The 144,179-nt window shown below is 37.4% G+C and overlaps 2 protein-coding genes and 1 pseudogene across 5 annotated transcripts; 2 read left to right on the top strand and 1 right to left on the bottom strand.

Moving 5' to 3' along the window:
- Positions 1-34,555: 34,555 nt before the first annotated feature.
- Positions 34,556-83,082, bottom strand: MOSPD2 (motile sperm domain containing 2). Of its 2 annotated transcripts, none has more exons than XM_003805704.6 (15): positions 82,694-83,082; positions 82,473-82,542; positions 63,391-63,546; positions 60,881-60,967; positions 59,042-59,196; positions 55,659-55,719; positions 53,292-53,330; positions 47,306-47,430; positions 44,894-45,070; positions 43,944-44,056; positions 41,712-41,808; positions 40,556-40,652; positions 39,994-40,123; positions 37,530-37,632; positions 34,556-36,640 (listed from the first exon to the last, which is right to left on the bottom strand). In XM_003805704.6, the coding sequence occupies exons 1-15, from the start codon at positions 82,700-82,702 to the stop codon at positions 36,503-36,505; spliced, it is 1,557 nt and encodes a 518-aa protein (XP_003805752.1). In that variant the 5' UTR covers positions 82,703-83,082; the 3' UTR covers positions 34,556-36,502. The 2 variants fall into 2 exon arrangements, with proteins under 2 accessions (XP_003805752.1, XP_063457714.1); XM_063601644.1 differs by having other exon boundaries at positions 34,556-34,932; positions 82,694-83,066.
- Positions 83,004-117,785, top strand: FANCB (FA complementation group B). Of its 3 annotated transcripts, none has more exons than XM_008974095.4 (9): positions 83,004-83,224; positions 90,655-91,675; positions 96,903-97,055; positions 98,282-98,374; positions 103,060-103,188; positions 105,564-105,730; positions 110,985-111,415; positions 111,531-111,768; positions 112,290-117,785. In XM_008974095.4, exons 2-9 carry the CDS (start codon positions 90,725-90,727, stop codon positions 112,702-112,704), a joined length of 2,577 nt encoding a protein of 858 aa, XP_008972343.1. In that variant the 5' UTR covers positions 83,004-83,224; positions 90,655-90,724; the 3' UTR covers positions 112,705-117,785. The 3 variants fall into 3 exon arrangements, with proteins under 3 accessions (XP_008972343.1, XP_008972329.1, XP_008972334.1); XM_008974081.5 differs by having other exon boundaries at positions 83,139-83,245; XM_008974086.6 differs by lacking the exon at positions 83,004-83,224 and adding an exon at positions 86,491-87,314.
- Positions 117,786-120,703: 2,918 nt separating this feature from the next.
- LOC100993966 (nucleophosmin-like) lies at positions 120,704-123,048 on the top strand (annotated as a pseudogene).
- Positions 123,049-144,179: the final 21,131 nt, after the last annotated feature.

The following is a 144,179-nucleotide window of genomic DNA, read 5'->3' as shown; positions in this document are numbered from 1 at the left end:
GATGAGGTCACTTGGGCAATGTGTGAACCTGTCTTTTCATCCTTTTTGTTCTTAAAACAAAGACAGGAAGCATACCCCAGCAACCAGCAACTCTTTGCTCCTTAATTAGCTCCCACTATCTATTCTGTTAGTAGAGAAACTTTCCCAAGCCTCATGGCAACAGTCTAGCAGCATAGAGCCACGGAAAGAGAGAGATTCATTAGGAAGAGAATATTTTAATCTCCTTCAACAAACTCCTTGCTTTCCAGGATGAGATGCTGGCACAGTGTGTCCTTAATGACTCGTGGTTCTCTTCACCTACCCCAACATTCTGCTTCTCCATGGTGGGTGGAGTTGTGATAATTGGGAGACATCTTTGTTAAAATATTGATAGCTGCTGTAACAAACAACAAAAAGAAACACAGTGGCTTAGACACAAAAGAAGTATATTTCTGCATCAAGTAAAGTCAAAGTGGGGTACTCCCAATTGGCAGGAAGCTCCCTTATATGGTTTGGCTCTGTGTCCCCACCCATCTCATCTTGTAGCTCCCATAATTCCCACCTGTTGTGGGAGGACCTGGTGGGAGATACTTGAATCATGGGGGCGGGTCTTTCCTGTGCTGTTCTCGTGATAGTGAATAAGTCTCATGAGATCTGATGGTTTAAAAAATGGGAGTTTCCCTGCACAAGCTCTCTTGTCTTGTCTGCTGCCATGTGAGATGTACCTTTCACCTTCTGCCATGATTATGAGGCCTCCCCAGCCACGTGGAACTGTAAGTCTATTAAACCTCTCTTTTTTTGTAAATTGCCCAGTCTCGTGTATGTCTTTATCAGCAGCATGAAAACAGACTAATACAGTAAATTGGTACTGGTAGAGTGGGGCACTGCTGAAGAGATACCTGAAAATATGGAAGCAACTTTGGAACTGAGTAACAGGCAGAGGTTGGAACAGTGTGGAGGCCTCAGAAGAAGACAGGAAAATGTGGGAAAATTTGGAACTTCCTAGAGACTTGTTGAATGACTTGACCAAAAGGCTGATGATAATATGGACAATTAAATCCAGGCTGAGGTGGTCTCAGATGGAGATGAGAAACTCGTTGGGAAGTAGAGCAAAGGTGACTCTTGTTATGTTTTAGCAAAGAGACTGGTGGCATTTTGCACCTGCCCTAGAGATTTGTGGAACTTTGAACTTGAGAGAGATGATTTAGGGTATCTGGTGGAAGAAATTTCTAAGCAGCAAAGCATTCAAGAGGTAACTTTGGTGCTGTTAAAGGCATTCAGTTTTATAAGGGAAGCAGAGCATAAAAGTTTGGAAAATTTGCAGCTGGACAATGCAATAGAAAAGAAAATCCCATTTTCTGAGGAGAAATCCAAGCCAGCTGCAGAAATTTGCATAAGTAACAAGCAGCTGAATGTTAATCTCCAAGACAATGGGGAAAATGTCTCCACAGCATGTCAGAGGTTTTCATGGCAGCCCCTCCTGTTACAGGCCCAGAGGCCTAGGAGGAAAAAGTGGTTCCGTGGTCTGGGCCCTGTGTCCTTCTGCTGTGTGTAGCCTAAGGACTTGTCCTGCATCCCAGCTGCTCCAGCCACGGCTGAAAGGAGCCAATGTAGAGTTCAGGCTGTGGCTTCAGAGGGTACAAGCCTCAAGCCTTGGCATCTTCCATGTGATGTTGAGCCTGCCAGCACACAGAAGTCAAGAATTGGGGTTTGGGAACCTCCACCTAGATTTCAGAGGATGTATGAAAATGCCTGGATGTCCAGGCAGAAGTTTTCTGCAGGGGTGGGGCTCTCCTGGAGAACCTCTGCTAGGGCAGTGTGGAAGGGAAATGTGGGGTCAGAGCTCCCACAGAGAATCCCTACTGTGGCACTGCCTAGTGGAGCTGTGAGAAGAGGGCCACCATCATTCAGACCCTAGAATGGTAGATCCACCAACAGATTGCACTGTGCACCTGGAAAAGCTGCAGACACTCAATGCCAGCCCATGAAAGCAGCTGGGATGGAGACTGTACCCTGCAAAGCCACAGACACAGAGCTGCCTGAGACTGTGGGAACCCACCTCTTGCATCAGTATGCCATGGATTTGACACATGGAATCAAAGGAGATCATTTTGGAACTTTAAGATTTGACTTCCCTGCTGGATTTTGGACTTGCATGGGGCCTATAGCCCCTTTGTTTTGGCCAATTTCTCCCATTTGAAACTGCTGTATTTACCCAATGCCTGTACCCCCATTGTACCTAGGAAGTAACTAACTTGCTTTGGTTTTACAGACTCATAGGCAGAAGGGGCTTGCCTAGTCTCAGATGAGACTTTGGACTGTGGACTTTTGAGTTAATGCTGAAATGAGTTAAGACTTTGGGGGACTGTTGGGAAGGCATGATTGGTTTTGAAATGTGAAGACCTGAGATTTGGGAGGGGCCAGAGGCACAATGATATGGTTTGGCTCTGTGCCCCCACCAAATTTCATCTTATAGCTCCCATAATTCCCATGTGTTGTGGGAGGGACCCAGTGAGAGATAATTCAATCATGGGAGTGGGTCTTTCCCATGCTGTTTTCATGATAGTGAATAAGTCTCATGAGATCTGGTGGTTTTAAAAATGGGAGTTTCCCTACATAAGCTCTCTTCTCTTGTCTGCCACTATGTGAGATGTGCCTTTTACCTTCCACCATGATTGTGAGGCCTCCCCAGCCACATGGAACTGTAATTCCCTTACACCTTTTTCTTTTGTAAATTGCCCAGGCTCAGGTATGTCTTTATCAGCAGCGTGAAAATGGACTAGTGTACTCCCCTTCCACCTTATGGCTCTGCCATCTTCAACACATGGCTTCCAAGTTGCTGAGTTCATTTTCATCAAGTTGGCACAGACGAAAGTGTTTGGAAGTTCACACAAGGAGAGATTTTTATGGACCAAGTCTGCACACATCATTTCTACTCACATTCCATTGGCTAAAATCCAGTCACATGGAGGCTGGAATAAGTAGACTAGTTAGGAAAATGATGATAGGATTTGGTGAACAGCTAGCTTAGGAAAAAAGAAGGGGATGTCATTGAATAATATATGTTCAAAGCAAATCATATATTTCATAGAATTATAGTGGTAGAAGGCTATGGTTTGAATGTGTCCCCCAAATTTCATGTGTTGGAAATATAATCTCCAGATTAATATTTTGATGATATTTGGAGGAGGGGTCTTTGGGAGGTAGTTAGGATTAGATAAAGTCATCAGGGAGACCCCATGATGGGTCTGGTGGCTTTATAAAAAGAAGAGATGCCAGACATTATAGTGCATACCTGTAATACCAGCACTTTTGGAGGCCAAGGTGGGAAGATCACTTGTGACTAGGAGTTTGAGACCAGCCTGGGCAACAGAGCAAGACCCTGTCTTTACAAAAAAAATTAAAAATTGGCCAGGCATGGTGGTGTGCACCTGTGGTCCCAGCCACTCAGGAGGCTGGGGTGGGAGGATTGCTTGAACCTGGGGAGGTTGAAGCTGCAGTGAGCCACGATCACACCACTGCACTCTAGCCTGGGTGACAAAGTGAGAACCTGTCTTGGAAAAAAAAAAAAAAAAAAAAAAAGCAGAGGAAGAGAGGCCAGAACTGGCAGACTCTTGCCTTCTTGAGATGTGATGCCCTCCACCATGTTATGACATAGCAAGAAGGCATTCACCAGATAACAGCACTTTGATATTGGACTTCCCAGCCTCCAGAACTGTAAGAGATAAGTTTCTTTTCTGTACAAATTACCTAGTCTGTGATATTCTGTTATAGCAACAGAAAAAAAAAAAACTAAGACATGGAAGGAGGGGAAATGCCTGATTACTTGGAAAATCATTTGCAAGGCTTAGCCTGGTGCAAATTACATGGAAAGATATCCTGTCCCCTGAAAACTGATTTTACTGCACAATGGTAAACATAGGGTTTCTAAGCATTCATTTAATTCAACAGCCTATCTAAACGGGCACAATATGCTATTCTAGGAAACTCTGGGGCATATCATGCAGTGATACTACATAAGAGAAATTAGGATTTCAGCTCTGTTTCTGGAGCTTCTTTAACTCCTCACCAGAAACAGGATATTAACACTATCAATGGGAACTGAATATCAGACATTCTCCTGACATTTTCTGGTGCTTACTAAGACTACTGGCAAGCAGAAGTAGGCAAGTCTCAGCAGTAGGAGGTCTTTGCCTTCAATACAGCACAATTTTGTCAGTCATTTTAGCTGGTTTTCTTACACTTGAGATACATTCTAGCATCAGCACCATCTGGGAGAGTATTAGACATACAAAATCTCAGGCCCTACCCCAGGCCAGATCTACTGAATCAGAATCTGCATGATCTTCAGGGAAATCCTGTACAATTTGAAATTTCAGAAGTGCTTCTGTGGAATACTGATTCTTCTTTTTTTTTTTTTTTTAAGAAACAGGTCACAGTCACCCAGGCTGGAGTACAGTGGCATAATCATAGATCACTGCAGCCTCAGCCTCCTGGGCTCAAGTGATCCTCCCATCTTAGCCTTCCTTGAGCTGGGACTAGAAGTGCATGCCACCCCTGCCCAGATAATTTTGTTTTTTGTACAGATGGTAGTGGCGGGGCGGGCGGAGGTTGGGGAGTCTCACTATGTTGCTCAGGCTGGTCTCAAACTCCTGAGCTCAAGCTATCCTCCTGCCTTGACCTCCCAAAGCACTGGGATTATAGATGTAAGCCACTGCGTCGGCCTGGAATACTGATTCTCAAACTTGGCTGCACATTGGAATCACCAGGGAAGCTTCAAAAAATGCCAATGTTTGGGTCCACCTGAGGAGATTCTGTTGTAATTGGCCTGGGTTATTGCCTGGGCATTGGAATTAATAAGAGCTCCCCAGATGATGCTATTTTGCAGTTAAATTTGAGAACCACTGCTTTAAATGGCCCACTTTCTCACTAAAGTTTTCTCCTTGATCATTGTGGACACTTGTTTAAAGGACTCTTATAGTATTTGTTTGATATCTAATCTGACAGTCCAGATCAATTCACCTTAAACTGAGAAAGACCAGGAGTATTTTATGGACCTTGGTTAGCAGAGCTGCTGACCATGATGTCGCCGCTGGGAGCTATACTCTTGCAAAAGGCCTGGGCTAATGAACAATGCCTGTATGTTTACCCTAAAGACAGCTACAGGTAAATTACCACCTTCTCCCTCGTTGGCATAGGCGTAGATAGAAAAAAGAAGTTTCAGGCTGGGCGCAGTGGCTCACGCCTGTAATCCTAGCTCCTCAGGAGGCTGAGGCAGGAGAATCGCTTGAACCCAGGAGGCGGAGGTTGCAGTGAGCTGAGATCACGCCACTGCACTCCAGCCTGGGTGACAGAGTGAGACTCTGTCTCAAAAAGCAAAAAAAGACAAAAGGAGTTTCAAATGAGTTTTTTCTTCCATTCCTCTGCATCATTTTCTCAGAACACAAAATTGATAGAATTCTCTGATTTGGAAACAACCACATATTTCAGTTTTTAATTCTGTGTAGAAATAGATTACTGGCATTTTTTCCACTCAGAAAACATCCTAAAAATGCTAGAGGACATCCGTTTATTTAATTTTGCACCCTTTCCCAATCCTATCCTATGCTTAATAAACAATGAAAGAGTAAACCTGGGTTGCTCATGACTGCTTGGTAAAAATGAAAAATGTACAAGAAGATTGCCCTCAGTATTAAAAACGTGGCTTGCATTTATTCTTATGTTGTACTGCCCTGTGTTGTTGATTTTATTCATGGTAAGTTAACCAAACCAAATCAGAGCCTAGGGCAGTGATTTATCTGTGGACCCTGAGCCAGCATCATCATTATCCCCTGAGAACTTGCTAGAAATGCAAATTTTATGTCTCACCCCAGGTTTTTAACAAGTCCTTTAGGTGATTCTGATGTATATTCAAGTTTGAGAAATGCTGGTTAAGAGTTCAAGGGGAGAATAACCCACCAAGTTTTGCCACCTTCTGTCTGTGACTTTGGGCAAGTATTTCTGACCTCTGTGAGCCTCAGTTTCCTTATCTATAAAGTAGCAGTAATAACAGTAGTAACTAATCTGTGGAACTGCTATAAGATTTACATGTAATAATTAAAGGATTGGAATTTATGGCATATAACTATCATTACTTGTTATTATCCATTTGTGTATTCCTTCATTCTATAAACAGTTTTCTATTGATCACTTCACATGCCAGAATTGTCTTAGGTACCACAGATGCAAAGCGGGACAGGGCACCATACTTACCCCTAAGAGGTTCTTGATCTAATGGAAGAGTCATACAGAAAAAGCAGGGAGTTCCTAATTAGGATAAATAAGTGCTTGGATGGTCTTCTTTTCAGAGAGCCAAGCACCTGTGAAGAAGGGCAGGGAGAATAAAGGGTCTGTCTATGTGGTGTATACAATTCAGATAGAGTCTGAATCTGGAAGCAGAAGTTCCAATCCCAGGTTAGTTCTTCCCAGCTGTGAGGCCCAAGGTCACTTCACTTAACCTCTCTGGGCACTGGGTTCTTAACTACAAAATGAGCCGATGGTCTAAAATAATTTCTGATATACCTCCTGCTACAGATACCTATAGGGGAGTGGAAAATTGCTTCCTTCCCCCTTCTAAGTTCTTTGGCTAGGCTACAAATTAAATTGACGTGAGACAGATTAACAGGAGAAAACCATATTTAATTATGTATGTATCTGTGAGAGTCCCACAAAATATGAAAGTCTAAGAAGGGCTAGATGATTGAAGCTTCTATGGCATCCTGAGCTACACAAAGAAAGAAAGGCTTGGGGCTTCTGAGGGTGGTGGAGACAAGTTACGGGAGGGTGAGAAGAGGAAATATATGGTAACTAAAGATTGCCTTTCTATGCGGGTAAGGGTCTCTCTGGAGCAGCTCTCTTCCTGAGACAGATAACTTTACTGATGAAAATTTCCCGGAAGATACAAAGGTACAGCTTCTCAGAGCTACTCCTGTGTCTGCAATTTCTCAAAATAACCAGCTAATAAGAGCCCAAAGAGAAATATTTTGGGGTGATGCGTCCTGAGCCCTAACATACCTAAGAGTTAAAAGACTCAAAAGAACCAAGCAGATGTTATAACCAGTTAAAAGAAATATCCAGGCCGGGCGTGGTGGCTCATGCCTGTAATCCCAGTACTTTGGGAGGCTGAGGCAGGCGGATCATGAGGTCAGGAGATGGAGACCATCCTGCCTAACACGGTGAAACCCCATCTCTACTAAAAAAAAAAAAAAAATTAGCCAGGCGTGGTGATGGGCACCTGTGGTCCCAGCTACTCGGGAGGCTGAGGCAGAAGAATGGCGTGAACCCAGGAGGCGGAGCTTGCAGTGAGCCGAGATTGCACCACTGCACTCCAGCCTGGGTGACAGAGCGAGACTCTGTCTCAGGAAAAAAAAAAAAATCCAAAAAATAGACACAGTTGTAGATCAATATCAAACTAAATGTGCAAATGTAGATCATTATATAACAAAAAATTTGGACTGGCTTTTGTCCTCATCATTTCCTGGAAAGGAGCTTCTAAATCCTTGAAATTTCTCAAATGATAAAAGTGTCTCGCCAAATTTGCAGCTGGCATCTGTAGAGAGGGAAGTCTTGTTGAGGACTGTGCCCTTAACCTGTGGAGTCTGCACTAACTCCAGGTGGTTAGTATCAGAACTGTATTACAGTATTGTACATAAAACCAAAACCAGCTTTTGCCTCAGTGGAAGAAGGAAGTTGATTAAACCTCCAAGAAACAAAATTTGCCTGCATATAACCAAAAATTGTTTTGCTATTGGTTATCTATAGCTTACAGAGTTGTAAAATAGCTTTCATAGAATCAGAACAAAATAATGGGGAAAGGTGAGCTATAGACAACACATAGTTTCCCATTGAAGCACTAATTTTTCTTTACATATCTTCTTTGCATAAAGAAGAAGTGGAACTTGAGAGATCATTAAATCCATCCTTCTGCATCAAGGAGAGTCTACCTAAAACCAGCTCTGGCTGATGAGTAAATAATGGCAAAGTCCCAAATTTAAATCTTCAAAGAAGACACACTTCATCTCCATTCACACCATATTTCAACATCACAAACTTCCCAACTAGAAAATTCTCTCAGATGTGTGACTCAGCACAACCCTGTGGACATTAATAATCATGAAATTTGTAAATAAATAACCAAAACCTTCCTGCTTAGTTCTTCAGGACTAGTCTGTCCTTCATGTAAAAGATGAGCATCTCATCCACAAAACAACATTTCTTTGTCTTCCCAGTCTCCCCCACCCACCCACTCATTCTGCTTTCTGCATTTGGAGTTTGGTATTTCCATTGATGCCCCCATGTGTTTTTTTATACATTGTTTTCCTTGTTTAGTAGTCAGCTACTGCTTTGTATGTGAAATCAGAAGTTCCCATCACATGGCCACATCATGGGCATACAAAGTCAGCATCTTCCATGTGACTTCAAATCCCATGCTAACTTGACTTACTGGCGATCCAAATATATTTTTAAAATAATAATAGTAAATAAAATTTAAAAAAAGATACTTGGGTATAAGTCCCCAGAGTCATGTGTAAATCATCCTTTAAATTTAACAAAATACCCGTAAATTATCCTCACAGTAGTGGCCCTCAGATTGTGGTCCCTGGATCAACATCAGCATCTCTTGGGGACTTGTTGGAGATGCAGATTCTCAGATCCCACCCTGGACCTACAGAACACAAAACAGACCAGGTGTGTTTTAACAGGCCATCCAGGTGATTCTGATGCATGCTGAAGTGTGAGATTCATTTGTATAGATTTTTTTTTTTTCTTTGACAAAGTCTCGCTCTGTCGCCCAGGCTGGAGTGCAGTGGCGTGATCTCGGCTCACTGCAACCTCCTCCTCCCAGGTTCAAGCAGTTCTCCTGCCTCGGCATCCTGAGTAACTGGGATTACAAGCACCTGCCACCATGTCTGGCTGATTTTTGTATTTTTAGTAGAGATAGGGTTTCACCATGTTGGCCAGGCTGGCCTTAAACTTCTGACCTCAAGAGATCCACCTGCCTTGACCTCCCAAAGTGCTAGGATTACAGGTGTGAGCCACCGTGCCTGGCCCATTTGTATAGATGTTTAATTTTGCTAGAATTTGAAACACAGATAGTCAGGAAAAGCCAGTGTGTATAATGAGAAATGCAATTGCTTCTCGTCTCTGTTTCTGGCCATGACCTGGTTACACAGCTTTGCAGGCAGAAACTCTGAACTTTTTAGCTGAACCTAATAGAGAGTCATTCTGCTCCCTGATTTAGTAAACTCTTTACCCCAGGACAGACTACCCCTTATGTAGAAAATATATATATATATTCATATATTTTTATATATATTTATAAAATCAATGGGAAATTTAGAAATACCAATGCTTATTCTAACCCTTATTTATATTCTGACTTCACATCATCGTCTGCATGTGGAAAGAGCTTCCAGTGGGCTCAGCTGGGAAAAACCATCACAGTGTCTCCTAGATGTTTAAAAGCTTGCTTCCAGAATGCTCAGCTCAGGAAAATTGGGGACCACAAGCTTTCAATCCACATGTTTGCCTGCCTTTAGCCATGGTTCTTAGGGCCCCTGCTACACACTCTTCCTTGCTGTATACATCCCACTCCTCTTGCCTATACGACTCATCTTCTGGCACTTATCCCTTTCAGTAAGAGGTTGGACTTTTAATCATAGCATAAAGCATATGATTCTCTCTTATAATGTCTATTTAAATTTCTTTTCTCTTTCAAGTCTCCCTGAAGATTGCTCCCAGGGGTGATGATTCCTCTCAGATGCTCATCTTGAAACTGAAAGTGCCCACTGAATGGGGATGAAAATAATATTTTAAAATAGGATAATATCTTCCACTATTATGGAATCTGGAAATGAATGCAAGCAGATATATTCAAAATGAGGCTGTGCAATTATGCACATCAGATGAAAATGGCAGTCTGCAGGTGGCATACCACTTTGGAGGTGTGATCACAAACACCAACTCCCACAGGAGATGAGGTAGAGGCAGTTAGTACTTAAATTAGTTTATCTTTAATTTGCATTTGATGTTGGCCCACTAGGAGGTAGAGGGTTGATGAGTTGAGAGTTACTGTTTTGCAGAAGAGCTACTTTCCCTTCAGCACATCTAGAGACTTGGCGTGTTCATGAACGCTGCATAGTTTACACAGGAGACTCTCTGATGCACTGTCAGTGTCTTAGCTGCATGTGTAGGGGTGATTCAGATTAGGAATATGGTGTTCCAAGTAACGATGCATCTACGAACATTCTCTGTTGCACCGTGTTGTAGTGAGTCCTTAGCTTGAACATAAGACATTCTACGGGCCTACTTCTTGTTGACTGTTTTGTTAGGATCTTTGGTACAAAAGTCAGTTTTGCATCACTGAATAAAATATCACATTGACCAATGGTTTTCAAACTTAGCTAAACATTAGACTCTTTAGAGACTTAAAAATCTCAATTCCCAGATTGCACCCCAGACAATTTACATCAGGCTTTCTGGGGTTAGGGCCCAGACATTGGTGTTTTTTAAAGATCTCCAGGAGATTTTAATGTGCAGCAAAATTTGAGAATCACTGGCTTGGGTGCAGGGGCAAAGGGAACTTCCCCTGTGCCCTCTGGAGGTTTGATTAATTTGAGTCTATGAAAATGCGCCGACAATAGATTGACAGGAGAAAGTCATATAAGGTTATTACATGTACAAGGGCATCACAGGAAAGTGAGTACCCAATAACCCAATGAGATTTAAAGCTTATATACCCTTCTTCATAAAGGAGAGGGAAGTGGGGAATGTAGGCAATTTTAAGTATAAGTAATTTTTAGAGGAGATGAATGGGTCCGATGAACAGACAATATCCTGAGACAGAGTTCATCGGGGTTCTGGTGGTATCAACTCTAGTTTTCTTTCTAGAGAGTTACTCTTCCCCATTTGATGAGATTCTAGGGAGGGGGCTCAAAACCATTGCATTCCTTCTGGAGGAACTTCCCTTCGTCAGATAAGGTACCTTCAGAGAAAGCCCCTCCCTGTACTTAGGGAGAGGCAGAAGGCTGAGAAACAAAGGCAGGAAAAGTTCAGAGAAATGTTGGTTCTGAAGCTGCTTCTTTTGTTCAAAGTACTCAGTATGTCCGTCAGGCATGGACATACTGTAGTCCCAGCTCTTAGGGAGGGAGAGATGGGAGGATAGCTTGAGTCTAGGAGTTGGAGACCTGCCTGGGCAATATAATGAGACCCTGTTCTCCACACACACACACAAACAATACTCAGTATGTCCAAGTGCCATACTTTGGGATATTGTTTTCTGATCCTCAACATGAGCAGTTTCATGGCAGTTGGATGGGTGGTTGTGGGCTCAAAGTGGACAAATCCATTTGTAAGGGAAAGGGGATATTATGCTGTGCACTGGTAATAACGCTAAGTGAAAATGGTTTCCCAGCCTTACAGATAGAAACAGTAGTCAACCAGGCATGGTGCCTCATGCCAATAATCTTATCACTTTGGGAGGCCAAGGTGGGAGGATCACTTAAGCCCAGAAGTTCAAGACCAGCCTGGGCAACATAGTGAGACCCCATCTCTATAATTTTTTTTTTTAATTTGCTTGGCATGGTGGTGCATGCCTGTAGTCCCAGTTACTTGGGAGGCTGAAGTGGGAGGATGGCTTGAACCCAGGAGGTCGAGGCTCCAGTGAGCAGTGATTGCGCCACTTTAGCCTGGACAGCAGAGTGAGACCATGTCTCAAAAAATAAATAAAAATAAAAATAAATAAAGTAAGGCCGGGTGTGGTGGTTCATGCCTGTAATCCCAGCACTTTGGGAGGCTAAGGCGGGTGGATCACTTGAGATCAGGAGTTCAAGACAAGCCTGGCCAACATTGTGAAACCCTGTCTCTACCAAAACTACAAAAATGAGCTATACTCTTTATCCTAGGAGAATTGTTCTTAACCTTGGCTGCACATTAAAATCACATAGGGGAGATTTTACACTCTCACTGCCCAGGTCACACTCCAAGCCATTTAAATCAGAGTCTGGTGGGTGAAAGAAGTTGAATGGGGGTAGTGTTCATACTTTTTAAAATTGAAATTTATACTGAGATTGTTGTAGACTCTTATGCATTGGTTTTAATTTGCATTTTCCTAAAGGCTAATGTTGTTGAACATCTTTTCATGTGCTTATTTGCCGTCTATATATCCTCTTTGGTCAGATATATGTTCATATCTTTTCCCCATATTCTAATTCAATTATTTGTATTTGTACTGTTGAGTTTGGGAGCTGTCTAGATCTTCTCCATACTTCATGAGACGTGGGTTTACAAATGTGTTCTCCCAGGTTGTATCTTGTCTTTTCACTCTCATTACATGGACTAACACAGAGCAGAAGTTTGTGATTTTGATTAAGTCCAACTTACTTTTCCTTTTATAGACTGTGCTTTTTAATGAAGCCAAAGAACGTGTTGCCTAGCCTTAGACCCTGAGGATCTTCCTCTATATTTTCCTATAGAAGTTTTATAGCTTTACATTTTACATTTAAATCTATACACTGAGTTAATTTTTGTATAAGATGTAGGGTCTCAGTCTAGGGTCTTTTTATTTTTTTCTTTCTTTGCCTGTGGATATTAAAGCATCAATATCTTTTAAAAATCTCTCCAAGCAGCCAAGGCTGAGAACCAGTAGCATGGTGATTGAAATTAGAAATCTCAACTCTAAGGCCTTCATGACCATCACAATAAGCTTTAAAAAGAACAACAGAAATCTGTGCTTTCAGACCAGCACTGTCTAATAGAAATGTAAAACTAGGCTGGATGTGGTGGCTCATACCTGTAATCCCAGCATTTTGGGAGGCCGAGGCAGGAGTATTGCTTGAGCTCAGGAGTTCCAGATTAGCCTGGGCAACATAGTAAGACCCTGTCTCTATAAAAATTTAAAAAAGCAAATTAGCCAGGCATGGTGGCACACACCTGTAGTCCCAGCTACTTGGGAGGCTGAGGTGGGAGGATCATTTGAGCCCGGGTGGTGGAGGCTACAGTGAGCCGAGATGTTTCCACTGTACTCCAGCTTGGGTGACAGAGCAAGATCCTGTCTCTAAATAAATAAATAAATAAATAATAAAACAAGTCACATAAAAATTTAAAAATTTCTAGCAACCTCATTAAAAATCTTTTAAAGGTTAAATTAGTTTTAATACAATATTTTATTTAACCCAATACGTACAAAATATCATTTTAACTTGTAGTCAATATGCAAATTATTAATGAGACATTTTGTTTCCTTTTTTCTGGACTAAGTCTTCAAAATGTAGTATGTATTTTACATTTTCAGGACGTCTCAATTTGGACTCGCTACATTTCAAGTGCTTAATAGCTACATGTACTTAGTGCCTACCAAATTGGCAGTATAGTTTTAGACAAAGGCAGTCTTGTTTCCCACCCCCATTCTTTGCATGTTTGTTGACTGAATATTAAATTTCTGTACTGTTTCTTCCTGGTACAACTATAGGACTATTCATTTCAAATAATACAGGCTGTATTTAGAAAACCTTGCTTCTGCTTAAAGCGGGATGAAACAACTCTTTTCTAGACAAATACATTCATAGTGGAATGTGCTGCCATAAATATTTATGTTGGGCTGACAGTGATGGGCCCACAGCCTTGGAGCCATGATGTCTTCCCTCATGCTTTGATTCTTATCTTATTTTTCCTCAACTAAAGTTATTAAATTCGCATGAGTTTGCACAGTGTTCTAAATTCATGAGGGCCTTGTTTATAGATGAAACTGTGCAGCAGTAAGGGTGGGACAAGGTAAATCTTATATGTCATCATTTAAACTGTCTAAGGAACAAAGAGCTGAACAACACTGATTTCCATTCCACAAAATAAAGCATGCCAGTTTAAATAAATGTACCTTTAGCCATGTCTACAGCATGGACTAGAACAGTTTCTCAACATCAGCACTATTGATATTTTGGATTTTAAAGTTTTTAACAATTTTTATTCTTTGTTGTGAGGGGCTGTCCTGTGCCTTGTAGGATGTTTAGCATCATCTCTGGTCTCCAGTAATCACACTCCCACCCCAGATGTGGCAACCAAAAATGTCTTCAGATATTGCCACATGTGCCTTTGGGAGTCAAAATGATCTCCAGTTGAGAATCACTGGACCACAATGAAATGAATTTCTGATGCATGCATGGAAGTTTACTTCTTTGTTTTTTCCTTTTTTCTTCTTTCTGGCCAAATTTGAAATTTTATATGACTAACAGTATTTCTTTAATATTAAAGATTAATATTATAGAATGCCAAGCTCTCCAACTTGTTTTCCTCTCTGGGGGGAAATTATATTGTCTAAAAGTGCCTGTGATATTCTTTGGTCATTGATAAAACAGCACCGAAGCCATTTTCACACGGTTCCCAAGAAATCTGGACAGAAATAGAGTAATCATTAAGCATTCCTCAGGCTGCACTTGGTGCCGCTTCCTTGTAACCACAAGTCACGTAACACCAGATCCTGACCATTTCCAGCCCCATTGTTCCTATCAATGGGATCTCTGACATTAGAAATCACAAGGCTTCTGTTTAAGAATTGTTTCAGCAGATCCTGAATTCCAGTGAAACAGCTGGTACCAACCAATATGAAGTCCCCTGCAGAGGAACCCAATCAGTGTGAGAACACAGCTTCTTCATCTCCCTGTCCCACAACTTCACCCTGCACTTTTCAAGCAATCAACTATCTCCACACTCTGGCCCACTCCAAAACCCTTAAAGCCCCTAGCCCCAGACTCCTTGGAGAGATGGATTTTGAGTTTCCTCCTATCTTCCTGTTCATTGTCCCTATGATTAAACCTTTTTCTCTGCTACAACCTTTACAACCTGGTGCCTTGGTGTATTGATTTGCTGTGTGCGTCCAGCAAGAGACCTCTTACAGTTACAGTACCCTTCGTTTCAGGCCTTGGTACTATAAACTCTTTGAGATACAGAAATAGGACAGATTCTTATCTAATCTTTGAATCTTTGATATAAAATTTATCTTCTGAAACAGTCCTCTATATTCTGCTTGGTGAATTCCTGCTCGTCCTCTAAGGCCTGCTCATCCTCCAAGGCCAGTTCAAATGCCTCCTCATGTATGAAAACTTTGCTAATTTCCCAAGGCAGAAAAATGCCCCTTTGTCAGAGATTTCTTAGATTTTTGCCAAAGCTCCTCTAAAAGCATCTATTCATTATTATAGTCATCCCTGAACAGTGAATGAATGCATGATTCCAAGTGACATTACAGGTAGGGGGTTTGAGGCATGGCAAACTTTGATTAAACTGGGAAGTGTGTTGTATATATGCACAGACAATGTACAGAGCAAAAGTAACCAGTAAGTGGAGACATGCTTGGGACATGGCCAAGAAGCCGTCCAAAAAAGTTAAAAAAAATTCATAGAGGATTGATAGCGTCTATAATGGAAACCAAAGACCAAAATAGTTAAAAAAAAAAGATCATCGGTGTTGCTCACACTCTTAAGTAAATTGGAATCAATGTAGCAAACTCATCTGATTCTGTGATCTGTGATTTTCAAGATGTACAGACCAAAACAATGAATATCCTTTATGGTCAAGAATCTCTGAATAAAATGTTATGTTGGTGCTGAAATAGTCATTTACACAAAACATCACTGGATTCAAATTTTATAGCTTTGCTTTATCTCACTGCACATCAGAGAGATGTCTAAACTTAAGTGGGACTGTCTGACTAAGCTAGAATCTTTGGAAGAACCATAAATCAATTCCCTTCTACCTGTGATAAATAACAGGATCCCAAACAGGCCATATTTTGCTTTTTTAAGTACCAAAATCAATCTGCCCTTAAGAAGGAATACTCAACTCAGTGATTCTCTAACTTTAAACCACTTGAGAATTATAAATACTAACAAGCATCCGGATCTCCTGGAGGATTCTGATTCAGATCTGGGTGGGGCTTTAGAATGTGCGCTGCTAACAAGCCCTGAGCTGAGATGATTCTGATTTGGGTAGGTCAATGATCTCTCTTGGAAAGAAAACAATGAACTGTAACCCAGTGGTTCTCAGCCACAGTGGGAGGGGGAGGAGGGAGGCCTCAGCAGTTGATGGGGGAATTTTGGAATTTTGCCCCCAAGGAATTTTGACAATGTCTACAGAGTTTGGATGACAATGGCGGTGGGGGTTGGGGGAGTTAGTTCTATTGGCTTCTAGTAGGTAGAGGCCAGGGACACTGCTAAACCCCTGCAGTGCTGGAACAGCCTTCTGCAGTTAAGGAACCCTGGGATAACCCACTGGTTCTGAACCTTGCCTACACAGAATTACCTGGGGAGCTTTAAAAAATTCTTCTGTCTCACCCTTAAACAATCTAATTAGTCTGACATGTAGCATGGGCCTCTGGGCTTTTAAAACCCCCAAGGTGGGCTGGGCATGGTGGCTCACACCTGTAATCCCAGCGATTTGGGAGGCTGAGGTGGGAAGATTTGCTTGAGCCCAGGAGTTTGAGACCAGCCTGGGCAACATCGTGAGACCCTCTCTCTATAAAAAATTTAAAAATTAGCTGGGCATGATGGCATACACCTGTGGTCCTAGTTACTAAGTAGGCTGAGGTGGGAGGATTGATTGAGCCCAGGGGATCGAGGCTGCAGTGAGTCACAGTTGTGCCTGTGCCAGCCTGGGTGACAGAGCAAGACCCTGTCTCAAAACAAACAAAACAACAACAAAAAAAATGAAAATAAAGTAAAACTCCCAAAGTGGTCTTTAATGTGCAACCAGGGTTGGAAATCATGAGTATAGGCCAATGGTCCTCAAACCTATTGTATCAGAATAATCAGGATAGTTTTAAGAAATATATTGAATAGATTGCAGGGCCCCACCCTTAGAGTGTAGGTCTAAGGTAGGATCTGAGAATCTGTATTGCTGTGTTTCTAGGTGATACTGATGCTGCTAATTTATTTTATTTTATTTTATTTTATTTTATTTTATTTTATTTTTGAGACGGGGTCTCACTCTGTTTCCCAGGCTGGAGTGCAGTGGCATGATCTCGGCTCACTGCAGCCTCTGCCTCTCAGGTTCAAGTGATTCTCCTGCCTCAGCCTCCTGAGTAGCTGGGATTACAGGCGCGTGCCACCACACCCAGCTAATTTTTTGTATTTTTAGTAGAGTTGGGGTTTCACCATGTTGGTCAGGTTGGTCTTGAACTCCTGACCTCAAGTGATCAGCCCGCCTTGGCCTCCCAAAGTGCTGGGATTACCAGCGTGAGCCACCACACCCAGCTGACACTGCTAGTTTAGAGACCACAATTTGAGGCTGTCTTGTGAGGCACTGGAAAGTAATTCCCTCTGTTTGGTCCCATTCTGATTCACCATTTTAATTTTGGGGCCAGTAAACTAGAAATAGCATTGATGACATAAACGTTCTTCTGTCAAAATGAAGAAAACAGATCAGATCATTGAATGAAAATCAAGTGAAATTAAATGATTTCCAGTAGCAATGAGAATGCAAATAAGCATAAACAGCAATAGATAAATCATTTCATGTTTTTGTTTAGCAAAACTTGTTAGGGCCTGTTTATATGTATTTGAAAAAAATATTTTCCAAGAAGCTTGAACAGTAAATTCAAGTCCAACAGGAAAATAATTTTATTTATTTATTTATTTATTTATTTTTTTTTTTTTTTGAGACGGAGTCTCGCTCTGTCGCCCAGGCTGGAGTGCAGTGGCGCGATCTCGGCTCACTGCAAGCTCCGCCTCCTGGGTTCACGCCATTCTCCTGCCTCAGCCTCCCGAGTAGCTGGGACTACAGGCGCCCGCTACCATGCCCGGCTAATTTTTTGTATTTTTAGTAGAGACGGGGTTTCACCGTGTTAGCCAGGATGGTCTCGATCTCCTGACCTCGTGATCCGCCCGCCTCGGCCTCCCAAAGTGCTGGGATTACAGGCGTGAGCCACCGCGCCCGGCCAGGAAAATAATTTTAATTGAGATGGTTGCCAGAAGGGTCAACAGAGAAGTTTTTGTAATGGGAACATCTCAGCATTGCTTTCAAATTCATGCTAACAAATGTTCTAAATAAGAGCCTGAGAAATTAAGAAAAAAAAAAAAAAACTAGCTGTCAGAAAAACTGGTCATAGGAGAAAAGAGTCATGAGACCCTCCTGCTGCAAAATAATCATACTGTGCTTGTCTTTTTGCTCTGCCATGAAGAATCTGAGGGTGTCAAGAGGAAGAAGAAAGTCTCTTTGACTCAAAAAAGAGCAGAAAGTTTTTATCAAATCTAACTGTGTAAGCATGTGAGCATGTAATTTTTCTGTTTGTCGTTCTGATGGGAAGAAGCAAGTTATCAGCTGAGAAGAGGAAAGAAGAATGAACAAGAAAGAAAAGAAAGAAGAAAGAAAAGAAAAAAGAAAAGAAAGAAGGAAAGAAAGAGAGAGGGGAAGGATGGAAAGATGAATGAAAGGGAGGAAGAGAGAAAGGGAGGGAGGGAGGGAGGGTGGGTCGGTCTTTGGCCCTAAACTGGCTTAGGTTCTGAGTTTAGATAAATCTTTAGATCAGGGATTCTCAACCTCAGCACTGTTGACATTTGAGACCCGAACATTCTTTGCTGTGGAGGCTGTTCCTGTGCATTGTAGGATGTTTAGCAGCATCCCTGGTCTCTACCCACACCAGATGCCAGTATTATTCCCCCTATGCCAGTCGTGACAACCAAAAATGTCTCCCGGGAAACAGAACTCCCCTGATTGACAACCACAGCTTTAGATGATCTAACCCAGATTAAAACATTTACACAGTGCTTCCCAAATTATTGGTAGGGAAAACCAGTTTTTAAAACAATTTCCTATTTATTGTGAACCCATACATCTTTAAAACACACTAACATTTACTTACTTAAAAATAAAGTAACAAAAGGACAAAAAATACAAAAACATTTTTTATTATCAGATTGAAATATAATTCATTTACTCTGTAAAGGTGACAAAATGTCCAAGTACTCTCAACTTCTATACTTAAATGAGCAAGTAATGAATAATGAACCAGCCTGGTACTCAGTGGCACTAATCTGGAGGAAATCAGAGAAAAAAAATGCATTCATTTAAGAAATACTTGCAGCATAGTAAGAAATTGTTCTAAAGTCTATATTTCTTACATGTTATTCAGGTTTTTGTCATCTTTAAGTTATATTATTTAAGTTAGCTTTAGTAGTTTTGTTGGCAACCTCTATTTAATTTTTAAAAGGAGTAAATGACTTTAGAAAAGCATGTTAATTTATAGCTGTTATCCCAGGAAAGCTGGCTATGAAGACTCCAGCTGAGATACTGCATTTGACTTGTAGACAGTACATCATTTCTTTGATTCATTGATTAATTAATGAATTCAGTGCATATTTGTTCTACAACCCACTGAGTATCAGACATTGGGCTAGGCCCCGGGGATCCAAACATCAGTGAGAAAGAAACTCCACTTATGAGGGAAGGTACTGCCATTCAGGAAACCTTCCTGGAGGGAATGACACCTCAGCAGAGACAAGAGAACGAGTAACAATCCAGGAGGAGAAGCAGGAAAGACTGAGAGCATTTCAGGCAGAGGGTGCTGCGTGGGAGATGGTCAGCAGATTAGTCATCACCCCTCCAAGGAACTGAAAGTAAAATATGGCTGAAGCTGAGAGTAGGAAGGGAAGGAGCATGAGCTGAGGCTGTAGAAATAACGCAGGGGGCCGGGCACGGTGGCTCCTGCCTGTAATCACAGCACTTTGAGAGGCCGAGGCAGGTGGATCACTTGAGGTCAGGAGTCTGAGACCAGCCTAGCCAATATGGTGAAACCCCATCTCTACTAAAAACACAAAAATTAGCCGGGCATGGTGGCGTGCTCCTGTAGTCTCAGCTACTCTGGAGGCTGAGGTGGGAGAATCGCTTGAAACTGGGAGGTGGAGGCTGCAGTGAGCAGAGATCGCACTGGCCGTGATAGTTGCTGAAATTCTACCCATCACATCTTTACATCTGCACTCCAAGTCAATACTCCACTTCCTAATTTTATCTTATTTTTTTATTTTTTTGTGGAGACAGGATCTCGCTGGTCTTGAACTCTTGGCCTCAAGTGATCCTCCCACCTCGGCTTCCTAAAGTGTTGGGATTACAGGCGTGAGCCATCACACCCAGCACTGCTTCCTAATTTTAAAGGGGCCTGTCTTCAAATCTCACATCATACTTCAATTTATATATTCCTGACCAGGACTTGTTACATATTTATACCTTGTTATGAAGGAGGCTAGGTTGTGTATTATTATTTTTTTCCTGGACTGCCATGTACTGTATATTCTCTGACAAAAAATCAGAACTCTGTGACAAAGCAAATAGAAGAGAATGTACATTTGGTATCCATATCTCTCTGAAAGACTGCCATAATCAGGTTTACATTTCAGGAATATCATTCTGACTAGGGTGGAGAGTAGGTTGTAAGGAAAGAAGACTGGAGCCAGGTAGATCAACAATGAGGTAGTGGAACACTCTAGGGCCAGGAATGGCAAACTGTGAACTATAAACTATATCCAGCCCACTGCCTGTTTTTGTAAACAAAATTTTGTTACAATACAATCATGTCCATGTATTTGTGTATTATCCGTGGCCCCTCTTGCTATACAACAGCAGAGTTGAGTTGTTGCAAAAGAGACCGTATGGTCTGCAAAGTCTAAAATATTTACTATCTGGCCCTTTACAGAAAAACATTGCCAACTCCTGCTCTAGAGAAGCAGCAAGTAGTGTTGGAGGAAACAGACACTTTCAGGAGACATCGAGGAGGTAGAAAGTGTAAGCGATTTGGAGGTATGGAGGATTAGAGGCACAGGTTGGAGCTCTGGCTGGAGCAGGCAGAGTATTTCTGAAATCCTCAGCAGTGTCCAGATCACTGTCTAGCAAATCAGGTTTCCATGAAAGGGTTCTTATGAGACTTGAGATTGATCACTTATAGTTCATTAACCAAACAAAAAAAATTATTCAGGTTTTGCACTCTTAGCTTTGATGAATAAAAATTGAAAGAGGACTAGTGTCCATTTTAAAGGTGAAGAAAATGAACATAGAAACATGGAATGTTTATGACGTGTAAGACCCTGTGCTAGAAATGCATTTATCGTATCTGTTTATACTCAGTGACAATTCATTTTTTAATTTTGCTTTTTGATGTTGGCTAAAAAATATTTTTAAAGTATCAAAAAATTATACCACTAATGTTTCACAATTTGTTTTTGTTTTATATCTTTATTAAAAGTTTTAGTTATAAAAAAGTATAGTAGTATCATAAGCTTATTAAACAATGGGATAAGACAGAAAATTTGGGAAAAAATCTGTCCTCTACTATTAGATACAATTGCTGTTAATTCACTGTGTTTTCTTTTCATTTTTTTCCTTTCTGGAAAGATTAAGCATTTTCTTTTAAATTATACTTTCCAATAGTTATATATACTGCTTTCTTCACTTAAATTCTGTCACTTTTTTTAAATTATGTGATCTTTGTTTGCATTATTTTGGGTACAAAACCATTCTGAAGATTTATGGGAGGTGCTTGGATTTGCACAGGTGTGTGTGCATTTCACAAGCCCTATATTTTCTAATTGGAGAGGTAAATCCATAACATAATATCCTGCTGCCCCACAATCTACTCAAAGGACTTTTTGAGTCAAGAGGCCTTTCGCAGTACAACCCAACACTTACCTCATTTGGGAACTAGGAATCTAATCTTTGTGTTGGCAGCAAAGCTCTTCCAAGAGAGTTGCTGCTTTCATTCAGTGGCTATTTCTAGAATCTATTTATAGATGCAAACTTGCCCTTTTATTCTCTCCTTGTGAGTGGCAGGCAGGGTTGCTGTACCACACAAAACAACTCTTCTTTCCCATCTGCCTTCCTGTGACATTTCTTTGGACCTAATCATAATCTAAAGGTCTTGCCTGTTTCTTCCACTTGGTAGCTAGCCCTAGTTTAGGAAATCCTTTTTTAATAGAGGAAAATTGAAATGGCCTAAGATTAGATTGCAGTGATGGTTGCAAAACTCTGTAATATATTGAAAACCACTCAACTATAAACTTTAAATAGTGAATTTTATGCTATATGAACTATATCTCAATAAATCTGTCAAAAAAATTAAAAAAGAAAAAGAGACAAGTTAGTAGTATTATGGCTTTTGTTTGTTTGTTTTGAGACGGAGTCTCGCTCTGTCGCCCAGGCTGGAGTGCAGTGGCGCCATCTCTGCTCACCGTAACCTCCACCTCCTAGGTTCAAGTGATTCTCCTGCCTCAGCCTCCTGAGTAGCTGGGACTATAGGCACGTGCCACCACACCCAGCTAATTTTTCTTTTGTATTTTTGGTAGGGACAGGGTTTCACCATATTGGTCAGGCTACTCTTCAACTCCTGACCTCAGGTGATCTGCCCGCCTCGGCCTCCCAAAGTGCTGGGATTACAGGTGTGAGCCACCACGCCCAGCCTAGTTATGGTTTATCTAAAGGAGCTAAACAAGAAATTGAGTGATTTCACAGATCCAGCAAAGCAAAATTCATTTAATTAGCACCAAAATGAAACACACTCACTTAATAAGGGTGATTGCCAAGAGAGAGTTTGGGTGGTATTTTCTGTTTCCAAGGACCATCCTATGTGGTAGTGTGTAAACAGAGGCTGGGTGCGGTGGCTCACACCTGTAATCCCAGTACTTTGGGAGGACGAGGTGGGTGGATCACCTGAGGTCAGGAGTTCAAGACCAGCCTGACCAAAATGGTGAAACCCCATCTGTACTAAAAATACAAAAATTAGCTGGGTGTGGTGGTGGGTGCCTATAATCCCAGCTACTCAGGAGGCTGAGGCAGGAGAATTGCTTGAACCCAGGAGGCGGAGGTTGCAGTGAGCCGAGATTGCGCCATTGCACTCCAGCCTGGGTGACAAGAGTGAAAGTCTATCTCAAAAAAAAAAAAAAAAAAAAAGAAACAAAAAACAAACACTACCTGTTCAGGTATTTTCTTAAAAAGTTCTAAATGGTACCTATTCAGGTATCTCTCTCTCTCTCTCTCTTTTATTTTTTTCCTTAAGACAGGGTCTCACTCTGTTGCCTAGGTTGTTGTGCAGTGGTGCAATCATAGCTCACTGCAGCTTCGACTTCCCTGGGCTTAGGTGATCCTCCCACCTCAGCCTCCCAAGTAGCTGGGACTACAGGCATGTGCCCTCATGCCTGGTTAATTTTTTTGTATTTGTTGTAGAGACGGGGTTTGACCATGTTGCCCAGTGTGGTCTCGAACTCCGGGGCTTAAGCAGTCCACCTGCCTCAACCTCCCGAAATGCTAGGCTTACAGGCATGAGCCGCCATGCTTGGCCAAGATATTTCTTTTATATGCGCTCTGGTGCTCTGGAGAGCTTCAGAATGTTGAATAATGTTTCTAGAATAAGCTCTGTTTTGTTCATGGGTTTTGAACATGAAACAAATCCACTAATTCTCAATGGAGCATTAAACGTCTGAATTCATTTTGCAAAGCTGAATGTCAAAGTGGCTTTTTAAAGTGAGAATAAACATAAAGCCATTTATTACCAGTGATCACACCAGCAGTTCTAACAACTGGACTCAGCCAATTGGAGGTCAGGGAATACCCTGCATTTTTTTACTGTGCTAGATTAATCCCACACAGGATTAATCCCACCAATGTGAAAGTGGGTTAATCATTAATGTCTTCAAGATGATGCAGGGGTGTGTTGTGAGTCAATTCGTGTTCTAAGCTGTTTGCCCTATAGAATATTTGCATTTTTGTGTATTTGATGAATGTTTATTGCATGCCTATCTTCTTTCAGATGCTACATGTACAGGGTGTGTTTTGTTAGAATACGGTAAGCTGTTTTCCACAGAAACTTCTTAGAAATTTGTTTCTCTTGTTCTTCCCCCATCACCAAGAGTCCACCCTCTAAATAGTGTACTTCATCAGCTAGCTCCCCACGTGACATATCTATGCAAGTGAGAAGGAAAGAGTTAACAGCTGATCTGCAATCCAGCCTTTCTCACCCAGGGAGGCACACCAGAGAGAAATGACCAGGTCACTTGTCCTTGTGAATTTGCTAATTGGATTTCCTGATGGTATTTGCAAATGGGAGTCCTTATCTATAGAATGCTTTTGTCAAGGTTTGTCTAGGCTTATTTACAGTAAACACACCTAGAATCTGTGAATTTCTGGAGCATGGCCAGCTGGAAAATGTCATCTTTAGTGATCATGGTACAAAATGAAGATGTTTCATGACAAAAATAGCTCCTTTTGTGGAAATAGTGTCTCTCCACTTCCCACCTTATGGCACTTAGAGATATCCTATGTTAAATCTGGGCTAGGATCATTTCACCCTATAGCTGTGATTCCTTGAGAAAAGACAGCACATCTTATCCCTCTTTGTAACAATGTCCAGCACAGTACACAGCACCTAGAAAAGACTCAATAAATATTTAATTCATTTTAAAGAATATACATACATAACATAGCCCGCTTATAAATGGCCGTAAACTACTTGGCTAGCAAAACCCACAAAAGATCATAACAGTTTTAACCACAACTGTTGCAGCCTAGAAAATGTTTAACAGTCAAATAAAATGAGAAGGCATTTAGAAAAAAAAAAGACTTTTAGATTAGGTGCAATGGCTCACACCTGTAACCTTAGCACTTTTGGAGGCTGAGGTGGCAGGATTGCTTGAGCCCAGGAGTTCAAGACCAGCCTGGGCAACATGGCAAAACCCTGTCTCTACTAAAAATACAAAAATTAGGTGGGCATGGTGGCGCACACCTGCAGTCCCAGCTACTTGGGAGGCTGAGGTGGGAGGATGGCTTGAGCCTAGAAGGCAGAGGTTGCAGTGAGCCAAGATCACCACACTCCAGCCTGGGAGACAGAGCGAGACAGACCCTGTCTCAAAAAAAGAGAGAGAAAAAAAGACTTTTGAATAAAAGGTGGGAGTCTTTTTGATGAATGTTTTTCAAACTTTAACGTGCATATGAATCACTTGGGAACCTGTGATCTTGTGAACATGTAGATTCTGATTCATCTGGGATGAGTCCTGAGATGTGTCTTTTCTAAAATTTCTAAAGGCTTGTTACTCAAAGTGTGGTCTAGGCACTTTGGCATCAGCATAACCTAGGTGTTTGTTAGAAATGCAGAATCTACAGCCCTATCCCAGCCCTTCTTAAATCAGACTCTGGCTCCTTTTTCAATGATTCCTTTGAAAACACTCTTGGCAAAGGTCCAAGGACTTCTTATTGATCTTTCTCTAAGGTTACCTGGCCCTGCTTAAGAAGTGGTATTTCTTTGATGGCTCTATATCTCCATTATAATTGATTGGCTTTTCCAAGCTTATTGCTAAGGGGACACAAGGCACATTTTTATTCCTACTTTTTCTGAAACCATAGAACTTTGAACTTTCAGTCCCTTTGATTCAAGCGTGTCTGCTTTGGGACTGCCTAGCAAACAGTGTAATACTGTTACACATGCTATTTACTGGAGGTCAGGAAAATACAATATTGGCTAATGAGTCCCACGGGCAAGAAAAGGAACTCAGAAATTTCCTGTATAATCTAGTCAAATAACATTAGATTCAAGAAGTAGCAGAAAGATGTTCCTGTGGTAAATAAAATGTGTTTGGATGTAGGAAGCTCAGAGTTGCCTTTTTTTTTCTGGACGCTTTAATAAAAATGTATATTGATTTTAAGCCATGAAATGAAAGGGTTAATGGGTACAATTCGCTAAAACTCTGCTACGAATTGAAATTCAAAGATGTAAGTGAAGAAGAAAATACTACTGGAATGAAGGTGAAGAACTCAGCAGAATTTCTGTCTTCAGAGAAACAGCAATATGGAAAAGAAGACTCAAAAAGGAAATGCCATTAACATCCACAGAGAAGCAGGCTGAGATGAAAGAATTACGTGCAGTTAAATCCAAGTCTGACAATACTTACAAAATACCATTAGCTTTAAGCAAGTATTATCTCCATACTTATATTTAGGATCTATAATGAATTCCCCTAAATGCATAGGAACCTCATAATGCCCCTGAGATCTACTTGGATTTGCCCCTAAGTCAATGAAAGCCAAAGGCAGGTGTGTGTCCTGCAGGTAATAACTGCCTAACTGCCAGGAGCTTGCACCCCAAGCTATGTGTGGGTTGGCTGAAGTCCTGCTGAGCAGCGAGCAGAGAGCAATAATGGCTGGTTGTCATGATGAACTTCCATCCCAGAGAGTCTCAAACACGTTTCACATATTTAACCAATCCACAGAAAGATGACAGACAAAAATTAGTCCATATAGGGATAAGAAGGAAGAGAGAGTCAGATGTGTGCAATCTGGCCCTGACTAAACTATGAATTGCTATAGCGGGAAAAATAGGACATAGAAATGCAAATCCACAGAAAGGTTTTCAGGACTACATGCAGCTTTTAGTTAAAATACACATGCTGTCACATCCAATTAATTTTACAAATGGAATTAAGAAAATGAGAATACAAAGATCTATCCTGGGCTTTAGCAGTAAATCTCCTCTCCTTTATTTACCAGTGTTGTGGAATTTTAACTTTGACCATCACCTTCAGCTCTGTTTTACATTTCTGTTGCAGATTGGGCTTACAGGCACACAGGGACCCTTCAACTCTGTGTTAAAACCCCCAACACAATGTATTCTCAGGATATTTAGTCCCAAAACATAGTGCTTGAAAAGCAGATTCCATGATTTTATAAATTTGGGAAATACTTAATATTCTCAGAGATTTGTCATACACATTAGTACACTAAAGATTCTGAGAAATTCTATGGGGGAAAACTTTAATTTTGTTTAACGCAATGTTTCTCAAAATTACATGGCAAGGGAAACTTTTTGGCCCAGTGTAAACTATGGAATTAGTGTTCTAAGGGACCTACTTGAGAAAATGCAGGCCTACAGAGATAGAAAACAGCGCCTGAAAAACTGCTCTAGCATGATATTAATGGGGCATAGTTGTCCCTGCTGTGATGTGAGTAGAGGGTAAGAAAAGCTGGGGGAAGCTCCCTGTTCATTAAACATTTGGGTGAGTCCAAACACTATCCTGCTGTAGTGAGTCCATGACAGAAGAAATGTTTTTGCAAGTCTTGGAGAGACAAGGGCTCTACTGACCTGTAATTCCCATTAGAGCTGCAGACCAGCTATTCCAGATTCTTTGAGAACAGCCACTGTCTCTTATACATGCTTTCCCCCCTAGAGCACCAAGTTATATGCTTTGCCTAAAGCTGTGCTTGATGAATGTCAGTTGATTGATGTACATGAGGCAAAAAGCTGGAAATGAAGAAAAGGAAGGCTAGCCTAGAACTTAAAAATAGTCTATTTTTTATAAGTTCAGGAATATTTTCATCAGATAGGCTCCACCCATGTGGCAAGTACGGTATTGTGCTATGTGTTGGGGACTAGACGGTGAATACTTCATGGAGTTTATAGTCTAATTGGGAATGAGGCATTATAAAAATTGTACACGTTTTTAAATGCAAGCTATAATGAGTGTTATGAAGAAAACATGGTGGCGTCATGGGAGCATCTGATAAGGGGACCTGACTACCTACATTCCTGGGATGAGGGATTCGTTCTCTGAGCAAATGATGAGCTGAGAGCAATCCTGAAGCGGTAAAGGTGAAAGGCTGAGATGAAGAATTCCAAGCAGAGAATGGGATTGAACAATGAAGAGGGAGCAAGGGGAATGACGCCAGAAAGCAGGCAACCGCTCATCATTCAGGACTTTGTAGGACAAGTTAGGAAGTTTAATCATTGTTTAAAAGCCATGAAAGCAACTCAAAGCTTTTAATCAGGGGAGAGATATGACTGGATGTGCAGTTTCAATAGGCCCTGAATATTCCTGAATCAGTATGGAGAAAGGATTGTAGAAGATGCCCAGAGACCACTTGAGATTGTTGCAGGAGTCCAAGTGACAGAGCTGTGGATTGAAGTGAGGGTGGCAACGAAGAGGGAGAATTGGCAAGGGGTGGGCTCTGTGATGTCAAGGATGGAGTTCAGTTTCTAGCTGGTGTAAATGGATGGAGGTCCCCTTATTAGATTCTCCCATGACACCACCATGTTTTCTTCATGAAACTCATTACAGCTTGTATTTAAAAATTCGTACAACTTTTATTAATGCCTCACTCCCCATTAGACTATACACTCCATGAAGTATTCACCATCTAGTCCCCAGCACATAGCATAATACAGTACTTGTCACATGGGTGGAGCCTAGCCTAGCCTACCATCCATTGAGATGAGGATGGAAGACAAGGCTATAGGTTGGTTTTGACATTTTCTGATGGATACCTGGAAACGCTGAGTTGATACTGGGTATGTGTGTCTAGACTTAAAATGGGAAGTCTGGGTTAGAAATATACAAGGGTTAATGGCTTATTGATGGTAATTGCAGCCATGGGTCTGGAGGAGTTAACCTAAAGGGGAGCGAGGAAAGAGAGTTCATTTCTGACTTCAACATCTTAAAGACTTGGCAAAGGAAGATGAGCCAGTAAAGGAAACTGAAGAATATCACTGGGAGAAAAAAGCAGGAGTTTGTTGTCTCACAAAACTTGTGGTTGATGTAGTCAAATGCTGCTGCAAGAACTCACTTCAGACTCAAGTTGAAGCGGATCCATTGGAAGAAGCAACAACGAGGTCATTGCTGGGCCATAGCAAGTACACTGTACTGTTTTGCCAGAGTGATGGATATAAACAATAGACTGGAGTGCGACCACAAGGAGAGGGATGCAAGTGGAAATGTCCTGAGGGCCCTTTTTAGAGGTTTGTCTAAGAGGAAGATCAGATTTCGGTTCGGATTTTGGCCCTGACTATGTGAGCGACCTCACTTATATCTTAACTCTTAGAATGAAGAAGGTCTGTTCCACTCCACACATGTAGAATGGTAAATAAAAATGTTTTTCTTTCATTCATTCTCAATTCTCTTGTGCTTCTTAAAGCAGGAGAATCTTGCTGATGGTGATTCTAGTTTTAAAGACACAGTACATGTATTTATTAGACTACATGACCCCTCCTCCTGGCAAAATAATAAAAAGTAAACCAAATACTTTACCTGGTGTTAAAAATGAATGTTTAATTCACCAAGATATGAGTTATTATGGCCATTTCTGTTGTGGCACCTTCCTAATGATTTTTTTTTTTTTTTTTTTTGAGACGGAGTTTCACTCTCGTTGTCCAGGCTGGAGTGCAAAGGCGCGATCTTGGCTCACCGCAACCTCTGCCTCCTGGGTTCAAGCATTCTCCTCCTCAGCCTCCCGAGTAGCTGGAAATACAGGCATGCGCCACCACGCCCAGCTAATTTTGTATTTTTAGTAGAGATGGGGTTTCTCCATGTTGGTCAGGCTGGTCTCTAACTCCCTACCTCAGGTGATCCACCCACCTCGGCCTCCCAAAGTGCTGGCATTACAGGCATGAGCCACCGAACCCAGCTGACACCTTCGTAATGATTTTTAAAGAACAGTTCTAACTATACTCAATTCTATCCTAAGCACTGACTTTAGAATATAGCTCCTCTGTAAGATGCACCTCCACCTTTAATGACTAAGTTCTTAAGCAGTTTTAAGAAATCCCAGAGCAGTAAATACAGGATTTGCAAGGAAGCTTTGCTTTTTACGTCAATTTCCTTTCACTTATCCTTTTTAGTAACTTACCAGTTCAGTCACATTTTAAAAAATTAAATTCTTCTGGACTGTGTTATACTATTGTTATTGCTTCTAATAATAGCTTCCTTCCTCTGCACCCCCACTAAAAGGAAGTAGCTGGAGTCACAGAATCTAGAATATTGGAAAAGTACCCAAAACACATTTTTGACATTTAGTTTATGACTGAAAACAGTTATTTGGTATTTGATTCAAGTTGTTCAACCATATTTGCATGGTAGTGGGCGAAGGCAGTTCAGGGCAAATTTCATAAGTTCTACTGAACGAATCTGTATGATAGTATTAGAGTGAAAACTTGATGCAAAAAAGATAAATAGGTACTGGATTGAGAAACAGAAATGATTGGCTTCTTGGTTTGTTATAGTCTCAGATTCAGCAATGAAAGGGTCAGGCATAATATTAGGAGTTTTGGAAATTTCTTGCATTCAGAAACTTATTAAGAATACACACATATGTACATGATTTCCAAAATGAACCAAGAAATCAGTGAGATTTTTAAACACATATACATGTATACATAGCTCCAGAACAACTTGAAAATGTGCAGAGGACTTTCTGGTATAATAGAATTCAAGGCACTAGAATTTAATCCAAAGTAAATTGGACAATATAAATGTTGGATATCATGATGCAGGTTTCTGTAAGAATTGTTTCCTTTTTTTTTTTAAATAGTTTTAACCTTATTTACTTACATCCACGGAGCATATTTATGTCTAAGAAAACTAACTCAACTGAAGCAAATGGATTATTCTGAAAGAAAAGGGAAAGTTAAAAAAGCTAATTGCTTTCACTAGAGCTTCATTTATAAAAGAACACAATTACTGGAAGTACCCTTTGTCCTAGCAAATTAACTCATTGTGAGAATCTTTCTTAAGTGCTTTTTATGATTGAATAAATGTTTAAAATAGTGGTGACATACTTTCCTCTAACAATTTACTTATAAAAGTTTGAATACTTGTGTGAACTGAAGCTGCGAGATTAGAGAAAGCCAACTAAGATAGAGATATGTTGTCTCAACACCCGCCATTTGGTGCCTAATGAAGAAGTTCTAGTCTATTTCCTTTCAGGTGTGGAACATCTGTGAATTCAAAGCTGTCAATCACACTGCTTAAGGTTGAGTTCAGCTTTTCAACCCTCTGTTTCCTGGGGGACTGAATTGGATGAGTTTGCAGGTCCCACCCAACACACACCAAGCATCTCTCCTTGAGTACGGGGGTGGGGTGTTGCTTGTGAATGTGTTGGGGTATCACTCCCATGATTAAGAAGAATTTTGCAGATATAATTAAGGTTCTGAATAAACTACCTTAGAGTTGATCCCAAGGGATATTGTCCTGGGTGGGCTTGACTTAATCAGGTGAGCCCTTAAAAGGAACTCGGCCCTTTCTGAAGGAAGATTGGAGGTAGCAACAGCCATGCTGTAAACTGCCTATAGGGGTGGGGAGCTGCAAAGACCTGGGAGGGGCCTCTAGGAGCTGAGAGTAGTCCCTTTTGCTAGCAAACTGACAACCTCAGTCCTATAGTCACAAGGAAATGAATTGTGCCAACAACTTGAAGGCACTTGAAAGTGCCTCTTTACCTAGTGGAGCCTCCAGGGAGGATGCAGTCAGCTGACATCTTGATTTCAGACTACCGAGCCCCTGAGCAGAGAACCCAGCCATGCTGTACCACTGCAACCCACAGAAACTGTGAGATGGTAATACATTTGTGCTGTTTTAAGCTGCTAAGCTTGTGGAAATTTTTTATATGGCAATAGAAAACTAACATATGTGCTCTGATTTTATTAAATACAAGATCTGTTCAGGCTACTAGATTATGGCTCCTGAGACAACTGGTGGCAACACACCCTACTATATGCCCTTCTACAGAGAGATGAATAAACCTCCCTGAAGGTTGATGCTGCACATCAAACCACTCCACAAAGCAAACATATGTTAACCTGTATGTTTAAAACCTTTTTGAAAATAAGGTCTGTGATACGGTTTGAATTTGCATCCCCACCCAAATCTCATGCCAAATTGGGGAATGTTGGAGGAGGGGCCTGGTGGGAGGTGACTGGATTGTGGGGGTGGATTTCCCCCTTGCTGTTCTTGTGATAGTGAGTTCTCATGAGATTTGGTTTTTTAAAAGGTGTGTAGCACCTCCCCCTTCTCTGTCTTCCTCCTGCACCAGCCACGTAAGACATGCCTGCTTCTGCTTTGTCTTCTCTCATGATTGTAAGTTTCCTGAGGCTTCCCCAGCCATGCTTCCTGTGTAGCCTGCAGAACCGTGAGCCAATTAAACCTTTCTTTATAAATTACCCAGTCTTAGGTAGTTCTTTATAGCAGTGTGAGAATGGACTAATGCAGTCTGTCTATAGGTTAGAATACCAAAAAACTTCCAGCCAAGGGTCCTGAGTGGCTATTTTACTTTGTCACCTCTGCTTCTCAAGTATTTTATCTTCATTCTTTTTTCTTCTCATACTGTTGGTGAAGTAAAGTTCTCAGACCTACCTGTTCAGCATTTTAACCTACTACTCAAATGTGGCAGCTCTGGGCAGTTATGACAGCACTGGACTTGAAAGATTAAACTCTTTGTTCTGACACCAACTAGTCATGTTACTTTGGGAAAAAATTACTTCCTGGACCCTTGGTTTCCTTATCTATAAAAGACAAGATATTATGATGTATTCCACTTATGACCAAAAAATTATTTGGTATCTGACTCAAGCTGCTCAACCATATTTGCGTGTTATGACAAGTATGTTTTGTCTTAAGACTGCTCAAGATAAGCGTGGGAAAACTGCTGGTTTCAAGGACCACTCAAATTTTCCCTCTAGGAAGACTTGAAAATGTGCACAAATCTTGTCCCTATGGGTCAGGGAGATATTTCTCTGTATTCTTGTCAGTTAAACCAGTCGTCTTCAAATATTTTAACATGTGGAAGAGATTGGTCTCACTCTTCATGGCAGGCAACATGAGTGGGGAATAAGGAAGGTATGAGACTCTTTGGACATTACAGGGAGATAATTTTTATTCAACATAAGGACAAATTAAGATGCAGCTGTGAAAGAACTGATTTGATAATTTTATTGAGGTGCCAAGAATGCAAGAGTGGATAAAAAACAGGAAAAAGTTTAGAGAATTGACAAGGAGGTGGAGGCAATATATTAACAAAGCAAGGCTAGACTCCATGCATGCTTTAAATGCGTTATTTTCTCTCATTCTCACACCTAACCTGTGGAGTAGTACTATGATTATCACTTAGGGAAGCAGGCTGAAACTGGCTAACTTTCGCAAGTCACACAGGTAGTCTTACCTCAGAGCCCTCACTCCCAACAACCATTGTTTCAGTTGGAACAGATTTCTAGTGTGTCTCTTTGGGCCAGGGAGAGGGGGGAGCCCTATGCTTTTGAGGGCCCATATTGTTCTGATGTCAGGAAACCTAGAATTGATGGTAAACATTTAGGGGAGAAAGAGCTGAAGACTGTTGTAAAGTCATCAATCCTTTCCTACCTAGCTGGAGATTTTCCTGACAGGAGCTCTAGTCTCCTAGAAAATTGTGCCCTTTAGGGACGGAGACCACCCTGTCACATCCCGGGTCGGTATGGTGTTTGTTGGCAGGTTAACATTCTTTGTGGCTCTATTTTGAATTTATCAGAGGGTTGGGACTCTTTAACCACCTGATTTTGTTATCTCTACATATTTTTCAGTGTAGAAGAGGGACCTGTCCCATTCATGCTATTTTTATGGAGAGGTAGCTGCCATTTGGGAGGTTGTATATTTCAGTGGTGACAGACCAGACATCAACAACCCTGAGAACCTCTAACATCACCATCCTGGGCTTCCCTGCTGCCCCTCTGCAACACCCCCCAGGTCCCGGGTCCTGAGCGTGTTGTCTGATTTCAGAATGATCAGTGCCACACTGCTATCTTCCCTGTGTGTCTGGCAGTTGGGCAGACTTCTTGTTAGCCTGCCTCCTGCTTGCTGCTGTCAGAGAGAACTATGTGTGGATACTAGGACTGGGGAAACTACGTGGCAATTCTGACTCATTGCAGCTCCAGCAACAGGCTCCACAATGAGCTGTAAGCATGACAGTGGGTCCAATGCTATGACTGGGGAAAACGAAGAACTACACTGAAGAGCAGCTACACCCGACATGGGGACGAGGAGAAACAGGACACACTAAAGGACAGGCTAACCTGACATTGAATTGTATCTCTGGAGGCCTGCAGTACTGTCCTTATAAAAATGCAAAGCAGATCCAAAAGAAATTACTATGATCTTTAAAAGGTCAGAGTGAGGTTGAATATTGATTTTCTTTAAGATGCTTTATCAATTAGAGACCAGAGGTTTTTTCCTGATGATATTTATTTCATAAATGTAATTATTTTTCTAAAACATATTAAAATAGAAAACATGTTCTTTTAATCAATTTATACAAAGAAAATACCAATATAGTAATAAAAATACTGAAAATATATGAAAAGCACCAGAACATTAGAGAAATTACACTGGCAACAATTCTAGGAATATATTTTTTTTTGTAGTTGTACAATAAAGTGCTATTAAATCCAGTCAAAATTAGTGGCAATATATAAAAACAGTTATGGTAGTATGAAATTTGAGGCCAGGTTTACCAGCAATCGCATTTTTAGGCTACTTGCAGATCAAGGTAATGATATTTCACTAATGCTTTCATGGAAAATCTATTAATTTCCATTCCTAAGTGAAAACAAATATCTAAATCTAAATGTTGGTTCCTTGGTAATTTGGTCATGAATAGGTAATGACATGATTAAAAATAAAATTACTGATTAGAGTACCAAAAAAATCATGCAATTATGATTAAATAAAAACAAATGAAGACAGAAAAAAATCAAGTGTAAATACATGATTAATCAAGACAAGTACAAACGTTTAGATGCCTTTGATTTTATAGTGAATTTTCAGTAATCCTGCTTAGTCACATTTAATAGACACACAAACATTAACAAGATATGTTATTAAATTCAACTGACCAGACATTGAGCAAGGATATTTTAGTGGGTCAACATAATTTTTCATATGAAACATTAAAGGGACACCGTTAGGACAATACATTTTCAATCTTGGCTAATTATTTCTTCATTTATTTGCCAAGGAACAGAAAACATACACAACTACTTTGGGATTAGATTATATTAAGGCCAAAAATCTACCATGTAAGGGGAAGCCACTGTGCACACACACAGGGAGATACTGTGCACAGTACTTAGGGTGGACTGCAGTCCATTTCACAGCTGGAGGTGGCAAACTGAAACAGAAAAGCCCAAATTAAGACAAAGTAGCACACCAGTGTCCTTTTAAGGTTTTATTTCCTAGGCCAATTTTGAAGGAACTGTTATATCATTCTTCATAACTCAATTCTGGAATCAACTTCTTGAAGATGAAAGCCAACAACACTACCCTTCAGAATAGTAATAAAATCTCCAAACATGGCTCAATCGAAACTCAACATTTTACAGGGAGACGACTGTTTTTTCTTTCCTATAAAGTAGATGTACATGTGAACCAACATAGACCCAAACTGGTCATATTAATGAGAAAACAAACTCATTTCATTGCCTCTGCTACTGCAAGGTGTATCTTTTTAGGATTTTAGGAATACCGGGTGGGTACTACCATATCAAAGGCAGAATATCAAGTAAGTCAATTGGTCCTAGTTTGAAGGTTTCACAGATCATCATGAGTTACATTTTTCATTCTTTAAATGGAGAGCTGACACCTGGGCGTCTGTGTTTCTTTTTGTTTTATTTTTTTTGTTTTCACCCTTCTAGATACTCTAGTATTTTGTAAATTTCCTTGTCATGGGCTGACTTTTACAGGGAACATTTTAAAATCTAAATTTATTATCCTGCTTAGCATCTCAAACAACCTTTCAAAAAAATTTATATCTAACACCTTTCGTTTAGAAATGCGGAGGGAGACAGTGCAATTCATGGTCCACAGAGACTCCTCTGCTCTGGAATGGGGGTGAAGATGGGACAATAGAGGGTCAGGCCTTTATAATAAATTAGGCAAAAGGTTCAGTGTCCAGCTATAGTGGACAACATGAAACTCCATAAAAATGTCTGGATAGGGGGACTGCTTGAGACTTTTCTTTTGGGCATTACTAACAGAATTCAAAGAAATTCCAACCACGCTTAGTTTTCCAAATTCTACTGAAATAAGAGTGTTCATAAAAAAGCCTGAGATTAATAAAAGGCAGGCTGTTAAGGAACACTGAGAAACAAAGGTTAAGGTGGTTTGGCATTAAATCGGTTTACATTCCAAAAGAATACTGACCATCACTGGGAGGAATTCTCAAAATTACAAAGTCATGGTTACATAAATTCCTCTATATAAGTATGTTTTCTTTCTCAATATACATGTTCTTCTATATACATAGTATAGAAAAGCTAGTAAGTCAGCTCAGCTATAATAATTCTGTCATAAAAAAGCAGATTACATTTTTTGGCTGCAACAAAGCATGTTACTTATACTTTTCAGTTTAGCTAATGTATTTACATGATAAAACTTAAGCTTTAAAAGTATTCAGATCAAAAGGAAAAAATAAATTATATTTAAACTATTAATTTACACAATGGATATGCCTTTACTTACTTTACTAAATAGCTATAGTCTCTTATAATCAATTTCTCCAGCATTTCTTTATTCTAGCAGTTTATTTTCAAGACATGTATGTGTTCCCCTCCACGTGCTGCATATTTCCTTTTAGGAAGCACAGATGTGCAATGTTTTTAGTAGCTTGGTAGAGTTTTAGGTCTGTTACTTTTTCCAACTAATGGACGAAGGAACCGTGGTTCCTACCCGGCACCACTTCTTTAACTGTACAATAAATAGAAGAAAGAGGTGACAAAAGCAAGCAAGAGCATTGTTAAGGAAAGCAGCAGCTGCTGGAACCAGATACAACGCTGAACTTGGTCTTCAAGCTTCCTATTGCTTTCTAGTAAACGACTGAGCTGAAGAGGGAAAAGGGGATGAAAGATTTATATCAATAAAACAGCCATTAATCATGGGCATGACAAACAGGAATACTAGAAATCCAAACACTGAAAGGATGGGGCCCACTACTCTGTAAGGCTGGTGGAAGGAGGTGGAAGTGCAACAGGGCATTAGATTTGTTTGGTGGACAGATATGTCTATGCTTATTCTCATTTTGAGAGGTCTAAATTTGTAGTTGAGACAGGAGCAGAGCAGTCAGTTCCTAGAGGTACAGAAACCCTTAAGCAGCCTTCAGCTACTCAGAGAGCCCCTCTGTCTCTTTCAAATTTAAATGCACTAATTGGTACTTTTTTCTGCAAGACTGAATTATTTGATACTCCCCAAAGTACCTTGTGCTTTGCTAAAAATGGCCAGAGCTTTCAAATGGTTAGTAGATCTCCAAAAATAACTCACTGCTTACACCATTTCTTTTCTTTTTTTATTGAGAAATGGTCTTGTTCTGTTGCCCAGGCTGGAGTGCAGTGGCATGATCATGGTTCACTGCAGCCTTGACCTCCCAGGGTCAAGCAATCCTCCTGCCTCAGCTGGGACTATAGATGTGTGCCACCACAACTGGCTCATTTTTAATTTTTTTGTACAGACAGGGTCTCGCTATATTGCCCAGACTGGCCTCAAACTCCCGGGCTCAAGTGATCCTCCTGCCTCGGCCTCCCAAAGTGCTCGGATTACAGGCAGCACCACACTTGGCCTGCTTACCATTTCTGATTTGGCATCTCTTCACAAAGAAGACAGTATTTCTGTCGTGTCTATGCCAAATGTTTTTCTTTATGTCCGTGAGAAAAAAAGGGATTTCTAATGTTGATCAGCATTAACAACTTTGTTTGGGTAGGAAGAAAGTATACTTACTTGTAGACATATATCTTCACTGGTTTTATCTGACATGTTGAAAGCATTGTCTTTTAACGTAAGAGTGTTTGGTTTACTGCTTTCAACAGTATGGCATCTTAACCTATTAAAATCCAAAGAAAACATAAGTTCTTAAAGTTAATCAATTTTCTTATAAAAGTAAAATATAAAATGAAAACAGTTATACACAGAAGTCTATGTAACAGAGGTAAAAGTCCTCATTCCTCTTCCCCAGGTTCACCTAAGACAGTTGCTCTGTGTATATGTATCTTCCAGCTTCGTTAATTAATGCATGTATAAGGAACACAACATATTGCAGATACCATTCGGTAAAATTCAAATGAAAGTGTTTATATGGTATTCAGTAGAATTCATCCAAATATCTTATGATTTGAAGGAAATCTCCCTTTCTAGATAGGAGAAAGGTACTTTCCTTGAGCTTCAGTACCCCACCACCAAGCCTCCCTCCCACTTTCTGCAGGAGAACAGTGATCTCCTCTCACAGTTATAGAAAAGCAAGCCATCAGTAATTGGTAAAGCAAAAAACAAAGAAAACAAAGCAACTCGAACACAACAAAACCAAAAATAACCCTTCATTTTGAGGGACTGTTTCGTAAGAACTTCAAATTAATCTGCAACACCTTTTATACCAGTGTTTCTTACCCTTTCAAAATATTCTCATAACCAGTGTCTTTGAACAAAAGAAAAACTCTTGATAAAAACAGAAAGTAGGCCCTCCTGTAATACAATTTGAAAATTTAAATATTACACATAAAAACAAGGCAGGCTGCTGACTTCCATCTGCTTCTCCCTCCTCCGGACTAAGGCTAATCTCCCCTGCTTTGGTTCCCCGCACTTTCAGCCTTCTCAGGAATTTCACTGTTCCTAATCTATTTTCATGATCTATCAGCTAAGCTTTTGATTTTTTGTAGAGAGAAAGTTTCCCTATATTGCCAAGGGTGGTCTTGGACTCCTGGGCTCAAGCAGTCCTCCCACCTCAGCCTCTCAAAGTGTTGGGATTACAGGTGTGAGCCACTGCGCCCAGCCCTGAAGGTTTCATTCAACCATAGCCATTATCAGGTTTCCCAGCTTCTCCTCTATAAAGTAGGAAAAATGCCTTTCTCCCTCACAGGGCTGTCTTCATGACTGAATGAATCAATATGTCTAAAGCATCTAGAACAGTGCTGGCATACAGCAAATTCCACTTTAGTGTGAACTTGGTATCACTGCCCACCATCTAGTTTCTACACAGTACCCAGAAGAATCCTTTAAAAAAATAAGCCCGGATCACCTCATGGCTCTGCTTAGTGCCAAGTAATAGTTTTTCCTCTCGCTCAGAAGTCCTCACCATAGGGATGATCTGATATCCTACTATCTCTGTCCCCATCTCTCACCATGCTCCTCCCTTACTGGAGTCAAGAGACAGTGACTTCCTTGTTGTTCCTCCCAAAGGCCAAGCACACTCCTTTTGCATTTGTTGTTCTGTCTGGAAAGGTCTCTGTCCAGTTATCTATGTGGCTTGCTCTCTCATTTCCTTCAGGGCCTACTCTAATGTCATTGGAGTGGCCATCCTTAACTACCCTATAAAGCAGGATTTCTCCACCTCGACACTATGGGCATTTGGGGCCAGATCATTTTTGGGGGATGGGGCTGTCCTGTGTAGTGCTAGTGGTTTAGCAGCATCCCTATGCTGCCCCCATTAGATGCCCACTGTACCCCATCCCCCAGTTGTGACAACATGTGTCAATGTCTCCAGACATTGACAAATGTCCCCTGAGGGGAAAAATGTGAACACTCCAATAAACCATAATTCCAATTTAAAAAAAGCAAAACTACAATACAGCCTCTTCTATTCTCCTTTTCTACATATCTTTTCAAGAAATTTGTCACAACCTGATATATCTATATACATGCACATACATGTATATATCTATATATGCAAGTTTTTCCCCCTCTTAAATAGGATAATGTCCATAACCAATTTTTCTCACTAGATTTGTTTTCTAAAATATATCACAGATGTCTTTCCATGTCAGAACAAATAGACTTGCTGTACCTTTTTGAGTGGTCGCAGCACACTTTAGTGTGGATATACTCAAATGTATCTCACTATTGCTTTACTGGTTACGATTTAGATTCTTTCTTTCCAGTTTTTCACTATTACAAACAATGCTGCAAAAAACATTCTAGTATGTAAGGTAAGCGTTCCTACAGGGAGAACTGCTGAGACAATCTGTGTTTGTGATCTGGACAGATCCAGACTCTTGCACTGGCCTGCAAATGAGTTTCTGCTATCAGTGACCTCCTTGAGCAACACCAGGTCTCTTTCATCTGGGCATCCCCAGAGCCTTGCAGGGCACCCAGCAGATGCAAGAAGAAAGGGAGGCCACCTGGTCCATGGAGGCACTTTTCTCTTTCTGATTCTTCCCACTACATTTGAGAAGAATGTGAGGAAAAAGCTTACCTATGTTCCATCACTTTGTTTCTGGGAACTTCTTTCCAAAACTGAGTTAATTCTGCTGGGCCTGTGCCAGATGACTGTTCCATTTCTGCAGCCATTATCAGAAAACGGTCTTGGGCAGAGACTGTGAAACCTGCATTCCAAAAGGGTAATTCAGCATATAAACAGGAACCTTCAAAGCGGTTGGATATGCATGTGTTTTAAAGCATTATTCCGGAACTCAACATTAAGGAAAAAGAAGAAAATGGAAATATCTTTAAAAAGGAAGAAGTTCTAAAAGTGAGGAATTTCTCTTTTGAAATTCAATTTCAATTGGTGTCAGTTTAAACAATTTTACTTGTTAGAAACAATTACATTTTAATGCTGGAAAGGGCTTTAGAGACCTCTTTGACCACCCCATTTCACATGTGGGAAAAAAGATGTCTACAGCGAGGTGAGGTGACTCGTGATACTCTGCTAATTTCTAGATTCTAGCCTGACATCTCTGCTGACTCAGAGCCAAGGTCCAGGTCCCCTTACCCCCACCACACCCAACACCTGCTGTGGCTACTAAGTGACAACTCACCCCCATGGGGAGACACAACTATATCCACTGATGCGCCCGGGTCACAGCTGCTATTGCTTGGCTTGACTCTGTATTTTTCTGGAGCTGTTGTTCTCACCTATTTATAAACACAGTAGTCACATAACAACCTTTATGCTTTTTTGGGGGGAAATGGCTTAAGAATGACTTTAAAAAAATTTATTTTTATTTTTATTTTTTTAATTTTTATTATACTTTAAGTTTTAGGGTACATGTGCACAACGTGCAGGTTTGTTACATATGTATACATGTGCCATGTTGGTGTGCTGCACCCATTAACTCGTCATTTAACATTAGGTATATCTCCCTAAAAAAAAAAATGAGCAGTGAATAATCAATGAACAAAGAGTTTACAAAGTAACATTGACGGTTATGCATAGAAGGTATTTTTTCCCCACTAACAGGAAAAAAGCATCTCGACCTATCTAAAAACATACTCATATATAAGTCAAATTGTCATTCAGACTCCCTCTTAAATAAAACAATCCATCTGTTAAATATTTATCCTGTTAATTGCCTGAATTTAATGACATAAATTCACAAAAACAGAATGCACATTAGATTGCATGTTATTAATACAATGGTGTTCAGAAATTAAAAAACAGTAGATAAAGCACATCAGGAACATCCTGGTAGTTACATCTAAATTAAATAGAAGATTTAAGGCAGGAAAACCTACAATACGGGGTAGTGATGGACTTAGTCTTGTTACACTTAATGCTCAGTATCAGGTTAATATCTGATATAAACTACACTCCAGAATATACCACACTTGGGGAAAATGCACTATCAATTTTATAGTTTTATGGTTCACTGTTATTATAAATTAAATTATTCACATAGTAAAGAGTAATTTTTCTTGGGTTGTTATTTACAACAAACATTAAACCCTTGTATTAACTTAGACATTAACCTATTACTGCACGTAAAAGATTCAGATACAGAACTCAGGGAAAATTTTTTGAAAAAGCTATGCGACTTGGTTAGAACCAGAAGGTAGTACAACATGCCTAAAAATTGTCATAAATAAAAACACTGTACAAGTTCAAAATTTTCAATCTTTCAATTAGAATATGTCTAAAATCACTTCCCATGTCAAATTCTCAAACATAATTTATTGTATCTTTGAGATATTTACCTTAAATGCCACTATATTTTTAGTTACATTTGTCAACACTATTAAGGTTTTCTTCTCTCCGGATTCTGTACTTCCAAAGTACAGTTCTTCTGCTGGGCTAGGGAGTGACAAAAACATAAGACATTTGTAATAATCAGAATAAATGACAATCTAATCATTAGCTTGAAGAAAAATATTTAGTTAATATCTTATGCTCATTTGTATAAAGACATTTCACCAAAAAAGACTTACAAAACAATTACCTAATACAATTTTGTATTTTAATCTTACTGATCCAATGCACACTATTTAAAAAGTCCTACGGTTTTCCCCAAGATCAAAAGCAAACCAGGAAAAACAGAAGAGAGAGTTACGAAGGCTCTGATTAATCCTATAATCAGCACTATCTTAAGGTGTGCTTATTTAAACTATTTGGAAGGTTATAGATAATAAAGCAAAGAAGATATTGCTGCTTCAACTTTACCTAATTACAAATAATTAGAATGAGGCATATTTCTATACACCAACAGAAAAGAGCATAACTTAGAAAGATGATTAGGAATGTATTTAACAGAATAATTTCTTACTATATAGCAGCTTTTCTAAGTAATAGGGAAGGAGAAAAGTAAACATAAAAGTAAGTTTGGGATGGGAGCTGTAGGAAGAACTAATCAAATAGTAAAATCAGTGAGCTTCAATATTTAAATTTTACTATTACTTTCCATTGTAATGCCTATGACCTAAAAAAAAATTTAAAAGATTCAAGCAGTTTGTGTAGTTTAGTTACATTAGCCAAATGTATCAGGTGGCTCAAAACTATGGGAAGAATAGTGTTTTTGTTTTATATAAAAAGGTGAATAATTAATCTAAAGTGACTTTTCAGCAAGCCATTGATTTTGAGATACATCTTTAAATAGGTTAATTTTATATGAGGAATGTCTGTACCTTGGGAGTGTTTTTTAATCTAACTAACACATGTTTTTAAGAATGAGCTCTCCCAGAAGGGCTTTGCCTAGTTTTGGATAAGGTGGTAAATTTGCATGGTTGCTGGCTTTCTTCTAGAGCCCAATCTTAAGTAAGTCATAGAAAACCACAAGGTTATGGATCTCATTGTTCTTAGTAACCAGCACAACAACTGTGAGCAGCTCCAGGAAGACAGAGGTTGGTTAGGTCCTTGTGTCTGTGTAGGAGCAGCTCTGGGACTTCACCAGGGGCGGAGGAAGGGAGGAGCAGAGCCCAATGTGCAGTTGAAAAGCTGTCTGGCTTTCTCCCTAGCCTGCTTTTCCTGTCATACCTCTACAATTACAGGCAAGGACCTATGATGTGACAGGTTTACAGTGAAAACAGAATGTGTAACTTCCAAATAAGTAGGGAGAAAAATGGGAACAAGTAAACAAACAAAAAAGATAAACTCCAAAGGGGGAAAATGGGAAAGAAAAACCATGAAAAACAGAAAATGCATGCGCATCTATGTCTCTCTTGCTTGCTGTCTTTCATACATATAGATGGCGGAGATAAATCCAAATATAACAGTAATCAAAATATATGTAAACAAGCTAATACTATCAATTAGAGAATGTCAGATTAGATTTTTTAAAAGTCTGGCTATATTGTTCATAAGAGATATACATAAAACATAGCTATACAGAAAGGTTTCAAGTAAAGGGACAGAAAGTGCTACATGAGATCATAAAGTTGGTGTAGCAATGTAACATAAGGCAAAATATATTTACCAACCAAAAACATCATCAGTGAGAACAAGGTCTTTATTCAATGCTGAAAGAAACAACCTGGAATATTTTGAATCAAATAACCTAGCAGAAAAATAGAGATGTCCTGAAGTTTGGCTTTAGTCACAAACCTATTTTTCCAGTTCATCTTTGGCTTCTGGAAAGTAAAATCAACAAATCCTTACTTTAGTGTCATTTCTGGCATTCCCAAACTTGGGCAAGTCTAACAGTATCAGTAATGTGAGGAAAATACATGCCATTCAGATTTATTAATATATAAATATTTAGTTTTATTATCTGATGTGTGATGAGAACCCTTTAAAGACACTCAACATAATAGAAGAAAGCAAGGTAGCTAAAAATATGCACTACGTCTGGAAACCAAGGTAAGTCTTCAGATAACTCTTGGTTTTATATTTCTACAGTTTCAAAAACCAAATAGAAGTTTTCTTAATTTTGTGGCTCCCTCAAGGTGATCAAGATACGTTATAAAATTATAGCTAATAAAATCTTTGACGATTACCTGATGTGTAGTAAGGGCCCTTTAAATACACTCAATGGTTTCTTGAAAGCTTTCATTTTTGAATCAACTTTTTCATTTTCTTCTGCTTTGGAAGTAGATTCGGTTGGGTTAATCTAAAGACAAAAAAAAAAAAAGGATAACTATTTAGCATATATTAACATGACCATTAACATCTATTTTAGTGCCTACTATTATACATAACATAGGTTACTCTAGAAAATACAATATGGTCCTTCCCTTAAGAGTCTTTAAATTTTTCTAAATTATAACATTGTATTTATCCATCTATCAAGTTCCTGATTACTTGTAAAAAGAGTGACAACTACTAAGTGCTCTTTTAAAAATTAGAGAAAGGAACTAAATCAAAGTTTTAAATTAATTACTTTTAGACAAAAAAATTTTAGATAAAACAATTACTTCTAGATGTGTTTTGCTAGTCTTTATACAAAAGCATGGAATCAGCCTTTATTTTATTTTGAGACAAAGTCTCACTCTGTCACCCAGGTCAGAGTGCAGTGGCACAATCATGGCTCAGTACAGCCTCGACCTCCTGGGCTCAAGCGATCTTCCCAACTCAGCCTCCAGAGTAGCTGGGATGACAGGTATGCACTATCACGTCTGGCTAATTTTTTATTTTTTGTAGAGACAGGGCCTCCCTATGTTGCTCGGGATGGTCTCAAACTCCGGTGCTCAAGCGATCCTTCCACCTCAGCCTCAGAAAGTGCTAGGATTACAGGTATAAGACACAGGCCCTGGCCTGGAATCAGACTTAAATACACTAAAGTGGTGCTTCTGGTCAGCTAATCCCATCCTTCCTCTTTCTTTTTACACACAAAAATGTGGAAGGGTAGCAGGTTAAGTGAATTACCCAAAATCACACAGCTGGCTAGTGTCAGAATTGGGGATAGACCACATCTTGTGATTCAGTTTCATTTTATTTATAAAGTTACCTTTTTAAGAAGAGGTGTTTGTTCTTCATTAGAAATTGTTTCCAATGTTTCTTTGCCATCACTTTCTATGTCTTCTTTACTTGAAGTTTCATCCTCACTGGTAATAGGCCCATTCTCACACAATGGGGTCTGGAAGTCATCATCTACTAGTGGTGGATAGCTATACTTGAAAGGATCCTACAAGAAAATAATTTCACATGAGCCTACTAAATGGTGGGTAGAGAAATAACCCTCTTAGTAGATTTACAATTCATTACTTTGGCCAAGAAAACACACTTAATTAGATCATGAAATTTAAAATAAAGGAAGCATTTCAAACCAGAAAGAAAAAGAGCAATAAGTGGTGTGGGACAATTGGCTAGCCATCTATACAGAATCACCTTAGATCTTTAGCTCGCTCTCTACACCAAAAAGAATTTCAGATGGATAAAAGCTTTAAATGTATATGTTGTGTGTGTGTGTGTGTATTTTTAAAGAACTATATAAGTTCTGTAACAATATAGAAGAGGGATACAGAATACACTGAAAAAGAATGAAAATTGTCTTTTGAATCATAAGAAAGTTTTCAACATCACTTATAATTAAAGAAATGCAAATTAAAATGACTGAAATATTTTTTACCTGAGACTGGCAATGATTACAAAAATGAGAATATGCGATGCTGGCAAGGAGGTGGTTCAAGAATTCTCACACATTATTGGTAAATGGGCACAATCTCTTTAGAGGAAATTTGGCAACAGCTATCTAAATTAAAAACTATACTCACAGATTTTTTTCTAGGAGTTTATTCTGTATGCATTCTTGCTGCACACATATATTAAGAATTATTACAAGGATATTCACTGCAGCAAAACTAGTAATGGCAAAAAATTAGAATACAACTATCAGTGCAGCCCTTTAAAAGAAGAGTGATTAAATCAATTATGTTATATCCGTCCATACAGTAGAATATTTTGGTTTAAAAATGAGATAGACCTCTGTGAATCAATATGGTGTAACCTGAAAAATAAAAGATGTGAAAAAAGTACAAATGGACAATATATATGGTATGTGACCATTGTGTAAAAAACTGTAATAGATAACTCCAGAGGGATAGAAAACTTGATGGTGACTGCCTTTAGGGAGTGGCAGTGGGCATGGACCTGGGAAGGCAGATGTAGTTTTCATGGTACTGTTATACTTTTCAATCTCTGGTATTGTATTTACTTTATTAAAAAATCATGTATATGTATTACTTTTTGAAAAAAAAATACTTAAAAATTAATGTGAAAAAATAGTAGTCCTACTATAATTTTGACTGTAATTCTGAAGAAACATATCACTAAGGACAGAGAGGGGAAATAAAATAACCATTTCTATACATAAAATTAACATTATTTAAAATGTTATGAATTATATTAATTATAATTATTTAAGATATAACAATTTTATGAGCAAATTATTAAAAATAAATAAAATCACATTTTAAATCAAGCATAGCACCTGAAATGAAGTATATTTGGTTTTTCTAGGTGAAAATGTGAAATATAAAGCCTTAGAATAAGAAAGAAGCAGACTTCAAATTAAAAATATTTGTTCAGGTCTTTTCTAATCAAAGACAATAAACAGAAGGACATATCGAAACTATTCCTCTTGCTAGTTCTAATTGAATACAATTTTGCCAGGCAGGCAGTATAAAAAATAGATTGCAAAAAAATCAAATAAGTGAAACATTATGAAGTTAACCCAAAGCGTACCAAGTCCATAAGTTGTACAGTTTTTTTATAAGTAGTAAAAATCAGCTCAAAAAAATCTGGATAGTATATGCTTAATAGTATCTTTTTAACTAAAAAGACGGTTGAACAGCAAACAATTGGAAGCACACTAAAGACACATCAAGAGGAAATTCACTAACTTATGTCTAGATAGTAGAATACTATGCAGCCATAAATGAGTATGAGAGCCTGCTACATATTGATTTGGAATAAGACATACTGTGAAGAGAAAAGCAGGATGCACACTAGCACATAAATACACTAACTTTAGAAGAGATGAGAGGGAGGAAAAATTATATACTATACTTGTTTATATGGGTAATACATATCCCTGCAAATTAATACAAGAAATTCAGCTGGGGAGGGAATATGGTGGTTGGAAACAGAAGTAGGAGGTGATATTTTTACTGAAGACTTATTTCTCATTATTCTTCTGAATACTCTTCAGTTTAGAACCACATAAATATATTACCTATTAAAAAATAAAAAATTAACTTTAAAACTTTAAAAATGTGTGTAACACTACTTGCTATTTTGGGGGTATCTGTGATATTTCTTTGCATATTATGGTACTACTTTTCTTTTTCCCTTGAGGAAAGTATACAGCCTAATGTGCCATTATCCAGTATTGTTTTATAAACAAGTTTCAAATACTTACAGTTCCACCCATGTGGGGAGGCAGGTATTCTACACTGACATAGTCCTGGACTTCATTTTTGCTTGTAAACTTCAACAAGCTCACTGCTTCTGGACCAAGCCAGGTTTTCACAATTTTGAAAGCAGCTGAAGAAAAACCAGTCACTTCATTAAAATTCTCATCATTCCTAGTCTCAATTAATTTACCATAAATGCTAACCCAGGTCTTCTGAAATCAGTTTGGGCTACAATCTGTTAATATTTATCTTTACGTGATGTACTTAATTAACATTCTCTAATTTCTGTAGGCGTTTACATTGTGGCTCTCCCTTATGGGTTTCAAATGTTCCATGAAGATTCAGGAAGATTAAATTACCCTGATGTTCATTAATAAACTTATCAGGGTTTTGGCCTCTGAACAAATCCATCAATGATCCCAACTATTTAGATTTCCAGACACTGAATCAAACAGCAATATGATTCAGGAAATAACTGCACAATAGTATGGAAAGAGTCATTTACCTTATGGTTCTGATAAACTCTCTAACTGAAAAACCTTCTCAAACAGCAAGTCAGAAAAGAAAGAAAGAAATAACCCTTCTTATTATGAGTGTGAGCTGGATCCAGCCTTCCTTTCTAAACCTCCACTTCTCTGCCTCTCTCCCAGGCCTTGCAGTTTATATAATTGTGGGAAACTTACGAAATCTCAAAAATAAACTGGTTTTTAAATTTTTTTTGAGACAGAGTCTCACTCTGTCACCCAGGCTGGAGTGCAGTGGCACGAACTGCACTGTTCTGTTATCAAACACAGCTGTTTGGTAATTACAATCTTGTTCTGTCATGTCATTTCTTATTTATGCTTAATTTTTAAACCTCATTTTCACTGTGACAATCTAAGTACATTTTTAAGAAATTAAAAGAGAAATACTGCATTAAATTTGCAAAACTGCCAATTAAAAAAACAGAAAATAAGAACAGTATGATAAACATTAAATGGTTCGGAGAAGTATCTTTTTATTTTAGCTAACTATAAGTTTTTTACATAACATTTAAATTTTCATTAATTTCAATTTAAAATGTGAGTTGACATGTTTGAAACTATGCTACTTTAATCTGATAAATCTGATTTTTCATAACTTTATTGAGATATAATTTACATGCCATAAAATTCCCCCTTTATACAAGTCAATGGTTTTTAGTATATTCACAGAATTGTGCAACCACCACCACCACCACCACAATCTAATCTAGAACATTTTCATCACACCAAAAAGAACCTTCATATAGCAATCTCTCTTTAGGCCTCCTTCTCCAAGTCCTTAGCAACTACTAATCTATTTTCTGTCTTCATGGATTTGCTTATTTTGGACATTTTATCTAAATGAAACCATACAACATGGCTTTTTCTACTGGCTTTGTTCACTTGGCACATTTTCAAGTTTCATTCATAATGTAGCATGTATCAGTACTTAATTCCCTTTTATGACTGAATAATTGTCCATTTTATAGATATGCAATATTTGCTTTTCCATTCAGCAACTGATGAATATTTAGGCTGTTTCCACTTTTTGTTATTATGAATAATGCTGCCATGAACATTTGTGTACAAGTTTTTCTGTAGACATATGTTGTCACTTCTCTTGGGCATATACTAAGGAGTGGAATTTTGGGTCATATGGTAATTCTATGTTTAGCTACCGAACTGTTCTCTGATGTGGCCAGACCATCTTAACATTCTCACCAGCAGTGTATGAGGCTTCCAATGTCTCCATATCCTTGCCAATACCTGTTATTATGTCTTTTTGATTCTAGCCACCCTAGTAGGTGTGAAATCACACCTCACTTGGTTTTGACTTGCATTTCTCTAATGACTACTGATGCTCAGCATCTCTTTATGTGCTTATTGACCATTTGTTTATCTTCTTTAGAAAAACATCTATTCAAATATTTCACTCGTTTAATTGGGTTGTTTTTCTTTTTTTTTTTTTTGAGACAGAGTTTCACTCTTGTTGCCCAGGTTGGAGAGCAATGGCGCAATCTTGGCTCACTGCAACCTCTGCCTCCTGGGTTCAAGCGATTCTCCTGCCTCAGCTTCCCAAGTAGCTGGGATTACAGGCGTGTGCCACCATGCTTGGCTAATTTTCTATTTTTAGTCAAGATGGGGTTTTACCATGTTAGCCAGGTTGGTCTCCAACTTCTGACCTCAGGTGATCTGCCCACCTCGGCCTCCCAAAGTGCTAGGATTACGGGCGTGAGTCACCATGCCCAGCCACTTGTCTTTTTAACATTGCATTGTAAGAGTTCTTTATATATTCTAGAATAAGTCCCTTATAAAATGTATGGTTTGTAAATGATTTCTTCCATTCTGAGAATTGTCTTTTCACCTACTTGGTAGTGTCCTTGAAGGCACAAGTTTTCAATTTTAATGCAGTCCAATGTTATCTGTTTGTTTATTTTGTTGCTTGTGCTTTTGTTGTCATATCTAAGAAACCATTGCCCAATCCAAGCACAAGGATTTAATCCTGTGTTTCTTCTAAGAGATTTAGCTCTTACATTTAGGTCTCTGATTCATTTTGAATTAATTTTTATATATGATGTAAGGTGGGGTCCAACTTCATTCCTTTGAATGTGGATACCCAGTTGTCCTAGCACCTTTTATTTAAAAAGCCTTATTTCTCTACTGAATAGTCTTGGCACCATTGTAAAAAAAAATATCAACTGACCATAATAAACATTAGGGTTTATATCTGGACCCTCAATTCGATTTCACTGATCTATATGTTTATCCTTATGCCCATACATGCCCAATGTCTTGATTGCTGTAGCTTTGTAGTAAATTTTGAAATCAGGAAGTGTTAAGTCCTCCAACTCTGTGTTTCTATTTCAAGATTTGACTACTCTTGGTTTCTTGCATTTTCATATGAATTTTGGGACAAACATATCCATTTCTGCAAAAAAGGCAGCTGGGCTTTTGATAGGGACTGCACTGAATCAGTAGATCAATTTGGGAAGTGTTGACCTCTTAACAATACAGTCGGCCCTCCATATCCACAGGTTTCACATCCATGGATTTTTGATTGACCAACCACAACTGAAAATATTAAAAAATAAATAAAACCAATACGACAAAAATATAAATAAGAAACAATAGAGTAGAACAACTATATAGCACTCACACTGTGTTAGGTATTATAAATAATCTAAAGATGATTTAAAGTATATAGGAGGGGCCAGGTATGATGACTTATGCCTGTAATCCTAGCACTTTGGGAGGGCGGGGCAGGCAGATCACTTGAGGTTCAAGACTAGACCAGCCTGGCGAATGTGGTGAAACCTTGTGTCTACTAAAAATATAAAAATTAGCCAGGTGTGGTGGTAGGTGCCTATAGTCCCAGCTACTTGGGAGGCTGAGGCAGGAGAATCGTTTGAACCTGGGAGGCAGAGGATGCAGTGAGCTGAGATTGTGATAATGTACTCCAGCCTAGGTGACAGAATGAGACTCATCTCAAAAAACAAAAAAAAAGGTATACAGGAAGACGTGTGTCAGTTACATGCAAATACTATACCATTTTATATGAGGGACTTGAGCATCCAAGGATTTTGGAGTCTGTGGTGGTGGTGGGGGAGGGGTTCTGGAACCAGTCCCCCATGGATACTGAAGAAAGACTGTATTAAGTCTTCCAATCCATGAACAACATGTCTTTTTATTTATGTAAGGCTTGAATTTACTAAAATGGGGTTTTGTAATTTTCCGTGTCCTTGTCTTGAACTTCTTTTATTAATAGAAGTGGTAAGAGCAGACAGTGTTGTCTTGTTCCTGATCTTAGGGGGAAAGCATCCATTCTTTCCCTGCTAAGTAAGATGTTAGCTGTGGGTTTTCATAGATTCAGGTTTTTCATATATGCCCTTTATAAACAGGTGGAGGAAGTTCTTTTCTGTGAAGGATTAGCCTTACCCAAAGAGAGATCTGCACTTTGCCCTCAGCTTCTGAGAGGTAATCTTCATGCCTGATAGGATTGTCTTTGTTTGTCTGGGGGCCTTAAGTGACAATGGGACAATATGACTTAGGGTAGGAACTGGCCATAGAAGAAAGACCAACAGTGTGATTCAGGGTAGGGGTTTGGGTTACACAGTATCAGTAGACCTTGGGGGAGACTGAAGACTAAGATCAACCACATGGGCAATCAATCATGCTTACATAATGGAGTTCCAATAAAAACTCTGAACACTGAGGCTTGGGTGAGCTTCCCAGGTTGACTAACTCCATGCACATTGCCATACATTGATGCCAGTGAAGTAATATGCTCAACATTTGGTACTTCCTTGGACTCTGCCCTACACCTTACTTTCTGTGGTTGACCTTAATCTAAATTCTTTCCCTGTAATAAACCATAATTGTGAGTATAATAGTTTTCAGTGAGTTCTCAGAGTCCTTCACTAGACTTATCAAACCTAAGGGCAATTTTGAGCACCTCCTGAACTTGCAGTTTGTGTCAGAAATGGGGGTGGTCTTGTGTGGACTACTGTGGTCTAACTTGGTAGTTGTTTCAACTCTTTGCACCTTACGTTGCTAGTTTGTTGAGTACTTTTATCATGAGAGGGTACTAGATTTTGTCAAATGCTTTTTCTGTGTCTCTTGAGATGATCACATAATTTTCCCCTTCATTATATTAATATGGTAGATTACATTAGTTGATTTTCATATGTTGAGCCCACTTGGTCATGGTGTATAATCCTTTTTATATGCTGCTGGATTCAATTTGCTAGTACTTCGTTGAGGGCTGTTGCATCTATTTTTATAAGGAATACCAGTCTGTAGTTTTCTTTTCCTGTGATGTTTGGTATTATGGTTATACTTGCCTCATAAAATAAGTTGGAACGTATTCCCTCTTCTTCTATTTCTTGGAAGAATTTGTGAAGGATTCATGTTGATTCTTCTTTAAATATTTCACATAATTTACCAGTGAAGCCATCTGGGCCTGGGCTTTTCTTCGTGGGAAGTTTTTTTTGATTACTAATTCAACTTCCTTTTTTATATTTCTATTCTGATTCTTCTTGAATTAGTTTCAGTAGTTTGTGTCTTTCTAAGAATTTGTTCACTTCATGTAGGTTATCTAATTTCTTTGCATATAATCATTCACAGTATCTCCCTATAGTCCTTTTTATTTCTTTAAGGTCAATAGTAATGTCCCTTCTTTCATTACAGATTTTAATACTTTGAGTCTTTCCTTTTCTTCTTTATTAGCTAAAGGTTTGTCAATTGTGTTGCATTTTCCAAAGAACCAAATTTTGGATTTGTTGATTTTCTCTATTGCTTTCTATGTAACAACTGACTTTTGCAAACACAAATGAGAATGTACATTCTGAAAATAACATTCAATTTACAGTAATTTTAAAGTTGGTCAAGACAGTTTATCAATCAATGGCTTTTTCAAAAAAATTTTACCAAAAAATATATCATGACTGTCAAAAGGGTCATGTCACCACAGTGATTTGGGGTGAGTTTCAGACTGATTCCACCTTCTTTCTCAACACCTGAAGCCCATGAGAAACCTAGACAAGGCCTGTGTTCTGTGACATACCTTATCTGTGCATGACAAATTGAGGCTTCTGACTAGAGTATTACCTTAATGGTTGAATATTTGAGGCTGTTGTTAATTTTTTTTTTTAAGAGATGGGTATCATTATGTTGCCCAGGCTGGCCTCAAACTCATGGGCTCAAGTGATCCTCCTGCCTCAGCCTCCTGAGTAGCTAGGACTATAGCCGTGCAACACCATGCCTGGCAAGGCTGTTTTTAAAGAAGACTAATGGGTGCCCCGAGATCCTGGGTATAAAATTTTAGCCCTGTTTGCTTAGGAATAGCCTTTGAGTGTTCTAGCTCCAGTCTCTTAAGAGAGCATGCAAAGGACAATATAAACATTATTTTAAACAATTGTAGAAATATGGCTAAATCGGCAAAGTAAAGGAAATTAGACATTTTGTTTTAAGAAAGTATAAATATACTCACCATTCATTAACCAAGGCATATCAAAGATCACTATTTTTGCTGAAAGATGAAAAAAAATTCATTGAATGTGAATCAGTACCTCTATAATAATATCACTCATACCGGCCTAGAAAAAACTGGTCATCTAAATTTAAGTAAAAACTGAGCTTGTTGTCTGAGCTCTAATTCAGTGAAGTGTATAGTATCATGAATAGTATTCCATGTGGTGCTGGAACTGAACTAGCATGTCACAATGGTGAGGTGCCAGCCCAGGAGGAAGACTTGTGGGAAATCAATAGTGCACTGTCACTGTCCTCTGGTAAACAGCCTATTCTTTTGTCACTCACTGCTTTTGTTGTTTGCAGGGAGGTACAAAAGAAAACAGTTAAGTGGATAAATGGAGTCTTTGGATGTGGCATGTCAAAGTAGTGCTGAAGCCACTGAACTTTAAAATCATTTCCAGGTCTAATTTATGGTTTCAATTATAATTTTCTAGAGATTCTATTGTTAAACCAGTCTCACAGTTGCCCCCTCCCCTTTTAATACATCACTACGTTTTCAGAAACAAAAATTATTTCTACTTTATATCATGAGCTCCAGGAAGCTAATAATTCCAAAGTATACGTAAGTATTATTTACACACTGAGTTGAAGATACTAAACAGCCCTATTAACAACTGAGACAACTGTGAGAAAGAACCAGAAACTGCAAAGAAGATTTTTGAGATTCAATTCATTCCTCTATTCCAGAGGAATCAAAATGTAATTTCACTCTTCTCTGAGCAGAGAACCTCTTAGACTTGTTGCATTAATGTAGGACAAGTAAAGTACATATAAGGAAAAAGGCATCTGTAAAGAGGCACCCTGGTGCTTAATACCTCAGTCTTCGTCTGGGATATGCTTAAAATAATGTGGACTCAAGGTTTTAAGATATAATAGTTATTCTTCATGACAGATTTTGAAGCATAATCAATTAAGATTCCATGAAATTCAATGTCTGCAAAACTATATTATGTAGGTAGAATATATATATATATGTGTGTGTATATATATATATAAAATCTCTAGTTAAGATGAATAGTATTACAACTCATCTTTATATAGATCTATTAACTTTTTAATAGTTCTCTCAAAAGAATCTCAGATGTATTTTACAAAGTAATAATAATATTTATACTACTGATAAGTGGCTCTTCACAAACTCCTTTAGATATTTCAATGATCAAGCGGATATTTTTTCATTTTGTCCATAAGAGCAACAAACTAAAACTATGGGGTAGTGATTCCCTACTGACCAATGACTGGCACTGCTCTGGAGGCCTTAAGGAATCAGGGTACATGCCAGATACAGGAAAAATCCGTAACGAACTGACGATAGTACAGGTTCCCCAAACTGGACACTATTGATCATTCTTTTTACCTAAAAATATTCATGAATACTCTCTCTGAAAAGATGAGAGTATAGAGCTAGGGGTGGCACTGACTCTTGATATCCATTATGCTTTTTGTCTATTCCTCACTTCACATTAACAATAAAATTAACATGCCAAATTAAGATAATTTAGGGATTTTATGCTAAAGTCACCTGAGTCACGAGTCCCAAAAGACCCAATTTGCTGTTTTCTAGGAGTACGCTCAGGCAGATCTGTAAATTCCCATTTTCTGACATCCCTGTTGCCTCTCTGCTGTCTTTTCACTTTTAAACCATTGGGGTTAAATATACTTGACTGTTTATGTGAGTTGGCATCTCGGCTTCCCTAGGGGGAACCCATCATACAAATTCAACAAGTAAAAAATGGACTATATAAGGTTTAGGAGTTCTTCATTCAGGTAATTAATGGAATAGTCACAATAAAAAACAAACAAACTCCAAATGCCAGATTCAAATGTAGTACCTTCTAGTCAAGTATTTTCTTAATGACAATTTTTAAGTAGCAGTTGGTAACAGTGTACTTTATATATCAATATTGCTTATTATACAGTGTACTTTATCAATACTGCTTATCTGTTCTTGTATGCAAGAAGTTTCATATAATAAATACTATTTGAAATGAATTTCTAAATTGAAATATTAGTAAAAATGAGATAATTTTGAAATAAATGTATGCTTTTATGTACCTATGTGTGTGAGTGGGTGTGTGTGTTATAGGATGCCATATATATGGTTTAGAACTTAAACTCTTAAAATTAACTGTGAAGGACAATGAATACTTATGAAAAACTTTCCTCTGTATGTGTTACAATAATGTCTATGAACATATTTAAAATTCTTCATCAGAAAACAAAGTTTCAGGTATGAAAGTCTATAATAACATAAGGCTCCACAATTCTCAGACATTGTCTACAGTTTCAATATGTTATATTCTTTATAAAGGAGTAAGTTACTTACAGAGGTATTTAGGGTAATAAACCTTAAAGCAGTTGATGATAAAGCGTACAAAGTCCATGTCCTAAAATAAAGATTAAATCTTTAAGACTGTCCACATTAGAGAACTTAAAATTGCACATTTCTAAAGGTGATAAATTATTAAATACAAATGAGACAATTATTAAATTCTTTAGAAAGTAAGCTCATATGTAAATATCTATATTCTCAAGGATTAAGATTTTAGGTCATTAAGCTATTTATAATAATCAGCCCTAAAACTGACTTGAAGAAACCAGATGCTTAGTGATGTTTTAAAATTATTCACATTACCTCAAACTAGTTACACACTTCAGGCTACTAAGGCAACAGGGCATAAAATGGATCTAAAAGCAATCTCCATAGAGAAATTCTAAAAATCTGTTGAATAACTAAAGAATTATTGAAACAAGTATACAGTTTATAATCAGACTACTTGGGATAATAATACACATGTATGTAAATTCTCATATATTTGCTTTTTAATCCTAATTTTTACACCACATAATAGTGTCAATAAAATATATTTTATCAACCTCTTTTTAAACACAATACTTAATCTAATCACATTGGCCTGCTGTATCTACTCCATTTCTGGCTTTTTTCATTTTATTTAGAGACCTAGAATTAGTTTTTTAGTTTATATTCCAGTGTTGTTCACTGATTCTGATTTCTGGGAGACTACAAACATAGCTATCTGGTTGGTTCTACTGCTTTGAGCACAGCAACAGGAAATCAGGTCATTAAGGTTATTTCCATGGGACATTTCACTCCATGGCCACATACTGATTCACTAATTCTGATTGGCCATCTTATAAAGACTGTGGGATGAAAGATACAACCAAGCAAACTGAAATCCATCACAATTACTGGAAAGGTGGGTTTTCCTAGAGATAAGTGTCTATAAATTCATCCCTGGAATGTTAGTTGCAGCATCTTTAATTGCAGTAAACTAAAAGTAAGCGTCCTTAACTATCTTAAGTATTTGTTACGGGTATATATATAATAATACCTTTGTGTGTGTGTGTGTGTCTGTGTGTGTGTGTGTGTGTGTGTATATATATATATAAAATACCTTTGTGTGTATATATATATAATAACACCTTTGTAACTAATCATTATAGCCACTGTGCATGGAGTTTTCATAATTGGCAGTTAAGTAACAGTCAAAGAAAATAGCTGAAAAGAACCAGTTATATAAAAATTTGGTTACCTAGTCTAGAATTTATGGCCCCCAGAGACTTTGTCTAAATAGTCTTGGAATAACATTCTTGTTTCTATCATTTATTTAATTGAATATCCTTCTTCGTAAAATCGTGAGTTACTGCTAATTCAAGTGGATATGATAAGATGTCACTGGTGTATTCTATTAATGGGGACTACAAGAAATAGCTCCATCAACCCTATTGCTCAGCATTCTATAAGGATGTTTTCGAGGCTGTTATTATCTTGTAAAACGTCCTTTTGAGGACCCATGAAAGACTTTCTAGTTCAAGTATTAGGAATGGATATACTTCTAAGACACTGGTTGTGAAGGATGGCCGCTGAATAATTTTAAATGATTGCATTTCTTTCAGGCAGGCAGCTGAAAGCTTAGAGCCAAACTGGTGTCCCAACTCTAACAAATGATTTTCTTATTTTTTGCCTTGAAATTTATAAGCTCACCTAAATTCTTTGTGACATGTTTATAAGCTCACTTAAATTCTTTGTGACTCATGAAAGGGTCATTTATGAAAATAAATTATTCAGTAAGATTCAAGTATTTTAAAACAATAATGACTTAAATACTTAGTAGTGCAAATACACCTTATTTACAAATTAAAGATGGTGAGATATAAGTAGCTTGAAAAAATAAAACAGTTCAAGTCAATTCTCTGTCCTTATACTTGGCAACAAAAATATTAACATTTATTCTTCATGATTCTGGGTTAATAATTAGGAAACTATCATATCCAAAGGACAAAAGAATCATGATTTATTTTTATGGAATATTTATTTATCTAGGCAAATTGATTTTGATTTTGGATATAAAATAATTTACTTTCTCTAATTTAAAACCACTGACATGGAAACTAGGTTGCAAAACTCCAGGGCATCGGATCCTTGAAAAATAAAAAGAGAAATAGAAACATGAAAAAACTTTGTGGTCCTACCACTTCAAGAAAGCTCTTGTTAGCAGTTCTCTCTAGCTTGTTTTGTGTTTGTTATGTCTACAGTTTCCTTTGTTGGGCTATGTATCACCATGGTATAGAATACATACATATTATAGTATGTATAATCATACAGCTTTTTTCATCTCAGAAAAAAGTGTTCTCTCCAATATTACTATAAATTCCTTAAAAACACCATTTTACATAGCTATATGTATACTCCATCAACTAGATATACCATAATTTGCCATTTCATCATGTTGAACATTTATATTTTTTTCTAATTTTTCATTACTTTAAATGACACTGGGAAAATATTTTGATGTATGATGCTTTTTCTGTACTCAGGATTATTTCTTTAGAATAGATTTCCAGAAGTTGGTTACCAGGCAAAGAATATAAATACAAACACTTTAAGGTTCTTAACATAATTTGCCAAATGGAATTCCAAAAAGATTTCAACACTGCCCTGAGCACGTTTGTGAATACGACATTACTGCTATCAGAATCAGCCACAGATTAAATATAAGAGATAGTAGTTAGAATAAATGTGCCAAGTGATCTCAATTGCTGCTGAAGGGTTTGTAGGTATCACTAAGGTCACAAGGACCCAAATTAAACACAGGTAGGTTTTACTTATTTTTCAAGCTTGGCAAAATCACCTGAAGAAAACTGGTTTCCAAAGCTAACCAAATCAAACAGATAGAAAACAAATCCAAACAAGCAAACAAAAACACTCAATAAAATCACAAAGTGTTATATGTGCAAAACTCATGTGAACATCTCGCAACTGTAAAACATGGTATGAATACAACAAATTCGAGATGGTATATTACCTTACTTGATATTTCCTGAATATATTACTATGTGGCACACACCAGGGCAGGTGCTATAGGATATTAGGTTTGATATCAAAGTTCACAGTTATCACATCGATTCATACCTTGCCAGCCTCGACATGCTACCTCTCCATCCTGTGTCTCAGACAAGGAACATTTCTAGGAAATCGACAGTTTCAACGCCAAATACAGAAACAAATTTAATTCTCTGCAAACCCTATTCCATGTTTGACTACACTCACACTGCAAGGCGAAAAAATAAATCCCTAATATAAGTTAGTTACCTCAATTTTACAGCAATATGTGGTTGGCAGCAAGGACAGGAGAAAGGGAGGAAGCCATGATAAACACTGATTTGGAATGAATGAAAAATGCTTACAATGCTATTTATTCCAGTTTCTGACAGGTCAAACATCACTGTTACAGGTTTCCCATTTTCCCTCTTAGCATAACGTTCCAACCAGAATGCTATGAGCTTCTTTTTGTCCAATATGGTTTTCTGGTCTTTTACATGATACTTCACCCTGATCCAGACTTTAAGCAGAAGATAAAAATAAGAACAAGGCTTATGGCATTATAATATTATTATACATATATATTGCCTTTCCCTTGACATTTTTCATTTACAATTCATTTTATTTCTTAGATCAAAAACATCTCTTTCTTATTTTCAGTGAGAAACTGTTGCACTTGGGTGCCTTAAATTGAAGAGTAGCAGAGAGATAGACTGTTTCCCTTAGGAAATAAACAAATTTCACTTGTAAGAGGGAAAAGAAAATACAGGTGAACAAACACTATTTGATAATAATCTAAATGTGCTCTGCATTGTGCTTAACAAAAAAGAAAGTCATTGCTTTTGTTGAGCACTGGAAAAAATGTTCCGTCCAGAGGAAAGATACTGACACAGGGCGATGGAGGCATGAGCCAGTGCCGTGCGTTTGTGTGGAGCACGGTAAACTGTTCAGGTGGTGGTAGCTAAGATGAAATGTGATGAGTGGTGAGAGGAGAAGCTAAATAAGAAAGAACTGGACTTGAAGGACTGTGAATGAAACTCTAGGGCACTTTCATTTTCCTATTTTAGAACACCTTTCGGGCAATAGCACAGAGGGCAGACTGGAGGAGGCAGAGAAGGAAACCCACCAGGTTATGACCTGGGAAGGGACTGGGGCAAAGGTGTAGTAGTTAGAAACTGAATTGAGGAAGTAGCTGGTGAGGATGGAAAAAAGGCCAAATTGAAGCTATATTAGAGGAAGAGCCAATGAGTGGGCCTGAGGTGGGCAATACAGAAAGTGAGCAAGTGGGCAGGCATGGATGTTCAGTAGTGTGTTGTGCTAAAGGCTGCTGACAGTCAGGAGGGGGCAGTCAGTGGGTAGCTAGGTATGTGCATGTGGCCTGGGGATGGTGTGGGGTCAATACTGTGCCGGGGGAGGTAGCTAAAGCTGCCAAGATGCTCGTGATTGATCACCCAAGGAGACTGTATCAGCTGTAAAGTAAAAGAAGCAAGAAAGGAATAAAGCCTGGGAAACACCTTTAATGGACAGGTGGAAGAAGAAAAATGAGAAAAAAAGGTTGAAAAGGAGGAGGTGGCAGTAAGAGGAAAATGCAAAAAGAGTATTGCTTAGAGACGGACCACATGCTATGGAGGAGTGAAGATGAGTGCAGGACATCTGTTCAGTATGGGGCTTGAACATGCCTGCCAAGTTGCATCCCTGGTATAAAACCAGGCTGGATTTGGGGCAAGTGGGAGAGAGGTATAACAGGGGAGTCATTGGAACAAAAGAGATGATTGTTACTGTTCCTTTCATTATAATACACATTTCAGAAAAAGCTAGAGTGAGATTATGGGAGACTCGAAAAGGAAAAGGCCTATTTAGCAACCTTTAGCGACTGTCAAAAAAATTCTCCATAAAAATACTAAGATGAGTTTTAATATCACAGACAGATTAGAAAGAAGATAATGACTCTGAATTAAATAACTTTGTTTATGCTGTAGGATGCAGCATTTATTTTTTGCCTTTATTGCCTACTTTATTATAATGCAAACAGTATGCACAGCTACTAAGTATCTAACACTCTGTAAAAATGGTCCTGCCAATCCCTCATTGCAGAAGACTTGAGGAGTGCTACAGATGGAGAAAGTTCTGCCAATTCTTAATTCAGTTGACATAGATATCTCAATCTCAAAATCTTGAAAAGCCAGAACATTAAATATACTTACACAATTTGTTACCTTCTTTGTCATAACCATGGAGATAAATAACACCAATTTCCAATAACCATCTGGGAATGGAGGATTCATTAAGGTCTAAAAAGTGGTAAGCTTTGATCAGTAGTTGTAATTTAGGGGCTTAAAAATAAAACTCATAATGTAAAGATAATGTTATGTAGTAGATCTGATCTTTAAAAATGATATAATGTACCCAAACATTCAAAAAGAAAATCTCTGGCAATATAAAGTGGTGCTTCCTACCAAGCAAACAAACTAAATAATGACACAGGGGACCAAAATGGACAAACTCCATTTCCCTTGACAGGTCATTATTTATGTGGATACATTTCCACATTTTGATTGTTTCACATAATGACTTGCAAACAAATATCACTGTCAGAGTTTCAAGAGAACATTCTAGTAAATATCCACATTGCAGCCTCAGAATTAGTAGAAAAAAATCACTTCGGTTTCTTTAGTAAAATGGTATTTTTCTATTAGGTTCATGCAAAAGTAACTGTGGTATTTGCAGTTAAACATAATGGCAAATGCTGCAATTACTTTTGCACCAGTCTAATACGAAGTTTGTTATCTAGTAGACTTTAATGCATTTAAAAACCTTTAGGAAAGTGGAAAATACTTCAAGAAAAATGGCCAGGCATGGTGACTCATGTAATCCCAGCACTTTGGGAGGCCAACACGGGAGTATCATTTGAGGCCAGGAGTTCGAGACCAGCCTGGGCAACACAGTGAGACAACCTCTCTACAAAGATAAAAATATAAAAATTAGGCCGGGTGCGGTGGCTCACGCCTGTAACCCCAGAACTTTGGGAGGCTGAGGAGGGCAGATCACGAGGTCAGGAGATCGAGGCCATCCTGGCTAACACAGTGAAACCCTGTCTCTGCTAAAAATACAAAAAATTAGCCAGGCTTGGTGGTGGGCGCCTGTAGTCCCAGCTACTTGGGAGGCTGAGGCAGGAGAATGGCGTGCACTCAGGAGGCTGAGCTTGTAGTGAGCCAAGATCACGCCATGCACTCCAGCCTGGGCGACAGAGCGAGACTCCATCTCAAAAAAAAAAAAAAAATCAATAAATAAAAATTAGCCAGGCATGGTAGCACATGCCTGTCGTCCCAGTTACTCAGGAGGCTGAGGTGGGAGGCTCACCTGAGCCCAGGCATTGAAGGCTGCAGTGAGCTATGATCACAACACTGCATTCCAGCCTGGGTGACAGAGCAAGACCCTGCCTCAAAATAAAATAAAGAAAGAAAGAAAAGAGAAGATAAGAAAAGAAAATAAAAAATGTGAGAACTTGAACTTCAGCAGGAGGAACAAACAGAGTGCCTCTCCAGTTTTTGGGGAGGCTAAGGACCAACATAGCAAGGCAGCAAATGCCAATGCTTTTGTTTCATTCACCAGCAGTACCTTAAGACCTTTCAAAGATTTATCTTTCCCCATCCCCTTTTACCATATCTCTGCTATTTTTCACCAGAAAATAGCAATTCTGTGTAAGAAAACAAACATTGTTGAGTTTAAATATTTATTCAGTACTTAAATCGTTTAAAAATATCAGATTTATATTTCTTTCTTTGGTTAATAAATGCTTCACTGTTGAAATTACCTACATTTGTTAAATTTCCAATCACATTATTTTTTACTAATCCCCCTTTCAGGGATTCCTTCTGCAAGCATGAAGAGTGAGGAGAGTATCTGCTGTGGATTTATTGTTGACTATTTTGTGTTAAGTCTTCAGACTGAAGTCACTTCAGAGGTTATAATCCTCAAGGACAGAAAATTCTGCTTTATGCCTAACTGAAAACAGAAGTTATGCCAGTTTCTTCTTGTTCAATTTTTTGGTGGAGAGAACTAACAGGTCTTCATATACTTGAAGACCATTATAAAACTCCAAGACTTGAAACTCCCATTTTTGGAAAAACATTCTATCTAGTAGCAGACTTAGAAATTAAGAAGTTAAGGCTGCATGTACCCCAAAATATGTACATCTACTATGTACCCACAAAAATAAAAACAATATAAAGAGAAGACTGTGATAGGCTTCCTTGGGGATAAGCTTGCATTTTTGGGGTGACTCTCATTCATTTAACAATTCTGTATGGCGTACCTATTAACCTATTAGCACAAGGAACTGTGGGGATAGAGAAAGGCATAGGCAACAACTGAGAAAAATGGACAGTATCTCCTTATTTCTAGGCCTAGTAGCAAAGATACTGTCTTGCTATTGCTTAATGGTACTGAATTAAACACAGATTAGGAAACTCTGCTGTGAATGAAGAATCTGAGTGTGATTCTGCTCTCTGGTGATCTGATTTCCTTATGAATGATCCCACTTAAAAGACTTATAAGCTGTTCCTTTGAAAATATTACTGGGTCTTTATAAATAATTATATTCTGGTGTTTATGATGACTGCTAGGAATATGTGCAAATACATGATTAGATAAATGTAAAACAATACCATTTATACAGTATATATTACAGTCAAGGTTAAATTGAACAGCTTACCATTGACAGAAATTTCTTTCCTCCACTGAAAACTCTCATCGAGCATCTTCAGTGTTTCATCTATAATATTATGTCTCCAAGATAAGTAACTTTCAACCCAGTTATCATCTTGTTGTAGCCTTTCAACATCACGTGCATCATATTTATCTGACTTATCTAGGGAAAAAACAGTAATAAACATCCAAGTCAGATTAATTCTGCAGTGAAAAATAACCACTAATGGCAAAGGAGAAGAAAGACTTCCAAGACAAAGTTAAGCTATTTGAGGATAGACTCAGGGATGTAGTTCAGATAAAAGTGCCATTTAAAAGATTGATGGTGCTATTGTTTGGATATGGTTTGCTTGGTTCCCCCAAGTCTCTTGTTGAAATCTGATGCCCAGTGTTGGAGGTGGGGTCTGGTGGGAGGTGTTTGGGTCATGGGGAGGACTCCTCAAGAGTGGTTTGGTGTCATTCTCATGACAACGACTGAATTCTTGCTCTTAGTTCCCACACGAACTGATTGTTGAAAAGAGCCTGGCACCTCCTCCTTTCTCTCTTGCCTTTTCTCTCTCACCATGTGATGCCTGCTTTCCCTCATCTTACGTCATGAGTGGAATCTTCCTGAGGTCCTGATCAGAAGCAGATACTGACACCATACTTCTTGTATAGCCTGCAGAACCATGGGCCAAATAAACCTCTTTTCTTTATAAATCACTCAGCCTCAGGTATTCCTTTATAGCAACACAAATGGACTAAGACTGATGGAATTCCCAAGTGTGAGGAGAATACGTTATCTAAAGACTGCAGGTTTAAGTAAGCCACTACAGATGTTAAAAATTACACCAGAGTAAAGTATTTGGTACAGCCCTCTCTAAAACTATACACCAACATCTGGGAAGATTAATTATGTTATCTGAACTTGAAATTTTTAAGTCAATGAAAAATGAAGAAATTTCATATGTAAAGCAATAACTAAGTTGTGCTTTAAAAAGACATTTGTTTGGCAAGTGTCATTAAAAAAAAATTAAGTAGGCTAGGTGTGGTGGCTCATGCCTGTAATCCCAGCACTTTGGGAGGCTGAGGCGGGCGGATCACCTGAGGTCAGGAATTTGAGACCAGCCTGGGCAACATGGAGAAACCTCGTCTCTACTAAAAATACAAAAATTAGCTGGGCATGGTGGCGCACCCTGTAGTCCCAGCTACCCGGGTGGCTGAGGCAAGAGAATCGCTTGAACCCGGGAGGTGGAGGTTGCAGTGAGCTGAGATTGTGCCACTGCACTCCAGCCTGGTGACAGAGTGAGACTCTGTCTAAAAACAAAAAATAAAAAAAAAAATTAAATACAAAAATAAAGACAAAAAAAGAAAAAACAACAACAATAAAAAACAGTAAAAAAAAATTAACTAAGTACCGATGGAAAACTGATCATGTATGCCATATTACAGTATTTACTATTTTCAGACTCTGGCCAACACATTTTCAATAATTTCTTGGAATAATTATTTCTAATAACAATAATCTCTCATCAGTTGCTCACACACATACTATATTCCCACTAACTTGTATAGCAGACATTCCTCCTTCCTTGCCCTGCTTTATTATTCTGTAACTGAACTTTCCTTGTCTCTGCACATCCAAATGCTACCATTCTGCAAGTCTCCTTTCAAATGCTCCCTTTTCCATAAAATTTTCCCTGAGTCCAGAAGTATTAGGTTGGTGCAAAAGCAATTACTTTTATGGAACTTGAACTAAGCTTTTCTTAAGGTGCTTACCACTTTTACCTTGAAATACAGTTACTAGCATGGAAGACATATTTCCCAAATAGACAGTGGAGACAGATAGTCTATACATCTGAGCATCCTCCAAAGCAGATTACAGTAGTGCCAATGAAAAGGCCTTCCATAAACATCTGTTGATGGAATCTATTCCTTCTCATTTTTTTCTCAGTTGTCATACCCTCCTAAGGTTCATACAAATAACAAAAGAAAACAAAACAAAGCAAAACAACTTCAGGAAATTCCCTGGCTCCTTCATTTCCTTTTCTTCTGCATCTAGTTAGTTGCCAGGTTTTATGGATCCTATCTCTTCTTGATTTGCACTGCCTTATTTCAGGCCCTCAGAGATAACAGCTGAAAGGCCAGGAAAATATAGACTGCATTCAGAGAATTGTCTTCTTTGAGTCTCAATTTCCTTATCTTTAAGCTGTTTTATATACTCACAATGCTGTGTGAGGATCGGATGAAAAAGTATATATTTAAAGCACTAATTTTATATATTTAAAGCACTAAATTTAGTGGAAATTTAAAGCACTATAAAATATAAGAAGAGGCCATAAATCATGCATTTGTAAGAGTGCTGCTTTGGATATGGCTTTTAATAGCTGGGTTGTATTTTTCTAATCTATAAAATGAGTGGTTCTGTGGTAGGAAATCTTAGAGATTGTTGTTTAGCTCTGCTATTTGAAAATTCATCAGTATTCAAAGCACATTTTTTACAATTTTTTTCAAGTAAAAAGGGTGGCCTATGAAACAGGTGACTAATTCAGCTGGCAACTCAAACATACTTAGCATGCAGAAGTGTTTTATGCACACTTCCCGATTTTGTCACACAGAACATTGAAAGGACATGTACTCAAGGGTCAAAACTTAATACAATTTACTGTTTCATCAGGGACTTTCTAAAATAAAATTGTCTTTTTTTTTTTAAACTAAGAGTGCTGACAATGAGGACTACAATGACTACCTGCCTTGATTTGGGCGAAGCAGCCAGTACTGATTACACACCATTGCTTCTGTGTAATCAGTGCAAATGTAAAGAAAGTGAAAAAGGCAAATGATATCTTAGCATTATTATGAAAATAGTTTTGACCTCATAGCTTTCTGAAAGTCTTGGGCATCCCCTAGGATCCCCAGATATATTCTAAAAACCAATTACTTAGAACAATATATGGCAAGTGGTAAAAACTCAGTAAATATTAGCCATATTAAGAAGAATAAAACACTATTGTTGTTGTTGTCATTTTTACCACCACTGCTAGTACCATCACTAGGGAATACCATAAACAAATGAATGTCCATTACTAAGAAATTTAAAGCCCACGGCTCTTTGATAGCTTTCAGCAATGTTGATCTTTGAAATTAGAAATCCCCATTTATATTAAAATGATTTTTATTAATGTTCTTACATATAACATGCTAGTTGTTGACCATTTACCCCTAGACAAATAGAAATGAAATCAGAGTAGGCGAAAGAAAAGAGAAGACAAAGATTTGACAGCTAGGCACATGGGGGTTGGGGGAGAGAGGCAGGAGAAAAGTAGAAGCAGAAGAGGACAAGAGGACAATGGGACAGAGGAGAGGGTTGAGGGGGAAGAGAGGGGGAGAGACAGATAGAATGAGACACAGAAAAAAGAAAGGTGAGGGAGGTAAAGATAGAAGAGGCAGAGAAAGAAACAGAATAAACTGAGCATTGAAGGTAAGAAAAACATAGCCTGGAAGCACAAGGCCAAGGGTGATAAATAATTGTGCTTTTATCAACACAATTTGTTGCTTTCACACACAGCCCTCAGACAACTGAGCCCTCAAGGGACTGGAAATTTCAGAAAACCAGTCCTTGGGTAAGTTCAGATGTGCTATGGTTTGAAGCAAGCCTCTCCTAAATTCTGATGTTGCCAATGTGACAGGATTAAGAGTAGGGCCTTTAAGAGGTGATTAGGCCATAAGGGTTCCTCCCTCATGAATGGTATTATGGCCCTTATAAAAGAGGCTTCATGGGGCAGTGTCCTCCTCTTGCCCTTCCACTTGCTGTCACAGGAGGACACAGTAAGAAGGCCCTTACTAGATATCAAGTACTGGCACCTTGATCGGAGACTTCCCAGCCTCCAAAACTGAGAAAATAAATTTCTGTTCTTCATAAATTACCCTGTTCTGTTCTTTATAAATCACTCAGCCTCAGGTATTCCTTTATAGCAAGACAAACGGACTAAGACTGATGAAATTTCAGGTATTTTGTTACAGCATCACAAAATGGACTAAGACAAGATGTTACAGAAAGATGCTAAAGATGTACACCCAAAAGGTTATCTAAAGATATAAAAACACACATGCATGCACACACACACACACACACACCCCTAGGACATTTTTTTGAAAAACTTTACCTATCAACAATTAAAATGTAGAGATGAGGGTGAGAAGGTGTATTATTCAGGGTTCTACAGAGGGACAGAACTAAAAGGATAGATATATATATTTACTGTGTTAGTCTGTTTTCATAATGGCTGCTGATAAAGACATACCTGAGACTGGAAAGAAAAAGAGGTTTAATGGACTTACAGTTCCACATGGCTAGGGAGGCCTCACAATCATGGCAGAAGGCAAGGAGAAGCAAGTCATGTCTTACATGGATGGTGGCAAGCAAAGAGAGAGGTTGTGCAGGGAAACTCCCATTTTTAAAACCACCAGATCTCGTGAGACTCATTCACTATCATGAGAACGGCGCAGGAAAGACCTGCCCCCATAATTCAATCACCTCCCACCAGGTTTCTCCCACAACACATGGGAATTGTGGGAGTTATAATTCAAGATGAGATTTGGGTGGGGAGAGAGCCAAACCATATCAGAAGGGTTCAATTTTATAAAAAGATGTGTGTGTGTGTGCGTATATATTCTCCCAATACTTGTCCTCATACACAAATGATACCTTGTCTCATAATACCAGTGAAAACCACATCAAAAACAACAGTAATTCCAAGTGGTGGATTTTTAAGCCTCATCTCTGTATTTCTTTAAAATAGCTGATTTCAGCCAATCCTTCATGAAGAAACCTTCTTAATGAACTATCAGCACCCTATGGTTCATTGGCCCTTTCTACTATTTATTTGTTCTAATATGAATTTTGCTTTGTAAATTGTTCTTCTATTTATACAAGTGTATTACCACCAAACAAATTGTAAAGTGCATAATTTGGGAGAGAAAGAACTAAAGATACATGACAATGGTGATATGTCTCTAGGAACACACAGTATTAAATGTTCCAAGGTAAAGATGACCTGTCTCAGCTTTTCATGTCTCTCCATACACATGCATATGTGTGTTCTCTCTCACTCACTGTTTCTCTCTCACACACAGTTTTTTAAATAAAAAAATAATATTTTTAAAAAATTCTGTTGTAAGATAAAGAAACTATAGCTCTTACTTGTAAAATAGCAAACTTTATTATTAACTTTTCTTTTTTTCTCTTGCATTTGTTGGCCAGTGATGTTACCAACAGGTCTGAAACTGTGTTTTAAGGCTAACAATGTGAGAAAATTTCTGGCCACATTCAGGATATAGAGTAGAATGATGGACTTGGAAGACCCATGCCACTATGTATAGTGAAGCTAAGCAAGTCACTCTAGGCTTTCTATTCTTCTCTGTAAAATGAAAATGAGGTCTGTCTACCTACAGTCTCAGAAAGATCAAGAACACTGAAAAACTTAAACACTATACAAATGACTTTCCATCAACATACGATAGAATGCTAACTATGAAAAGAAGACTAAATTTAAATTTACCTATTAGTTTACCAGTAAGGAAAATCTTGGAAGTACATTGTTGTTACAAATGTGCCTAAATTTCAGATAAAGGTTGAAAAAATATAAAGTATTCTAATAATGAAAACTAGAGAACAGTTAATGTTCCAAAGCAGCAAACATATAACTCTAGATCATTATAGTAGTTTAAAACATCTTAGGATCTCTTATTTCTCTATGACTCTGAGCATAGATCCACTGAAAGTCCTTCTGGGGCATTAAGAGAGCATTCGTATTGGATGGACTATTTCTATTAGCTGGACTGTGTAAATGTCAGTAATGGGTGTGATCAAGACAAAAGAACAAAATATTCCTTCAAGATTATTCTCTGCTAGTTGGCCACAACCTATTCTGAATCTCCACTTTTTTGTGAAACTGGTGAGACTGAGAGACAGGTAATCTTTTATAATGGGATTAAGCCATTGGTCTATAGCAGTGATTCTTCAACTTCAGCACATATCAGAATGATTAGGAAGGCTTATTAAAACTGAAATTACTGGGCCCCACCCCTAGACTGTCTAATTCTGGGTGGGATCTGACAATTGGTATTTGTAACCAGTTCCTACATACTGCTGATGCTGCTGGTCAGGGACCACACTTTGAGAACTGTTGTTCTACTGCAGGAGCTGGCAAACTTATTCTGTATAGGCCCAGATGGCAAATATCTAAGACTCTGAGGGCCATATTATATTCTTATTATATTCTCTGTTGCTGATTTCTCTCTCTCTCTCTCTCGTGTGTGTGCGTGTGTGTGTGTGTTTGTGTGTGTATGTGTGTGTATGTAACAACCCTTTAAAAGGCTTGGCTCAAGGGTCATACAAAAACAAGACTTTGCTGATCTCTGGTCTACTGTAAAAAGGGGAGGTGCTTTCTGCTTCAGTTCTTATCCTTCAAGAGCTGGATTCCTTAGTACACTTGAACAAAGCTAAACTTTCAAAACTGTTCTCCAGGTCCTCATCAGTCACCAGCCAGTTATCCAGGTTAGTTAGATATAATGGACCTTGGTCTATTCCTGTATATTACAGACTCTGCCTCAAGGTCTTGGCATAAGCACACTATCTACAATCATTCCCTTGGCTCATTTTGGTCAAATGGGAGAATGTAAACCCAATTTCATCAAAATTAATGGGATAATAGTAAGAGTTAGTCATTTTGAGAGGAGCTCCTCAAATAGGGGATGGCATGAGAGGAGTGGGTCTGATGCTGTCTCCTCTAATAAGCTCCATGAGGTCAGGGACTTTGAAAAGTCACACCCTGCTCCCTCCAACTCTGCCCAATACACAGTAAGTACATGCTAAATCTTTGTTACTGAATGATTAGCCATGTACAAGTCTATCCCCTAGTAGATCTTGAGTTCATTGAGGACCCAGAACTTCACTAATAAACTGTTTTATTTCCTTCCCTTTTGAAAAGTTAAAAAATTATAGAATAGAAAATAATGTTAACAAATATTTATGTAGCTGTAACCCAAAATTAACAAAGAGTAAGTTATTCGCTTCAGTTTTTTTTTTTTAATAAAAGGACTAGAATGTCATAGATAAAGCTGAAGTTACCCTTAATCTTCCCATAAAAGCCTTACATTTCTTTGCTAGATGAGGCAGTTTAGAGGATTTTGTGTTGTTATCATAAGCCTATGACAAGATTGGCAAACTTTATACCTCATATTTTCCTGCCATGTTCATAACTAAGTTATCCTATATAATGTAGAGTTATTGAAATAATAGCAGAAATCATTGTCTTTTTCCTGACTTTATAGGAATCATTCTAAAGTTCCCCAATTAAACATCACATTTGCTGTAGGTTTTTAGAAGATACACTTAACTTTAAGTACTCTGGAATTTCCATTGTGATGTCCTCTTTAACCCACGGGTTATTTAGCAGAAGAATTACACACATTGCTGAGAAGTTGGTAATCCATGGATTATTTAGAGGTGTGTTATTCTAGTTTCCTATCATATGACATGTTTTTAAGTACCTATTATTGTGACTTCTGATGTAGTTGCTTAATAATATATGGGCATGGTCTGTATGATGTAGCTTCTTTGGAATTTTCTGAGACCCCCTTTATGACTTAGTATGTGGTGAATGTTTGCAAAAGCTCTGAAAGTACAAATATATATTCAAAAAGTATATATTCTGTACTAGTTGGGCAGGAGAGTCTATATACTCATATACATACACACATACATATATATCTATAATCAAATTTGCTCATTGTAGTGTTAAAATCTTCTAAATCTTAAATATTTCTTGCCTGCTAGTTCTATTTCTGAAAGAGGGTTGTTAAAATCATTCAACATGTTTGTAGATTTCTTGAGTTCCCCTTATGATTCTGGGTGCTTTTTGCTTTGAGTATTTTAAGGTTATATGGTTAGGTAGTTTTTTATGTTGTTAGTTCCTAGGTGTTATACCCTTTTACGGTTCCTTTTATCACAAATAGTATCCCTTTTTATATGTATTAATGTCTTTCACCCTAAGTAACATTTTACCTAAAGTACTGCTGAAACAACATTACTTTTGGTTAATATTTGTTTTGTATATCTTTTTCCATCTATTTTCAACCTTTCTACATTAATTTATTTTAGGTTAGTCTCTTTTAGACTGCATGCAGTTAAGATCTTTAAAAATCTAATCTGATATCTAATATGTAGAAATCAGTTTATATTTATAGTAACTATTGATAAAGTTGGAATTATTTCTGCTGTCTTCCTCTGTGTTTTCTGGTAACCAAGCTGCTTTTTTTCTCCTTTTCTGCTTCTTCCTGGAGAGGACTTTTCCTCCATTCCCCTTTTCATTCCTCCACTGGTGTGGAAGTCAAACATTTTATTTCTATCTTTCAATGATTACCCTTATTTTAAGTATTCACATTGAAAACAACAAAATCTGCAGTTAGTATCTCTATCCTCATTCTGAAAGTTGCTTGTAATACTTTACCTCCATTTCTTCTACTCTTATTATTATTTGTTTTTTCTTACTATCCACAGTTAGATTTTTTATTTACTAATTTGCCTACCCATTTCTTTGCTTTTCATTACTTCTTGCATCCCTCTGCTTCCTTTGGTGTACTATTTACTTATTAGTGAAGTAGACGAGTAGTTTTTTTTTTTTTTTCCAGCAATGGTCAATCTTTGCATGCCTAAAAAGTTTTACCTTCACTTTTGAATAAATGTTCTAAGTGAGCAGTTATTTCCCTCAGCACTTTCAGAAAATTATTTCACTGTTTCCTGGCAATACTGTTACTGATGAGAAATCAAGTATCAGTCTGATTTTTGTTTCTTTGTGGATGTGTCATTTCTCTTTGGGTTGTTAGATTTTCTCTGTCCTTGGTGTTTTTTGGTTTCACTAAAATAAGCATTGAGATTAATTTCTTTTTCTCTATGATGCTCAGATTTTCTTATGGTTCTTTAATCTGAGGATTTGATATCTTTTATAAATTCTGGGTAACTGTCAATGATTATTTCTTCTAATAGCACTCTTTTTTTCCTTCTGGAAGTTTGATTAAATGTATATTGTGTTTCTCATGCCTTTTATTTTTCCTTACACATTTTTATCTGTTTTCTTCCTCCAATGATCTGGGTATAGAGTAAGTACTTGTAGAAAAACTTTAAAATAGTCTATGAATGTCCTATGTCAGTTGTGAATATATAGCAGTATAATGGGTAAAGAAAAGCTTCTGCAAATCATGGCCCAGCTAGTAAGTACTAGTATCTAATATCAAAGAAAATTCTACACATATATGCCAAACCTTTATAGTCACTACAAGTTCAGCTTAAACTAGTTTTGATTGAAATGTAGCAAATTTTTGTCCTCCTATTCCTTGCAAAATGGCTACAGGAAGAAAAAATCCTTTAGGAATTTCTGTGAGCACTACTCAATCTCCTAGAGATCTTATCAAACCAAAATTCTTGTTAGAGGGTAAATTTTCAGTAATGAAAAACATTCATATGATAGAGTACTACTATCAAGAGCACACAGTAGATTTGGTAAACAGACCACTCCTCTCATGCAAGCTTTCCAAATGACAATGACTAAAAACAAACTCACATCTTAGAAATGACAGTATTCTAGTAACAGACTCTTTTTTTTTTCGAGATGGAGTCTCACTCTGTTGCCCAGGCTGGAGTTCAGTGGCACGATCTCGGCTCACTGCAACCTCCGCCTCCCGGGTTCAAGCAATCCTCTGCCTCAGCCTCCCGAGTTGCTGGGATTACAGGTACCCGCCACCACGACCGGCTAATTTTTGTATTTTTAGTAGAGATGGGGTTTCACCATCTTGGCCAGGCTGGTCTTGAACTTCTGACCTTGTGATCCACCCGCCTTGGCCTCCCAAAGTGCTGGGATTCCAGGCGTGAGCCACAGCGCCCAGCACCTAGTAACAGATTCTTTAGAGCTGCACATTTCCCTAACCATTCAGAATGAGGATATATGAAGAACAGGTATAAACAACTTAAAGAGATGAGTAAAAAAAAAAAAAAAAAAGAAAAAAAAAAACAAGAACATTCGCCAGGCATTGCAAAAAGTCAATACTGAAAGGAAACATTAAAAAATAAATAGGTTTACCAAATTTGGTCTCCAATGTGAAGTTACAATCTGATATTCTCCAAAGCAGTCTTGATATTTTTAGATACGTAATAAGGACAAAAATTGGTAACTTTTTTAAAAATTAATTTGACAAAAATTATATTTATGGTATACAACATGATGTTTATATACTGTGGAATAGCAAAATCAAGCTAACTGACATGCATTACTTCACATACTTATTTTTGTACTGAGAACACTTAAAATCTACACTCTCAGCAATTTTCAAGTATGTAATACATTGTATTTACTGTAGTCTCCATGTTGTACAATGTATCTCTGGAACTTATTCCTCCTGTCTGACTGAAATTTTGTTTCCTTTGACTCATATCTCTTGAATCTCCTGCCTCAACCCTCACCCCTCCAGCCCCTGGTAACTGACATTCTATTCACTACTTGCGTGAGTTCAATGTTAAAAATCTAAAACATTAACATTTATGTGAGATCATGTGGTATTTGTCTTTCTGGGCCTGGTTTATTTCACTTATTTCACTTAACATGTCCTCCAAGTTCACCCAAATTGCTACAAATGATAGGCTTTCCTTCTTTTTAAAAGGCTGAATAGTATTCCACTGTATATATATACCACATTTTCTTTCTTTTTTTTTTTATTATGCTGCACCCATTAACTCGTCATTTACATTAGGTATATCTCCTAATGCTATCCCTCCCCCCTTCCCCCACCCCATGCCAGGCCCTGGTGTGTGATGTTCCCCACCCTGTGTCCAAGTGTTCTCACTGTTCAATTCCCACCTATGAGTGAGAACATGCGGTGTTTGGTTTTCTGTCCTTGCCATAGTTTGCTCAGAATGATGGTTTCCAGCTTCATCCATGTCCCTACAAAGGACATGAACTCATCATTTTTTATAGTTGCATATATACCACATTTTCTTTATCCATTCATCTGATAACCTCTTAAGATCTTTTCCTCTTATTCTGATGATGACAACTTTAAAAAGGTTGATCTTGAGAATGTTAATGATGGAGTAGAATTTAAGCAAATCCAAGTGTGTCTGTTTATTTATCAATCTTTTAAAGGCTTCCTCACTTGGAAATAATAATAACTCATTACCTATGAGCACTAATCTCTGATCACCTGCCACATGCTAGCCTAAAAGAGCCAGGTATTGCAGATGCAAAGATGAGTGGAGCCTGAGCTGGTCCCTGAGTGGTTCATAGTCTAGACACATAGGCAAACTCTCCAGTAGTATAGTTACATTTTAAATGTCATTTTCCTTTCAAGAAAGAGTAATCAATAAGGACAATCCCTGTTATATGTTCCCTTTACCCTACAGGAGTTTCTTCCATTTACTGCTTATCTTCCTGTCCTTGAAATTCTCCTTTTTTTGTTACCTACAATAATAAAGTTTCCTGGTTCTCCTACTTCTCTAACCACTTTGTCTCCTTCAGCCTAACAAAATGAAGGCATTCCTCAAAGCTAATTGCTTAATTAAAAAAAAAAAAAGGACAAAATAAAGCTATTTTCAAGACCAAGAAAGTTTACTACCAACAGATCCCACCAGGAGAAATCTAAAGGTTATACTTTAGATGAAACAATAATGACCCAGGATACAAGATCTGAAACTCAGGAAGAAAGGGTAAATCAAAATAGTAGTAAATATATGGTAGGTAAACAAACACTGATATATAAAACAACAATAACAAATTGGGGGAGTGGTGAATTTGGGGAATTAGGTTGTGCTAAACAATGAACATATAGGGAATAGAAAAGAGGTAACACTCACTCTGAAGCTTAGATAATCTTGATGTCAATATTGCACAAGAAAAACACTAGAAAGGAAAATTATAGGCCAATTCAAGAATACAAATGTAAAATTCTTAAACTATTAGTAAACAGAATTTAGCAATTTATTTTAAAAACCTAATCAATGTAATCTACCATATTAACACAGTAAAGGAGAAAAACCAAATCAAAATGTCATCAAATACAATAAATGTGTGCAACAGATGAAGAAACTGCATTTGGTAAAACTCAATCATCAATCATGATGGGAACTAAACAAAACAAACAAAAAACCCAAACTAGCAAACCAAAAGTGGAAGAAAATGTCTTCACTTTGATAAAGGGTATATACAAAGATCATACTTAATGGTGACATGTTCAGAGCTATCTTTCTATCATCAGGAATAAGATAAGTAGGCTATTATCACTGGTTCTATTCAACAGTGTTCTAAAAGTTCCAGCCAATGTAGTAAAGGAAAAGTATTGAAAGATTTAAGAATTGGAAAGTTAGAAAGAAAACAATCAATATTTCAAGGTGGTTATTATGTACATAAAAAAATCCCAGGTAAATTATCAGAATTTATAAGAGTAAATTCAATATTAATGGAAAAAAGTCATATATATTTCCCATAAACCAGCAACCATCATTTAGAAAATATATATTAAGACATACCATTTAAATAACAACAACAAAAATAAAACACATACAGTATTTGGGAAGAAATATAACAAAATACTGTGTTAACCACTATAAGGAAAATGATAAATCTTTCAACAAGGAAGACTTTAGCAGATACAAATATATACCAGGTTCTTGCATAAAAAGACTCAACCATGATAATGTCAACTTCCATGAAATTATATTCTGATTTAACATAATACCACTGAAATCCCAACAAAAGTGGTTTTTGTTTTGTTTTGCAGAAACATGATAAGCTGATTCTGAAGTTTACATGGAAGAAATAAGGGCCAAGAAGAGTTGGAAGGAGTAATTTTCACAGAAGCAGAAACCAAAGGTCCCATAAAGGTATGAAAAAAAAAAAGCTCAATCTCACTGGTATTCAAAGGCATTAAAACCACAATGAGATCTCCCAACATGCCCATCAGATGGGCAATTTTTTTTTTTAAGTTACAGTGCCTATTTTTAGGATGTAGAAAAACAAGGATGCCCAAATACTGCTGGTTAAAATGAAAACTGGTACAATCACTTTGGGAAACAGTTCAGCATTACCTACTGAAGTTGAACGTGAAACAATGTGCCTATTCTACCACCTACTCATTTTACTGGTGGAAACAAACCCTAGAGCAGCAGTTCTCAAACGTTTTGGTCTCAGGACACCTTTTACACTCTTAAAAATAATTGCAGACCCCCCAAAAGTTTCTTTGTTGATATGGGTTATATTTATTGCTAGTTACTGTATTAGGTATGAAAATTGAGAAAAAGAATTAGATATGAGAACATAAAGCACACAGTCTATCAGCCATCAGAACAATGTCATCATCACATGCCACCCAGCCTCTGGAAAATGCCACCATACGCTTGTGAGAGGATGAAGGTGAAAAAGGAAAATGGTAGTTTAGTATTATGAAAATAGTTTTTAACCTCTCAAACTCCTTGCAACGTCTCAAGGAACACCAGTTCTTGAACTAACTTTGAGAACCACTGCCCAAGACAAATTCTTGCACGTGTACACCAGACATGTATAAGGATGTTCATAGCTATACTGTACATGATACAAAAACCTAGAAACAACCCCAAATCCATTAATTGGTATATTTATTCTATGAACTACTACACAGCCATAAAAAGGAATAAATTAGTCATATCTGAGAATATAACTGAATTTTGAGCAACAGAAGCAAATCATGAAAAAATATATTCAGCTTTAATATAAAGTTCAAAAAGAGGCAAAACCTAACGAAGTATTGGTGAGGAATATGTCATAGGTTGTAAATTTAATGAGAAGTAAGAGAATGAGTAACACCAAATGCAGAAAACTGTTCCCTGAATAGCAGGCATGGGTATATACAGGAGGCTTCTAAGGTACTGGGAGGCTCTAGTTCTTTGGCTGAGTAGTGAGCACATGAGTGTTTATTTTATTCACGTTTTATACATTTTGTACATAAACAGAATTCCAAAACTCAAAATTAAAAAATAGTAAACCGTTGGCACACCAACATGGCGCATATATACATATGTAACAAACCTGCACGTTGTGCACATGTACCCTAGAACTTAAAGTATAATAAAAAAAGAAGAAAAAAAATAAACCAAAACAAAACAAAAATTAAAAGACTAGAAAGTCACTTTTAATGGCAAAAACCACAATTACTTTCGCACCAACCTATTAACTTAATAGCCATAGAAGAAACCACAAAGGAATGGGTAATTTTGAATATATTCAAAAACTGAAAAAAGTGAAAGTGACATAAACGAGAAAAGCCCAGACCAATATTAAAAGTCATACTAATAAAAAAATGTTTAAACTACAAATGGATGTAAATGCATGAAAATAATTTACCCTTATTAGCAATCAAAAGCAAACTAAAACAACCATCAGTTAAGAAATAACAACGCTAAATATGAGTAAGGGTGTGGTAAGACTAACACTCTCCTACAAGCCGGCAGGAATGAATATTGGTGCAACTTCCATGGAGGAAGTTTAGCACATATGAGCAAAGGCCTGAAAAATATAAACACTCTTAAAACCAATAATTCAATTTCTGAACATGAATCTTAAGGAAATAATCTCAACTACTGCACAAAAAACTGTATTAAATGAAACTGGAAAGAATCTAAATGTCCACAAAGGGACTATCTAAGACAAAAGATAAGAAAACTATCTTTTATTTATAGAACCAAATATTAAATGGCAATATACAATGTTGCTTACTTCATAAATACGGAGAAATAAAATCATGTCAATAAAAATGTATTTTATAACACACAAAATTATATACAGAATTTTTTTTTTTTTTTGAGATGGAGTCTTGCTCTGTCGCCCAGGCTGGAGTGCAGTGGTGTGATCTCTGCTCACTGCAAGCTCCACCTCCTGGGTTCACGCCATTCTGCCTCAGCCTCCCGAGTAGCTGGGACTACAGGTGCCCACCACCACGCCCAGCTAATTTTTTTTTTTTTTTTGTATTTTTAGCAGAGACGGGGTTTCACCGTGTTCGCCAGGATGGTCTTGATCTCCTGACCTCATAATCCACCCGCCTCGGCCTCCCAAAGTTCTGGGATTACAGGCGTGAGCCACCGCGCCCAACCCAGAATAGTCTTCTAACTTTGTTTTCTTAAGTGTATAGAAAAAAGACTGTAGGCCGGACGTGGTGGCTCACGCCTGTAATCCCAGCACTTTGGGAGGCCGAGGCAGGCGATCACCTGAGGTCAGGAGTTCGAGACTAGCCTGACCAACATGGAGAACCCGCATCTCTACTAAAAATACAAAATTAGCTGGGCATGGTGGCACATGCTTGTAATCCCAGCTACTCAGGAGGCTGAGGTAGGACAATCGCTTGAACCCGGGAGGCAGAGGTTGTGGTGAGCCAAGATCACGCCATTGCACTCCAGCCTGGGCAACAAGAGCGAAACTCCGTCTCGAAAAAAAAGAAAAAAGACTGTAAACAATGTATCCACTGTTATGACACCTATCTCTGAATGGTAAGTTTATGGGGGTTTCTTCAGATATTTTTGGTATGACCCAAATTAATTTAAATGAATTCATATACTTGTAAAGCCAGACAACAAACCTAATTACAAAACACACAAACCTCTCAATGGCTCTCCATATTAACTAAAGTACAAACACATGACTCTGGTGCCCAAGGCTCTCTACACTATATTCCCACTGTATTTAGCCATGTGTGCTTACCCTCCTTAAGGTTATCAAAGTAGACTTCCTATTGCTTCCGAACATGCCCCATACCTTTTGACCTCAGTGCCTCAGTTCAGACTATTCAATCTGCCTGGATCACCTTCTCTACCTGGCTGAGTTCTACCATCTTCCAAAGTTCATGAGAAACACCACCTTTTTAATGAATTTTTTTCTAACTCTGTGCTAAACTAGTCACCCCAGCCAGATGTTATTTCTCTCTTTGACTTTTACAGAAAATATTTCAGCACCATTACCCTTAATACAATTTGCCTTAATTTTAATAGCTATCTCTGTTTTAATGCCTCTACTAGGTTGTAGTAGTTTGAGAAGGGGCTCTACCCTTCCTCTGCTCTTTCTCTAATACTGATACACTGCTTCCCAGAATTAGGCATATAATGAGTACTCAAGGAACTTAATAAATTATTGTCACAAGAGATTAGTCTCTTTCCTTGGGCATGAGAAAGAGGAAGAAAGAATGGGAAACGTTTCTCATTTGAGATTCAGCATGGAATTTCTCAGAAACAATAAGGAAAAAAATACCATAATTAGGGGCTAATATTTCATTCTTTTTGCCAGCTAAAAATCTATACATAATGGTAACTTAGTTTCTATGGACACAAAAATGTGCTTGGGATTCCTAAGAACCTAACTCCAAAAGCATTTCTGGAATACAGTTTGTGCTTGAAGTGACACACTTGCAGAAAATAAATATTTTCCTTTAGGAAAAACATCAACTTTGCTTAAGTCTGCCTTCAGCCTCTTCTGAAACAAAATATTGTTAATGACAATAGAAAGGGTGAAAGAAAAAGAAGGAAAGTGGATGTTCTAAACACCTGAGTTAATTTCTAAAAGCAAATTCTAAGGGGAAAATACAGGCAAATTAAACAAACAAACAAAACACCCCTTTTATTATCACTTTCCAATTCTACCTTTATCTGTTGTCATATTCCAGGAAACAACTGAAACCTTAAGGTAAGAAGGTCTTCAAAGGCTTCTATTTTCTTTTTCCATGCAAATCTTTAAAATTGGACCAATCTTCTTATGTATATATTTAAGTATTGCTATATTCATTCAGTAAGTATATATTGAGAACTGTGCTGGGCATACAAAGGTGAGTAAGACACACAAGGCCTCTGCTCTCAATGTCTATAGGCTGCTACGGAACCCATGTACATTCTACTGGAGGAAATGAAAAACACACAAACCAATGAACAAGATAATTACAGATTACGATAAGGGCTGTAAAGCAGAGAAAATAAACAAGACGGAGACATTTAATAATCAGTGAAGGCCTCTCGGATACATTTAAACACTGAAGAGAAAAAAGGACCAAGCCATGCGCAATACCTGGGTAAAATCTTCCCAGGCAAAGAGAAGTGGAAAAGTCCGAAATTGAAACAGCCCCATTCTGTTTGAGGAACACAAGGCAGTGTGGCTAGTCGTGGTTTTTCCACTGGGGGTCACATTTTAAATTGTGATATTAAGTTTGTGGGTAATTGCATTTTTTAAAAGGAAGTCAAATAGAAAAAAATACATCGAGAGTCACATGTTTTCAGAAGTATTCTTTAATGAAATTTTGCTTCAGTTATGTGAGTGTGCACGTTTGTCCTGGGTTGCAACATATAACACGTATCTTACTTTGAACGGTGGTCAAATCTGCACTAAGCAAGCAGAGTAGTAACAGATGAGGATGGCGGGTGGGGGCTGGCAAGAGCCAGATCACACATGGCCTTGAATTACAGGCCACCATAAAGAATTGGGATTTTATTCTAAACGCAGTTGGAAAGGCACTGAAGGGTTTCAAGCTGGAGAGTGACATGATCTAACTTGACATCATGGTATTGCCAAAAGATTACTGTAGTGAAAATCAGAAGACATGAGCACTAGTCCTGGCCTAGCCAATAACATCAGGGATTTTGAGCAAATCTCTTAATCTCTCTAGACCTCACTTTCTTCATTTTAAAAATGAGGAGGTTGCCCCAAGATGACCTTTAAGATCTTGTTTATTGCCTAATTTCTGCCTGTATTCTGCTTCCTCCCTTGGGCATAAATAAATGACTATTGGGGTGTTACTAGCTCATTAGGTCGAATTCTGAGTTACTTCTTAAAATATTATAAACCATGTATTAACAGCTATAATAGTTACATTTCTGTAGAAAGCAATTGAAGAAGGATCTCTTTATTGGAACCAGCTATATTATTAGAAATGGGAACTCTGGGTGAAAAGTGAATCAAGTGCTTTTGCAACTCTCTGGAACAAAGTTTGGGGTGTGAAGAAAATTGGCAAGGAGGTATGAAAAGATTTACTGACAAGTATTTGAAACCGATTTCCATATTTGTTCTATGTCATCAACTGATGTATAATCTAGGATGGTTTAAAGTTGCAGGGAACCTCTGCTGAGTACTAGTCAAGATGTAGAAGCTTAACTCCTTTCACAGTAACCAAAATGACAACTGAGGCAAAATATTCACTGAGAGTCTACTATATTTTAAGACATGCTAGATGGTTTGATATATGTTTTTTTTTAAAAATTTAATCCTACTAACTTTATTATTTGCACTTCACAGATAGGAAAACGGGCTCAGAATAGACAAGTAAGCTATTTAGTGGCAGGGTTAGGATTACAATCAATCTTAAGGTAGGCAACATATAAATCCTTAATTCCATATTTACAATAAGTTATTCCGTATGTTTTACAAATTACTGTACAAGCATTAAATATTCAGTTAAGTACCTGACAACTCAAGTATCTGTGACATCTGGACACAGAATGTTCAACCAATAAATCAATTCTGGACTCATAGGTACTTTGCAAGATACAGTTTGGGATAAGAACTTGTTCCAGCATTGGAGGGCCTATTTTGTGGGTAGCATGCTGGGTTGTATGAAAGCCAAATCAAACAAAATATCCAAGGAATTTGTATACCCAATTAAGTACACATCAATAGTATTATGGCAGTTTCCAGGTACATTTTCGCTAGTGTTGCTGGTGAAAGGCCAGCAGTGGAACCGTGGACTGGACAATGTCACCCGTGTTGTGGGCCTAACAAGTATCCTGCAAGTTCCATAAACACGAGGGCATGCTAAAAACTTAACCGATTTCCAACTTACATTAACCCTTTAAAGGGAGCATGGGACACACCACTTGACCATTTGAAGCAGTGCACACGGCTTGTCATGGAGAGGAAAACCTTTGAGACGTGCCCAGCATCATTCCTGTGAGGGTCGAAAGGGTCCCTAACACCTCCCACAAATACACTCACAAACACTGCAGCAAAGTTGGGGACGCTCACTGCACACCTTTCTTAATACCTGGAACAGAGTACCCACCTGTCACATACTCAGCTTCGAACCTCCTCCGGGTCTCAGAGATGAGCTTGGCTTTATTCTGGGCGTGATTCTGGATGGGAGACACGATGGGACCTTAGATACTACTTGCATCAACCCGCTTACCCTCAACCCAGCCCACCTGCACACGGGCGCTCGGTCCCCGGGCCTCAGAGGCGGCTTCCGGGTCCGGGGGGCCACCGGCGGTGCAATAGGCTCCTCACCTCTGCCATGATCACCGTCGTGGATGTGATTGCGGTTGTCGCCGTCGCCCGTTCTACCGTCGCCGACCGAGTATCTCATCACCCGGCAGTCCCGCCCAGAGGTAGACAGAGAAGGGTGGGAGGGGGAGGCGGTCGCGTGACACCGGAAGGCGGACAGAAGCGCCGCCGCACCGCCCAATCCAATGCGGACGCCTGGGTCTGGAGGCGGGACCAGGCCCTCAGCCTAGGTCCCATTCGATTCTCGTCTGGCCTCGCCCCGCGACATCCCCCGCACTGCGGTCCCGCCCCCGCCAGCCGCGAGATCGCGGGCGCTTCCCCCGCGGAGCTCCGCCCTAGACAGCTCGCGGGCTCTCTGCTTTCACAACACTCCCCAGGGCCCCGCCTCCTCAGCCTCCCTTGGCAACCTCTCCGGGCTGGCTTCTAGGCTCCGCCTCCTCTGCGTTCGACGCAGCCTCCGCCCGGCCTCCCAGGATGCAGCGCGCTGGCGGGAGGTTTGGAGCAGATGGATACTGTATCCGCGTGGGGCCTCCGGTATGTTGCCGCTGCGTTGAGGTAGGATGGGGCTGGCGAGTCTTCCCTTCCCAGGACTTCGCAGAGGGGGCGATGGGGCTGGATTTCCTCCCCTTGTCCCCGCATTGCGGGAGAGAGGGAAGGAAGCGGGCATCCCGAGACCTGGGTCTGTCATTCCTTGCAATGATAATTGGATTTTAAGTGCTACATTCGCTTGAAGTTTTTTTCATCCCTTCAGTATCCTTCCAACTTGGAGTGTGAGATGCTTAATGAGCAAAATATCTCTGAAATCTTTAATCTCAAATAATTATATAAAGTTAAATGATAAAAGCGTGTTTCGGCTTATTAAGGTAGTTGTGTTCAGCTGGGGGGGTGGGGGGGGTGTGTGTGGGGGGGGGCGGTTTTACCACCCAGCAGACCTTTGGCAACCTCTGGAGACATTTTTAGTCACCACTGCTGGGGGCCGGGGGCAAAAGAGATGCTCACTGGCTACTAGTGGATAGAGACCAGGGACGCTGCCAAACATCCTCCAGTGTACATGAAAATTCACAACAGTTATCCAGCCCAAAATGTCAATAGTGTCAAGGTTGAGAAAGATTTAGATTTAAAGGGACTGGAACAAATTTTATTCGTCAGTTAAAAACAATTGAAAGAAAATAGTTGCGCATACAATATTGCCTTTTTTAAAGTTGAAAGATACTGAAAACTACAAACAAGTTGTAAGAATAGTCCCCCATATTTCCATCAACCGTAGTCATCCATGACAGAATGGCATGTTAGCATCTTTTGTCCTAGACTTTTAAATATATTTACATTTTTTATGGGAAAAAATGAACACATTGTTTAAACGTTGTTTGACTACATCCTTAAAAGATATTTCAGATATAACTAAAGTCTCCTTCTACCTCTACTCACCTATCCTGGACACTTCCTTGTCCAGAATCAACAGCATTCAGAATTTGGCATGAAATGTTTACAGTTTTACATTTTTTTATTTTGGATCATACTGCCTGGGTTTGAATCCTGGCTCTGTCACTTCTTATCTGCAAGCCTTTGAGAAGATCCTGAAACTCCTTGCCTCAGTTTCTCCATCTATAAAATGGGATAGTAACAGTGCCTATGTCATAAGGATGTTGTGAGGAAGAAACGAGTTAATCCAAAGTGCTTAGAGCAGTACCTGGCACTGTTTCTTCAGGAAAAAAAAAAATAGTACATGGCACTATTTCTTGAGAAAGCACTCAGGGACTGTAGTCATTGTAGGTAAATAGAACATATATAATGCTGTTTTATTTGTTTTACATAAATAATATACTGCAGTGTACATTTGTCTGCAACTTAATTTTTAATTCATTTTGTTTTTGAAATTTAACCATGATTTTTTATATATATATATATATACACACACACATATATATAGATAGATAGATCTAATTCATTCCTTTTAACTCTTGTTTGATAGTCCATCTGTACTCATTCCCCTATTGGTGTTCATTGAGGTTTTTACTTTTTTTATATTGCAAATATCAGCACAGTGAGCTTCTAGAGCAATGTATTCATTCATATGTGGGATTATGTCTCTGGGTTTATATCTACAAATGAAACTACTGGGTATATGCATTTCAGTTGACTGCCAAATTACCTTCAGAGTCATCTCTCCCTTTTATTTAAGTACTCATAATTTTCTTCTAATTGTTAGCTCTTTTTCCAGTCTGATCTCGCTCACATCTTTAACACTGTCACCAGGATCTTCATAACTCAAAAGTACAGTCCTGTGATTTCTGTTTTTGAAGTCTTTCAGTGGGTTATCATTACTTATATGAGAAATTTATAAGTCCTTAATATGACATAAAAATCTTCTTTAGCGTAATCTTCCCAAATCCTCTAATTTAGTTGATCACGATTCTCCCACATTTACTCACATTTCAGGCATATTAGATAATGTTGAAAAAGGTGAGATCAATTCTGTATAGGACCCAATAAATAACTTATGTAGGGAGAAAAAAACTCTTAACAGTGGCCCTATTTTGTAGGAAAGTTAATTTACTTTGGTTAACAATGTCATATGTCTTGGAAAAACAACATCTATCATTATTATCTTCATAAAATTATGTTCAGTATTATTAGGTGCCATTTTAGTTGAGTGTCTTAATTCTACTTTTTTCCCAAGGATACTTTCTCTTGGTCACAGTTAATATGATTTCTTAGACTTTTTGGATGTCATCTGCTCTTCTAGGATAATCTGGAACCACACTGATAGTTTATTTAAAGAATTGTCACATTTATAGGGCCAAAATGATTTATGAGCATTTAAAAAGAATGAACAACATATTTATTAAGAGGGGGGCAGTAAAGAGTAGATGAGGATGATAATTTTATTGCCAGCCTACTATTTTTATGTTAGCATATGCTTGTATATATTATCATTTTTCTAGTATACACACACATCTGTTTTAATTTTATGTATAAAATAGATACAGTCAACTTTGATGTATGGTAATATAGAACAGGAAAAGCTCAAATTAATTATGTAGTATTTTATAAATAATCTACTTTCTGGTCTCCACGCCCCGCCCCGCACCGCCACCCTGCCCCGCACCGCCACCCCTAGTTACTTCTGTATCTTCTGCAGCCACTGTTATAATGTTAATAAGTAAAAAGTCAAATAGCCCATAGGCTAGAATAGTAAACCTGGGGCCCTGATAAGCAGAATTTAAAATAGTGAGGGGTTGCTTATAATTGGACTAAGAACCTGTAAATTGAACCTTAGTTTGATTTGTTTCCAGATATGTTTCTATTTTTTTTAAATGCCAGTTATTTCATGGCCTGCAGGTTTTATGAACATATCCCAAGAACTTTAAAAATAGATGTTGCAGCAGCAATACTTAATATCTACTGTCTTAGCAGTTACACCTCAATAAAGCTGGGAAAAAAGTTAAAATTCATTTTAGCAATGAATTAAATTTTAATGATTGAGTATTACTTAGATATAATAAATAGCAAACATTAAAAACAAATGAGATTGAAAACATGTTGCATCAGTATAAAATATAGTGGATATGCACATATATGTAAATTCAATAAGTCTTGCAAAGACTTTTCACTCAATAGTCATAAATAGTCATTTATGTTTTTAGATCAGTTTAAGTTCATGAGAATAAGTTTGCTTTCTGCCTGGAGATCGTATTGAAAGCAGGTCGAATTAGGATTATACAACAGAGTTTTGAATGCCATGCTAAGCTTCATAGCAATGATTTGCAAGCTTTTTTTCTCTACACCATTCATATGTTCAATTCACAGTGTTTAGCATCTGTTTTTCCAGGTAGTAATTCAAGAATCACAGGTCTACTGAGAAAGGCAAGGGGCATGTAAGCTTTTGGATTAGGGGGTGGACAGTGACAGGATCAAGTGTGTGTTTTAGAACAATTAACTGATGTATTAAATAGCATAAATGAGTTGATATATTGGAGGGAAGATAGATTAGATTAAGGAAGACTAATTAAGAAGCTTTTACCTCAGCCTGAGAGATCACAGCCTGAACTATAGTAGTGGCAACTGGAACAGAGAGTTGGAAGATAGATGTTTCTAACTTGGGGAACTTGATGATGACATTTAAAGAACAGAATGTAAGGAGCCTAACTTTCATAAATTCTGACCATTTTATAATCAGATTTTCCTTACTCCTATCACACTTAAGTTATTGGTAAATGAACCAGAGCATTGTACTGATTAAACATTAGTTGTGATATTTAACATTAAAATAATAAAATTCATACAGAGGTGATTTTTGTTTTTGATATTAAGAAATCTGAAAAACTTTGAATAGGTAGTAAAAGATGATGAATTCTTAGAGCTTTACCTCAGAATGTGTAATTTTCATGCTTTTCCTTTCTGGAAATCTAGGAAACCTGACATGGGACCTTTGGTAAATACATTATTATTCATACATTTTGATGGAATATAACTAATATGTTTATTTTCTCTAAACCATAGTTTCATAAGTACAAGCCACACCTTTGATTTACCTACCCTATCTTCTTTACTGTTGAAGCTGAAACTACTTTGTGATGCCTATTGTCCCAGATCTTTCTGTTAATTGCCTAACAACAAACCAGTAAGCCAATGACTTCTTTTTTTCTTATTTACCTGTTTTTATTGACACATTGTAATTGTATATATCTAGAGAGTACAATTTGATGTTTTGATACATACATATATTGTATAATGGCCAAGTCAGAGTATTTAGTGTATCCTTCCCTCATGAATGTATCCTTTCTTCCTGGTAAGAACATTCAAAAACATCTAGTTATTTTGTAATAAGTAATAAATTACACTTTAATGTTAACTATCTTTACCCTACTGTGCAATAGGACACTAGAACATATTCCTCCTATCTAATTGTAGCTTTGTACCCTTTGAGCAACCCCTCCCCATCCTCCCATCCTCTCTCCTTTCCCCAGTCTCTGATAACCAGTATTCTACTCTCTGCTTCTATGATAGCAGCTCTTTTAAAAAAAATTTTAGATTCCAGATATTAGTGAGATCATGCGGTATTTGTCTTTTTGTGATTGGCTTATTTCACTTAACATGATGTCTTCCAAGTCCATCCATGTTGTTACAAATGACAGGATTTCATTTAATTTTGTGGCTGTATTAATAGTATTCCACGCTATGCACCAAAAATTGGTATATACACCAAATTTTTTAATCCATTGATTCATTGTTGGACACTTGGGTTGATTCCATATTTTGGCTATTGTAAATAGTGCTGAATAAACATGGGGGTGCAGACATCTCTTTGACATTGATTTCATTCCTTTGGATATAGACCCAGTAGTGGGATTCTGGATCATATGGTAGTACTATTTTTAGTTTTTTGAGGAACTTCCATACTGTTTTCCATAGTGGCTATACTAATTTACCTTCCTACCAGCAGTGTGTAAGTGTTCCTTTTTCTCCACGTGCTTGCCAACCTTTGTTATCCTTTGTCTTTTTAATAATAGCCATTCAAACTGAAATTAGGTGGTATCTCATTGTGGTTTTGATTTGTGTCTCCCTGATAATTAGTGATATTGAGCATTTTTTTGTGTGTGTACCTTTTGACCATTTGTGTGTCTTCTTTTGAGATATGTCTATTAAGTTATTTTGTCCATTTAAAATATTGGGATATTGCTGTTCTTTATATATTCTGATATTAATCCCCTGTCAGATGTATAGTTTGCAAATGTTTTCTTACATTTTGTAGGTTGTCTCTTTACTTTTTTTTTTTTTTTGGCTGGGCAAAAGCTTTTCAATTTGATGTAATCTCATTTGTCTCTTTTTGCTTTTGTTGACTGTGCTTTTGAGATCTTATTTAAAAAAATCCTTGCCCAGCCCAATGTCATAAAATGTTTCCCCTATGTTTTGTTCTGGTAGTGTAATAATTTCAGGTTTACATTTAAGCCTTTAATCCATTTTGAGTTGATTTTTTAAATGGTGAGAGGTAGGAGTCTGGTCTCTGCATATGGATATCCAGTTTCCCAGCACCACCATTTATTGGACAGACTGTCCTTTCCCCAATGTGTGGTTCTTGGCACCTTTGTCAAAAATTAGTTGGTTGTTGGTGCATGAATTTATTTATGGCCTCTCCATTGTGTTCCATTTGTCCATGTGTCTGTTTTTATGTCAGTACCATGCTGTTTCAGTTACTGTAGCTTTATAGTATATTTTGAAGTCAGGTAGTATGATGCTTTTAGGTTCATTCTTTTTTCTCAGTATTGCTTTGGCTGTTAGGGGTCTTTTGTGGTCCCATATGAATTTCAGGATTGTTTTTTCTATTTCTGTGAAGAATGTCATTGATATTTTGCTAGACATTGCACTAAGTCTATAGATTGCTTTGGGTAGTATGGCCATTTTAACAGTATTAATTCTACCAATCCATGAGCATGGGATCTTTCCATTAGTTTGTGTCATCTTAATTTTTTTCATCAGTATATTATAGTTTTCATTGTAGAGATCATTGACCTTTTTGGTTAACTTTATTTCTAGTTATCTTATTTTTTTTGTAGCTTTTGTAAATGGAATTATTTTCTTGATTTCTTTTTCAGATAGTTCGCTTTTTAGCAAATAGAAATGCTGCTGATTTTTGTATGTTGATTTTGTATCCTGTGACTTTACTGAATTTATTAGTTCTAACAGTTTTTTGGTGGAATCTTCAGGGTTTTCTCTGTATAAGATTATGGCATCTGCAAACAAGGACAGTTTTACATTCTCCTTTCCAATTTGGATGTCTTTTATTTCTTTCTCTTGCCTAATTGCTTTGGCTAGGATTTCTTGTATGCAGTTTATAGAAGACTGAATAAAGAGATATCAACAACTTTTTTTTATACATGTGTTCAATATTGAGGATATTCTTTTGTCCTTTATTTTACTAATTCTCTCAAGTTGCCTTTCTTACAATGAGTTTGTTCAGAATAAGGGAATGCATGCCAGGGCAGAGTGGTAGTTAAAAGTGTAGACTCCAGAGTCAGAAGGCCCCTTTTCCAAACTAGCACCATTGCTGATTTCTGTTAACTGTGGATTAGTGTTGTAACCTTGGAAAATTTTCTTATCTTCTTTAAAATAAGGCTTTCTTGCTTAAAAGGTAGAATAATAAGGGTACTTATTTTAAGACAATAGTTATTAGAATTAAATAATGCATGTGTTGTACCTGCCATATAATAAGCTTGAATGATTGATATTATTTAATTCTTGTGTTCATTGTAATAAATTATGTTAATCCTCTATTTTTTCTAAATTTGAATAAGAATGGTGACTTTGTTGGGTCATACAAATGCATACAAATGCATTGCCTTTGTAAACTAAGATTTATTTTTATTAATCCTATGGAGATTTTTTAAAGCCTTGTTACAGCATCTCCTATTTTTATTCCTGGGGTTTCTTTTTTGTCTTAGAGCCTGTATAGGCTCCTGTCTCTAGAAAGCAGAAGCCCAATTGCCTGGGCTGTGGGAGAAGTATAATTGAAAATCAACGTATTTGGGGAGAGTGAGTTGCAAGACAAGTAAACCACTAATTGAATTGTCATTCTAAAGGGGCTAAGGCAGAGAGTGGGAAACCACATTAGAGTTGTTAGGTTTGAAACAGAGAAGTATAACCCTTAAGCAATTTTCTGAGCCAGAACAAATATCTGAAGTCACTTTTAATAGAGCATCTAAAGCTTTAAATATATGCCGTTAACACATTCAGTTATCTTTTTTGATATGGTTATTTGAATTCTTAGCAAACTTTTTTAAAGCGTCTACAGAAATAATATTTAGAATTTTTTTATAAGTATGATATTGTCAAAATAGTATAAAAAGCTTAAAATGTTTACTTAATAAAATGTGTAGTTACCTATGTTGTAGTTCTCTAACAGAAACGTGTTTTCTTTTCAAGCCTTCCTACTTCATGGCAGTTTTTCCTCATTTCTTTTTTAGGTTTAGAAACATCAACTGGAATCAATTTGCATTTGAAAATTAGATCAGCACAAAGACTTGATATTGTGGAATGACTAGCAAACAAGCAATGTCATCTAACGAACAAGAAAGGCTCTTGTGTTATAATGGGGAAGTCCTTGTTTTCCAGTTGTCTAAAGGAAATTTTGCAGATAAAGAGCCTACAAAAACACCCATATTACATGTCAGAAGAATGGTATTTGACAGAGGAACAAAAGTATTTGTTCAGAAGTCCACTGGATTTTTTACCATAAAGGAAGAAAACTCTCATTTAAAAATCATGTGTTGCAACTGTGTGTCAGATTTCAGAACTGGAATTAACCTCCCTTACATTGTGATAGAAAAAAATAAAAAGAATAATGTTTTTGAATATTTTTTACTAATCCTTCACAGTACTAATAAATTTGAAATGCGTTTGAGTTTTAAACTAGGCTATGAGATGAAGGATGGCCTAAGGGTCCTTAATGGCCCTTTAATTTTATGGAGGCATGTCAAAGCATTCTTCTTTATCTCTTCTCAAACTGGCAAAGTTGTTAGTGTGTCAGGTAACTTTTCCTCTATTCAGTGGGCAGGGGAGATTGAAAATTTAGGTATGGTTTTATTGGGACTAAAGGAATGTTGTTTATCTGAGGAAGAATGTACTCAAGAGCCTTCAAAATCAGATTATGCAATTTGGAATACCAAATTTTGTGTATATTCTCTTGAAAGTCAAGAAGTATTAAGTGATATATACATTATTCCTCCTGCTTACAGCAGTGTGGTGACTTATGTACATATTTGTGCAACTGAGATCATCAAAAACCAGTTAAGAATATCTCTCATTGCCCTTACTCGAAAGAATCAGCTGATTTCATTTCAGAATGGAACTCCTAAAAATGTGTGCCAGCTTCCATTTGGAGATCCTTGTGCAGTTCAACTTATGGATTCAGGTGGAGGAAACCTGTTTTTCGTTGTATCCTTTATATCCAATAATGCTTGTGCTGTATGGAAAGAGAGCTTTCAGGTACAACACTTATTGTGATAATAATTCAGTTGGTGGTCTCAGACCTTTTAAACATTTGTATACTTCATAGAGTTCATTCTGGAGTCTTATTGTCTAAGTCAATTTTCAGTTCTGTACTTGAAATGATACATATTACATTGTTCTTTTTTCTTAAGGTTATCTGAGTACAACCTGATGGTGTTTTTTTTGTCTTGCCATTTTGAGTCATAAAGCCTTTGAGTTGTTTGGAAATGTGTAAATACATATGTAACTAGAATTATGTATTTATTTTTCTATTATAACTTTCTAATTTTTATTAATATGATAGTAGATGTGCATTTTCACTTATAATAAGATTATTAGTGATTTGACTAGATAGATAAGCCTTCCTGGAAAATTCAAATCAGTTTTTCATCTTTTTATTTTTTATTTTTATATTTTTTTTGAGACAGAGTCTCGCTTTGTCATCCAGGTTGGAGTGCAGTGGCGTGATCTCGGCTCACTGCAGCCTCTGCCTCCCAGGTTCAAGTGGTTCTCCTGCCTCAGCCTCCTGAGTAGCTGGGATTACAGGCATGTGCTACCACACCTGGCTAATTTTTATATTTTTAGTAGAGATGGGGTTTTACCATGTTGGCCAGGCTGGTTTCAAACTCCTGGCTTCAAGTGGTCCGCCTGCCTCGGCCTCCCAAAGTGCTGGGATTACAGGCGTGAGTCACCATGCCCGGCCAACTTTTTAAACATTTATAATTATCTATTTAAATTTACTTGTTGTCTCTGATTCATTTCTGAAAGTGAAATATAGAGAAATTCCTTGAAATCTGGAGAGACAAATAATTGTTCTCCATAGACAAGTGGTAAGCATTACTTTTTCTAAAAACTTACTCAGAGATTTTTATTATGTTATATTTTGAAATGCAGAACTGACCTTTGAGCAAGTATTCACTTTTTTAAGTTTGGAAATTGTTCCAAAATATTCACTGGTATTGAGTGTTAAGTAACAGGTAAAAAGGCACAGAAAACCAATAGGAAATTAGAGTTTTGTAACTGGGTGTCTCCACCAATAATATTTCTCTGACTCTGTATTTTTGGGTAATGTTGCATCCTCCTGGTTTAAAATGTATTCAGTTATGTGATTTGAAGTGTTTATGAATTAAGACAAATTATCATTACTAGTTAGAAATGTCTCTTCCAAAAGTAGTACACTATACAACTTTTAGTTTTTGTGCTACTTAGGAGAGAAAAGCAGATATTGCCTTATTGTGTGCCCTGTCCATTTAATTAGAAGCTCAATGAAAATTTTTATCATTATATTATCACCTCTATGTGGAATATTGTTAAATGTTTTAGAAAGTTTGAAATTCATTTTTAAATGTGAATCATTATTGTTTGTGTGGGGGGAGGAATGTCAAGTTGGAATTATGAATCAGGCTTTGCCTTACCAAGTACTTTTATATTAATAGGGATTATTTTGAATTTCTGTAATACGTATGTATCCTCTATAATACATAGAGAATGCAAAAGGAAAATAATTTGAAAGCGATCCTATTTTATCTTGAAAGCAATCTTTTAAAAGCACATTATACATTTATTTGAAAGTTATTTGGAATTGTCTTTTTCTATTCTCTTTTCCTTTAAAGAAATGGTAGGGGAAAAACATCTGGTATACCCTATAGTGTTTTACTGTAGTCAAGTTAATATAATAGAAAGAACACACGTACCCTGGGTTTGAATCCCAACTGAGCCACTTACCAGTGTTACCTTAAGGAATGTAATTCTTGTGAACTCATTTTCCTCCTTTATGAAATTTGGGATCATTCTGACTCTGAGAGGGGAGAATTAAGTCAAATGACATTGTAAAGTGTCTTGCACAGAGCTTGACACATAGGAGGAACTCAGTTAGTAGTAGCTATTACTCTGTTATATTACTGTTAGACAAAAGCCAGGGCTGTCATCAGTTACTTACACTTACTCAAGATCCCCTATTCACCTAGATAAGGAAAAAACAATTCCTTTATGTGTCATTAATTGCAATCGTCACTCTCTTGAAGTGGGTCCCCTGCTTGGACGCTGTAAAGCTTTGCCACTAACATGTTACCCAAGGCAGGAGACTGCATCATTCCCTGTAGGTGGACCTATAATTGCTGCTTCCCTGACCCGAAGTTGTATTCTAGTGCACTCTCTCTACAATGGACCACTATCTTTTCCACACGTTACTTACCTAAGTCCCTACTGACTTACCCCCTAAGGTGCTTCTTCAGGAATTCTGTACTTCTAACCTGCTCTCAAATGCCCTGTTTTAAAAGCTCTGGAATTCACCCTGATATCTACAAGTAAGTGCTTCAAAGTTGCCTCTAACCCTGCCACTTTGGGCGTATTCAGGTCCTGCTTCTATCTTGGTGTTACATTTATACTCAACTTCTTAAAAAAAAAAAGGGAAATATTAGTTTAGGGTAAAATATTCAGTTACTTTAAAAACAGAAATAAGGCTGGGCACAATGGCTCATGCCTGTAATCCCAGCATTTCAGACTGCTGAGGCAGGCAGATCACTTGAAGCCAGGAGTTCAAGAGCAGCTTGGCCAACATGGCGCATGCCTGTAGTCCCAGCTACTCAGGAGGCTGAGGCATGAGAATGGCTTGAACCTGGGAGGTGGAGGTTGCAGTGAGCTGAGATCGCCCCGCTGCACTCCAGCTGGTTGACAGAGCAAGATCTGTCTGCAAAAAAAAAAAATTAATTTAAAAAAACAGAAATAAGAGCTAAGAATCTAGAAATAAAGTGGGAGTAGAAATAATTATGCCAAAAACTCAGGTTAAGAGAAGTAACTACACTTGAACAATTACCTTTAGTTTTAACAGTTAAGGCAAAAAAGTAAATATGATGGGTTTTACAACTGAAGGGAACATACTACAAGGGAAAAGATTTTTTTCTAACGTTAAGTTCTGAGAAGAATTTACTGTTTGTGGTATTTTGTAAAAGGTTTTGAGTAATAAGGTGAATACCTTATTAAATAATAAGGTGGGTCTTTGATAGCAGTTTTCCCCCAAAATAGAAAGCAATAGAAGCAGTTTTCCTTTGGGTTGGCTATGGATCCATCCATCCATCTATTCTTTTATTACCTCATTCCAAGAAGGAATTAAGCCAACTTACAAAGATAGGTAAAATACAAACAAGCATAAATTAGAGTAAATAATGAAAACAAGGTTAGTGTTTTCCCAGATCAACACTTCATAAAAGCCCGAGGCATGATGTTTAATGTGGTAATAGGACTTGAAACAGAGCTGAATCTAAAGGAATACATGATTAGCTTTTTTCTTCTTAGGCTTTCTCTCTTGGGTAGGAATTGTCTCTGCAAGTTTTGACAAGAATCTATGTGGCAGGTATTTCAAAATTGAGGTCATTGGCCGGGTGTAGTGGCCCACGTTTGTAATCCCAGTGCTTTGGGAGGCCAAGGTAGGAGAATTGCTTGAGGCCTAGAGTTTGAGACCGGCCTGGGCAACATAGTGAGACCCCCATCTGTACAAAAAATTAAAAAATTAGCTGGGCATGGTGGCATATGCCTGTAGTCCCAGCTACTTGGGAGGCCGAGGTGGGAAGATTGTTAGAGCCCAGGAGTTCAAGGCTGTAGTGAGCTGTAATTGTGCCACTGCACTCCAGCCAGGGCAACGGAATGGGACCCTGTCTCAAAAAAAAAAAATCCATCTGTCAATAAAATTGAGGTCATTGTCAAGTATACCTGAAGCATAGCTATTGGTGTGTTGTTGATAGAGGTTAATGTATTCTGGTGCTGTGCTGTCTAATATGGTAGCTACTATCCAGATGTAGTTATTCAACTTTTGAAATGTGGCTAGTCTGAATTAAAACATGTTGTAAATGTCAACCATCAAATTTCAAAGATGAATAGAAATGGTAACATCTCTCAATTTTTTAATGATTACATTGAATTGAAATGACAATATTTTAGATATATTGTGTTAGATATATTAAAATTTCATCTTTTTACTGCTACCAGAAAATTTAAAATTATATGCCTTATATTTGGGGCTCACTTACCTTTCTATTGGATGGCACTATTCTAGAGCTATAGATTGCAAATATGTGTGTGCACACATGCATGCATGCATAGTTCTGTGCTGTTTGCCTGCCAAACACATTCTTATTACTAATGTCTTTTCCCATAGTCCATTATACTCCATGATACTGGTGGGAGAAAGGGAGGATATGGGTTTACAGAAAAGCTGTCTCTCTGCACAAGTGAAGGATCAACTTTGGCAATTAGCCTTATAGAGGGAAGATTCATATTTGGGTATGTGGGTTGAAGAGCCTTACTTTCATTCTTGCTCTAATGTGAGCTACCTTCCTGTATCATCTAGATGATGTATCTGTGCTCCTGGAATTCTGAGAAGGGGTTTTAGATTTTTTGTCTCAGGGAAAAGGGGGATTTGATCCTCATGGTGTTAGTTTACCCTGGGACCAATCTTGAGGCTTTCAGCTATATGTACCATTAAGAAGTTGTCCTCTATTTTAAACTTGAGGTCTCAGGTTCTGATATAAACTGACCAAATCATTCCGTGAGGCTAGGATGGTTCTGGCTGTCCCACTTTTAGGACCCCTCACCTGTGTACCCGATACTAGCTGTATTCCCCTCCACACCCACATCAGGGTTTAAGGTTTTAAGCTCATCTTGACTCTATTATAGGTTATTTTCCATTAAGAGCTCTTAAGGTGTCTACTAGTACTGTCTGGTTACCTGACAGTACTGCAGCTGTCAGGTATGCAACAGAATGCAACTGAATTCCTTGGGTAATTTGTCTGATCATAAATACATATACACTAAGACTTAATGGGAATGAAGGTCATCCTTAAATTAGCTGTGCGAGAGAAGGAATCTTCACTAGAGTTTGACTCATGATAAATGTTAGAATTTCCAAAGGTTAGTCATGAAAAGTGTTAGAGCTTATAAATAGATTACAATAAAATTTTGATATAGAAATCAAGAATGTGACAGTCCCTGGACAAACCTGAATAAAATATTAAATCTAAGTATCTTGCTATTTATAAAGTTTTTATAACTCTTATATTTCCTCATCCCCTAATATCTTTATTTTATTTTAGTTTTTACTATTTTCATTACTCATTTATAAGATTGAGTTTTACAAATGACAACTACATGAAACAAAAGGACTTAATTTATTTATTTCACATTCGATTTTTTCTTGTCTACTCCTCCTATAATGCTCCCTTTCTTTTAGGTTGCTGCTAAATGGGAAAAACTTAGCTTAGTACTGATAGATGACTTTATTGGAAGTGGAACTGAACAAGTACTCCTACTTTTTAAGGACTCCTTGAACTCAGACTGCCTGACTTCATTTAAAATAACGGATCTTGGAAAAATAAACTATTCGGTAAGTTCTATTTACTTATTATATGGTATTTTAAGAACCATTTTAGAAAATTTAAGTGCTCAAAAGCTTTGACCTATCATTTAAATATTGGTGGTTTTATACTTAAAATTTTGAACTTTAAAAATATATAGATTGAATCTTTTAAATATATACATTGAATCTCCTTTCAACAAATGTTATACAAATTGACCATGCTTTTGATATAAATTTGAATTGTAGTACATTTGGTGATCACTTAAGTGACAGCAGTACTATAAATTAACTTTATTTTTGCTTCTGAAAATCACATTTTATACCAATAAATATAATATTGGATTAAATAAGGAATAAAATGAAGCACAATTGCTTTAGTAAAGGAAGTAACAGCTCACAATATCTTGAGATATTGGACATAAGGGAAATTATGCCCCTGAAGTTTCAGATCAATACAAAATCTCTCTAAGCCTCAGTTTTTTCATTTGTAAAATTAGCATAATTTTAATTTTCTCCGGTTATGGGATTTTAGGATTTTTTAAAAAGCTAATGAGAGCCCAGGAATTCAAGGCTGCAGTGAGCTATGATTATTATGTTGCACTTCAACCTGGGTGTCAGAGCAAGACACTGTCTCTTAAATAAATAAATGGAAAAATGTTTACTCTTTAAAAAGAAAGCTAACCAGCTGATACTTTGTAAAGCAGTATATAAATGTTAGGTGGTAGTAGTAGGAATCATAATAATTTTTTTCCAGTTACAAGAAGGTGATGGGGAAAATATATAGTTTGCCTTTGTTTATTTTTTTTTTTTTTGGAGACAGAGTCTTGCTCTGTCATGCCCAGGCTGGAGTGCAGTGGTGCAATGTTGGCTCACTGCAACCTCCACCCCCTGGGTTCAAACGATTCTCCTGCCTCAGCCTCCCAAGTAGCTGGGATTACAGGTGCGTGCCACTATGCCTGGCTAATTTTTTGTATTTTTAGTAGAGACAGGGTTTCACCATGTTGGGCAGGCTGGTCTTGAACTCCTGACCTCAGGTGATCTGCCCATCTTGGCCTCCCAAAGTGCTGGGATTACAGGCGTGAGCCACTGCATCTGGCCTATAGTTTGCCTTTTATAAAATAGTGTGTATTTTATACACACTAGGGAAACTGTTCTGACTGGATATACTTTAATTGTATTTTGTTAGTTTTGTGAATTTTCAATTGTTGCAAAATTTCAGTCTTAGTGTATTTATTTATTTATTTATTTATTAGAGTGAACCATCGGATTGCAATGAAGATGACTTATTTGAAGACAAACAAGAGAATCGTTACCTGGTGGTTCCACCTCTAGAAACAGGACTGAAAGTTAGTGTCTGTTTGCTTCTTTTGCTTTTCGATTAGTGTTATTCTAAATGAAGGAAAGAACATTGAAAGAAAGGTCCTTAAAATATAAGCAACTTGGTGCTTGGGTAAAAATGGTATTTCAAAGGATCTTTATCTTTTTGGCACCTCTGTACAAATATTATGATACTACTTATAAATGTATCATCTAAACATACCTTTTTTGTAGTAAGACTATATAGATTTAATAAGCCTCATGAGAGAAAATAGAAGCAGCTCACTTTTGAAAACACATTCTTTCTGGGATCAGTATACCACAGTATCTTTTTAGAGTAGCAGCGAATATGATAAATCATAATACATTCCAGACATGAACAGTTTACTCTCATATTTTCCATAAAAAGCTCCACAAAAGAGTTTTTTTTTTCCCAAATGTACCAAGGTAATGAACATTCCCTGTAAAATACTGAGGCTTTGCAAAGAAATGTCAAAACAAAACAAAATTAAAAAAACCTAATGATTGTCTGTGATTCCACTACTTTGCAATAACCAATTTTAACACTTTGGCCTGTATATTCTTGCAGATTTTTAAATGAATATACGCATTTCATAGAAATGTGATTATAAGATGTATGTTCTTTTGTAAGCTGCCTTTTTTGTTTATAGCATTTTCAAATATACAGACACATTCCAGGAATACAGTGATTATCTCTGTATCCCCAATACATTCAATTCTTGTTACTTTTAAAAATCTTATTGGCCTCATGTGTTTGTGTTTGTGTGTGTATGTGTGTATATATTTTTGTAGAACCATTTAAAAGTTGCACATGTTATATTTCACTCATAGGTATTTCAGCAGGAATCTCCTAAAAATAAGGATATTCTCCTCATGCAACTATAATACCATTATCAAAGTTAGAAAATTGTTAATGATCCCTTAATCTTATTTGCTATCTTGTCCATATTCAAATATATTTAGTTATCACAAAAATGTTTTTATAACTGTTTTTTCCAGGATCCAATCTATCAAAGTTTTTACTCGCATTTGATTATATCTCTTATTGGTCTTTTTATGTAGAATAATTCCCCCTTCCCCCTTTTAAAAATTATGCTAAAGAGGAGGCCACGCTAGTTGTATCCTCTCTTTTGGATTTGTCTCTTTTCTTGCTGTGTTATTGAACTTTTTCTTCTTTGCCTAGGGTTGGAAAACTTTTTCTGGAAAGGGCCAGGTGGTAAATATTTATACTTTGCAGGTTGTTTTAAAATTATTTTGCAACTATTTCATTATTAGAGTGAGTTCACTTTAATAAATGCTTATTGAACACATATTAGACATGAATTTGAACAATAGATAAACATCATAACAGACAGAACCATGAATGAAGACATTGATCTATTCAAAATTTTTGTACCCTGAACAAAGTAAAAGTAATAAGACAAATTGTGAAAAAAGAAATTGTAATACATGACAAAATATTAATTTTCTTAATATAAATGTACATTCTTCTATAGTATTTTTGTGAATGTATAGTGACCCAACCTTCTCAGAGGAAAAGTTATTATAGTTGCTAAAATATGAATTACTTATATCTTTTTACTCTTGCAGTTTCACTTCTAGAAATCTCTTCTAAGGATGAAGATGATTTTACAAGAATGTTTATGTAGTATTTATAAACTACAATATTGGTCCAAATCTAAACATACATCATTAGGAGTATGATAAGTAAATTGTGATGTGCCTGAACTATGGAATACTATGTAGCTGTCAAAAAGAATAATGTATATTTTTATACTGATTTAGAAATGATGCCAAAGTACTTTAATTTATGAAAGCATGACTTTATGAAAGGCTTAATTTATGAAGCAGGACCAACTCTCCTGATTAAAACTGAAAATGATAGATGAAGTCTCCTTTAAAAACATTCTTAGAAGCTTCAAAAAGCTGACACTCTAAGAATAAATTATCAAATCAAACTTTCAAGGCTGGAACCCAGAGAGATAAGCAGAACACTGATGCTACTTTTGCCCTGGGAGCATGTGTATTGAACTTAAATTGGTGGTGCCCCAGGCATCTGACAGAAACAAACAGAAAATCCTGTCTGGAAACACACATTCATCCTAGCCCTCATAAATCTCACAAGTAATTTTTCAAAGAAAATGAGCTGTCCACAGAATAACTAAGCACATAAAGAAAAAAGGCATCGTGAGTAATTATTCACAGAAAATAACCAAACAGCATCTCTTTCAAGCAAAAACACACTGAAATAAAAAACTCAATAGATGACTTTAAGAGTTAAAGAGATGAAAGAGATACAGAGCAAATTAGTGACCCCGTATATATGAGAAAAATTATCCAGAATGTAGCACAGAGACAGGGAAAATATGAAAGGCTTTAAACAACATTAAGGGAAGGAAGGGAGGAATGGAGGTGGTGGATAAGAGATAGTTGAATATCCATTTTGTTTCAAGTATCCATATTTTAACAGTAGCTTTCAATGTAGATAATAAAGTTCTAAATGCTGGAAGGCCTTTTAGAGATGAACAAGCCTACCTTTGCACCATTTTGCACATGACGTAACAAATAGCCAGAAAGGTTACGTGACTTGCAGAGCTAGAACTAGAGTCCATTTCACTGTTCTTTCTCCCCTGAAATTTGTATTCTAATCAGTTACTGGAAGGGGAGATGGGGAGACCAGGACCTTAGAGAATCTTGTACACATGTACACAGATGTTCATAGCAGCATTGTTTATAACACTGCACAACTGAGCATAACCCAAATACCCATCAATTGGAGAGTGGAGAAGTAAATCGTGGGTAGTCATATGATGGAATACTGTAAAGCAATGGAAGGAATGAACTACAGCTACTAGTGATAACATGGGCAACTCTAAAGCCTGATACATGCAGAGTGATTCCATTTATAAAAGGTTCAGAAGCAAAACACCCAAAAAACTTAAAATACTCCTTAAGAATTCATACAAAGATTGTAAAATTTGAAGACAGGCAAGGAAATTATCTTAAAAGGCCAGGGTAGTATTGACTCCAGGGGAGAAAGGGCAATTATTATTGTGGAGGGCCCCTGGGCAGCTCCTGGAATGCTACTTTTTGATTTGGGTGGAATTACATGGGTGTCGGCTTCATTATTAGTCTGTAAAATGTTATTTTGTACTGTGCATTCTTCTGCACGTATGATAGAGATCACAATAATGAACAAAAAAGCAAGGTTCAGTGTCGTGCAGTACGATATGCTCCTGTATTTGGTTTTGGGTGGGTTTTTGTTTGTGCAAAGGAAAAAGCATTCCTTAATATGCACATGGAAAAGTTCTGGGAAGGTACACAATCTATTGGTTTTGCAAATGGGATTGGGCATCTAGGAAGAGAAGGTGAGGTGTACTTTCACATTGTTTAAATTTCTTACCATGTGTCTAATTTATTTTTGTAGTTTTATAGCAAAACTTCACAGCCAAGATTATTTAACTACTCTACTCAATCACTATATTGTCCTGGAGTAAGGGGCATGTTAAGGAGGAAGGAAGAGTGAACACTGACAATTTTCGAGGGTGCATTTCAATCTGCCCACATAGTTTTTTCTTCTACTCCCCACCCCTCCAGTAGCTCAGTTGTGGCTACATACCTTTGATGGGTACATCTGCCTCCCCCGTCACAAATTACTGAGTGATGGAGTGTGAATCATGTGCATCCCACAGAACTAGGTCAACATAAGAAGTTTTAAAATATTAGCTAGACGCTTTACATACTTTGTGCAATAAGGTAACACATAGGAATAATTCAGTCTTCACTCTCCAGTTTCTATTTGTTGATTAAAAGAAAAAGAATTTACTTGCTTTGAAATGTAATTTAAAAGAAAAGAATCCCAAACAATGATGCATTTTGTTGCATACATCTAGAAAAATATGTTTTATTAAAAGCCAGATGAATACTCAAACAGCCTCAGATATCCACCTGAAATGAAACAACTTCTATCAGTTCAATGACATGACTCTTTAAATTTTCAGTAGCAAACTATATTCTGTGAATGTTTCATCCTTAGTGCTGAAATCTAGTTATCTGGTATCATAAAAGGAATGGATTGCTGTATGCCCAGTTCAGAGCCAAATTGTTATTTTTTTCAGTAGTTTTCAGTAGACTCTAGCACTGAGTTTATTAGCACAAAAATAAACATAGTTTGGGGGCTGTTACAATTTTAATTTTATTTAAAAATTTTGCTATAAAGGTTACATGAACAGAAAATTTCGAGCAGTATCTGATTAAAAGTGATATTTTCTATTCATTATGATGTCTTTGCTTATGTGGATGCCTTGTTTTTGAAGCAGAAACTATTTCAAAAAGAAAAAGTTATTTTGTGTGGGGTGAGTGTATTTGTAGGCCTTGATTTTTATTTACATTGATTCGAAGTTACTTAGTAACTCACTAGTGAAACATGCTAATATATTGCCACTCTCTCAATTTGATACATAAGCTCTATGTTGCAGTTATTTTTTATATTTTCCTTTGAAAGAAGATACATTTTTTAAACTTAGAGACTTAAAATCTATAAACAAAACAGTTTTGCTCTGAGAAGTATTTTATTTTCTATAGAAAAATGAATTGATAAGCACATTTGGAGAAAGTATTTCCTGAATTATTGGTATGTCTGGTTTCATTTGAAATCATGTTTCTTGCCACTATTTTTCTTTCTACTTTACAGGTTTGTTTTTCTTCTTTTCGGGAATTACGGCAGCATCTGTTGCTTAAGGAAAAAATTATTTCAAAATCTTACAAAGCTTTAATAAACCTAGTTCAAGGAAAAGATGATAATACGTCAAGTGCAGAGGAGGTAAAAGTAATCATGTGACCATTTTATCATTTTATGAATTGAAAATCTATAAGCTATTGAAAAGTTATTTAAATTGGAATATTAGAATATATTAGAAAATGCTGCTCAGTGGATCAAGAAGAAAAGTAGCAGAGGTTATAATGGTGGACTTTTATGACATTGAAAAATATTTGATTAAGGAGCCAATATTTCATCGATTTATAGGTAATTCTGTAGCATATTAAAATTTCAGTTATCAGGAACCTTGGGGAACAAGTCCTTTTATTTACAGATTTAACCATTAAACTTTTTTATTTGTATTGTTTGGATAGAAATTACTCATAAGTGAATTATGTATTTACTGACTTCTTAAACAGAATATACTGAGTATTATTTAACTTTGTATTGGTGATGAGATAATTTTATTATTAGGATAATGATTGTTCTTTTAGTCTGTTGGATTGTTTGTTTCTAAGGTTATTTTTTCCTCTAGCAAATGTTCCTACACTGCTATGGGTTTTTTTAGTCCTTCTATCTGCTTTTTATAATTTTACTCTCTTTTTCCTTGTGGCTGATCATCATAAGATCCTCCTCAGGGCCGGGCGTGGTGGCTCATGCCTGTAATCCCAGCACTTTGGGAGGCCGAGATGGGCGGATCACGAGGTCAAGAGATTGAGACAGTCCTGGCCAACATGGTGAGACCCTGTCTCTACTAAAAATACAAAAATTAGCTGGGCATGGTGGCTCGTGCCTGTAATCCCAGCTACTTGGGAGGCTGAGGTAGGAGAATAACTTGAACCTGGGAGGCGGAGGTTGCAGTGAGCTGAGATCGCGCCATTGCACTCCAGCCTGGGTGACAAGAGCGAAACTCCGTCTCAAAAAAAAAAAAAAGAACCTCCTCGGGTCTCTTATGTGGTAACTTATATCAGTACATTAATGTAGGAAGTTAGCAAAAACTGCTGAAACTTCATAAAAATAATATTTATGCACATTAATTTCATACAGAGAAAGGCACAGCATAGCAACACTATAAGTAAATCAGTAAGAGCTGAACTAATGTTGCATTTTATTCCCTCAAGTCACTGTAGTGCCTAGCTCTGACTTCCTTCTGGATTGACCATTCTTGTCATGGGCTATGCTTTGTGTTTGTATTTCAGTCTTAGCCATGTAAGGGTTTGGGTCCAAAATATGATCTTGTTAATGTAATAAAACGTAACAAAAAAACATTGTGTTGCATTTCTATATTACTGTTCTAATTTCCTGGGAAACCTCATGAAAGTCATTGTTAAAATTGTTTCACCATTTCCTTTCCTCACCTCAATGATTTTGCCAATTTTAGAAAGGGGAAGGGTTGTTTAGAAATTAATATATTGAAACCACTACGTGCAAGGCCCCATTTTTGGCTCTTTACATTGTTTGTTTTAAAAGCAAACCTGGCAGGTAGTAAAAATTTCCCCAGGTTTCAGATGAATAGCCTGCTTCAGAACTCGCAGCTACTGGCAGTAGTGTCAGATTCCTGGGAACATATTTAGTCTCCTATTGAGTGAATGCCTCTATCTTTCTTTAGTAATTACCACATAGAGAGGCAGTATAGGGTAATAGTTAAGGAAGAGCATGGGCTCTGGAACCAGTTGGCTTCAGTTCAAATCCCAGCCTTGCTACTTGCTAACTGTGTGACACTGGGCAAGTTACATAACTTCCCTGTACCTCATTTTTCTAATCTGTAAAATGTAGATGATAATACCACAGACCTAGGGCACTAGGGTTATTGTGTGGGTTAAATGAATTGATACACAAATGGCATTTGGAACAGTGCCTGGCATAAAGTAAACACTCAATAGATGTTGTATATTATTATTATCGTTACTATTATTCTTATTACTACTCTTTCGAATGTTATATATCCACATGTGTGTGGAAATGAATATGGCTTGGACTTTAAGAATAAAATTTTAGCAATAAGCTATAAGTAGTCTAAAGATAGTTTAATCAGTTTTATTCATACAAAAGTTTACAGTTATAGGCTTAGTGCAAGTCACTGATAAAATACAGACTGGATTATTTTTAGTATAACTGGGGTACATATTATCAGACTTTTTTTTTTTTCAAAATGGACTCCAGGTTTACCTCCCTTTTGGCTCTTTGTTGGATACCCCATCTTGCCATACCCCAGTCATGCCATGCCTCTTGATCTGAATAGATAGGGAATTTTATGTATTTTATACATTTCATTTTAGTAAATTGTGTATAATCTATAATATGATATGTTATTTGTTTTTAAATGTTTGGGCCATAAGCCCTAGCCAAAAGCACACTTAACTTTGTTTTTTTTTTTAGTTTTGCTACAGACGGTACATATTTTATAATCAGTTATTTAAACTTTTTTTTTTTATAAGGAATGTCTTGTTCCTCTTTGTGGTGAAGAAGAAAATTCTGTCCATATCTTAGATGAAAAGTTATCAGACAATTTTCAAGATTCAGAACAGCTAGTAGAGAAGATATGGTATCGTGTAATAGATGATAGCTTGGTTGTTGGAGTGAAAACTACATCTTCTTTGAAGCTGTAAGTAAATTCCAACATGTTAACACTGTCTTGATGCTCCAGAACAGTACTGTCCAATAGAAATTAATGTAAGCCACATGTGCAATTTTAAATGTTCTAGAGGCCATATTAAAAAATGTAAATAGAAGCAAGGGAAATTATTATTACTGTTTTTTTTGAGACAGAGTCTCACTTTGTTGCCCAGGATGGAGTGCAGTGGGATGAGCTCGGCTCACTGCAACCTCCACCTCCTGGGATCAAGCAATTCTTATGCCTCAGCATCCCCAGTAGCTGGGATTACAGGCACGCACCATCATGCCCGGCTAGTTTTTGTATTTTTAGTAGATGCGGAGTTTTGCCGTGTTGGCCAGGTTGGTCTCAAACTCCTGACCTCAAGTGATCCACCCACCTTGGCCTCCCAAAATGCTGGGACTACAGGCATGAGCCACCATGCCTGGCCGTTTTAATGATATGTTTTATTTAACCCAATATATCCAAAACATTATTTTAACATGTAATTAGTATAAAATTATTAATAAGATATTTTGCATTTATTTTTTCATACAAAGTTTTAAAAATTTGGTGTGTATTTTACATGTATAACACATCACAATTCCAACTAGCCACATTTCTAGTGCTTAATAGCCACATGTATCTAATAGCTACTCTCTTGGCCAGCACAGCTCTAGAAGTATCTCTTTTACACAAATGCATTGAGTTAATAATATGAAGAGGATGAGGTTTATGAAATTAAGATGCTATAGTCTCATGGTGAAGATAATCAAACAGACTACAGAACTTTCTAATCAAAATATTTAGAGGTATTAGGGATACTTAGAGACTATTGACCAAAGTGAATAGGTAAAAATTTAGTTAAATAACAAAGTATCTCTCTCTCTGATAACAGACGATATTCTCTTTTGGGATGTTGAAATCATGGATAGAGAAGTATTGTGCATGCCATCTATATCTGCAGTCTAACAAAGAGCTTTTTAGCCAAAACAGGCTAAATACAGGCATTACAGTAACTACATTGAATTTGAACCACAGGTACGCAGAGAAACCAGGTAGTGCCTTGTAATAGGTGATGGCAGTATATTTGAGCAGCTTAACACAGTAAGGGAGCCAGACTACTTATCTAGTGGGTTTGAGATATGGATTTATTGTTTTGTTTCAGTGAATTTCTAAGCTGTTTTGGGCTGGTTGATCATCTGGGTTTTTCTTCTCTCTTCTTTAATGTGGTACTCTATATTAATCAATTTTGTCTTATAAAATCAGTCTTGCATTCTTGTGATAAACAGTTTGTCACTGGACTTGGTTTGCTCTCCTTTGGTCAAGAATATTTGCATCTAAATTCATGAGTGAAATTGGCTTGAAATTTTCTTGAATGATACTTGCCTGATTTTAGTATCAAGGCTATACTAGTTTATAAATGAATTGAGGAATATTTCCTTTTTTCCTGTTCCCTGGAGCAGTTTGTGTAAATTTGGAATTACCTATTGCAGGATCTGGCCAGCAGCCCGCAATGCAACGGGGCTCTCTCTTTGTTCCTAGGCAGATTGGCAGGTTGAGAAATAACAGACACACACAAGATAGTGAAAGCTGGGTCCGGGGGGTCACTGCTTTCTGGTCCCACAGTGCCAACAATGCACTGGATATACCAGCATTTATTATTAAGGTTAGTGAGGGCGGGGGTAGGTTAGTGAGGGATTTAGGGTCGTTTGATTATGAGGTGAGATGGTCACGTGGGGATGAAGTAATTCTTTAACATAACATTTGTATGTAGAAGTACAGTACATTTTTGTATGTAGAAGTACAGTATACAGAGATAAGAATTTACAATATAGTGTGTGTGTCAGTAATTTCTAACAGAGCCTTAAAACAGAAACACAATCTTTCTATAACCTATGATTAGCAAGATATTAATCAGCAGTAACAATTGCAACAAAAGCTGGTTACTAACAATCCATGGGAACAGGACGTGAAGCTAGACAACCGGTTAGACCAGAAATTCTCACAAGGGAGTATGCCTTAACCCTAAAGAGGCCTAGAAGAGCCGCGGCAAGATGAGGGCGTTTATAGCCCTATCTTATCCATATGGACAGGCGCCCCCTGTGCGTCCATTTATAGGCTCTCCACAAGGGTCGCATTCCATTCCCAGAGCTATGAACATCTGCTTTTCTGGGATAGGAATCTTGGTGATGTGAAACCTCCCTGACTGCACATCCATTCATAGGCTCTCTGCAGGGGGAAGCACATCACGCGCTGTTGGCTGTTGGCTCGTTCTGGCAGTCCAACCTGGCATTGTCTTTATGCAATCCTGCATGCAATTTTGTATTTACAATAATCAGGAGCATTTCATCTTTTATTCCGTAGCAGTAGTTTCAGGGGGTCTCCCTACAATTACCTACTCTTTGATATTTGGTTGTAGTCGCCTGGAATGCAGTAGAAATCTGGCATTTTCTTTGTGAGGTGACTTTTAACTACTGATTCAATCTTTAATAGTTACAGGATTATTCACATTTTTATTTATTCTTGAATACATTTTGCTTATATTTTTCTATTAATTATTACATTTATTAGCATAAGTTGTTCCTAAGATCCTCTTTAGATATTTATCACTGTGTTGTTAGTGTTTGTCATTGTCTTTTTATTCCAAATCTTATTTGTGTCTTCTTTTTCCTTGATCTTGCCAGAGTTTCATCCATTTTATTAGATCTTTTCAAATAATTAAATTTTTTGTTGATCTTCAATTGTGTATTCCCTGTTCATTTCTGATCCCTTATTATTTCCTTTTACTTTATTTGGATGTATTCTGTTATTCTTTTTCTAAATATTTGACAATGACATGATTAAGTGCAGATTTCTTTTTTTTTTTTTTTCCTCCTTTAGATTGTTGAGCTTCCTCAAACTGTTTTGTTTTCTTCTGGCAATTCAAAAAATTCTTAGTTCTTAATTCTCAAAATACTGATGCTTCCTTACTTTCTCTAGTATCTGTCTCCTTCTGGAACTTCAGTTAGTCCTCTGTTAGATCTTCTCATTCCATACTCTATGTCTCAACATCTCTTTCATATTTCCTATTCACCTGGATAATTTCTTCTGATCTATATTCTTTTCACTAATTTTATCTTCAGTTCTTTCTAGTCAGCTATTTAATCCAGTCATTGAGTTTCTAAGTTTTATTATTATTTGTATTATCATAAGTTTTATTCTTTCTTTTTTAGATCTGCCTGGTAATTTTTTATTCTCTATTTTCTGTCTTGTCTTTTTTTCATATGCTAAATAGAATTACTTAAAAATGTTTTTATATATAGAACATTTGAAACATACAAGCAGAATAGTGTGGTGAACCCTTCTGCCCATCACTCTGCTCCAGTAATTATCAACTCATTGCTAATCTTGTTTCATCTATACCTCCATGCACTCCTCACCCCCATCCCCCAGATTATTTTGAAGCACTCAAAGGCATTATATTATTTCATCTGTAACAATTCCAGTGTATGTATCTAAAAAATAAGAACTTATATAATTACCCCCCAAAAATTATCAGTAATTCCCCCAGTAAATGGTCAAATTTCCCATTTCTGAATTTAAAAATAGTTTTTCAAATCGTGAGCCAGATAAGGACTATAAATTGGACTTGACTGTTATCTCTAAGTCCTTTGTAATCTGTAGGTATCCTTTTTCTGTCTTTTTTTTTTCATGCAAAGTATATTTTATAGAAGCCAGGCAGTTTACCCTGTGAAGTTCTATAGACTGGATTTTGTTGATTACTTCCTGTGATATTGCTTAACATGTTTCTCTGTCTCCTGTATTTCCTCTAAATTGATGGTTAGATCTAGAGAGTGGGTCAGAATAATGCCTGAATTTTTGTTAACAGAATACTTAATAGTATTGCTTTCTTCCACTGGGAGGTATGTAAAGTGTGATCAGTTTCATTTTGTGATATTAGCAGCTATTGATGCTCATTACTTAGTTCCATTGTTTCATTAGATTTTATAACATGGTGGTATTCTAATTCTATTACTGCTTCTTTATTTATTAGCTAGAATACTTCTATAAAGAGAAACCTCTTCTCATCAATTATTTAGTTAGACCCTCAAGTATAGTTTGTAATTTAGAAATCAGAATTTGAGTGCAAGAGGTGCTTATTTATCCTCAGTGGGTTGTTGTTTCTGGGCCTTTTTAGTAAGCAGAGGTAGGAAATATGTGTTTTGTTAGTTTGGTCTGTTGTGGTTTTGGTTTATTTAGAGATAAAATATACTGTAAGTCCATGCTGATACTTCCAATTCAGATTAAGGACTTCAGGTTTTTACTTATCACCATGATGTAAAAACTTCAAGGTTTTTACTTAACATCATGATGTATCTTCTTCTTTCTGTATCTTCTTTCTCCCCTATTGATAATCCCAATTCTCTGTTGCACCTACTACATAATTACTCTACAGTATATATGTAGTGTTCATAAAACCGCATTCCCAACAAAACAATAGTTCAATTAGTGCAAATTAAGATTTTTGAGTTCTTTTTAAATCTTTAGTGTAACTCATTAGACATATGGTCAAATTCCTGTATTAAAGGAGTTTTCAGTATTAAATTTCTACATTCAAGTTCTTTCTTTGGTCATGTCACCATTCTTACCTGTTTTACTTGATAAACTTTGACAATGCTGGAATGTACTACAGTAAGCCTGTATATATTTGTAAATTATTATAAATGTAGATATGGAAAGAATTGCTGAGGGATGAACAATATTCTGACTGAAAAAGCAGATTTTATTCAAGTCATTTAGAGGAACAAAAAATACAATTTTTAGTTTAGAGCTGTTTGCATTCTAACGTATCACCAAAATAAACTCTTAAAAAATAATGAGTAGGTTTTTTGTTGTTTAAAAAGAGGAGAAAAAAAAGACCAACCTGAAAGATAAAATCCTGGCATTATTTTGCCATTCCTTTATCTTAAAAAAATTTTTGTCCTACTTTAATTTCTCTTACTATCATTCCTAATACCATTCCTCTATCTTAAAAATTTTACTTTCCTAAAACCTAGCATAGTTACAGTGTTTTTGCTTGCCTTTTGAGAAGTGCTATCACAGGACCTTTAAAAATGTGTTTGGCTTTTACTCTTAACTTTTTGATATATTTTACATTTGAAATGATGTTTTCTAGGAAAGGAAAGAATAAACATTTTTTACTGTTGTTTGTATGACATTTAATCATCAATTTGATTTTAAAGAATGAGCTTTTAGATTAAACCAAAGTCTGGGTTTTTTACAGGTCCCTGAATGATGTGACTTTATCATTGTTAATGGATCAAGCCCATGACTCCAGATTTCGGCTTCTTAAGTGTCAAAATAGAGTGATTAAGTTGAGTACAAATCCTTTCCCAGCACCATACTTGATGCCATGTGAAATAGGATTGGAAGCAAAAAGGGTCAAGTTGACCCCTGATAGCAAGAAAGAGGAAAGCTTTGTTTGTGAACACCCATCTAAGAAAGAGTGTGTACAGATAATTACTGCTGTAACATCTCTTTCACCACTTTTAGCATTCAGTAAATTTTGTTGCACTGTACTGCTACAAATTATGGAGAGAGAAAGTGGTAACTGTCCTAAAGATCGTTATGTTGTGTGTGGCAGAGTTTTTTTAAGTCTAGAAGATCTTTCAACTGGGAAGTACCTACTGACATTTCCAAAGAAGAAACCTATAGGTAATTTTGTTGGCACTTTTAGATTATATATTTAATTGAATTAGAAAATTTTAAGAATTCTGTTTATCTGATAATGGGCAGAGTTTAATGATAGAGCTTGTGACTTTTTTTGTAGAGCACATGGAAGATCTTTTTGCACTTCTTGCAGCATTCCACAAATCTTGTTTTCAAATCACGTCACCCGGCTATGCCCTGAATTCAATGAAGGTGTGGCTCTTAGAACATATGAAATGTGAAATAATCAAAGAATTTCCAGAAGTGTACTTTTGTGAAAGGCCGGGAAGTTTCTATGGGACACTCTTCACTTGGAAACAGAGAACACCATTCGAAGGGATTTTAATAATCTATTCCAGGTAATGCATATTAAATTGTAATCAGTCCAGAGAAGTGAGTGTGTATGAGTGTGATCAGTGTGTGGTTCAACAGCGATCCGCATGTGTTTCGTATTATTGCCATGGCAATAATACAGAGCCATGGCCTAGCATGAATGGACGCATCGGCTTCATTTAGAAACTGAAGATCTCTGTTCTAATTTTATATTTGTTTTTGGCTTTTTTTAGTGCCTAGTAATTATTTTGAGATTTCCCGTTACCTCTCCTCCACAGTAAAATTTTAAAAAATATTATATTGACGTTATTACTCAGCAAAAAAAATTTTAATTGGAAACAATCTGATTAATATTAACTGACTCGATATGGGATATGTATATTTGATTGCTATAGTCTGAATTTTATCAATGCTCACGTACATAATTGGTTCTGTTTATCATTATGGTGTTTATAAATGAATATTAATTGATTATTGCAGTATATTGTACATGACTGCTTTGTGCTGTCCTAATTTTTGTAATATTTTGTTTGTTTTTTTATTTTAGGAATCAAACAGTTATGTTCCAGTGCCTTCATAATCTCATCAGAATTCTCCCTATAAACTGTTTCCTCAAAAATCTAAAATCAGGAAGTGAGAATTTCCTAATTGATAATATGGCATTTACTTTGGAGAAGGAACTAGTCACCCTTAGTTCTCTTTCTTCTGCCATAGCTAAACATGAAAGCAATTTTATGCAGAGGTGTGAAGTGAGCAAAGGAAAGAGTAGTGTCGTCGCGGCCGCTTTATCAGACAGAAGGGAAAATATCCATCCCTACAGAAAAGAACTTCAGAGAGAAAAGAAGAAAATGTTGCAAACGAACCTAAAAGTGAGTGGTGCCCTTTACAGAGAAATAACTTTGAAAGTAGCTGAGGTTCAGTTGAAATCAGACTTTGCTGCACAGAAACTGAGTAATTTATAATCATAATTTCAATTTGATCATATTTTAAAATATGTTTTCACCACCATATAAGATTTTGGTTCTACTTGCTATATGCCTCCTTTGTAAAAATAAACACCGAGGATTACTGTAGTAGAAACTTTAGTTTTGATGATGCACAAAATAAACAGCAGTGGTTCTCAACTAGGGCCATTTTATCTCCCTCTCCTCTACCCCTAAGGGGCATTTGGCTATGTCTGGAGATATTTTTTTTTGGTTGTCAGAAGTTGTGGGGTCAGGAAGGGGTGAGGCAGGGGTGCTATGGGCGTCTAGTGGATAGAGGAGACCAGAGATGCTGCTAAACATCCTACTATGCACAAGACAGCCCCCTACAACAAAGAATTATCCAGCCCAAAATGTCAGTAATGCAGAGGTTGAGAAATCCTGTCTTAGAGTTACTTAAGTGAAGACCGAAATGGCATAATAGTATTTTGGTCTAAATCTTTTAAAAACTTCATTTTTTTCTTGCTTTCTGCTTAGTAAAACCTAGCATGTAAAAATCAACTTCAAATAGATAAATTAAGCAAGGTTGTCAGGATCCACAAGTTTCTGTAAATATCAGTATTTCTCCTACAGAAATTTAAATGGCAGATTGTCTGGGCGAGACCATTAAAATGAAAGGTTTTGAAACCCTTGTCAATTTGAATGTTGTTACAGAGCTGCCCTGAAATTATGTAAGTCTATAAGAATGTGAAAATTGTAAGGCATTTTTCAGAAAAGCATCTCTCTTTCAAAAGGCTAAGTATACCTTACAGGCCACTGTTTAAAAAAAAAAAAATGAAAACGCTTTTAAGCTATCTGAAATTCCAACTCTAGGCAAAATTAAAATTTAAAATTCTAACTAAAGTAACATAAAGAATATGGCACTCCTTAGGGACTGAGAAATTTAAAAATAAATGAAAATTCACTTCAGTTAAGAAGTGATTTATAAGGGGTCCAGTGAGATACACTTCAAAGGGATAAAAATTCAAGCTAGTCTTTTCTTTGAAAAATAAGAATGCTGGATTAATAAGAGAACGTCAGGAGAAAGAAAAAGACGCAAAAGGATATGGGCCAAAATAAATGTTCCTGATCCTTTTTGCTCTAAAATCCTTAAGTGAGATGCAGGTTTCCATCTCAGTTGAGAGAAATAAAGATGATTATAGAATGTGGCATCTCGTGCTTGTGGCTGTGAAGTGCTAATTCTCTCATGCCTTAGAAATGCTTATACCGAATGATCTTGTGATGCACATGGTTTTTAGAGAATATAGGTTATTAGTTTCTTGTCTTGGTTTTTATGATGGTCCATATAATAAGGGACCTCCTTTCCTAGTAATCCATTGCAAATTGAGATAGAACTCTACAGCTCTATCCCTATGAAATGTCAATGGAAAATATTTCAGACTTTCTGCATATGGAAATGGAATAAATTCAGGATTAATTGTAGAAATCTGGAAAGAATATGTGTCATGTGCTATCTGTTGAAACTGCCCATGACATGTTCTGAAAGAACAACCAAATATAAAATACAGGAAGTAAATTGTAAAGTAGAGATGGTGAAAAAACTAAACAGTCATCTTAGTAGAGTTGCTTAGGAAAAAAAAAACTAAACAGGATTTAATTGTAATAGTTTATGTGTAGGGAAGTTAAGATAGTAAAAATAGCATATTGCTTATTTTTAAATTATCAATGCAACCAAAAGATACAGATATGCCAAATAACTTACAAGTGAATTTTGTACTCCAGTATTTTTTTTAACTTACTACAAACTAGAAAAGCCGAAGTTGAAGAAATGACACTCTTGCCACTTTCATGATTCAGTTGTGTCTTTGCATCTACAAGCATATGTTATTGACCACTGCCCTGGTCACGACTCTGAGACTCCCCTCAAAAACACAGTCCTCCCAAATCCACTCTGCCAAATTGAAAATGAATTTTGTTTTGGAATGTAGCTAAGGAGATGCATGAAAACACCTTGATCCTGTACTCTTGTTGCAAATTATTTCAAAAACTGTAGACCCTTCAAGAATTCTAATAGTACACAAGTGACTCTCCTATTGTCCTCAGAGCATCTCTTTATACCATGTACAATTGACTACTTAATTGTTTCTAGTGTTAGAAAGGAAAAGGTGTTATTAACATACATCTCTACCTGCTCTCCCCAGTAGAAACAAAAACTTCAACTCTCTTGGCTAGAAACCTGTGTAAAACTTTGCTTTCTTTTTCCTTTCTTTCTTTTTCCTTTTTGCCTAAAACTTGGACAATATCAGAAATTGAGAGGATTCCATTTTCTTCCTTGTCTTCTAAATTACAAAGATGTTACTTTCCATTCTAAGAATTTGGGAGTGAAAGATCTTTCATGTGTAAGCCATCTGAAGAATTTTAGGCTTCTGCTAAAGACAGTGTGGTGCAATGGAAAGAATACTGATACATAAACACTATTCTTAATTCTTCAAGGGTTTGTTGTTTTCCATTTTTGGACTTTCTATATTGGTTACTTGCATTGCTTTACTGCCTCAACAAAATAGCCCTGTCCTGTAAGATCCTACAATGATGAATATCCTTGCAATGCTAATGGTCTGGTCACTTTCTAGGGCCTTATTTCAATGATCCTGCCTTGCCTTTTTATTCAGTAGGGTGTCATACTATTCAGGTCCTGAACTTTAGTAAGGGCAGTAAATCAGACACCTACCATGCTTTGACTATTCAGATTTTTTGCTTTGCTACACCTGTGAGCAACTATGCTGGACAACAGTACCTGTGTGCATAACTCTGGCTCATAATGGCCTTAGGTTCAGCTAGAAAGTTTCTTTAGCATCCTTAACTTAAATTATTCATTTCCCCACAGCAGCAGCCACTTACCACTAAATGTACAAGCAGTGCTATGGTCAGTAAAGCATGCTATTAGTAATCAGTCAAAATATTTAACACTAGATAGCAGGTCAGTCAGGAGTGAGAAAGAAGTACAGTCTGTTGATTACCTTTTCCACATCTATTTCACTTTTTTTCTTACTGAAACTCTCGTTTTGTCCAGGGAACTTCCTTTCCCATAGTTCATGTGATTGGGGAGGTGAATCTCATCCCTAGTTCCAGAGGTTAGTCCTGACTAATCTAAGCCAGTTAGTGCAAGACCTTTCCCTGGCAGCTGTTATTGGTCTGGGGTGGACACAAGACCTAAATTGGGTCTAATCAGACTGAGGGGAGGGGCTTGGTTCTTTGGTGAGGAAAAGACTGTCAGGCTGGAAGTAGGTGGCCCTTATTTAAAAAGTTGAGAGTTACCTTATAATCACAAGGCAATCAAGCCTTAGAATGAAATTGACACAGTGGAATGCAAATTTTTTTATTGTCGTACCTCAGAATCAAATCTAAATCTCACCCTTTTCCTGGACTGCCAATTACTAAAAAAAAAAAATTCCTTGGCCGGGAGCAGTGGCTCACGCCTGTAATCCCAGCACTCTGGGGGAGGCTGAGGTGGGCCGATCACCTGAGGTCAGGAGTTCGAGACCAGCCTGGCCAACATGGTGAAACCTTGTCTGTACTAAAAATTAAAAATTAGCCAGGTGTGGTGGCACATGCCTGTAGTCCCAGCTACTTGGGAGGCTAAGGCAGGAGAATCGCTTGAACCCTGGAGGCGGCGGTTGCAGTGAGCCGAGATCGCGCCACTGCACTGCACTCCAGCCTGGGTGACACAGTGAGACTCTGTCTCAAAAAAAAAAAAAAAAAAATCCCTTGTAACAGAACTCAGGGTTTCCATTACTTGTAATTAAAATTGTTTCTAACTGTTAAAAATGGGAAAAAGAATGCCAGAGAATAAAGCAAGGGGAATCCCAGGATAGAAACAGTTTATTACAAAACAGGATGCTTTTACCTTTAAAAGAGTAGTAAAGAACCATCCACTCACCACCCCCATATGCCCCTTTTATTTCTGGGCAGTGGCTTGCTTTTTTTCCTTTTTGAGTTTATAATTCAATTTATTATACACTTGATAGTAGTATATACCTGAAAATAGATGCTTTAATTATTTTTTTATCTTCTTTTCTTTATTCCTTAGCTTCTCTCTGGTATTACATGAGGCCAGTTGATTTATTATGCCATCCTCATTGGGTAGAGGGATATGTCAGATTATTTAACTTGTTTCTCAATATTTCATATTTTAGAATATTAAATTATAAATGTAAGGGCCATATCTGTCTAGTGTGTTTCTTAGATATCTGAATTCAGACTTTCAGTTCTCATTTCTTTGTTTCTTTCCATTTTGTTGTTGTTGTTGTTGTTGTTGTTTTTGTTTTTGTTTTTGTTTTTGAGACAGGGTCTTACTCTGTTGCCCAGGCTAGAGTGCAGTGGCGTGATCTCAGCTCTGCAGCCTCCGCTTTCTGGGTTCAAGTGATTCTCCTGCCTTAGCTTCCCAAGTAGCCGGGACTACAGGTGCATGTCACCATGGCCGCCTAAGTTTTGTATTTTTAGTAGAGATGGGGTTTCACCATGTTGGCCAGGCTCATCTTGAACTCCTGACCTCAGGTGATCCGCCCTCCTCGACCTCCTCCCAAAGTGCTGGGATTACAGGCATGAGCCACTGTGCCCAGCCTCAGTTCTCATTTCTCCTGACAGCCATTCTCATATTCTCAGCTATATCCTCTCCAGTAGGAAGAGAAGGAAATCTTTATCAACTTGTATTGTTCTAGGAATCTTTCTGCTGGAAACAACTGATTTGATGTCATGCGACTGTTTAGGAAATACAATAGTATTGCTATATAAAAAGAGATGCATGTTATTATTAATTAGAGCTTATAACCTTTTCAATGATAACATATGTACTAAAACATGAGTGGTTGCCTTTTAGTATATACTAGGAATCAAAAGACAAACTTTCTAACTTCATTCTAACCTCATTAAAAAACAAGGTGATGATAATTTTAGTAGGTTTTTTTGTAAGCCTGATGAGATGTTTTAAGATTTAGAATGACTGAGTAATTTGGTTATGTCAAGTACAATAATCAAATCATCTTACAAATTATCCCAATAGGAAATCAATATGCTTTAATACTTGAAAGATTCTGGTAAAAGTAGTAAAAACATTGGGGGTGTGATGGGGGTCGGGGGTGATGGTGGTGGTAGAATCTGAAGGAGACCAGGACCAAATGTGTTCTTAATAGTCTGCAAAATCTTAAGAAAAACTCAACATGCAGCACATGTGTTATGCCCAGGAATGGTGGATAGAGCTTGGTGTGCAGGCTAGTCAGGTGTTTCCTGAAGCCAGTGCCAGCTGGAAGGGGAATTAGCCAGTAAATATAAATAGTAGGAAAAAGAATTATCCACAAGATTTAGGAAAACTGTTAAAATTATAGCCCACACTTGCATACCAATTTTCTATGGCATGGTGGATAATATAAATAGTGAATATTTATTGATTATTGTGTGGCAGACACTGATCTGAATGTGTAGTCCATGTGATCCTTACAACCCTATAAAACTGTGCTTCCCAGGATAGTAGCTATGAGTCATATAGGACTATTTATGTTTAAATCAATTAAAATAGAATAAGGTTATACATTCAGTTCCTTAGTTGATCCTAGTCACATTTAAGCTGTTCAGTAGTCACATAAGGCTAGTGGCTACCATTTGATCACTGCAGAGAACATTTCCAAAATCACAGAAAGTTATATTAGGCAATGATGTTATAAGATGTATACTATTAACTAACTCTGTTTATCGATAAAGAAACTGAGACTGAGACAGGTTAAATAATATATCCAAAGTCACATAGCTGGTAAGGGGTAAGGAACAGAGCCAGGATTCTAATCATCCAGTCCAGCTACAGAACCTTTGCTCTTTCACCACTATGCTATTCTGTGTATAAAGTCAGTTTGTAATAAAACACTATAATGTCTTGACAGTTTTGTATTACCAAAATGCATTTATTGTTGAAAAGGAAAAGTTGCACATAATACACAATTCTATAAAAGTATAAATCTGTTAATATAATTGAATTGTCAGGGAGAATGTGGGCCACATCATCCTAAATCCTGTAATGAGCAAGTTATTAGAGTTGGTTGATGGCCCCAGCTGAGTTTTATCTCTTGACTACTTCCCTCCAATTATGTCTAAATACCTGTGTGTCTGTTCCCTATTTCCTCTCAGTTGTCTTTGTTAGAACCACCAGTCTCCAGAATTATTGCATTACCATTGCTGGTTCATGTTTTAGGGACTTTTAAAATGAAAGTGTCAGTTCTCTAAATAGCCCTTTATGTAGTTTCTCTTTGAGACATGTCTAGGCCCTGAGAATCTCTGAAGTGTTTGTCAGTGGCTGGTGATCACTGCGGTTGAGGGCTTGGGATTCCAGGGAAAGGTGCAAGGTGTCTAGCCGGGAAAACTTACATCTTTATTCTCTATGAGTACTACAGCACTTGAGAAGAAAAGGAGGTAGAATTCTGTTTTCTATTTGTACCTTTTGCCTGATCTAATCATTCCAAATGATATGCCTATAGAAAACATTTCACCTCTTGCAAATTATCAATAGTGTACAAAGTAGAAGGGAATATAGAGATATTTTATTCAATCATGTGTCTATAGAGGTTTCATTGAACACATTCTCATGCACATCTAAGTGCCAGATAAATTTAAGACTCTTGTTGGTTTTCAGAAAGCTTGCAGTCTTAGTGGAAGAGACAGTGGCAGAGAGTTGTAGGTGACATTGAGGTAATTAATACAAAGTTTTACTGAAGTTCCATGGGAACACCCTTATAGGGCACTATACCCAGTAGGGATACCCTCTGAGAGCAGGAGTTCTTAATTTTGGATAAGAGGACTCTTTGGGGTTCTGACAAAAGCTAAGGATTTCATGTTGGGGGCGGTTGTAAGATTAAAGTGGTATTTTAATATAATGGTGTTTTACCTCATCATTCAGAGAGAATCTCAGCGAAAAATGTCTACACAGAGAAAAAAGTTCAAACCAAAGCACTTTGAATAGCAAAAAGGGGTCTAAAATATTTAAATCATGATTTTGAAGTATTTCTTGGTTGAAAAACTGGTTTATTTTATTGGGGAACCGTAAAATAATTATATTTAAAGCTTTTTAGAAATAAGATTTGTTGTAAAAATTTAAATAACATATGCATGTACATTAAAGCAAATAACTTTTAAAAATCGATTACCTCAATTATTTTGCCCTATTTATTTGTTGTAGTTGAAAAAACATTACATTTATCATCCTAACAATTTTTAAGCATATAGTTCAATAGTGTTAAATATATTCATGTTGTTGTATAGCAGATCTCTAGAACTTTTTCATCTTGCAAAACTGAAACTCTATACCCATTGAACGTTAAATTTCCTCTCTCTCTTCCACCAGCTCTTGGCAACCACCTTTCTACTTTCTATGATTTTGACTACTTTAGATACTTCATGTGAGTGGAATCATAGAGTATTTATATTTTTGTACCTGGCTTATTTTACTTAGCATAATGTCCTTGAGGTTCATTCGTGTCATAGCTTGTGACACTATTTCCTTCTGTTTAAAGCTGCATAGTATTCCATTGTATACATATATCACATTTTGTTTATCTGTCCATCTGTTAGACATCTAGGTTGCTTCCACTTCTTGGCTGTTGTGAATAATACTGCAATAAACGTGGGTGTGCAAATAATTCTTTGAGATCCTATTTTCAGTTCTTTTGGATATATACACAGAAGTGAGATTGCTAGATCATATGGTAATTTTATTTTCAATTTTTTGAGAAACCTCTGTACTATTTTTAATAATAACTGCACTATTTTACATTCCCACCAACAGTGTACAAGGATTCCAATTTATCTGCATCCTTCCTAACACTTGTTATTTTCTGTTGTTTTGATAGTGGCCATCCTAACGGGTGTGAGGTAATGAATTATTTTGCCTTTGAGAGACCCTGGGCAGCCTTTTGAGTTTCCAGTTCAGTCACTTTTTTTTCTCTACATCATTGGTTCTCAAAGTGTGGTCCTGGAGGAACAGCATCAGTAACATCTGAGAATTTATTAGAAATGCTAATTCTTGGGCCCTACCCGAAACCTGCTAAATCAGAAATTGAGAGTTGGGCATGGTAATCTGTATCTTAACAAGCCCTCTAGGTTATTCTGATACACACTCAAGTTTGAGAACTGCTGCTCTACACTAATAATTCTCAGCCACAGTTGTATATAAGAATCACCCGCCCAGGTGTGATTCTGTCCTGCACGGCTGTTCTCTTGAGCTGGGGTCGTTTATCTCTGTCCACATTCTCTCCCACCTAAGTGCATGTAGCCACCTGATGGAAGATTCGATGGACATGGACATGAGCCCCCTGAGGCCCCAGAACTATCTTTTCGGTGGTGAACTAAAGGCCAATAAAGATGATCACTTTAAGGTGGATAATGATGAAAATGAGCACCAGTTATCTTTAAGAACGGTCAGTTTAGGGACTGGTGCAAAGGATGAACTGCACATTGTTGAAGAAGAGGCAATGAATTACAAAGGCAGTCCAATTAAAGTAACACTGGCAACTTTGAAAATGTCTGTACAGCCAAAGCTTTCCCTTGGGGGCTTTGAAATAACACCAACAGTGCTCTTACAGTTGAAGTGTGATTCAGGGCCAGTGCATATTAGTGGACAGCACTTAGTAGCTGTGGAGGAAGATGCAGAGTCAGAAGATGAAGAGGAGGAGAATGTGAAACTCTTAAGTATATCTGGAAAGCAGTTGGTCCCTGGAAGTGGTAGCAAGTTTCCACAGTAAAAGGTAAAACTTGCTGCTGATGAAGATGATGATGATGATGATTTTGATGATGAGGAAACTGAAGAAAAAGCACCAGTGAAGAAATCTATACAAGATACTACAGCCAAAAATGCACACAAGTCAAATCAGAATGGAAAATACTCAAAACCATCATCAACACCAAGATCAAAAGGACAAGAATCCTTCAAAAAACAGGAAAAAACTCCTAAAACACCAAAGGGACCTAGTTCTGTAGAAGATGTTAAAGCAAAAATGCAAGCAAGCATAGAAAAAGGTGGTTCTCTTCCCAAAGTGGAAGCCAAGTTCATCAGTCATGTGAAGAATTGCTTCTGGGTGACTGACCAGGAGGCTATTCAAGATCTCTGGCAGTGGAGGAAATCTCTTTAAGAAAATAGTTTAAACAATTTATTAAAAATTTTCCATCTTATTTCATTTCCATAACAGTTGATATCTGGCTGTCCTTTTTATAATGCAGAGTGAGAACTGTCCCTTCCATGTTTGATAAATGTTGTCCAGGTTCCATTGCGAAGAATGTGTTGTCCAACATGTCTGTTTAGTTTTTAAAGATGGAACTCCACCCTTTCTTGGTTTTAAGTATGCATGGAATGTTATGATATGACATAGTAGTAGCGGTGGTCAGACATGGAAATGGTGGGGAGACAGAAATATACATGTGAAATAAAACTCAGTATTTTAATAAAAAAAAAAAAATCACCCAAGGGCTTCTTAAAATGTTTTTCTGATCTTAAGCCCCACCTCAAAGAAAGATTTTGATCCATGTGGTTTAGGGGGGTTTTGCCTTGAGCCTTGGCATCAGTTTAAAAGCTCCCCAGGTGATTTTTTTGTTGTTGTTTTTGTTTTTGTTTGAGACAGGGTCTCACTCTGTTTCCCAGGCTGGAGTGCACTGGCACAATCTCAGCTCACTGCAGCCTCTACCTCCCAGGCACAAGTGATCCTCCCACCTCAGCACCCCCGAGTAGCTGGAACCACATGTGCCCACCACCACACCCAGCTAATTTTTGTGTGTACATATATAAATAGTGGTTTTTATTTTTATTTTTTTTTAAGAGATGGGGTTTCACCATGCTGCCCAGGCTGGTCTGGAACTCCTGGGCTCAGGCAATGCGCCCACTTTGGCCTCCCAAAGTTGGGATTTTAGCTGAGATTGCAGGTGTGAACCCCCACGCCCAGCCTCCCCAGGTGATTCTAATGTACAGCCAGGGTTAAGAGCCACTGCTGTACAATCAGCTTGACTATTTCAGGGCGCAGGGCTTCACAGATTTTTCATTTTTAGTAGCATCATTGTCTTAACAATGTAATATGCTAGTGCTTCTCAAACTTTAACATACATACTATCACCTGGAGATCTTGTTGAACTCTACTTTGTGATTCGGTAAGTCTAGGGTGGGGCCTGAGACTGCATTTCTAACAAGCTCTCAGTCGATGCAGATTCTGCTGGTTCATGGGCCACACTTTGAGACTCAAGGTAATAAGTAACCCTCATCAAAGTCAGGGCTTTTGTTTTGGGGAAAATTCAAGTATTCAAATAGAGCTTTGTTGTCATTCCAAAAAGTCCTCACCATCCGATGTGTTCTTTCAATGGATAAATACAAGGTAATCCATCTTTGCTGGCATTGTGCTTTCATTGATAGAAATTTTGTACAAAAGTATTTCCCTGCATTATCTGTGTTCCAGCATCTTTGGTGATGAAAGGAAAATGAAAAGATACATGAACTTAATCTTTTTCATTTTTTACATTTTACCATTTAGGTTATTGTTCATGCCTTATGTAAATAATCATTGTGGAAGGAAGGATATGTTTTCTTTAATTCCTAAATGAGAAATTACTCTGAACGCAGAAGCAATGGGAAGATGATGATTGTACAATGCCTAATATCCTTTATTCATTAAGACTTAAGCTAAAAGAAAACCCAACTCAAAACAAATTTACACATGAAAGACATATAATGGTTGTTGTAACCAGTGGAAAGCATTCAAGCTTGAGTCAGTTTGATTCAGCAGCTTAGCAGGATATTAAGGAGATTGTCAGCTTCCTCCTAAAGTTGGCCCCCCACATGTTATGGAAGGGCTGAAACACTTCCAGGATACACATCTGCACACCACTCCATCCAGAAGAGAGCTTTATGGAAGAGTGAGGAACCTTCTTTTCCAAAGGAAAATCTTCCCTCATGTCTTACTGCCCCACATTCATTCACACATTCAATCCTGAACTAATATCTATGGCCAGTTGAATACCCTGTATTAATTGGCTTAGGCTTGAAGATAGAGAGGGAGACTTCACATTTTACTGTTTGCTACTACTACAGTTTTTTGTGTAGGCATTTATTTATGGGTTGAATTATGTCCCCCCAAAAAGATATGCTGAGGTTCTAACTCCTGGTACTTCAGAATGTGGCCTTGATTAGAAATAGGGTTGTTGCAGATGTGGTTGAGATGAGGTCATACTGGAGGAGGGTGGGCTGCATTCCAGTGACTCACGGTGTCCTTTTAAGAAGATGGCCACGTTAATACAGAGACACAGGGAAAATGCTCACGACAAGGCAGGGGCTGGAGTTATGTAGCTGCAAGCCAAATATTGCCTGCAAATCACCAGAAGGTAGGAAGAGGTAAGAAAGGTTTCAGAGGGAGCCTGGCTCTGCCAACACCTTGATTTCAGACTTTTAGCCTCCAGAACTGAGGAACAATAAATTTCTGTTGTTTTAAGCCACGCAGTTTTTGGTATTTTATTACAGTAGCCCTAGGAAACTAGTACAACATTCATTACTTTTAGAAATTAGAAAATCAAGTGTATGTTGGAAGAAGGAGGGTAGGTCATTCTAAAGGCAACAAAAAATGAAACACCATGATGTTTCCAGGGGACTGTAAACATGATTGTTAGTGGTCAGTCTGTTCTCCTAAATATCTTTTAATTTTTTTTGAGTTTTCCTCATCTTCGTTGCTACTCCCTATTTCATGCTACCATTATTTCTAACCTGGACTATTTCAGCAGCTTCCCAACTTGTCTCCTTGTTTTTACTCTTGCTTCCTTCCAGTTTTGTTCTACAGACTGCTGCCACAGTTGTCTTGTCAAAGCACAAGTCTGATCATCCACTGCTGAAAAACTATTCATCATCTTTCCACTGTTTCAGTGTTCATTCAATGACTTCTCATTACTTTTAGAATGAAGATCAAATTCCCTATGTGGCAAGCAAGGTATGGTGTCATCTAGCCTACCTCATGAGTCTAGCTAAGATTCCGTTCCCCATTTCTATGGGCTGTAGTCTCTGACATCCTTTCAGTTCAAGCACCAGCGATTTGCCTCCTACCTCAAACTCTGGACAGGCAGTTTCCATTGCTTATACTGCTTTCTCTTCAATCCTACTTTCCCATTCACCTAGTTTTTATACCCATTCATTTCTCACCTCTCAGCTCTTGATTCATTTCTTTGCAGTGTTCACAGGTATAATTTAATAGCTAATAATAATTATAGACAGGTCATATAGTTAACACCAATTTGAAATCATGGCTTGTTGACTCCAAAATGTAAAACCCCTAGTACTCTAACTTCCTTTTAGGCAGAGCCCATTTTCTGTCTTGATCATCTTTGTATCCCATCTAACATAATGCTTTGCACATAGTGGGTGGTAAACTAATATTAGTGTAATTTTTTCAAGAAAACATGAATGAATGAAATGTATTACAGTTTTAAGAAAGTAAGGGGCTAGTCTTTGTGTCAGAGATGAGGGTCCATTAAGGAGCTTGTACTTCATTCTGCAGTCAGTGGTTCCCAGAATTTTTGATCACATTGGCAAGTGTCATTTTAAACACTGTGGAGACTAACATAAAGTTCACAACCTTTTTGTTTTGCCAGGTCAGGACATTAAAAAATGCTACCCCTGCCACCATGATTTCATGAAACAAAGAATATAGTGATACTAAATGTGTAATCATAGAATACAGATAATTTAAAGTGAATACATTTGGTGTCATGGAAAAATCACATTGTCTTTATTTTTCTCAGTCTCATTGTGCAACACACTAGTGGAAAGGTATGGATGGGCATCCGTCAGCGGATCAATATTTAGGCACCGCACATGGGGAATCTTGAAGGAATTTATGTCGGCACATGGCATGGTCAGCTTTTTTACATAGGTGACCATGTCAGCTGTTTGGAGGCAGGACAGTAAGAGGCAAAGTAGATTCTGGAATGAGGGTATTGCTACAGTGGTCTAGATGTGAGGTGATGAAGTATTGATTTAAATTTGCAAAGGTAAGGATGAAGTGCATTGCAGAGATATTTAGGATATATTGTCAGTTGGACTTAGTTTTTCTTTTACTAATGATTCTTAAAGGGTGGGGAACCAGAATCACTGGAGCTAAATATGTGTGTATGTACATGTACACAAAGACATGTATATAACTGGCATACCTTGTTTTTTTGTGCTTCACATATATTACATTTTTTACAAATTGAAAGCTCCACAACCCTGCATCAGACAAGTCCACCAGCACCATTTTTCTGACATAAGGTGCTCATGTTGTGTCTCTGTGTCATATTTTGGTAATTCCTGCAATATTTCAAACTTGTTCATTATTAGTACGTCTGTTATGGTGATCTGTGATCAGTGATCTTTGACACTACTATTGTAATTGTTCTGGGGTGCCACAAACCACACCCATATAAGATGGCAAACTTAATTGATCAACGTGTGTGTTCTGACTACTCTATCTATTGGCCGTTACCCTGTTTCTCTCCCTCTCATCAGACATTCCTATTCCCTGATACACAACAATATTGAAGTGAGGCCTACAGTGGCCTCTTGAGTATTCAGGTGAAAGGAAGAGTTGCATGTCTCTCACTTGAAATCAGAAGCTGGAAATGATTAAGCTTAGTGAGGAAGGCAGTTGGAAGCCAAGATAAGCTAAAAGCTAGGCTTCTTGCAACAGTTAGCCAACCCATGAATGCAAGGGAAACGTTCTTGAAATTAAAAGTGCTACTTCAGTGAACATACTAAGAAAGCAAGACGTCCTTATTTTTGGTATGGAGAATGCTTGAGTGATTTGGGTAGATCAACATTCTTCTATTACAGTATTCCCTTAAGCCAAAGCCTAATCCAGAGCACTCTCTAACTCTCTTCAATTCTATGAGAGCTGAGAGAGGTGAGGGAATTGGAAGAAAAGCTGGAAGATAGAAAAGGTTGGTTCATGATGTTTAAGGAAAGAAACCATCTCTATAACACAAAAATGTGAGGTGAAGCAGCAAGTACTGATATAGAAGCTGCAGCAAGTTATCCGGAAGATCTAAGGTCACAAATAAAGGTAGCTATACTAAACATCAGATTTTTAATGTAAACAAAACAGTCTTCTACAGGAAGAAGATGTTATCTAGGATGTTCATAGCTAGAGAGAAGTCAATGCCTGGCTTCAAAACTTCAAAGGACAGGCTGACTCTCTTGGTAGGGAGTAATGTAGCTGATGACTTAAAGACAATGCTTATTTACCATTCTGAAAATCCTAGGACCGTTAAGAATTATGTTAAATCTATTCTTCCTGTGCTCTGTAAATGAATCCACAAGCCTGGGTGACAGCACATCTTCTTACAACATGGTTTATTGAATATTTTAAGCCCACTGTTGAGATCTACTGCTCAGAACAAAAAGATTTCTGGCAAAATATTACTGCTCATTGACAATGTTTCTGGACACCCAAATACATCTTGTAAGGCTATAGCTGCCATAGATAATGATTCCTCTGATGCATCTGGGTAAATTGAAAATTATCTGGAAAGAATTCAACATTCTAGATGCCATTAAGAACATTTGTGATTCATGGGAGGAGGTCAAAATGTCAACATTCAGCTGGGTATGGTGGCTCACACCTGTAATCCCAATACTTTGGGAGGCCAGGGCAGGAGGAATACCTTGGGTCTAGGAGTTTGAGACCAGCTTGGGCAACATAGGGAGACCCTGTATCTACAAAATATAAAAATAGGCAGGTAAGATGGTGCACATCTGTGGTCCCAGCTACTCGAGAGGCTGAGGTGGGAGGATCTCTTGAGCCTGGGAGGACAGGGCTGCAGTGAGCTGTGATTGCTCCACTGCACTTCCAGTCTGGGTGACAGAGACTGTCTCAACAACAACAACAAAAAAATAAACTTTAACAGGAGTTTGGGAAAAGTTGACTCCAGCCCTCATGGATGACTTTAAGGGATTGAAGACTTGGTGGAGGAAGTAACTGCAGATGTGGTGGAAATAGCAAAAGAACTAGCACTAGAAGTGAAGCCTGAAGATGTGACTGAATTGCTGCAATCTCATGATCAACCTTGAATGGATGAGGGGTTGTTTCTTATGGATAAGCAAAGCAAGTAGTTTCTTGAGATGGAATCTACTCTTGGTGAAGGTGCTGTAAACATTATGGAAATGACAGCAAAGGACTTAGTACATAAACTTAGTTGATAAAGCAGCAGCAGGGGTTGAGAGGATTGACTCCAATTTTGAAAGAAGTTCTACTGTGGGTAAAATGCAATGAAATGGCATTACATGCTATACAGAGAAATCTTTCCTGAAAGGAAGAGCCATTCAACATGGCAAACTTCGTTGTTGTCTTATTTTAAGAAATTGCCACAGCCACCTCAACATTCAGCAACCACCACCCTGATCAGTCAACAGCCATCAACATCACGGCAAGATCCTCGACTAGCAAAAAAAATTACAACTCGCTGAAGGCCCAGGTGATGGTTAGCCTTTTTTAGGAATAAAGTATTTTTAAATTAATGTATATATATATTATGGTTTTTAGACATAATGCTGTTATACACTTAGTAGACTAAAGTATAATTTAAACATTAAACATAACTTTCATATGTACTGGGAAACCAAAAAAATATGTGGCTCACTTTATTGAAATATTTGTTTTGTTTTGGTGGTTTAGAACTGAACCCAAAATGTCTGGGAGGTATTCCTAGACTTGCTTTATATCTGAACTAGAATCATCAAGAGTAAGGCCTAGCTATATGTATTTTTTAAAGCTACAAGTGTGATTTTGGTGCTCATCATTAGTTAAAAACCATGAGATGGTCAGTGGAAGGAGCAGGAGTAGTCAAGGAGTACTCACAGGTTTTTATTTTGGATTAATTATATAGAGGATTTTGGAAGAATAGTTTGAATTCCTTCAATAAATCTATCCCACTTTGTGAAAACAATTTGTATTAAATGGGCTGACCTCAATGAGAGCAGCCTTCGTTCTTTACCCTCAGATAGTAATTCTGGTTCATCACTGTGGCTTCTTTGGTACTTTTAGGTACTGAAGAGCAATCTCATTTTCAGGTATTGAAAAGTTCATTCCAATCTGTTGTCTTCAAAATGAGACTATATAAGAAAGCAAATATAATTACATTAACAACTAAAATGTACTAATCACAAGAAATGTGTAAGATCTGAATGAAAAAAGCCACTTAATACTAAAAGATTTCAAAAAATGGCTTTAAAATAGTAATATATATCATATTCTTGGATAGGAAAACTAAACGTCACTGTCAATTCTCTCTATGTTAGTTTACAGATTTAACTCACTCCTGATAAAAATACCAATAAGCTGTCTAAGGCACAAATCAAGCTGATTCTAAAATTCTGTGGAAAAATTTGCAAGCCAGAAAAGCTATGAAAACTCTGAAAAAGAAAAGCATGTGGGGAATAGAGATCCACTGTGCTGGATATTAAAATATATAATATCAATAAAAGTTTGTTTCTAGTGTGCAAATAGACACCTGCTACAATAGAATAGAAAATTCAGAAATAGGATCAGATACACGAGAATTTAGCATATGATAATGATGACATTCCACTTTAGTGAGGAAAAGATGATCTTAGGAAATCTAAGTAGCCATCTGGGGAGAAAGGAAAGGATGTGCCTATCAGCATGATCAATTTGAAATAGAACAAAATTTCAAATGTAAAAAAAAGAAACAAAAATATTAGATGAAAGCAAGGGATAATTTTCTTATTAACTTAGAGTAGGGAAGACTCATCAATCTATGTCACAAAAGTCAGAAGCCATGAAATTCAGTCACATACAAAAAGTCAAAACATCTTCAATTAAAAAACAACAACATAAGTCAAAAGACAAGATACACACTGGAAAAACATTATTTGTGACTCCTGTCTCAGAGAACTAATCTCGATAATACAGAGAAAATGTCTTGAAAATGAAAAGAGTCAATAGAAAAAGCGGCAAGGAAACTTAAAAATAGTTAACAGAAAAAGAAATGCAAGTGAACTCTTAACGTGTAACTTCACTCAAGTGAAATGCAGATTAAAATTACATTGAAAAAATGACTTTCACTTAAGAGTGAAATAAAATAGGTTGCTACAGGCATACTCTCCCACTAGACAAAACTGGATACATTACAGAAATCATCTTAAAGGCAATGGAGAGCTGTGGAAATAAGGTCTAGATGAGCTAAAATTACAGAAAAGTGAGAATTATTCCAAAGTAACTTAATAACGGTACACTCTTTGTTTCTCTAGGGACAGGCTGTAAAACAGGCTTAGTCCAAGGAAAGGGCTTCTGCTTGGGGACAGAAGTCAGCAACCTTTTAGCAGCTGTATGGTGCTGTCATGACAGATTAAAATATTGAGGAGCCTTAAATGCACAAACAGTTTTCATCTTGGAATATTTTCATAGTTCTGTGGTTACACAAGAAATGGGAGAGCTAGCCCCAAAACTTCTAAAAGGCAGATTGAAATTTCTTTAAATTGTACAGTGCTGCCAGGGAGGAGCTCTACTTAAAACACATGGCTGGTTTCCCTTTCAAGACATTTGCCAAGTTTTGAAACTGAATGAAGTAGGAGGCTAAAGAGCTAAGCTGAAAACTTTTGAAGGACAGAACTGTCTCTGTTAACTTCCAGGGCTAAGGCAATGTATAGCCTTCAGGATTTAGGAAGATGAACATACCAGAGATAGCTTGAATCTTACTAAACTTGCAGGATATTTCTGATTAAGCACAAATTCTGATTGGATTGAGTTGATTAACCACTCACTCTTATTGCCTAATGGAGTAAAAGGGAAATCCTCTCTGGTGGAAGATAAAATTATCTGGAACATCTATGGTTCTTCTATATACAGTGCCTGGCACACAATATAATAATATCTAGATATGTAAAGATGAAAGACAATGAAAATCAAGAGAAAAATGCAGATCCACAGATATGACAGATATTAATGTTAGCAGATAATTATGTTAAATGATATGTTCAAAATAGAGGAGAGGACAAAAGATGAAAGGATGGAAAATTGAAAACAATCGGAATGTTTAAATAAGAATCAGAAAGTTTGGAACTAAAAAATGCAGTATCTGAAATTAAAAACAATGAATGAGTTTAGCTGGAGAGGGCACATAGCAGAATCCAGAATTAGTAAACTGAGATATAGATCAATATAAAATACTTAAACAGAAACACAGAGAGGGAAAACAAAGTGGGAAAAAGACTAGCATATAATAGACATGTGAGACATACACACAATTGAAGCCCCAGAGGAAAAGGAGAACGAGAATAAGGCTAAAGCATTATTTGAAAAGGTAATAACCGATAATTTGTTTAAAACTGATGAACGACATCAACCCAGAGACTCAAGTTCACAAAACCCCAAGTAGGAAAAAAAAGAAGAAAGCACACGCACTTCATGGAAAATCAGATAAACAAAGGCAAAGTCATTGAGAAGATCTTAAAGTGGTTGGAGAAGATTGCCTTCAAAGAAGCAACAATGTAACTGACAGCTGATGTCTTGTCAGAAACAAATCCCAAATGCAGTGGTATTAATATCTTTAAAACTGCTTATAAAAAATAGCCTAGAATTCTATGCCTAGCAAAAATTTACTTCAAAAATAAGGAAACGATAAAGACATTTTCAGACAAAGACCAAGGGAATTCCTTTCCAGCAGTCCTCCTCTACAAGAAATATTTGGACAGAACATGGAAATGCAGGAGGTAATGAACAACATATGAAAATACATGTAGTATGTAAATATAAATAATTTCTGTACAAGACAATAATTGCCATGTCTTGACTTTATTTGCGGAACTAAAATGCATAACAACACTCAAAAAGAATTTAGGCCAGCAAATAGATTTTAAGTTACTACGTTCTAGAAGTATCAGGAAAATGAAAAAATAATTGGTATTATGACGTGATAAGCCAAATATGTGTTTTGTGATCTGTAAGTCAAACACCAAAAGTTAATAGAAACCTCTGTGACTTAGCACTCCTAAGTAGTTGCTTAAAATAAATGAAAATATTTGTCCACAGAAACACCTGTACACCAATGTTTGTGATAGTTTTATATGTAATAGCCTCTGAAGGAAACAACCTAAATGTCCTTTAACAGCAGAATAAATAAGTTGTGGAATTTATATTCCTACCATGGAATACTAGTTAGAAATAGAACAAAGACATGGATTAATCTCATAAACATAATGTGTAAAAAAAACCGTAAAAGAGTAAATACTTTATGTTTCCATTGTATGGTAGACATACTTGTGTATGATAGATGCACCTGACAGCAATAAGTTAAGCGTACCCCAAGAATGGCTCTGTATGGCAGATAAACCCAAATGTGTGTTTGGAGGTCCCAGTGTGGCCAACCCAAAGATTCATTTCTTATCTATGAGGAACATCTGAGTCTCCAGCCCCTGTCCTGTGGAAAGTGGGTGCACAAGGGATTGAAACCCTTTATTTTGGATTAAATGAAGGTTTTTGGGCAAGGGTTGTTAGGGGGAGGGTGTTAAGTGAAAACACTATATAAACTGCATGCTTTCTGTAGGCAGTGGCAGTTCTCCTGTCCAGTCTGCTGCCACTGGACCACCCTGTATGTAAGTTCGCCTCAAAAAACCCTATGGCTCATTTGCTAGCTCTGGGTCTCTTCTTTGGCCTCTCAAACCTGGTGCTCTCCTTATTGGAGTGTGTAGGGGTCCAGCATGACATCCATTTATATGAAGTTCTAGAACAAATATATGACTGGGGGAGGTGTTAACTAGAAGGGGTCATGGAAACTTTCTGGAATGATAGAAATGTTCTATATCTTGATTGGGGTGGTGGTTACCCAAATGTGTACATTTGTCAAAAATTATCAAACTATATCTTAAAAATCTGTGCATTTTGTTTTAGTAAATTTACCTTAACAAATAATTATTAACAAAACATCAATGTAAGGAAAAAGTAGAAAAAATATAATTAGTTGAAAAGAAGGCAAGTAAAGAGGAAATAAGGAACTAGATAGGCCAAATAGAAAACAAATAGTAAGATGGTCGGTGTAAGTTCAACTATATCAATAATTACATTAAATGAAAAGGGACTGAACATTCCAGGTAAAAGAAACAATTTGTTGGTTTTATTTGTGCATTTCTTCATGTGTCTGTGCTGCATTCAAGAGACATACTTTAAAGAGTAAGATACAGAAAGGTAAAAAGTAAAAGGGTAGCTGGGCACAGTGGCTCACGCCTGCAATCCCAGCACTTTGGGAGGCCGGGGCGGGCAGATCACGAGGTCAAGGGATTGAGACCATCCTGGCCAGCATGGTGAAGCCCCATCTCTACTAAAAATACAAAAAATTAGCTGGGTGTGGTGGTGCATGCCTGTAATCCCAGCTACTCGGGAGGCTGAGGTAGGAGAATCGCTTGAAACTGGAAGGCTGAGGTTGCAGTGAGCCGAGATTGCGCCACTGCACTCCAGCCTGGGCAACAAGAGCGAAACTCGTCTCAAAAAAAAAAAAAAAAGTAAAAGCGTAGGCAAAAATATAGTACGCAAACATTAACCCAAAGCAAACTAGCATAGCGATATTAATCTCCAGAGTAGAATCATTTTTCAGGCTATATGTCTGAAACTACTGAATATATCAGGTATAAAGTTAACACCAAATATAATGTGATTCCCATGTTCAAAATAAAAAACTACCATGGTTCAGAATAGTGAGAGAATTCTTTTCAGGTAAAAAGAGCAACGAACATTTTTCAGAACCATTAGAGGGAAGCAAATCTAGAAATAAAGTTAATAGGAATTTTCTAGGGTTTGTAGAACCAGAAGAAAGTTATTTCCCTTAACCACATACGTGGCTTCAGGAGAGGTCAGATTGGAAATTAATACCAGAACCCTTTGTATTATTTGCAATGAGTAACAAGTCTTCTGCTGAAGTTGACCATTTTGTGAACTCTGCTTGAAAGAGCTCAATCTTGTGGGTTTAATTACTCTTCGCTAATCATGTATATTATTCTTAGAAAGTAAAGACTACTTTTTAGAAAATGGGCAGTGTTCAAATCTAGGATGCACCACTTACTAGTTAGGAATACTAGGCCAGTTCTTTAACCTCCATTGGCCTCAGTTTCTGTCAGGAGCTCAGGCAAGCTAGAGAGAGCTGAGCTGCCAGTTGTGAGGGCAGTTGATTAAGACCACAAGCCAAAATGAAATTAACATTCAAGTGTTTAATCCCTTACAGTGATAATGTGAAGGCTACCCCAGCCCTGTTCCATTTTCCCCCATGGCATCAGTGGAGGATCAGGCAATCAAGCAGAGTTGGCTACCTACCTCCCACAGCATCTATTTGGCCTACAGAGAAACCTGTCACCCTTATGCCCCTGAATCTCAGGAAGTACAGTTGCTTGCACTGCTTCCTTCTCTCCCAGCTCTCAGGGGGCAGCTCTCAGAGCTCTCCAAAGGACAGTCTGGCACTAGTCTTGGCGCTCCTTAAAGGTCTATGATTGCTATCAGGTCTTCCTAAGAATCCTCTTGCACTCTAGTCTGGTGAGACAGGGCAAACCTGTGAATATGTGCAGCTCAGCAAACACCAACTGCAGAGTGAGGTGCTCTTCTTCCTTTCTGACAAGGATTTCTCCCGTCTCTTCAAAGGATTTTCTTGCTGTCCCCTTGACCTGGCTTGAAGGAGGAGAGAATGTCCCTATGAGGAAGAAAACAAAATGCCAGGATGCTCTCATCTCACTTTGAGAAATCACCTCTCCTCATTTTTCTGTCTCTCTGGGTCTCTCCTAAATAAGTTGAGGGTAGGTAGTGGTTACTGAACCAGTCTGGCAACCTCTCACTAAGTTAGCAGCTGACTTTAGAATGAATATACACTTGATGCCCATTGGCTTCAGTTCTGGGGGCTTAACAGGACTCCCCAGATGATAAGAAAAGCCCCTTGTGAATTTGTAGCAGACTAAAAGAGAACCAGAATAATCATCTGTTTAAATAACTAGGTTATATATGTCATAAATTATACTGAATGTTTTGTCTTACTCTGTTAGGGTCTATGTCATGTCATATGTCTTAACTATTTGTCAGCTGTATGACTGAGGGTTAATTGTTAGAGGATGGCATTTTCTGAACAAATATTTTAAAATATAATTAAAACATGAAATTAGATAGACTCTTTTCCCTGCTTAACTGGCTTTTATGACTTATACCCTCAGCATGGGGCTTCACTTTTCATATGATTTTTCTCTCTCTTAAGGGTTTTCTGTAATTGAGACACATAATCCACTACTGAACTGTGATACAATTATAGTGTGTTTCAACTAAATTGATATGGCAGTTTCTTAACTAAGAATAGTATTTTAGCCATTGTAGGCATTATGGAATTTTGAGAATCAAAGCATTTTTGAGAACCAAAGCAGTTTATGGCAAAACAATCTTAATTTTCTATATTTACTTTTATCTTTATAGCAAAAAAAAAAGTTGTATAGACCAGACTCATCATAACATGTCTAGTAATGCAATGAAGAGAATATTTTAGGCATTCAGAATATATATCTGAGACCCATGATCAATATTTATTTTGGAAAACATTCAGATTTTCATTCTCTTGCCCTCACATTTTCATGAAATTCCTTTTTTGAAGGGTATTACATACCTAAGAAGGAGAGAATGCATCCAAAATCATTTTAAAAAGCTTTTAAATTTGGGATCATTTTAGATTTGCTTTCAATGAGTTGCAAAAATAGCATAGAGTTCCTGTATACCATTCCCCCAGCTTTTCCTCATGTTAACATCTATAACTATAATAAAATGCATTTTAATAACAAAAATACAATTTTTTAAATAAAGATCTGGACAGCTGAGATCATTGCTATCTATCTTTCTCAGTTATCTTTTTTAGATTTAAACTTTAAGAAGGTAAAATTTAGGTCTAATTGGATTGATGCCCTAACAAAATTACTTATTGCCACTACTCTGCATTTAGTAAGTCAGAGTTACTTTTGATATTAAATTGTATTACATTCTATTTATTTATGTAACCCATTTTTATTCTGTGTCTCCTATCAGCTAAACTCTTACAAAGTCCTTGTCCTTAATGAGCTTATCTTCTAGTTGGAAAACAAAAAAGAACAAATGACATGGACAATTATAATACCAATACAATGGATATTACAATACAATAAAGTTCAGTAGTTGTGGGAGTATATAAGACATGACTCTAACCCAGTCTTGGGGTATCACCAAAGCAATGACATGGGTTTCAACTGTAACATAAGGAAGTAGGAAGCATACCAGTAAAGAACAGATTATTTCAGGCAGAGGAACAAGAAGGGAAAAGGCTGGGAAGTGAGAGTTGGAGAGAGAAGGGGAAGGAGGAAGAAGAGAGACATAGGCAGAGACAGAGGGATGGAGATAGAGAAAGAGAGAGATTAGTGTTTTCCAGGAAGAGAGAACCAATCAGGAGGATAGGACTAGGGAAGAGGGATGGGTAGGTTAGTTGAGTGGTGAGAAAGGCAGGGGATGGTGAAACGTAAGGCTGGAGAAGGAAGGAAAGGCTGCATCATGAAGGTCTTGCAAAATCATATTAATGGGTTCACTTGGGGGACAATGGGAAGCCTCTGACTTGTTTTAAACAAGGAAGTGACATGATCTGATTTGTGTTTGGAGAGAGTACTCCGGCTACAATTTGGAGAATGGGTTGGGGTGGAGCAATACTAAGCAGGCAGTGTTAGGATGCTACTGCAACAATCCGGGTAAAAGATGTGGCCTGATCAGGGTAGTCGTAAGGCAAATGAATGAAACTGAGAAATATTTTGACATCCAAAATGGCAGAACTTTGTCATTGCTGTGTAATAGATTGCCTATTCAGGCAGACATTGAGTGGGGTGCTCTTTGCAGTGGTTTCCTTGAAACAGATCTTCACAGTACTTCACTCCTTTGGTTATAATACTTTTTCCTATAAAATATGTGTAGAAAAGAGAATAGAGAATAAACAAACACAAAAACAAAACCCAAACAACCAATCAAACAAAAACCAGGTTCCTCTGAGGTCTTTAGCTGGGAGCTGTTTTTCTGTATCCTATCTCTTCTTCAGTCTTGTCGGTTCTTCCATCCAATTGCCTCTCAGATCCTCGGCTCCCCTGCGTTTCTCCTTCTCAGCTCCAGTTTGAGTCCTCATTACTTCACATTTTATTTATGACAATAAACTGTTCATTGGCTTCCCTGTTTTTTTTTCTCAGTTCTGCTGCATATTAACCTCTCTAGAAATCTATTTTTATCTTGATGCTCTCCAAGTGTTGGATAATATAGAGTGGCTCTGTTTTGTGGACTAGCTCATATACAGAGTCTACCTCTGTGCATTCTGGGTCTATGTTCCAAGGGCCTTATGTCATGGGACAACCCTGCTCCACCCCTAGAACCCATCTTCTAGACCTGAGCTGTCTAATGCATAACCACTAGCCACCTGTAAGACTCAACTCTTGAAATTTGTCCAGGGGGGCTGGGGAACTGAACTTTGAATTACTATTAGTTAATTGGCATTTAAATTTAAAAAACTGAAGCAATTTTGTCGGTGTGGATTTGAATATTAATGGAAGATGATTTTTTGATATTTGATGCAATTATTGGAAAACTTTTAAGTGTGTTTGGAACAACTTGAGTATGTGAATTCACTTTTTCAGTTGCAAATTTTACCATATCTAAGTTCAGATCAAGTGCTTCTGTTGAAAATTTAGTACCCAAATTGAGATATGCTTAAGTGTGACATGCACATTATATTTCAAAGACTTCGTACGAGTAAAATAATGTAAAACATCTCCATAATTTTTGAATATCAATTGCATATTGAAATAATAGCATTTTGGATATACTGAGTTAGTTAAAATATTAAAGTAAATGTCAACTGTTGCTTTTTGCTTTTTTAATGGGTTTATTAGAAAACTTTATATGTGTGGCATGCATTATATTTCTACCAGATAGTGCCCTTCTAGAGCAGTTTGGACCATTTTCCTTATTCTCTCATCCCTTCAACTTAGATTTTCCAGGGAAGCCTCAATTTTTAATATTTTCTATAACATCCCCCCAATCTTCATAAGTAACTCATGCTTATTAAATTGTTTGTTTGAATGAATGTTTTGGAACATATGATCCAGGCTTCCACCCAACCCCCCGCCAGTGTTTTCTAATGTTCTTCACATCTAGAGTCTCTTTTTTTTTTTTTTCTAAATAAGGCCTACATATGCTTCTGGGTCCAACTCAGATATGCTTCTGGGTCCAGCCCAAGAGATCTGCCCCACCCCACCCCGTACCTTCTTTGACCAGCAGTCATGGGTTGCCATTTCCTATCCCTCCATTCCCAGGGCACCACTCTCCCTACTGCTTTCCATAGCTCTGACTTCTTACATGTAAATCTTACCCTCCCTTCTAAAAATTCACCTGAGTCAAGCATTATGCTTTCTCACTCCTTTGACACCCACCCATCAGATCTAATTTTTTTGAGCAATACAAAGGCTCAATGAGGACCGGTTTATTAATAGCTCAGTGAGGGAAATTCCAAATATTTGAAGTCTATCCCTGTTGAGTTGCCAAATATTAAATTTGGTACTCGTAATAAATTTAAAATATATATTTATGTTTGTGCAGATGTGCAGCAGTGGAAAAAGCAGTTGCCGTGGAGTTGGCAAACTAAGGCCTTTATTCCATTTCTGTCTCTCTGGTGCCTGACCTTGGGCAAGTGCACTTCATCTTTCCGGAACTGACTTTCTTCATCTAGAAAACAATTAGATTAGGTAATCCCTAAAGTGCATTGCAAATCACATATTTTACAAGTCTGTGATGGAAATCTTTTTCGAATGCCTTATACACTACCCTGATTTTTTTTTAAATGGAACATGCTGAACAGAAATTAGCATTTTTTTCAAAATGTCAGAGTCATTATTAGGAATGTCAGTTATTATGCGCTGACAATATAATGCAGCTAGGGGGTTATTGTGGTGTTTATGGCTGCTTACTCTCCAGAGCATGTAGTTTTTATTTTTAAATTAATGTCTGCCCTTTAATTTACTCTTTTAATGTCAGACCTGTTACTTCTTACTACTGACATCTTGACACCAGTTCTGATTGTATTAACACCTTCCCTATCCCTATCCTACCTAATTTGGGACTTCTTTGGTGATGTGGAGAAGCCTGATAATGATAATCTTGTTTGCCTTATGTCTGAAATTGGTCATTTCGTTTCTCAGCAATCATTTATTGGGTGTCCATACCTGTATGCGAGGCACAAGAGGATGTAGGGGCAGAGGAGGAAATAATTTATAGACCATCTTAATAACCTTGGGGGGCTTTATGGTGAGAAATGTATCTGACCTTTAGTGCAGGGCTTCTACATGCCTTTTTCTTCACTTCTCAGTTTCCAGCCTCTTTCCAAATGGCCGAGTTTCTCAGACAAGTCACCTGTGGATAATAGAGGGCTAATAATAATAATGGTTAATAAAAACAGTGGGGAATTCTCACAGAAATATGCAGAGACACAAATAGAAGAGAACGGAAAGTTCAGAAATAGACTCCCTGTGTCTGTATAGGAACTGGGCATATAATAGGAAGTTTCCCAAAACAGAGAGAAAAGAGTAGGTAGTGTCTCATTTAATTCTTACAATAAGCTTGTGAGCTAGGTAACATTATTCTCATTTTATAGATAAGGTAAAGAGTGGTTCAGAAACTTGCCCAAAGTCACAGGGGAAATAAGTGGTAGATCTAGGAGAAGGTGTTTCTTTCATCTTTGGTCTACTCCACCTCTATATGGGCCAGTTGATGTTTTAGATCATCTTCATCCTTTTAGATGATTTACTGGTCAAAGGAAACTTAGAAAAGTGGTTCTCAATCAGGATTAATGTTCTCACTCTGCCAGGAGCATTTGATAATGTCTGAAGACACTTTTGCTTTTCACAACTGGAGTGGAATCTGGTGGGTAGAAGCCAGAAAGGCTGCTAACACATCCTGCAATGCACAGGACAGTGCCCAAGAATGATCCAGCTCAAAATGTCAATAATGTCGAGGTTGAGAAACCCTATGATAGGTTAAATAAAGCTCTCATTCCCCCATTAATGACATGGCTTGGATTAAAATAAATAAAGTGTTTGAAGTCTATTTTTTATTTCTTTTTTCCTTGGTCACAAGAGACTGAAACAGGAAACAAGTGGGAGGGAGGTGGGAAAAAACTTCTGATACTTGAAAATACTTGGAAACATTTTAATTTTATTTTTACTATATAACAATTTATTTTATTTTTCCTTCTTTGCCTACAAGTAAAATTTAAAAATAATCTATGTATCTGTAGTAGACATTACTAATATTTGCCAAGATTTCTGATCCTCTTTTTAAAATTATTATGTTTTATTTTATATTTGTACATTTTATTTGTTCAATTCTTTTTTATTTACATAAATTTAGAGGATACAAATGCAGTTTTGATACATGGATATATTGCCTACTGGTGAAGTCTGGGCTCTTAGTATAGCCATCACCCAAATAGTGTACATTGTATACATTAAGTAATTTCTCATCCCTCGCTCACCTCCCAACCTCCCATCTCTTGTAGTCTCCAATGTCTGTTATTCTACACTTTATGTCCATATGTACACATTATTTAGCTCCCACTTACAAATGAAAACCTGAAGTATTTGGCTTTCTGTTTCTGAGTTATTTCACTTAAGATAATGGCCTCCAGTTCCATCTATGTTGCTGCAAAAGACATTATTTCATTCTTTTTTATGTCTGAGTAGTATTCCATGGTATATATGTACCATATTTTCTTTATCCAGTCATCTGTTCTTAGACAGGTTGATTCCATATCTTTGCTATGGTGAACAGTGCTGTGATAAACATGTCTGTGGGTATCTTTTTGATAAAATGATTGCTTTTCCTTTGGGTAGACACTCAGTAGTGGATTTGCTGGATCGAATTGTACTTCTATTTTTAGTTGTTTGAGAAATCTCCATACTGTTTTCCATAGAGGTTGTACTAATTTACCTTCCCACTAACAGTGTATAAGTGTTCCCTTTTCTTCACATTCTCACCAACATCTGTTATTTTGTGACTTTTTAAATAATAACCATTCTGGCTGGTGGTTTTAATTTGCATTTATCTGATGATTAGCAGTATTGAGCTAATCAATCTGTTCAGTTTGTTGATTATTTATTTTGCTGTGTAGAAGCTTTTCTTTTCTTTTCTTTTTACCTTTTGTGGAATCTTTTTTTATTTGGGATTCTTCCCCCCCACTTTTTTTTAAATTATACTTTAAGTTCTAGGGTGCATGTGCACAACGTGCAGGTTTGTTACATATGTATACATGTGCCGTGTTGGCTTGCTGCACCCAGTAACTCGTCATTTACATTAGGTATTTCTCCTAATGCTATCCCTCCCCCTGCCCCCCACCCCAAGACAGGCCCCCGTGTGTGGTGTTCCCTGCCCTGTGTCCAACTGTTCTCATTGTTCAATTCCCATCTATGAGTGAGAACATGCAGTGTTTGGTTTTCTGTCCTTGTGATAGTTTGCTGAGAATGATGGTTTCCAGCTTCATCCATGTCCTTACAAAGGACATGAACTCATCCTCTTTTATGACTGCATAGTATTCCATAGTATATATGTGCCACATTTGCTTAATCTAGTCTATCACTGATGGACATTTGAGTTGGTTCCAAGTCTTTGCTATTATGAATAGTGCTGCAATAATCATATGTGTGCATGTGTCTTTATAGTAGCATGATTTATAATCCTTTGGGTATATACCCAGTAATGGGATTGCTGGGTCAAATGGTATTTCTAGTTCTAGATCCCTGAGGAATCGCCACACTGTCTTCCACAATGGTTGAACTAGTTTATGTTCCCACCAACAGTGTAAAAGCATTCCTATTTCTCCACATCCTCTGCAGCACCTTTGTTTCCTGATTTTTTAATGATTGCCATTCTAACTGGTGTGAGATGGTATCTCATTGTGGTTTTGATTTGCATTTCTCTGATGACCAGTGATGATGAGCATTTTTTCATGTGTCTGTTGGCTGCATAAATGTCTTCTTTTGAAAAGTGTCTGTTCATATCCTTTGCCCACTTTTTGATGGGGTTGTTTGATTTTTTCTTGTAAATTTGTTTAAGTTCTTTGTAGATTCTGGATATTAGCCCTTTGTCAGATGAGGAGGTTGCAAAAATTTTCTCCCATTCTGTAGGTTGCCTGTTCACTCTGATGGTAGTTTGTTTTGCTGTGCAGAAGCTCTTTAGTTTAATTAGATCCCATTTGTCAATTTTGGCTTTTGTTGTCATTGCTTTTGGTGTTTTAGTCATGAAGTCCTTGCCCATGCCTGTGTCCTGAATGGTATTGCCTAGGTTTTCTTCTAGGGTTTTTATGGTTTTAGGTCCAACATTTAAGTCTTTAATGCATCTTGAATTAATTTTTGTATAAGGTGTAAGGAAGGGATCCAGTTTCAGCTTTCTACATATGGCTAGCCAGTTTTCCCAGCACCATTTATTAAATAGGGAATCTTTTCCCCATTTCTTGTTTTTGTCAGATTTGTCAAAATCAGATGGTTGTAGATGTGTGATGTTATTTCTGAGGCTTCTGTTCTGTTCCATTGGTCTATATCTCTGTTTTGGTACCAGTACCATGCTGTTTTGGTTACTCTAGCCTTGTGGTATAGTTTGAAGTCAGGTAGCGTGATGCCTCCAGCTTTGTTCTTTTGGCTTAGGATTGTCTTGGCAATGCGGGCTCTTTTTTGGTTCCATATGAACTTTAAAGTAGTTTTTTCCAATTCTGTGAAGAAAGGCATTGGTAGCTTGATGGGGATGGCATTGAATCTATAAATTACCTTGGGCAGTATGGCCATTTTCAGGATATTGATTCTTCCTATCCATGAGCATGGAATGTTCTTCCATTTTTTTGTGTCCTCTTTTATTTCGTTGAGCAGTGGTTTGTAGTTCTCCTTGAAGAGGTCCTTCCCATCCCTTGTAAGTTGGATTCCTAAGTGTTTTATTCTCTTTGTAGCAACTGTGAATGGGGGAGTTCACTCATGATTTGGCTCTCTGTTTGTCTGTTATTGGTGTATAGGACTGCTTGTGATTTTTGCACATTGATTTTGTATCCTGAGACTTTGCTGAAGTTGCTTATCAGCTTGAGATTTTGGGCTGAGACCATGGGGTTTTCTAGATATACAATCATGTCATCTGCAAACAGGGACCATTTGACTTCCTCTTTTCCTAATCGAATACCCTTTATTTCTTTCTCCTGCCTGATTGCCCTGGCCAGAACTTCCAACACTATGTTGAATAGGAGTGGTGAGAGAGGGCATCCCTGTCTTGTGCCAGTTTTCACAGGGAATGCTTCCAGTTTTTGCCCATTCAGTATGATACTGACTGTGGGTTTGTCATAAATAGCTCTTATTATTTTGAGATACATTCCATAAATACCTAGTTTATTGAGAGTTTTTAGCATGAAGGGCTTTTGAATTTTGTTGAAGGCCTCTTCTGCATCGATTGAGATAATCATGTGGTTTTTGTCTTTGGTTCTGTTTATGTGATGGATTACATTTATTGATTTTCGTATGTTGAACCAGCCTTGCATCCCAGGGATGAAGCCGACTTGTTTGTGGTGGATAAGCTTTTTGATGTGCTGCTGGATTCGGTTTGCCAGTATTTTATTGAGGAGTTCTGCATCAATGTTCATCAGGGATATTGGTCTAATATTCTCTTTTTGTGTTGTGTCTCTTCCAGGCTTTGGTGTCAGGATGATGCTGGCATCATAAAATGAGGTATAGAGGATTCCCTCTTTTTCTATTCATTGGAATAATTTCAGAAGGAATGGTACCAGCTCCTCCTTGTACCTCTGGTAGAATTCGGCTGTGAATCCGTCTGGTCCTGGACTTTTTTTGGTTGGTAGGCTATTAATTATTGCCTCAATTTCAGAGCCTGTTATTGGTCTATTTAGAGATTCAACTTCTTCCTGGTTTAGTCTTGGGAGGGTGTATGTGTCCAGGAAGTTATCCATTTCTTTTAGATTTTCTAGTTTATTTGCATAGAGGTGTTTATAGTTTTCTCTGATGGTAGTTTGTATTTCTGTGGGATCAGTGGTGATAGCCCCTTATCATTTTTTTATTGCGTCTATTTGATTCTTCCCTCTTTTCTTCTTTATTAGTCTTGCTAGCGGTCTATCAATTTTGTTTATCTTTTAAAAAAACCAGCTCCTGGATTCATTGATTTTTTGAAGGGTTTTTTGTGTTTCTATCTCCTTCAGTTCTGCTCTGATCTTAGTTATTTCTTGCTTGAATGTGTTTGCTCCTGCTTCTGTAGTTCTTTTAAGTGTAATGTTAGGGTGTCGATTTTAGATCTTTCCTGCTTTCTCTTGTGGGCATTTAGTGCTATAAATTTCTCTCTACACACTGCTTTGAATGTGTCCCAGAGATTCTGGTATGTTGTTTCTTTGTTCTCATTGGTTTCAAAGAACATCTT

This window comes from Pan paniscus, chromosome X (genome assembly GCF_029289425.2).
Source record: "Pan paniscus chromosome X, NHGRI_mPanPan1-v2.0_pri, whole genome shotgun sequence".
NCBI classification, from domain to species: Eukaryota; Metazoa; Chordata; class Mammalia; order Primates; family Hominidae; genus Pan; species Pan paniscus.
The sequence above is the reverse complement of the archived record's forward strand: the minus strand, read 5'-3'. Positions and strand labels throughout refer to the sequence as shown.

Excerpts from the sequence above, each read along its gene's own strand:
- MOSPD2 (XM_003805704.6), bottom strand. Across the intron at positions 47,431-53,291 it reads TATGCCTTGGTTAATGAATG|CTGCTTTCAAAATTGTGAAA; the intron begins GTGAGTATATTT and ends GTTTTTCTTCAG. Across the intron at positions 40,124-40,555 it reads AGTTGTGTCTCCCCATGGGG|GTTTCACAGTCTCTGCCCAA; the intron begins GTGAGTTGTCAC and ends TTTGGAATGCAG.
- FANCB (XM_008974095.4), top strand. The coding sequence starts at position 90,725 with ATGACTAGCAAACAAGCAATGTCATCTAACGAACAAGAAAGGCTCTTG. Across the intron at positions 91,676-96,902 it reads TATGGAAAGAGAGCTTTCAG|GTTGCTGCTAAATGGGAAAA; the intron begins GTACAACACTTA and ends CCTTTCTTTTAG. Across the intron at positions 103,189-105,563 it reads ATACGTCAAGTGCAGAGGAG|GAATGTCTTGTTCCTCTTTG; the intron begins GTAAAAGTAATC and ends TTTTTTTATAAG.